The sequence below is a fragment of the Callospermophilus lateralis genome, chromosome 7 (genome assembly GCF_048772815.1).
Source record: "Callospermophilus lateralis isolate mCalLat2 chromosome 7, mCalLat2.hap1, whole genome shotgun sequence".
Taxonomy (NCBI): Eukaryota; Metazoa; Chordata; class Mammalia; order Rodentia; family Sciuridae; genus Callospermophilus; species Callospermophilus lateralis.
The window spans coordinates 41,612,752-41,756,930 of NC_135311.1; the positions used below are offsets into that span (position 1 = coordinate 41,612,752).

At 37.5% G+C, this 144,179-nt stretch overlaps 1 pseudogene; it reads right to left on the reverse strand.

Annotated features, from left to right (window-relative positions):
- Positions 1 to 13,590: 13,590 nt before the first annotated feature.
- LOC143404224 (mediator of RNA polymerase II transcription subunit 13-like pseudogene) lies at positions 13,591 to 106,497 on the reverse strand (annotated as a pseudogene).
- Between the last annotated feature and the right edge of the window lie 37,682 nt (positions 106,498 to 144,179).

Here is a 144,179-nt window from a genome sequence, read left to right on the forward strand (position 1 = left end):
ACAACAACAATAACAAAAACAAACCTTGTTTAATAAAAGAAGTAGCAATCCCAGAAGATGCATAGAAATGTGAAAGATGGAGCTAAAAAGATAGGCAGCATAGGTGGGAGCCTTGATTGCTAAAATTCCATATACAAAGTTTGATAGTTCAGACCCCATATGATCAAGCTTGTGAACAGCACATGATCAACATTCTGACTGGAAGTTTAGTGACAACTAATCACCAATTCTCTCACTTTTATTGGATGTAGAAATTACCCTCCCCCAAAATCATGAGCCAATAGTTTTAAGGGTATCTTCCAGAAATACCACATAAATCCCTATACAGCAACAATTCAGCTACAACCAGATTGGGACTCCTGCCCAGTGGAAGCTGAACCTTCTCTCTGTTTAAAGAAAGAAATAGGACTGGGGCTGTAGCTCAGTGGCAGAGTGGTTGGCAATCATGTGTGAGGCACTGGGTATGATCTTTATCATCACCTAAAACTAAATAAAATAAAGACATTCTGTCCATCTACAACTACAAAAAAAAAATTAATTAAAAAAGGAATTGTCACTTTACCCTTTGTTGTCCCTGGGCTTCATTCTTCAGATCTGTAAGATAAAAACATATTCACAACCTTTTAGATTTGGGGATTTGTCTGGGGTCCTTGGAGGACAGAGTAAAACAAATTTTTGTTTTTCTAGAGTCTTATACTACTTTTAAGGGTGAAATGCATCTCAATTCAAAAAATAAATACTGGGTACCTGTCAGCCACTTAAAAGCCATTAGTTTGGCTGCCAATCTAAAGACACTGATGATGGGCTTGCTGGAGAAGGCTTGATCAATCTTCTTCATCTCTGATGGTGCAATGTTGGTGAAATTGTGCTTCAGCTTTGCTTTGCAAAACTCAAACTAGGTTGACCTGGTAACTTCAAGTGTTTGCTTCTTTTACTTTCTGACTGACTTGGACCAACGGTAAAGGGTGTCCTCACCTTATGTGTCTTCTTGGATATGGAGATGATGTCTTGATCTGATCTGAGGTCCTTTGGGAAAGTGGTGACCCACTAGTTCCCAGAGTGTGAACCAAGCTTTTTGTGTCTCTTTCTCTACTTCTATGATGAAAATTCCTATCCCCGCCACTTCTCATGCAGCAGCAGACCCAGGTTCTTGAAATGCTCCTCGGAATCTAAATTTTTTTTTTAAAAGAAACCATAGATCAGACTATGAGGAATTCTTGAGTCCTTAAGCAACATTTGGAACCTAAATCCCAAACATTTCCCTAGTTACCACTTGTAGGACAGGGGCCAATTTGGCATGTTCTAGCCTCAATTCTCTAAGAGCCCACGGGATAGACTTTAGGACCCAAGGCATAACATAAACTAATATTCAATAAGATATTTCTGGACAAAGGGACATGGTTGCTTTATCTCCTTAAATTGGGACAATACCCAGAGCATTATCTGAAAAGCCTACCTCTCAGACTATAGAAGGGTCAGAGAGTATGGAGAGTTTAGGCTTCTTTTGTTTTGATGGAAGTGTTTTCTCTTGTGGCAAGAGTTGTGTTCATAAATTATGTTAGAATTGTTTCAGGATGTATATTTGGGAAAGGAAGTTAGCAACTAGGAAGAAAAATCTTTTGGTATGCTAAGAGAGAACAAAACTAAAGATTTAAAGATATATAAATATGTCTAAGAAACATACATATGTCTAAGAGACATTTATGTCTAAGAAAGTTGCAGATGGTTTATGCAAGGTAAATTTCAAACAGTTTTTGTAAGTTGTGTCTATTGCATTTTTGTTGTTGAGGAGAATGTATCCTAGAGGGCAGAGGGTCAAACCTGTTTTGGAGTCTTTTGTATGGTTGCTTCATGGCTGTTGCTGTTTTGGTTTGCTGGAGTATGATTTATGCCCCAGGTGTGCATGGTTATATATATATATATATATATATATATACACATCAAGAAGCTGAGTGTGCTTGTCTGGGACTTTATGTAAAGGGGTGTTGTATGAGTTTGGTATAGGTAGGAAGGTGGCCTCTGTCAAGTCAGCATGGGATTTAATTTGGCAAAATTTACATTGGCACTTGACTCAGCTCTTGAGCAGGCACATTTGGTTTTTAGGTATGTTCATGTTTCTGGACACATATGTTTGGAGTGTTTACTGTGTCGTGACAGCCTAAGCTGACAGTTATTTTGTCAGTTATACAGTGGTCATTTGGGGAACTTTAGAACAGATGTAGGCTCTGATATTTTGGGACATATTTTTCTGAGTGATGGAAGTCTGGTGGACATAGGAGGTTTCATTAATGAGAATATTTTGGTGATTTGGGAGGACCTTGTTGCTTTGATGCATGGCGAGTTGGCTTCTGGTTTGTATCAATGAACTAAGTTTTAACCTTAGAGAAGCTTTTAAATATCTTCACCATAGTAAGTGAGGCACAATTCTCCCTCAAAAAGTGTGTCAATATATTGGTAGTCTCCACACAGGTAGCTCAGAGTTTATGAAAACAGATAAAAAAAAAATCACAAGATGCATAACCAGGCTGGGGCTGTAGATAAGTGATAGAGCACTCCCCTAGCCTGCACAAGACACTGGGTCCAATCATCAACACCACATATAAATAAATAAATAAATAAATAAATAAATAAAATCTTATTTTTTAAAAAGTGCCTAATCCAATAGGCCACAACCTTTCCCCATGATTGCTCATGTAAAAGGAAAGAAACACCAGCTTACACCCTATCAGGAGACAAAGGAAATAACAGGGGATGCTTTTTTCTTTACTTTTTTGAAGATGGAAAATACTCTGTGTGCTGTATGTTAAACAGTTGAGATCAGGTTTAACCACAAGCTCTAAAAACAAAATGCCTGATATTTTTCTGCCCCTGAGTCTTTCAGAAATATAATCTAGAGGATGGGATAAAATGGGCTCAAAAGGAAGTAAAAGCTAGAATATCAACTTAATGCTATGTTTGTTTTATAAAAGGAAGGGGAATGGGAAGGAATCACTTCATGTAAGCTTAGTTCTTGCTCTTTAACTGCCTGTTAGATATCTATCTGCAATGTGGGCTACATGAGCAAGCCCCCAGACCAACTTAAGATCTGAGGAAAGTGTCGCTTTAAAATCCAAGCCACTGTTGTAAATAAGTGGCTGAGTTTTTATACACTAGGTTTGTTATCTTTTAGTAAATTTTCCTTGCATTCTAGAGAGAAAAGGTATCCACAAAGAAAAAGATGTCTGGAAAGGCTGATTACACTAGGCCTTAGATGTTTTGAAGATGATTAAAGGGCACAAATTCTGCTTTGGGCATATTTCAGTAGGTATTGCCCCAAATTGCATGGGATTCCAAAAGAACATTTGTTTTCACTCTTCAATTTATCCCTAACTTTAAGGTCTACTTCTGTTATGAAAGTAACACCTCCAGGCTTTCACCAGAATGGAGTTCAATATCTTTTTGGTTGAAGTAAGCCTGGGGATGGTATTTTTCTTAAAGCTTCTTTATGATTCTGTGAAACATGCTAGATGGTGAGCGGGGACAAATCTCCAAATGGCCAAGACCTTCCTGTGTAGGCAAATTGATGAAAGGACAAGGCTTGTCATTCAGGAAAAGAAAAATTATCTGACACCACAGTAAGATCCATTTTACTCATTCATGAAATACTGTGATTTCTGATGGTGACCACAGGAATTGGCTCCTTGTGCATGCCATTCAGTAGCTGGACCTTTATTGAAAATCAGAATTGCAATATCCTCTGGTCTGTGTGCACTGGGCAGGATTGCTCAGAGTTTCCTGTTTCCTGGTATCTTGGTCAGGCTGTGCCATGCTAGCCAAGCAGGTGAGGTGTGGCCTGCAAACATCTTAGTATTTTTGCTTCAGATCATTTCCAAAAAATTTACAAAAAAATTCACATTCACCCCTCAAATATAAGAATTTTAAAGTTTTTATTTACTTTGTAATCTATGCAGTAAATTCATGGACATTTTCTTCATCACAATAAAATTTAGAACCCTTCCATCAGATCAAAAAGCCATCATTTACCATTTAGGTATCAATTATATTCTCCCATCTGCAGTACTACCACATTTGAAATTCCTCATGTTCAAGATTTAAGGACACTAGTCATCCTTACTGCTTCATCTAGAACATTTATTAACTGAAACTGTCATTTTTAATTGGCTAGATGGTTATGACAAATATAATCTCTATTAGTGTGGTTTGGGCCCACTGCCTTGATTCATGTCAAGGGGGGCAATATTTCTGATACCATGGATTTTGTACCTCCAGCATATTTGCCAACAGGGTTGTTCCAGAAAAATTTGTGACATTCTGATAAGTCAACTAGTACTTGAATAAAGGGTAACAGATTTCTCCCAGGAGGAAGAAGGGGGCCATAGCTGATATTCTGATATTGCAAAAAATCAAGAAATTCTTACCTTTTTATGTGTCCTAAGCTTCCTTTGTTCCCCTGACCTCTTCCCCTTATCTTTTTCCTTCCTGCATAAGTGCCTAGGCTCAGGAATGCTCAGTGGGATGGCCCAAAGATGGGAAAAGGTGGGCAGAAGGGGTAAGGGCAGTATGGTGCAGCCTGGGACACATTAAAATATTATGCTGTAGGGAGCAGCAATTTCTGTAACAGGTTGCCTTAGCAACAGGTTGGAGCAGGGTCAGGTTCTTGCTAAGGATGGAGGAAGGGCTCTGAAGGAATTAATCTTTCAATCCCTCAGGGGACAGACTCCATTTTACTGTACTCAAATTTGGCCTCCTTGATATGACCTAACTTGGTTTACCAATGTATACTGACTGCCTATCTAATTCTGGATTCATTATTACTAGTTTACTTAGGAAAATATGTTTTACTTCCAGACAACTTTAAGTTCTGTAGGTATAGATTTTTAGGTTCCTGGAGTAGATATTCTTCCATTAGAAGACTCTCAAACCTCAATGTTTTGACTAAAATATAATTCCTGAGATCTTCATGCCAATAGAACAGCCAGCACAGAAAAGGGTTATATTGGCAGAACATTTTAAGGTGATACAGACACTGCTATATAATGGAGACAGAAATAAATCATTTGGCACTGAGGTAATAAGGCACATCCTGTTACAGACTTGGGTAAGTCTAGCAACCATAGCCTGATAAGGCACAGTTTCTAGAGTCTCATACCTTACAAAGATAGAAAAACCACATTTCCAAAACTGTCATGATTGACCATGATTGGAAAACAAAATCACGGTGCTTTCTGTCCATCATTCAGTTACAATCGTGGTATCCATATATTTTCTAATAGTTAAAATTCTTAGGTTTTTATAAGCAGTTTTATCCAACAGTGCTTCTAAAAAATGTCTTGAAAGAATTCCATAGCCGTACACACTCAAGGTCTCATGTAACCTACATGATAATGACAGGGGCAGTTTTAAACTATTAAAAGATGTTGCTGTATTTGCTATTTCGCAGTGCTGATTTACAACAAGAGGGTAAATGTTATTGATGTCAAATAAAATGTAAAACATAAAATATGATGTCAATTAATTAGAGTTTCCCATCTAAATGTTTGCCTACTAAATGACAGAAATCTGTCAAAAGTATAATCAGGGGAAAGGAAGTAAATGTTAATTGATCTCCAACCTAAGAAAGTAGTTTCCATTAGGCTGCATTGAAATATCATAAGTCCTCATTTACTTATATCAGTACCTGATTTTATATTAGCCAAAGAAGATGACAGGAAAAGGGGTTGTTATAATTTGGCTGCGAGGTCTCCCCCAAAAGCTCATGTGTGAGAGAATGCAAGGAGGTTCAGAGGAGAAATAATTGGGTTATAAGAGTCTTAACCAAATTAGTGAATTAATCCCCTTATAGGAATTAGCTGAGAGGTAACTGAAGTGGTAAGGTGTGGCTGGAGGTGGCTGAAATTGGGGGGTAATTTTAGGTAATATTTTTTTTTTATCTGGAAAGTAGAGACCTCTCTCTGTTTCCTGATTATGGGGGCTGCTTTCCTCTACCATACTTTTCTGCCATATTGTTCTGCCTGGAGGAGTAGAGCCAGGCTTCTATGGACTAAGACCTCTGAAACTGTGAGTCCTTAAAAAATTTCTTCCCCAGCTGTTCTGGATGAGTCTTTCAGTCAGCAGCAAAAAATCTGACTAAACAGGGGTAATACTTGTGCAATAAAAATGACCTTTCCTCATTTGAGGCAGTTTTATTCTTTTATTTTCAATTTGATTAAGTGCCCAAACTAAGGAATATGTTACAGGAATTAAAATGCATTTCCACAATCATTTGCAATTTTGTTTGGAGTGGTTATGAGTAAATTCAGCTACTCATTAATGAAATTATTTACTTACTCAATGTTAAACCACTTGTTGTATCACTAACAAGAGAAGATAAACATTTAATTTAAAACAGCATAAAAAAAAAAATACTTGGCAAGGGAAAATGCAAGGTTTAGGAAAAATAAGAAAATTTGGTACAAATGGCAAGGAGCAAAATACACTAATTGAAAACCAGGCAGCATTTTTTCCATTTTCTTACTTTTAGTGTGCTGATTTAAAAAACAATAGTTAATTAGCACCCATCAGCAGACCTATTCCTCATTGTGAGCTTACCCTTGTAATTTTTCTAAAAAGCATGGTATTTAATGAAACAGCATTGAATTATAATGTATAGTGATGTGTATTGTTGATAAATGAGAGACTGTTCAAAAGATTCTTGTGTCAATTTTGCATGTTTCTAGCACTTATTTACTACTTCCTGTTAATTAGTGTTTTATATTTCAAAAATGTAATTTTTCAAACTCATGTAGATAAATTTTTGTCTAAAAGCTGGTAGAATACAATACAAATTTTTCTAAACACTTTTTATCATTTCTATTATTTAACCACAATTATTCTCAACTATGTAGAAAAGGTACTCTTACTTATATAGAAAAGTGCCAGGAATATAGAACATCCATTACTATTCCCTGATTAAACAACTATTTATTTTGGGGGGCTTAGCTCAGTGGTAGAGCAGGACCTTAACATGCATGAGGACCTGGGTTCAATGCTCAGCACTGCAAAAACAAACAAAAAATCCAAAGTATGTATCATTTTACTATGTTAAACAAAATGTAGATAAGGTTCTTTTATATTCAAAGTGTTTTTAATATAATTCAGGAACAAAATTTCTAATTAATTGTGTCCACAAAAACAATGCAATGGAACTCAGGTGCAGATACCCATACTGTTATAGATTTTTTTTTTAATTAGATGTGACCTCTGGCATGCATACCACATTCAAAACGTCCTCATTTATTTATTACCCCAGGAAGGAATAATTGCATGTATATCAGTTAAAATAATAAAAGGCAGCATTAATTGAACTAAATGTATCTTCTGCACCAGCCATTAAGTGTGCTTATAAATGATTTATGCATATCCAATAATTATAATTACTCCCCATTTTAAGAGTGAAATACTGAGATTTATAGAGTCAAAATAGTTTGTTAAACATTATATGAGTAATTGGTTTGGAGGTAGGATTCATGTTCTCACAGATAGACTGTAGAATCTTCACTTTCACCCAGTAAAATGCACTTTCTGCTCATCATATAAGGAAATTGGGATGCCTTAGTCACTACTTGGACAAGCCATGTTTTACTTCAATTGCCTTCCTCCCATGATAATTTTAATAAAGTGGGCAAGTAGAGTCATCAGTTTTTCATTAGGTGGAAATAACAACTTCTCATAGATTCCTGTCCATATATAGAAATCCCTCCCACACCCTTTGGTTCATGAGGTACCTATGCTGAGAAAACAAATAAATAAATAAATAAAATAATCCAAGCTGAATCATTTAAGCTTTGTCCAGCTTCTCTATATAGTCAGGAGGGCAGCTGTTTCTGTAATGGAGTGCCTTGACTATCATCATCTATATTGTTACAATTGCATATTTCAGTTTGGCAGAGAGAAAACATGTTCTGGCCAGGGCAAGTGAAGAGAGAGTCATGCATTCAGATTATTGAATTATTATAATATTTCAGCATGAGAAGTGCCCTGAAAGTTCCCTATCCTCTATGCCACTACTGTCTGACCCAATGCAAGAAAATCACTAAGTGCACCATCTCACTCTCAATAAGGGGAAGAATTTGCTAAGTAAGTTGTTCAGAATATTCTATTAATTATCTTAACTGTAATGTCTTGTTGTCCTTTGTGCTCTAATTTTATATGTGTTGCAAAAGGTGAGAGTAAAGTTGCACTATATTGCAGAAAATGGTATAGATAGTCTGGTGTTAGCGCTGACACAGACATAAATTTCAATTTGTGTTGAGAGTGGCTTTGTTTTTCTTGAAATTTTGATACATTCTCCATTAAGAATGAGTTGAATCTAGGGCCCTTGCCAAACTTAAAAAAATATGCAAAATTATTTTGATATTTAAAGCAGTATGCAAAATTTTTTATTGCCCAATCATATTGTTGGTGTACACAGATTCCCACAAGTAAACAAAATTTAGGTTTTAACCTTGCGAAATTTCATTTTCTTCTCAGCCATTCATCCATAGAAGCTTCATTCAGTCTTTCACGTGGGGCTTCTGCCTGGGTTTACTTAGTCTTTATGAGTTTTTCTAGCTTAAATTTGAGCCTTCCTTCCTGGTATTTGATGATCACACAACAAGATGATTTCTCCTAAAAGTTGGATTTTACTCTTTTCATGCCCAATTAATTTTAATGGGAGAGATTTGGTTCAGATGGCTCATCAAAACACATCATAACTCTTACTCTTCATTGACCATAATCATTTTTTCAATCACATCATATTTGCCACATTTGAGCAGTTGCAGGATAAACCCAGACCAAATTGGTCAAGAGATCCCCTTCACATAAGTTTAATGGTCAACCATTTTTGAGGCCCTCTGTGATGGAAGCCAATTCCTGAAGATGCAACCCTATGCTTTTTCCCCGAGTCATCAATCAATTTGACTTCAGCTTGTTTTTTTAATTTCATTCTTCCAAATTGATAGGAGGCAGTTGCTTATTATGCTACTTTACTATGAAGAGCTTGATTTTTAAATATTCCTGGACATACAAGGATGACTTAACTTCAGGAAATATCCAATAAAACATGTCAAACAGGGGTGCAATCCCCATTGAAATTATGAGAAGAATAACTTATTTCCAAATATGTATCCAATATTTTGGAATAATCTTTTTGTCTAAAGGAAAACCCTTAATCTCATTAGCTTATACTTGGCAATAGATGGATTTTAAGCTTCTGATATTATACAGAACATACTCTATTTTGGAAAAAGAGTGTCACTAGGAAAGAAATTCAAGAGGCTTTGCTGGACTTTCAATAATGCATCCATCTCTGTACACTTAAAAGCAGGAATTATCCTTATGTAATGTAAAGGCTTTTAGAGGCACTCTGATAAAACTGGTCCTTTCAGTTATTTGTTATAATAAATGTATTTCTGCTCCAGTAGTTTCATTTTAAGTGTTACCTTTCTCCTAGAATGTTTTTATATTTGCATATATAACTTCATAGCTATGAACAGAGTGTATATAGTACAATTAATGAAAATTTATTTTAAATCTCATAAGTTCAAAACTAGTTACAAGTAAACTTTTAATGTTTTTGAATATGTTCTTCCTAATATAAGGATTCATTTTACATTAAATTACACTTATTTTATTATGGTCTACTTATACAGATTAGTAGCTCAGATATTTATTGATACAGTTGCCTTCTTTAATAGTTAATATTTAAGGATAAACCTTAGTCATGTGTGTCCCTGTGACAGATGAGAGGCCCACGAGCCAAGGAGTGCCCAGAGTCTCACTACACAGAATCAAACCCTGTGCCTTGGCCCTTCATGACCCCCTGTATTACTGGGCTGGACTGGCTTCTCATGATTCTAGCCTCTTGAACTCCAGATCCTCAGCTGTGAATCCTCACAGAACTGCATGAAGTTGTCATGCCAATAGTAAAGTAAAGACCTCCACCAAGAATAATCACAAGTCTGCACTCTTCTCAAAGACATAGATATACTGAAGATGGTGGTGCTTCCTCAGATATTTTCTGGGCACTCCTGCTATGGGCCTCAGTGACATAAGGTTAGAGGTACTAGCTCAACCCATGGGGTTACCTCATATAGGAGAGTGTCTTGCTCAGAAGAGATCTCCTCTGCAGGAGTTTCAAAGGCTCTTCAGCACCAAAGCAAACTAGATACCCACCACTCTCCTGCTCAGTACAAGCCTGAGACCCTCTCCACCCAACTCTAATGTCCTTTTTGGTCTTTGCCCATGCTGTTCCTTTGGCCTGAAACTTCCTTCTCTACCTTTGACTCTACCACCTTTTCTTTATTCTTCCAGGTATCACTTAGATCCTCCCCACTTGCTGTCTTATAATCATGATGATGTTGAACTTCCTTCTCACCTGGTTTATAAGTGGGTGGGGGCTCAGTGTGTCGTATGTGAGGTTTATGAGGCAGTAATGAGGGATCTGGTGTCCTATAAGGATTTCCTTGTATCAGGTAGGGGCTGAGATGGCAGATAAAATGGGAGCATGAAAAAGAAGAAGTTGGAGTCACAGGACCATGAATTATTCCATGACATTGCAAAAGGATAAAAATGACCCTGGAATAGTCCCCCAGTGCTGAGTGAATGGGATATCTTTCTCCAAGAAAACAGATGCAGCATCCTATGAATGCCACCAACTAAAACACTATCATATTTCTTATTTTGTGCCATTGAAAATCAAGACATTGTTAAGCCATTTGCTGTGGTGCCCAGAATCACATTGTTCTCATTTTTCATCTTTACTGTTGACTGATGTAGGCCCTAATCCTTTCTAAGGGGTGAAGTATGACTGCTCACATTACCAAGATCTCAAACTGAGGAGTGCTAAGCAATGAGTTGTAGACATTTCCACACAAAACTGATCATGTTCCTGTAGTCCTTTAAATAGGTACTATTAAAACCTTACTTGAACAATTAAAATAAAGAGAAATTAAATAACTAATGCATAGATATATCAATGAGAACACTCAGTCCCTGAGATCTTGCAGTTCAGAGATTCAGGTATCAAAGCCAACTCTCAAATCAGAGGTCATAGGGTTAGATTATTTTTTATCTTGTCTTAGTTGAAGTTCTATACTATAGTTTTTTTTTTAAGTGAACGTCACATATTTTTCTATTCTTTCAAATTGTTTGCTATATATGAAAGAAGCTCACTGCAAAATGCTGGAAGGAAAAAGAAAACAAAAGAAATTCTGAACTTCCCATAAATGTACACCATTTACACTTAAAAATTTTCTGAAATATACATATTAACATGCTTGACAATCCCACATTTCTCCCCTTCCCACTGCCACTTTTTAGTTCAAACCATGGTTAAGAGTTCTGATTTCTACAGAATTTCCAAAATTAAAACAATAAAATAAAATAACTTTTCACTCTAGAAAATCCAGGGCTTGTACATTTCATATTAATTCAGTAAAAAAAAAACCTCACAAATAAAGTAGTACATATTTAAGGGAAATATTATACACATTTTTTCACACAGAAGTGCATAATAAGATTTTTAAAACATCTATTGCCATTCATTTATTTTTACACAAAAATGTATAAATATGTCACCAGTTTTTTTTTTACTTAAAAAACTTACATAATTAAAAGACACCAGATAAAAAGTATTCTTTGCTGCCTTTTTAACATTTTTTTTTCTTTTTCTGCTTAGAATTGGGATTCTAAGAAAGAAAATCCCCTGTATTAAAAACAGCCCATTAATCAAAATTCAAAGTTCTGATTAATTCTGGGAAAATAGCAACCTCAGAGTGGTAAAATATTACAAATACATTCTTTAAATTGTGTCTTCTCACCAAGATAATTTTATAGAGATTTAAAATCTTCATCATCTTATGCTCTTCAAAAGGCCTTGAGAATTTTCCTTTCTGATTAAAAAAAATCACTGCGAAATTTTTACAGTCAATTTTACACTGTACACATTAGATACTAATGGTTTGTTATATCAGATTTTTTAACCTATACATTGGGAAAGTCAACTCCTTGCCCCTTCAATTGGTGGCACAGAGAACAAAGTTATCCATTTACAAATTATTTCTCTGCTTTCACATTACCATCACACAATTTTTTAATACAATGTTTTAAATGTTAAATTATTTCAAAAAAATACTTTTATAAAATCATATCAATTATTACATTTTTTTGGTTAATAACCAGGACATGAAAGTCTCCTGGAAAAACTTTTGAAATCTGCATGATTCTCTCCACAGATATAAAGAGCTCAAGCTCTTGTCAAAGTGGCTCTGGGAGATTGGTCCATGCTTGCTACCACCTTCTGACAGAAACGCACAGCAACACAAGGGATAGAAACTGGGTCTCAAATACAACCCTCTTGGTCTGGAAAGAGAAGTCATAAAATACTTTCATTAGCCATTAATGCTTTAGAAAGGTCTTTTTTTTAAAAAAATCCCACCATGAAGGCTCTTCAAGTACTAATTTAATGGTTAAGTTGTAATAGTTCTTTGAAATAATATTCCTATAGTCCAGAAAATATTCACCATATTTATTATTGATTTTATGGGCAAACACTTTCCACTGTGATATGTACATGAGTCCCTTTTGCTCTAAAGAGAGGAGAGAACTGGCTTTCATTAAGAATTTACTAGAAAATATAGTGACTATATAAAACTAGTTAAGATACTTGCCTCCACGGCTCTGGACAGAGCTCGACTGCCTTCGTATGAGAGTGTCATCCATCACACAATGCAATCTGCACTGAGCATGGCAGAACTCCTTAAACCCAGTGTGTTCTTAACAAGATCTACTGCTGGGTGGTCAGAATTTTTTTTTTTTTTTTTTTTTTACTCTTTTTCCGACATCTAGGACAGAGGTATGAATTCAAAGAATCCTATGGTGGATCTGAGTTGGGTTTCAGCTACTGTACCTGGTCCTCAACAATCAAAAAGTGAAAAGAAAGTTATAAAAACCTATGACAATACAACTTAAAGTAAATAAAATGAAGCAGTCTCCAGACCTTTTTAATCTACACACAGGAATGAAGTCAAGTAAAACATTCATGACAATCTGGATGGGAGTGTTTGGGAGACGGAGACCCCAGTATGAAATCATGTACTTGAGCTCATTATTTTTAAAAAGTCCCAGAGAATGGAGTTAAAATAAGCCACAGGCCATACACCAAAAACAAGAGGATTTCACCCAAAGGGCTCTGTGGACCTCATCTTTAAACAAAAGCTGAAAACACACACTCTTATGCGAAAGGACACTGTCTCTTCTGTTTCCCTCTTAAAAGCCACCAGCAACAACGACTTCTTGTGAACCAGTGGCTGCGAGGGGGTGCTGCACACACCAAACACTGGCTGAATATCACTGTTTATGTAAGTTCCCAGGTCCATGAGAGAAGTGTCAAGGAGTTGTTGTGGTCATGAGCACTGCAGAATAAACATGTGCCTGCTAAGGGCTTCACAGTGTGGGACTGTAAAGACTGGTATGAAGAAAAGGATGTGGGCTATTTGCAAAATATAGCAGGTTCTTTACACAGAGGCTGTGGGAGAAGGGAATGAGCAAGAGATAACAAGTGCTTTCCATTTAAAGTATATTTATGATGGCATTCTACAACTGAGTGAGCACCACAAGTGGATGGGAAGGCAGGAATCCTGGGTGGCTGGATTGCACGTGAGCCAGAAAAGTGCATTGTACTGCTCCAAAACAAACCTTAAAACATCAGATGGGTCTTGGAGTCCAGAGGGTGTGGAACCTGTTGAGAATTCTTGGAAGGGAGAAGTTCATCCGACTGTGCTACAGAGATGTGGTGATGAAGTGAAGCCTTTAGGAAGAGAGGGCACTGGTTCTGAGTCTGGGGACGTGATGATCTAAAACCACTGGGGGAGATTTTCAGCTTTGGCAGTTGACACAAAATACCTAAGGACCAAGACCTGCTGCTTGAGCTACTATTGTGCCTCTCTTGAGAGACGACGCTCACCCTGGCTCTGACTGTGCTGGAAGTGAAAGCCCACATCAATTCCAGAAGGAGAGCCTGGGGAGGGAACTGGGGAGAAGTTGGGAGAAGAATGGAGGTTCCCAGTCATTAATATGCCAATGTCACTTTCCATATCATCTTGAAATGGAAGGGTAACAAACATATCATCATTGTTAGGGCTGAACCCATTCTTGTTTGGATAGTTTACTGAGCCACCTGGATGGTTGATGATGTTGGGAACACTAGGATGTACAAGACGCGTCTTGAGGGGTGTACAGCTCATAAGATTACAGGTTCAGTGCAGTACTTTGGCCAAAAACAGAGCCCATTTTGACAGCATGTGTCATCACTACAAAGGACCCCAGGGCCTCCATGGGGGCTCCACATATCTGACACACATGCTTGATCTGTTTGCTGATTGTTTGTAGTGAACACTCTCCAAAGAGGATACTCCAATCTTTAAGCTACCCATGGCAAAGATGCCCAAGTGTTCCAATCACAACTCTCCAGGGCAGTGATATCATTTGCACAATGCCTGTGCACCATTCCCACAGTTTCTGCAGTCCAATCTTGCATGCAGATACTTTACTCTTCTGTGACCTGTTTGGTAAATCAATATTCACAATGTAAGTCTCTAATAACTCCCCATGGAGGTCGATGCAGGAAGCCCAGAGACAGTTCTGGTCATGGAATACACAATATCCCACAAAGAGCACATTGTCCTTCTGGTTGGCCTCACCAAAGTTCTGTCCAAGCTCTTTATGCTTTGATTTGTCTTTGATAGGGTGCAATATAAAAGGAGGGAAATAAAGCTGGATTGGGCTGGGCTGCTCAGGGTTCTTGAGAGTCATCTCAATGCTGGCTGCAGGTCCAAACCCTGTGACAGATTTAATGTGGATCCGTGTAGGCAGATGTCACTTGAACTGGCAGTACACTGAAAATGCCATCGACTTCAAGTATTGAATGTAGAAATCTTGTTTATTATTCATTGTCTGAAGCATGTACTGGCAATGCACAATCTGGAGATTGAGCGAATTTCTCATATGCTCAGATAAATTATCCAGAATTTCTGTGCAGCAGCACATAAAACTCAAGATCCAGAAGTTTCCAGAAGTGGAGTATTCCTCTGCAGTGTAGGTGAATGGTCCACCATGTAAATGACAACAGCAGGAGGATAGACTTGGCTGTCTGTATAGTCAGGATCTGTGGGAATTTCTATTCTCTCCCTTTGTGTAATACTTTCTTGTTCATCCTGCATGGGCTGAGAGGAATTCTGCCCAAGCTCAGTGACTCCAACACAGCCCATGTTCCCTTGGTTCCTGTCCATGTCACTCCCCCAACACTGGGGTTCTGCCCTCCAACACTACCGCTTAGTCCTACGAAAGAGGTAGTGCTCATCTGGTTAATACCCAGAGCAGATGCAGATGACGAGACTGGGAGCACAGAGGAATCAAATGTGGAACTACTTGTTGAGGGGTTTGTAGAACCACCATTAAAGGTGGAATTGAATGTACTGCTGGCTGAGGGAACTGCTGATTCTGAATTTGAATCTAAAGACCTAGCATTTCCAGGTGGAGCTCGTCCCTGAGTTGCTGCTGGTGGGGTCTGGTATTCAGGTGGTATCAACAGACTGCTGTCCATCTGCAGAGTGGCTAAATTAGGTCATAGGTGATGGCGGCAAACTCGCACATAAAGTCTGAGTCTTGAATGATTGTCATTGTCCTTACAATAGCTGGTTAAACCATTTGCTCATAAGCTCATCTGTCAGCTTCTGTGCCACAGTCTTCCCCCCACACATGATGCCATCATGTAGCACTTTGCAGATGAGCTTCTGCTGCCCAAGCCTACACATCTCATATACAGCACTCAAATCCTTGAAGAAAGTTTTGGCTCTTTTGAGCAAGGCCTCATTTTCTGGACACACCAAAATATAGGCAACATCACGGTGGTCCCCACATTTGTCCAACAACAGCCTTTCCCAAAAGGGGAAGGAGAATGGTGGGATGGTCAGGAGTTCCTTGTCATAGCCTACAAGCAGGGTAGGGATGGGTAACAGCTCAGGAGATTCTTCTGAAATGTAGATTCCATGTCCCATCATCTTATGGAACTGCTGCCAGGTGAGTGGTCCCTGCATGTGCTGGATGTTCTCCCAGGTCCTTCATGTGCACTTCTTTTGTATGACATCTTAGAGAAAGTGCTGCAGAGACAAGCCCATGTGAACCAAATCCTGAGAGGAAAGGATGCTGATGTCTAGCACATTGCTATGAGGCCAAGAGTGCACAGTAGCACTTCTCACCAGAGCTTAATCCACTTTCCAACCAGAGGGATTATCCACATACTGCCATCCCTGCTCCAGTGCATTAAAGCCCTCTGTCCATTAATCATTGTTGTCTGCCTGTACCCAGTCATAACTACAGCTTATACAGAAAAGAGTTTGGTGACTATTAGAGGAAATATTTTCCAGGAAACTCAGAGAAGCAAAAGGTTGTGTATATCTATTCTTAAGGAGGAGAAGAAGGTTTATGAGTGTCTCCTGGGATTTTCTGTCTCCCTCCATCTGAGGAAGAAACTTGAACTGACACATCATTAAGCACCTCTCTGCAGCCTGATGAATATCAGAATTCTTCCCCAAAATATCCAACTCATCTTCAAAGAAGAGACCTGAATTGTAGCCAATTTGTGGTTCATAATCACATTAAAACCACAGGTGCAGAAGTACTGGTCTTCCTTGGAAGAATCAGGGATGTAGAGGCCAACATCAGCCCCTTTGATGTTTATGTTGAGGCCACTGATGCAACAGCTGTCAAAGTTTCTGTCTTTAAAGATTTTAATCACAGTATCTGAGAGAATCAGGGTTACATAAAGACTGTGGGCCTCAGGAATTGTCTGCATGGTAGCAGGCTCCACAAAGTTAAGGCCTGTGTGGTAGAGGGGGTAGAGGCTGGTGACCCCTGATCAGTGCTGTGATAATTACAGACCCTTGGCCACTGGCAGTGCCCCCAACTCTGGGAGTTCTTGGGGTTCTGGGAGTTCATGGTGTGGGAACAGAAAAACAAGGGGTCACTGGAGATGAGAGGACTCATGCCCCACTCTTGCTGGCTAGGACAGTGTTGCTCAGTGTCTTTATCATGTTAATCTGTGGTGTTTTCAGATAATCTGAATCTTCTAGGCTCCCAACACTAGGAACCTTATTGTAGCCACCCCTAATGAATGTGACTGCAGGGGGTATGGCAATGGTTCAATTATAGGAAGAATTGCCCACGAAGGCCAAAACAGACAGGCAGCAGATATCTTCAGAGGTATCACACAATGGCATGGCAACATCTACATTGAAGCAAACATGGAAGATCCCACAAAAGGATGAAAGGGTGTAACTCTGTGCACATATGAAAAGTCCTTTATTTTCTGTGGTTTGGGACTTCCTAATCCATCTTCTACTTCCATTTTGAATTCTGTGAGGAATGTTGAAATCATTTTGACCATAGGACCATCCATCATGCCTAATGCTGACACTGTCTGTGAACTGATCCCATCTTTATAATTTATCACAAGAGAAAATGCAGTGTGGTGAGCCGTTTCTGCAGATTATGGTCGCCATTGCAAGATGGCGCTGGCTCCACTGTGGTCTGTAACAAACAACTCCTTGTTTGGGAGAGTTGGTGCATGGTTTCTCAGCACCCTGTGAGAAAGTTCCACGTGGCAGCTTCACATTGCGGCTTGGAATGCTTTATTAAGGCTGGGAGGGGCATCCGACGGGGAATTAGAAGAAATATCAAGGGCCTGAATAAACTGCTGAAAGAAGATTCCTGAGTTGTGTCTTCCTTGCGGGCAAGGGGTCGCGACAAGTGGTGCTGAAAACCCGGGAACCAGAACTTTCAGCAGTCAGGGGTGGTGCACCGGTTAGTCCTAGGTAAGTGGGACCCGCTATCAAAGCGGGGATCAGTCCCAGATAATTGGGACCCGCTATCAAAGTGGAGATTAGTCCCAGGTAATTGGGACCCGCTATCAAAGCGGAGATTAGTCCCAGGTAATTGGGACCCGCTATCAAAGCGGAGATTAGTCCTAGGTAATTGGGACCCGCTATCAAAGTGGCAGCTCCTCTGTAAAGCCAGAGAGAGCATTACATCTTATTGCAGCTGCACTGTGTACTTTCGCTCTTACTTTCACTTTTGTTTTTTGTGTGTCTTTTGTTGTGTCATGGGTGCCGTATCTTCAAGTCCACTTCTCCTGGCCCTAGATAACCTGTTACGTTCCAAGGGCCTAGAAGTGAAACATAGTACTTTACAGAGATTTTTACAGAAGACAGATATTACTGCACCGTTGTTTCCGTTCTCGGGCAGCTTTACTCTACCTAGCTGGGATAAGTTAGGCACAGATCTTGAGTTTGCTTCTGAGCAGGGCATATTAGAGGGTGGGGTTATACCCCTTTGGAAGATGATCCGTAGTTGCCTCGCAGATGGCAGATGTCAGGAAGCACTTACTAAAGGACAAGAAGTTTTAGAGCAATTACATGAAGAAAGATCAGAAATGGCAGGCAGTGAGGTATTTCAGGAGGGTGGGAGTGTGCGGAGCGAGAAACAGGGGAGGAGGCGATTATCTCCGGCAGGCAGTGACGTATTTCAGGAGGATGGCAGTGTGCGGAGCGAGAAACAGGGGAGGAGGCGATTGTCTCTGGCACGGAGTGAAATATTTCAGGAGGAAGGGAATGTGCAGAGCGAGAAACGGGGGAGGAAACGCTTGTATCCAGATCTCAGTACACTGCGCACACTCCCATGCAAAAGTGGGTCAGAAGAGGAGGACGATGAGGAGGAGGAGCTCGGGAGACTGTCTCGGCAGCTAGGGAGTCTAACTATGGGAGAAGGGAACAAAAATAAACAGGAGCTCAGAAGAAGAAGAAAAAAAAAAAAAAGAAAAAAAAAAAAGATCCTCCGGACCCGCCGCCGTACGGTGGGGGTGTTTCGAGGAGAGCTTTCCATGCCCAAACATAGAGGGGGCTGTTAACATTTTTACTGATGGTTCCAAGTCTGGAATGGGAGCTTATGTAATTAATGACTTTCCCCCTATCCAGCATCAATTTGCTCCTGGAAATCGACAATGGGTAGAACTACAAATTGTTATTGAAGTTTTTAAACAGTGTTCTTTTCCTTTTAATCTTATTTCGGACTCCAGCTATGTGGTACAAGCACTAAAAGTCCTGGAGGCCGTGGGAACTATTAGTGATGCCCACAATGTGTCTGTTTACTTTACTCAGCTTCAACAGCTTATCTCTAACCGCACTGCTTCTTTTTATCCAATGCACATCAGGGCTCACACCTCTCTTCCTGGTCCATTATCCCAGGGGAATGCCTGTGTGGACTTAGCCACTAGAGGTCAATTGATATGCTTGGCTTCCTCCTTAGAGGGGGCTAAGTTGTTTCACCAAAACTTCCATGTTAATGCATTAACGCTGCGCAGGCGTTTTTCCATTTCAAGAGCGGATGCTCGACAGATAGTATTACAATGTCCCCATTGTGTCACATTTCTTCATCCCCCTAACTATGGAGTAAACCCACGGGGATTAAAGCCATTGGTTGTTTGACAAATGGATGTGACACATATACCTGACTTTGGTAACCTTAAGTATGTGCATGTTTCCGTTGATACGTGCTCTGGAATTATCCATGCTTCTGCTTTATCGGGAAAAAAGGCACGTAATGTCATTACTCACTGTTTAGAGGCATGGGCAGCATGGGGTGCACCTGCATCCCTTAAGACTGATAATGGACCTGCTTATACTGGCAGACAATTTACAGCTTTTTGTTCTACTATGGGAGTGCAAATTACTCATGGTTTGCCTTATAATCCTCAAGGACAAGGCATTATTGAGCGTGCTCATCGCACCTTAAAGGAAACTTTACAAAAACAAAAAGGGGGAATAGGAGCTGAACACACTCCTAAAGAACGCCTGTCCTTAGCTCTCTTTACCATTAATTTTTTGAATGTGGATATTCATGGTCGCTCTGCGGCCAATAGACATGTGTCCCCTCAGCCCTCTGTGATTGGCTATGTTAAGTGGAAGGATGTTCTTACGGGTCAATGGAACGGCCCTGACCCCGTGCTGACATGGGCACGAGGATATGTATGTGTTTTTCCCCAGGATCGTACGGAACCATTGTGGGTCCCTGAACGCTTGACAAGAAGAGTCTCGACATCAACTGACGAGCAACAAGAGATACCACAACAATCCTGTGATGAGGATCTTCATTCTGCTAAGTGCTCTGGCTCTGGTGCTGGTGCCGATGGCACAGGCGACACCAATGCGGTGGTGGGCAGTGACACGGGCATGGCCAATGCCGATGCCGGTTCATGGTAATTCTAGTGTCCTCCCCACTCTTTTTTCTACCTCATGTGATATGTCTGCTCCCTGTGCCTCTCCTAGAGGGGACATGGAGAGAATTTTTAATCAATCTCAAGTTAATCTCACAGGAGTTTTTTGTTTCAGCCTTAGAAACGCTAATTGCATTAGCCTTAAGACCAAAAATTTGACTAACTGGGAGGAGCCATTGCGGTCCAATCAGGTCTCAAGAAGCATTATCAGTGCTGTATTGAGCAAGGTAGCTTCGGGGAAGCAATCAGGCTCAGAGACCCCTGCAAACAGCAGCTCTGCTCTTAACATAACTACCTTGGCTATTATCTCCGAGGCACTAATCCCAGTGCCTCCTTCTTCTAGTAGTATTTATAATGCCACTCATTTCAAGGCCTCTCCTTACTGTTCCCCTAATCTTGGTTTCCCCCCAACATTTACGCCTTGTCAGGATCATTCTTGGGAAAAACATCAAGTTGCTAAAGGTTTCTTCCTTTCCCCCTCTCTTAAGAGGTATGTTTATAACTTTAACAATAGTGCCAGCTCCTCTACAGGAGTAGGTTGGTCCTGGTTTCAATGGCTGATTTCTAATAAAAAGGGGGCTTCAGCCGATATTTCTGCACTGGCTCAGTTGGTAGGAGCCAAAAGTTGGCTGGCTAATATTTCTGGTACTGTTACGGAAAGTGAACAAGGTAATAGACTTACATCTGTTTCATTCAACTCTCTGTTGTATAATGCCACATTGCCTCCTGCAATGGTCTGTGTCCAATCCCCCTTCTTATTCCGTTTGGATAAGGCCACCTCATCGGGGATGCTGGATTGTTCTCATACTACCTGTCTCTTATCTGAGTGTTGGAATGGTTCCTGGACTGTAGCAGTGTTTATGAAAATTCCAACTTTTGTCCCAATCCCGGTCACTGCGGATTCTGATAAATTCCCTATTGTTGAGCTACTTAGAGTCCACAGAGATTTTGGAATCACAGCGGCTATAGTGACAGCCGTGGCGGTATCTGCTGCTGCAGCGGTTACGGCCGGAGTGGCTATGGCCAATCAAGTACAAACTGCTGCCACCATTAATCAAGTTGTCCAACAAACTTCCACCATACTTGAATCCCAAAATACAATTAATCAACATATTTTGTCAGGGATTTTAGCTGCCAACCAAAAAAATAGACTTACTCCAAGCTCAGGTAGAAGAATTGGCTGACTTAGTGCTTTTGGGTTGTGTTGACCAACGTGCACATTTATGCATAACCTCTGTCAGATTTAATGATTCCAGGAATGCTTCCCGCATCATTGGCGAATATTTGGCCGGAAATTGGTCCATGGAAGCGGAAGACATGATCCAGTCTCAACTAACCCAGATAGCTGTCTTGAATAGCACTCGTGTTGATCCCGTGACTTTGGGTCAATTCACCGATTGGATATCTTCTGCTTTTTTCTTTTTTAAAGAGTGGGTGGGGGTAGGCATTTTTGGTGCAATGTGTTGCTTCGATATGTTTCTCTGTTTGTGGTTTCTCTGTCGCCTCAAGGCCCGCAATGCTCACGATAAGGCTATGATCATCCAAGCTCTTGCAGCTTTAAAAAATGGCAATTCACCTCAAGTCTGGCTTGCACATCTTAAACAGTAAATCTTTGACATGGTCGTTGCACCCCAAGTTGTTATAACATTGCACTGGGATCGGCATGTCTTTCCTCGTTATTCTCTCAGTGTTGGAAAGCCCTTGCACTCTGCCGGTCTTGCTGCCATTGCACGCAGGTGGGTTTCCACACTAATGCTTCTCTATCACCTTAAAGTCCGTGCCTTTCTTTCAGGGTGCTGTCAACTCGTTTGTCGTTGTGTGCAGCCACAGTTCAGCCTCAGCTGTCCCCCTTCATCCACCTTCGTCACGATACAGGATGCGAGGCAAAGCACTGCACTTGAGTGATCCTTGAAGTGGACCTCAAGGAGAGCATGTCCTATTGCATGCGGGTTTGATGTCCACGCCCCGCCCCACGAAAAAAGGCGTCGGCTGATATGGCTTCAGATCTGGGGAAGGGCCCTCCTTAGGACTGAGCCATACTATGCAGCCACTTCTGCACAGTGGGATAGGACCTCTACTCTCGCCTGTATTGTTTTCAGAAAACAGAAGGGGGGAACTGTGGTGAGCTGTTTCTGCAGATTATGGTCGCCATTGCAAGATGGCGCTGGCTCCACTGTGGTCTGTAACAAACAACTCCCTGTTTGGGAGAGTTGGTGCATGGTTTCTCAGCACCCTGTGAGAAAGTTCCACGTGGCAGCTTCGCATTGGGGCTTGGAATGCTTTATTAAGGCTGGGAGGGGCATCCGACGGGGAATTAGAAGAAATATCAAGGGCCTGAATAAACTGCTGAAAGAAGATTCCTGAGTTGTGTCTTCCTTGCGGGCAAGGGGTCGCGACAATGCAGGATGGTGTTCCAGAGATGGAGGAATGGGGAACATCATTTTCAAGTCTTCAACTGTTTTTGGGTATGGAATAGCAGCTTTTCCATGCTTCTTAAGAGTTGGTCTTCTGTCCCAACCATAGGCATTTTTGATAAGTGCAGTGTAGATGATACAACCCCTAGTACATAATCATCAGAATTATCAAAGATGTTGTCTAAGTCATGCAGGGAAGGGGCCAAATCTGTCACCTGTGTAAGGCTACTGGAACCAGCTCTTTCAGCTGCCTTATCCTGCTGGACATCTGTTTTATTAGCAGAACTGAAAATAGACACCAATTTTTTTCCCATCAGGCACTGGCGTGGAATGATCTGGTGTAGTGATGTCCGTGGTAGCAAATCCATTCTCTGACTTATTCTTTTTCAGGGGATCCTTATTTGTCCCTTGATTGAATTTCTTATTTGCTGTGAAGTTGTATTTTATGTTGCCATCTTCAAATGTTTATGGGTCATTGACTTCTCCTAAACTGTCTTCAGGTTGCTGTGACAGAGGCAATGTTTCAAGGAAATGGAGTGACTGCATCTGGGGCTGCTTGTCTTGCCAGATTTTAAACTGTTAGGTTGTGCTAAGAGTATTTGCAGTGCAGTGCTCTCTGAGCTCACCTCCATTTTGGCAACACATCTCTCATTCTAAAGCTTTAGAGGCCAGAAATCAGCATCATCACTCACTAGGAGATGAAAACTATGCTACTATTTATCTGATGACTCTGGGTTTGAGGGCCTAACCCCACAAAATAAGGCTGTCTTGCTGACCTCTACCATCAGAGGCTGTTTTGGACTAAGAGGACATTTCTGTCATCTAAAGTAGATAACTGCTGAAGTTCTAGCCCAGTTCCATAGAGGGCTGAATTCACAGGGACAGAGGGTTGGTCCAAACTTTCTCTTTCCTGACCTTGTGGCTGGGGGCTGAGTGTTGGTGGAAGAAGGGAAACAGGGAAATGAGGTGAATCCATAGGATTCAGAATCATTTGCTTGCTTGTATTTCTGGAAGGCACAACCATTTACTTATCATACTTCAGACTGCTAGACACCTGTAAGGGGAAATCCATCCCTGCCAATCCTAGCTTCTGTCCTGGTGTATCCTGTTCCATGCATAAATTTTCAGCCACAGAGGGCCTATGATGAAATTGTATCAAAGATCTCTTTTGCAACTTGTGTCCAATTCTTGTTTTTCTGTTGTTTTGTGCTTAAAAAAAGCAGAAGGTGGTAAAGATAAAGATGATGATGGTCCTGCACTGAACCCTGGTTGAGACTTAATGGGAGGTTGGCTGGGTTCTATTGCATACTGTTTTAAATTTTTATGCCTGGAACAAGAACAGATAACTCTTTGGGTTGGATCCACAAAATCCCAGAAAGCAGAATTATTAGCAGACTCTTTTTAAAGAGTTGGAGAAGATATTTGTATTCCCTTAAACTGAGTTCTGTTGAGGATAAATTCTTGCAAGACTTGATGAATCATATGATTGTGGAGTTTTGGAGGAATCTTCCCGAATCTCCTTGGACTGTGCATAGTTACCATTCTCCTGTGTTGGGAACCCAGGTGACTGGTAGCATTCTGCATACCTCCACTCTCTCCTGTTATGGCCTGCTCTGGAGAGGTGGGAGGGGTTAGAGGCATCCCACATTTACTTGGGTCCTTCACACTGCCAAGCTCTGGCTGCCCAACTGTAATACTTGTGATTATATTTATGCCACTCTGATAATCAGCACATCTACCTAAAAATATAAAAATATGATGAAGAGCAAACTTATTTCTATTTCTAACAATATGCCTGATTGCCTTGTCACAGATTATTTACAGGTTTTTGTTGATTATATAAAAAATCTTTTGGGGTGTTTTTATTTTGCCAACGAATATAAATGAGAACCTATATTCATATAAACATATATACATTTACATGTACATACATACACAAATATATGGTAATAAATCTGCAATAAAAATTTCTAATGAATATGGATTGCCTGAGCAAGAAGTCACAAATTATTTTATCTTCATCAAATATTAATATATATGACAATATTATGGGTTTTACATTCTTTTACCCTCTGAACTTTACAATAATCTTTAGAGATGGCAGGTCAGATTTTACCTGCATAATTTGATGATTAATTATTGCATATAAATTACTAAAATTTCCAAAGTATTACTCTTTTCACAATGAGTACTCTCAAATTATGTTTCTCCAGTTTATAGCGAATGAAAATAAATCTCCATCTTAAGGAACACAACTGATTTTCAATAATGAATTACTTAAGTGTATTTGTCACTCTGTTCATTGCACATTAGTCTGACAGAGATCAGTTATTTTGGATTGACATTGAAAAAGTTACAGCATCCTTCACCAGTCTACAAATTTCTTATCTATAAAATCATCCATAGTGTTGTTTTTCTTTAATAGTATGTAGTTGTTACACATTTGAAAATATATTCTCAATTATCTCATTTAATCTACATATCAATTTAAGCAACATTCCGTATATTTTAACTTCTGTTTCAGTATTTGTTTCATACAAACTACTCCTGCACTTTTTCTTTCTTGGATTCCAAAACACATATGTGTGCCAATACTTTTTATGGCAAGGGCTGGTTTTAATTACAAGCGTCTTATCAATAAGGGATATAGTATATATGTATATGTATGTATAGTATATGCTATATCCCATATTTATGCTCATACATATTACTCATAACATAACTTGAAATACAGAGAATGCCACCTCTGTGGCCATCAGGCCTGATGTTAAAATGTCTAGTAAATGATATATTACCAGATGATACCAGATATGCACAGTTTTACAGAGAGTAACAAAAGACATCTACTTATGCTTCATATTTTTGTCTATGTAGTCTTGATATGAACTTATTTATAATAGAGAACCTGGTATCTTTCCAGACTTAAAACACAAAGAAATACACATTTGTAAAATTAAAAATGTAAGTGCTATGTTATATAGGAAGAGTGTTCTTAATGCAAAATCTAAAATCCAAAAGGAATTTATATCATTGTGGATTTCATATTTTTATATTAGGAATGTTCAACAAGTAAAGACTGAAAATATTCCAAATAGTGAAATACTTTGGTACCAGCATGCCCAATAAAGGATACTCTGTTTGTGCATCCTTCAAAAAACTGTTTATGCATCCTTAAATATCCATAGCAATCCAGTTTATGATGCCTTCTTGCAGTAGCTACCCAGAGGAGATAACAAGGTGGGCTAATTTATTTTGATATATTTTTCAAGTCAATACTAAATGCATTCAGAAAAAAAAAATAAAATAATTTATGAGTAAAATAGTTACTTAGCTGTATGAAAAAATGAGTTAAACACATTTTCCAACTTTTTTTATATTATAAGGTACAATGGGGGCTTATTTATTCAAAATATTCTGACAGTCATATAACTGAAGACGGTCTGACCCTAATGCAATGTAAAATAAGCCAAAGTAGCTGATACTTTCATTTTCATTCATAATTATAACATTCCCATGTAATCATTTATGTATATACATCGAAGCAAATATGTATACACAATTAGGTGTTTATATGTGTATTCAAGGCATGCATATACAAATACATATTTAAATATATTATATACATATACTTATATTATCCACATATTGTACACACACAAAACAATATGAATAACAAAGTCTTCAAATTTGTAATTGCTACATCCATTCACTGTAAGAGAAATAGCAAGTAGTCTCCCAGAAGCATAATACAGATGCTTAAAAGATGTAATTTCCTAATTAGTATGACATTCTTCCATGACTTTTTAAATCCTTTTATTTCTCATTTTTGTGATGCTATGTACCATTTCTATTAGAATGACACAATTATCTCCTCCAAGCAAATAATATGCTATCTAAAAACCAAAATGTAAATCCTTAAATTTGTAAAACACACTCAAGCAAACATATAGTTCTTCAAAATAGGGAAAATAATTGTTGGCCTCATGGAAAAAGATAAAACAAAGTAAATTATTCCATTGTGGTAGCATTGTACTTTATGCATGCTGTGTTTTCAATGACTGAAAAATTTCTTGGACTCCAATATACAAGCAAGTCTACCTGCACAATGGGCTTTTCCAATCGTATACCTGAGTGAAGTTCTTCAGTCTAACTCACAAAATTTATTTCCTTTCCACTGAACTGGTGGGGGGAGGGCAGCAATATTACTGACATTTTACTTTAGGACTTACCAAAATACAAAATTTCATTTCAGAATGATTTACTGTCTTAGCTAAGCTGAATCTATATTATTATTTAATGAGAGTTCACAGTATCATAAACCCATTAAGTCCATTTTCTCATTTCTTTCTGCCACCAAATTTGCCAAATCACTATAAATTCTAAAGATTTTTAGAAAAGGTCATTAAAATATTAGCTAACTACTTATGTTCTTTTTGTTGTTGTTGCTCATAAATACGAAATTTATGTTTAAAACCTAAATCAGTGTTTTCTGTTGTTTGTTTGTTTTTATCAAGCTAGAAATATGCACCATGGGGGCTTCTTTCTATTTTCAGCAAGTTTGAAGCAGTTTATTTAAAGGATTACTCTTTTTGGAACTTGAAACATATCACGAGCAGAAATATTATGTCTAGACACTGGTGCTATCTCTTTCCTTTAGGGTGATTTTGAATACCCTCCTACAACTCGCATCAACATGGGGTTGAGCAGATATCCAAAGAAACCCGAGTCCCAGACGAGTAGATTAAAATTTCTAGGTTATGTCCTGAAAAACAGATAGCTCCTATCATCTAGTATGATACATAATTCATGGGATGACTTGAAATTGGAACAGTGATAACACTGTTATATGGGGTTATATCAGTCATTTTAAACATTGGTCAGAAACATTCTCTAATTTAGAGTTCATAAATCAACTTGGATTAACAATTTCTACCTCTCGCACTTCTTTGTTCTTACATTCCAGTCTGCAGGAATTCTAACACACTGTATTATGACAATATAATTGTCATTGTGGGTCCCTACTAATGAAAGGCATGATAGACAATTTACCAGTTTTTGAGGTTCTCATTCATAAGTCGAGTAGTCCTTTCAAAAAGGTCATGTATATAACTTATCTTGGTTTATATGACCTTTGCTCCTCACTACCTACAGACGCTTATGATTAATGTTCTTTATTTTCTCCTAACAATGGGGAAGTATCATGCTCTCTAGGTTGGACTTTAGCATGGCAGATGAGGAAAAAGTATTTCCTGCAGAAATGGAAGTGGTTTATGTATGTCAAGAGTTGTGGTCAGTATTTAAACAGATCACATACTATAATGCAACATTCATTGCCTAAAGAATTGAAGAATGTGTTGTTCTATACTTTTAAAAACTCCAAATTGTTAATTTAGTATTGCATATCATAAACCACGGCTCACAGTTTTCTTCATATTGCAAGTAAGAGTTTCACTTGCACACTTTACCACTACAGCCAAGTGAGGACTTTTGTGAGAGTCATTGCAAGCCAGGAATATTGGTGATTTTATGCATTGTGATGCAACATGATATTAGTAATGACATATAACCACCAAAAAATGTGCTTACATAAGTATGAACATGTTTTTTGCTTTAATACAAACTAGTTTCAAAGAATTGTTTTGGTGATTAATAACAGTGCTACAATCATAACTCTATTAAGAGATGTGAAATTTGGCAGGAATTAAAAAAATGACACATGAGTTTGTGATTAACAATAGTGCTGACATTCTTTCATATACTGAGAGGTGTGGAATTAGATAGGAATTGTGAATGCAAATACAACCAAAAAAAGGAATGGGTTTCTGCATCTAATATCAGGATAAATTGGTGTTTTTGAATGTTAACTGATCAGATTAAAACAAACAACTCTTATTTATCTATTATTCTAAATTTTCATTAAAATTCTCATATTTTTTTGAAATTGCTTATATCAGCTGAAAAACCATGAAAAATTATTTGCCAAAGGTGATGCATGCCTTACTGGAAGCATTGTTTCAAGATATTTATTAGTTCTATAGATTCCTCTGTCTTCTGGCTCATATATTTGCTCCCCCATGAATACTACTTCTAACTTGTAGTTATTTACTCTTGTGTACAGAAATCAGTGTCACTAAAATTGAAAAATATTTGCATAGTTCAATTATGTTATACTTTGATCTATGGGATGAAAACCACTCAGACATCTTTTTATCACTAATATTTTGAGGACAATTTAATGTATAAGCTTCCATTTAAGAATCCTTCCTCCCCTCCCCAGGACTCTCTTTTACATCTGGTAACTTGGCCAGGAAAAAAACAAGCAGTACATATATTGCTTTGCAGTTGTCTGGGACATATTATAATATAAAAGTTTAAAGATATAAAGTCACACTTTTCTCCACCTGATTTCTGAATCAATAGAATGTCAAAATAAGACACATGAAAATAAACATTTCATAGGTATTACTGGTGATTCCTAGCTTAAAAGTTACTAAATTTTACCTCAGAAGTAGGAAAAAAAAATATTGATTCAGTTTCTGGTAAATGACTGTAGAAAATCCTCCAAAATGGCAGAATACATTGTACAACAGGACAAGGTGTGTCTATTTCCTGAAGGCAAGCTGTCTTTCAAGCATAAAAAGCATAAGTCTGAAGTGTACATACTTAGCACCATAACACACTTCATCCCTCAAAAACCTCATGCTTTCACTTGAGGAAGACCAGTGAATGTCAGCAGGGGTTGGCATTATTACTATGTAATATTATGTAATAGATTCCCTCAAAGGAATCTCATAATTTTCATTCAAAGAATATCAAAATATTTTGATAGAAGCACCAATAACTAAGGTAATATGTAATCAAAAGTGATAAAAGCATACACATCTTTCTTTATCCACAGAAACAGAATAAAATAATTAAATAATTATTTGAAGTTTTCCTTTAGGGCAACTTCTATCTGGTATAGCTCCATCATATACATAAGTGACATTGTAAAATGAGAGAATATATGTTGAAAAACTTTCTAAAACAAATGTACAAATAACTTTACTGTGAAAAAAGAAGGTCTCAATCAGAAAGTTTTGAGGAATAAGAAAATGAGAAAAATTACTTCAACTTTCACACTGAAAATAAAGATGTACTCATAGCTGCTTGAAACTTGACTCATGAAATTAGTTCTCAGTGTGCTCTCTATGCTTTGTTCCCTGTTTAAGTAGCCCTAAGCACAGGCAAAGAAAATACACTTTCATTTGAAAGTCATAGCAGAACTTGCATGGAACTCCATGTTTACTAGAATCTCTGAAAATATTTTTAGCAGACCTCATTGAAATTTTGCTGGAAAGATGAGTATACCAGTTGTACTTGGCTGCTCAAATTTTATTCTTCTAGGTTGAAGCATTGTTTCTGGAAAACTTAGAAATTTTAGGTTTCACTTTGTTTTCCTCTATGGGAATACGTGCATTTGAAACTCTAAATCAAACACAGTTTGTGCTGGTTGCTGGAAACTTGACTCACTCAATAAGTTCTCAATTTGCTCTCTGTGCTTTGTTTCCTGTTGAAATAACCCTAAGCAGAGGCAAGAAAAATACACTTTAATTTGAAAGCATTTGCAAAGCTTCCACAAAACTCAGGAATATCAGGAAATGATTTTTCACCCAATATTGTTGATACTTTGAGTGAATGATTGGTACTCCATTTGCACTTGGTCACCAAAATTTCGGCCTTGTAGGTTGAAGCGTTCATTTTCAGAAACACTTTGAAATTTTAGGTTTCACTTCATTTTCCCCTATAGGGATACATGCATTTGGAACTCTAAATCAGACAGAGTTTGTGCTAGCTGCTTGAAACTTGCTTCACTCAATGAGATCTCATGGCACTCCCTATGCTTTGTTCCCTGTTGAAGTAGCCCTAAGCAGAGGCAAGGAAAATACACTTTCATTTGAAAGCGTTTGCAAAGCTTCCTCGGAACTCTGAGTTTACTGGAATCTCAGTAAAGAGTTTTTCTCCCAACCTTGTTTATACATGGAGGAAATGATCAGTACTCCAAACAAACTTGGTCCCTCAAATTTTGTTCTTATAAGTTGAAGCTTTCGTTTGCAGGAACACTTTGAATTTTTAGGTTTCCCTTCATTTTCCGCAACAGACATACATGATTTTGGAACTCTAAATCAAACACGGTTTAGGCTAGCTGCTTGAAAGTTGACTCATTCAATTAGTTCTCAATGCGCTCTCTATGTTTTGTTCCCTGTTGAAGTAGCTCTAAGCAGAGTCAAGGAAAATACACTTTCATCTGAGAGCGTTTGCAAAGCTTCCACAGAAGTCTGAGTTTACTAGAATCTCAGCAACAATTTTTTCACCCAATCCTGTTAATACTTGGAGGGAAGATCGGTACTCCATTTGCACTTGGTAACCAATTTCTTTTTCTTCTATGTTGAAGCGTTCATTTGCAGGAAGACATTGAATTTTTTGGTTTCACTTTGTTTTCCCCAATAGAGATACAAGATTTAGAACTCTAAATCAAACACTGTTTGGGCTAGTTGCGTGAAACTTGACTCGCTCAATTAGTTCTCAGTGTGCTCTCTATGTATTTTTTTCACTGTTGAAATAGTCCTAAGCAGAGGTGTGGAAAATGCACTTTCATTTGAAAGTGTTTGCAAAGCTTTCAGAGAACCCAGAGTTTACTGGAATCTCAGCAAAAGTCTTTTCACCTGATCTTGTTGATATTTGCAGAGAATGATTGGTACTCCATTTCCACTTGTTCCCTCAGATTTCACTCTTGTAGGTTGAATCCTTAGGTTGCAGGAACATTTTGAATTTTTAGGTTTTCACTTGGTTTTCCCTGATAGAGATACATGATTTTGGAACTCTAAATCAAACACTGTTTGTGCTAGGTGCTTGAAATGTGACTCACTCAATTTGGACTCAGTGCACTCTCTATGTTTTGTTCACTGTTGAAATAGCCATAATCAGAGGTGTGGAAAACACAATTTTACTTGAAAGCATTTGGAAAGCTTCCAGAGAAGTTTACTATAATCTCAGCAAAGATTTTTTCACATGATCTTGTTGATACATGGAGAGAATGACTGGTAGTCCATTTTCAGTTTGCTTCTCAAATTTCCTTCTTCTAGGATGAAGCATTCCTTTGCAGAAACACTTTGAATTTTTAGGTTTCACTTCGTTTTCCCCTATTGGGATGCATGCATTTGGAATTATTAATGACACAGTTTGTGCTAGCTGCTTGGCACTTGATTAACTCAATTTGATCTCAGTAAGGTCTTTATGCTTTTATCCCTGTTGAAGTAGCCCTAAGCAGATGCAAGAAAAATACACTTCCATTTGAAAACATTTACAAAGCTTCCACAGAACTCCAAGTTTACTAAAATCTCAGCAAAGATTTTTTACCTGATCTTGTTGATACTTGGAATGAAGGATTGGTACTCCATTTATACTTGGTCCCTGAAATTTCGTTCTTCTAGGTTGAAGCGTTTCTTTGCAGGAACACTTTGAAATTTTAGGTTTCACTTTATTTTCCGCTATTGGGATACAAGCATTTAGAACACTAAATCAAACACAGTTTGTGCTAGCTGCTTGAAACTTGACTCACACAATTAGATCTCAGTGTCCTCTCTATGGTTTGTTCCCTGTTTAAGTAACCCTAAGAAGAGAAAAGGAAAATACACTTTACTTGGAAAGCATTTGCAAAGCTTCCACAGACCTCCTAGTTTACTGGAATCTTAGCAAAGATTTTTTTCACCTGATTTCAATGATACTTGGAGGGAATGATTGGTACTCCATTTGCACTTAGTCAACCAAATTTTATTATTCTATGTTGAAGCGTTTGTTTGGAGCAACACTTTGAACTTTTAGGTTTCACTTCCTATTCCCCTGTAGGGATACATGCATTTGGAACTTTAGATCAAACAAGGTTTGTGATTCCTGCTTAAAATGTGACTCACTCAAACAGATCTCACTGCACTCTCTATGCTTTGTACTCTGTTGAAGTGGCCCTAAGCAGAGGCAAGGAAAATACATTTTCATTTGAAAGCCTTTTTGAAGCTTCCTGCAAACTATGAGTTTACTGGAATCTCAGCAAGGATTTTTTCACCCCATCTTGTTGATACTTGGAGGACATTATTGGTACCCCTTTCTGACTTATCCCCCCCCCAATTTTTTTTCTGCTAGGTTGATTCTGCATTTGCAAGAAAACTTTGAAATTTAGGTTGCACTTCATATTCTCCTACAGAGATACATGATTTTGGAACTCTAAATCAAACATGGTTTGTGCTAGCTTCTTGAAACTTGACTCACTCAATTAGTTCTCAGTGTTCTCTCAATGTATTTTTCCCTATTGAAATAGACCTAAGTAGAGGCGAGGAAAACACATTTTTATTTTAAAGCGTTTGCAAAGCTTCCAGAGAATTCCAAGTTTACTGGAATCTTAGCAATGGTTTTTTCATCTGATCTTGTTGATACTTGGAGGGAATTATTAGTACTCCATTTGCACTTGGTCCTCCAAATTTCGTTCTTCTATGTTGAAGTGTTCGTTTGCAGAATGACTTTGAATTTCTAGGTTTTCCTTCATGTTCCCGTATAGGGATACATGCATTAGGAACCCTAAATAAAACACTGTTTGTGCTAGCTGCTTGAAACGTGACTCACTCAATTAGTTCTCTGTGCTCTCTGGATGTTTTGTTGTCTGTTGAAGAAGACATAAGCAGAGGCAAGGTAAATACACTTTAATTTGAAACGATTTGCAGAGCTTCAACAGAACTCTGAGTTTACTGAAATCTCAGCAAAGATTTTTTCACCCTATGTTATTGATACTTGGTGGGAATGATCGGAACTTGATTCCCATTTGGTCCACCAAATTTTGTACTTGTAGGTTGAAAACTTTATTTGAAGGAACATTTTGAAATTTTAGGTTTCATTTCTGGTTAACCTATAGGGATAAATGCATTTGGAACTCTAAATCAAACACGGTTTGTGCTAGCTGCTTGAAACCTGACTCACTCAATTAGTTCTCAGTGCACTCTCTATGTTTTGTTCCCTATTGAAGTAGCCCAAGCGGAGGCAAGGAAAATACATTTTTATTTAAGTACACAGTACTCCAAGTTTACTTGGAGCTCAGCAAAGATTTTTTCACTGAATCTTGTTGATCCTTTGAGGGAGTAATTGGTTCTCTATTTGCACTTGGTCCCCCAAATTTTGTTTCTACTATTTTGAAGTGAACACTTTTAATTTTTAGGTTTCATTTCATTATCCCCTACAATGATAAATGCATTTGGAACTCTAAATCAAACACAGTTTGTGCTAGCTGTTTGAAAGATTACTGAGTCAATTATTTATAAGTGCACTCACTATGCTTTCTTCCCTGTTGAAGTAGCCCTAAGCAGAGGCAATAAAATACACTTTAATTTGAAAGCATGTGTAAAGCTTCCATAGAGTTCCGAGTTTACTGGAATCTCAGCCAAGACTTTTTTCACACAATGTTGCTGATACTTAGAGGAAATAATCAGTACTCCATTCACACTTGGTCACTCAAATTTTGTTCTTCTATGTTGAAGCATTTGTTTGCAGGAAGACTTTGAATTTTTAGGTTTCCCTTTGTATTCCCCTACAGGGACAAATGCATTAAGAACTATAAATAAAACATGGTTTGTGCTAGCTGCATGAATCTTGACTCACTCAACTAGTTGTCAGTGCATTCTCTATACTTTGTTTTCTGTTGAAGTAGCCAAAAACAGAGACAAGGAAAATACACTTTAATTTGAATCCGTTTGAATTGCTTCTACAGACGTCTGATTTTACTGGAATCACAGCAAAGTGTTTTTCACCCAATCTTGTTGATATTTTGATGGAATGATTAGTACTCCATTTGCACTTGCTGCCTGAATTTCGTTCTTTTATGTTGAAGCATGAATTTTCCAGAAGACTTTGATTTTTAAGGATTCACTTAGTATTTCCCTATAGAGATACATGCATTTGAAACTTTAAATTAAACACGGTTTTTTGCTAGGTGTTGAAACTTGACTCACTCAATTAGTTTTCTGTGTGCTCTCTATGCTTTGTTGCCTGTTTAAATAGTCATAAGCAGAGGCAAGAAATATATACTTTCATTTGAAAACATTTGCAAATCTTGCACAGAACTCCAAATTTACTGGAATTTCAGCAAAGATTTTTTTACCTGATCATGTAGATACTTGAAGGGAATGATCTGTACTCCATCTGCACTTGATCCCCAAAATATCGTTCATCTAGGTTGAAACGTTCTTTTTCAGGAACACTTTGAAATTTTAGGTTTCACTTCATTTTCCCCTATAGGGATACATGTATTTGGAACTCTTAATAAAGCACAGTTTTTGCTAGCTCCCTAAAACTTGACTCACATAATTAGTTCTCAGTGCACTCTCTATGCTTTGTTCCCTTTTGAAGTAACTGTAAGCACAGGCACGGAAAATATGCTTTCATTTGAAAGCGTTTGTAAAGCTTCCACAGAACTCCAAGTTTACTGAAAACTCAGCAAAGATTTTTTCACCTGATCATGTTGATACTTAGAGAGAATGATCAGCATTGCATTTGCAATTGGTTCACCAAATTTTGTTTTTTTATGTGGAAGCGTTTGTTTGTAGGAATATTTTGAATTTTTAGGTTTCACTTCATTTTTCCCTGTAGTTATACATGCACTTGGAATGCTAAATCAAACACGGTTTGTGCAAGGTTCTTGAAACGTGACTCAGTGAATTCATTCTCAGTGTGCTCTTTATGCTTTGTTTTCTATTGAAGTAGCCTTAAGCAGAGGTGGGGAATATACACTTTTATTTGAATGTGTTCCAAAGCTTCTACAGAACTTCGAGTTTACTGGAAATTCAGCAAAGATTTTTTTACTGGGTCTTGTTGATTACTGGAGCGAATGATCCGTACTACATTCACACTTGGTCCACCAAATTTCGTTCTTCTAGATTGAAGCATTCATTTGAAGGAAAACTTTGAATTTTTAGGTTTCACTTCATTTTCCCCTTAGGGACACATGCATTTGAAACACAAAATCAAACAGGGTTTGTTCAAGATGCTTTAAACTTGACTCACTCAACTAGTTTTCTCTGCACTCTGAATGCTTTGTTGTCTGTTGAAGTATTCCTAAGCAGAGGCAAGTATTATATACTTTTATTTGAAAGCATTTGCAAATCTTCCGCAGAACTCCGAGTTTACTGGAATCTCAGCCAAAGATTTTTCACCCGAACTTGTTGATACTTGGAGGCAATGATCGGTACTCCATTTGCACTAGGTACCCCAAATTTCTTTCTTCTTGGTTGAAAAGTTCGATTGCAGAAACACTTTGAATTTTCAGATTTCACTTTCTTTTCCCTTATAGGGATACAGGCATTTGGAATTCTAAATCAAAAAATGGTTTGTGCTAGCTTCTTGAAACTTGACTCACTCATTAGTTCTCACTGCACTCTCTAAGTTTTTTTTTCCCCCTCTTTTGAAATAGCCCTAAGCAGAATTGTGGAAAATACACATTAATTTGAAAGCGTTTGCAAAGCTTCTACAGAACTCCGAGTTTATTGGAATCTCAGCAAAGATTTTTTCACCTGATCTTGTTAATAAATGGAGGGAATGATTCGTACTCCATTTGTTTTTGATCCCCATAATTTTGTTCTTCTAGGCTGAAGCGTTCGTTTGCACGAACACTTTGAATTTTTATGTTTCACTTTGTTTTCCCCTATAGGGATACATAAATTTAGAACTCTAAAACAAACACTGTTTGTGCTAGCTGCTTGAAACGTCACTCACTCAATTAGTTCTCAGTGCAGTCTCCATGCTTTGTTCCCTTTTGAAGTATACCTAAGAATAGGCAAGTAAAATAAACTTTCATTTGAAAGTGTTTGCAGCTTCCAGAGAAGTCTGAGTTTCCTGGAATTTCAGCAAGGAATTTTTCACTCGATCTTGTTGATACTTGGAGGGAATAATCTGTACTCCATTCGCAGTAGGTCACCCAAATTTTGTTCTTCTAGGTTTTTGCATTTATTTGCAGGAACACTTTGAATTTTTAGGTGTCACTTCGTTTTCCCCTACAGGGATATATGCATTTGGAACTCAAAATCAAATTCAGTTTGTGCTAGCTGCTTGAATCTTGACTGACTCAATTAGTTCTCAGTGCACTCTGTATGATTTTTTTTCCTTTTGTAGTAGCCCTAAGCAAAGGCAAGGAAAATACACTTTCATTTGAAAGCAAGTGTAAAACTTCCACAGAACTCTAAGTTTACTGGAATCTCAGCCAAGATTTTTTCACCCTACCTTGCTGATACTTAGAGGGAATGACCAATACACCATTCACACTTGGACAAATTTTGTTCTTCTATGTTGAAGCCTTTGTTTGCAGGAAGACTTTGAATTTTAGGTTTCCCTTCATATTCCCCTGTAGGGATACATGCATTAGGAACTCGAAATAAAAATGGTTTGTGCTACCTGCATGAAACTTAACTCACTCAACTAGTTCTCAGTGTGGTCTCTATAGTTTTTTGTCTGTTGAAGTAGCCCTAAACAGAGGCAAGGAAAATAAACTTTAATTTGAATGCCTTAGTGATGCTTCTATAGACCACTGATTATAATGGAATCTCAGCAAACTGTTTTTCACCTGATCTTGTGGATACTTTGATGGAATCATTGGCACTCCATTTACACTTTCTGCCTGAATTTCATTCTACTTGGTTAAAGCGTGCGTTTGCAGGAAGACTTTGATGTTTTTAGGATTCACTTCGTCTTCCCCTATAGAGATGCATGCATTTGGAACTCTAAAACAAACACAGTTTGTGATAGCTTCTTGAAACTTGACTCACTGAATTAGTTTTCTGTGCACTGTCGATGCTTTGTTGCCTGTTGAAGTAGCCATAAGCAGAGGCAAGGAATATACACTTTCATTTGAAAGTGTTTGCAAAGCTTGCACAGTACTCCAAGTTTACTTGAATTTCAGCAAAGATATTTTCACCTGAACTTTTTGATACTTGGAGTGAATGATCTGTACACCATCTGCACTTGGTCCACAAAATATCGTTCTTCTAGGTTGAAACGTTCTTTTTCTGGAACACTTTGAAATTTTAGGTTTCACTTCATTTTCCTCTATAGGGATACATGCATTTGGAGCTCTAAATAAAACACAGTTTTTGCTAGCTGCCTGCAACTTGACTCATATAATTAGTTCTCAGTGCACTCTCTATGCTTTATTCCATGTTGAAGTTACTGTAAGCATAGGCAAGAAAAATACACTTTCATTTGAAAACATTTGCCAAGCTTCCACAGAACTATGAGTTTACTGAGATCTCAGCAATGATTTTTTCACCTGATCTTGTTGATACTTGGAGGGAATGATCAGTACTGCATGTGCAATTGGTTCACAAAATTTTATTCTTTTATGTGGAAGTGTTCGTTTGTAGAAATATATTGAATTTTTAGGTGTAACTTCGTTTTCCCCTGTAGTTATACATGCATTTGGAAATCTAAATCAAACACGATTTGTGCTAGGTTCTTGAAACGTGACTCAGTCACCTAGTTCTCAGTGTGCTCTCTGTGCTTTGTTCCCTATTGAAGTAGCCCTAAGAAGAGATGAGGAAAATAACTTTTATTTGAATGCATTGCAAAGCTTCCAGAGAACTTTGAGTTAACTGGAAAGTCAGCAATGATTTTTTTTCACCAGATCTTGTTGATTCCTGGAGGGAATAATCAGTACTCCATTTACACTTTGTCCCCAAAATTTCGTTCTTCCAGGTTGAAACTCATTTTAAGGAAATCTTTGGATTTTTAGGTTTTATTTCATTTTCACCTTAGAGATACATGAATTTGGAACAAAAAATCAAACATGGTTTGTGCAAGCTACTTGAAACTTGACTCACTCAATTATTTCTCATTGCACTCTCTATGTTTGTTCCCTGTTGAAATATTTCTAAGAAGAGGCAATTAAAATACAATTTCATTTGAAAGCGTTTGCAAAGCATCCTCAGAACGGCAAGTTTACTTGAATCTCAGCAAAGAGTTTTTCAGTGGAGCTCGTTGATAATTGGAGGAAATGATTGGTACTCCATTCGCACTTGTTTCCCAAAATTTCATTCTTCTATGTTGAACCACTCGATTGCAGAAACACTTTGAATTTTTAGGTATCACTTCGTGTTCCCCTTTAGAGATACACTCATTTGGAACTCTTAATCACACATCCTTTGTGCTAAATGCTTGAAACTTGATTCACTAAATTAGATCTCAGTGCACTCTCTATGGTTTATTTCCTGTTGAAGTGGCCCTAAGCAGAGGCGAGGAAAATACACTTTCATTTGAAAGCATTCTCAAAGCTTTCTTAGAACTTCGAGTTTTCTGGAATCTCAGCAACAATTTTTTCACCTGAACTTTTTGATACTTGGAATAAATTATTGATACTCCATTCGCACATGGTCCCACAAATTTTATTCTTCCAGGTTGAAACGTTAATTTGCAGGAACACTTTGAATTTTTAGGTTTCACTTTGTGTTCTCCCATAGGGATATATGCATTTTGAACTCTAAATCAAACATGCATTGTGCTAGCTGCATGCAACTTGACTCACTTAAGAAGTTCCCAGTGTGCTCTTTTTGCTTTGTTCCCTGTTGAAATAGACCTAAGCAGAGGCAAGGAATATTCACTTTTATTTGAAAGCGTTTGCACAGCTGCCCCAGAACTCTGAGTTCACTGAAATCTCAGGAAAGATTGTTTACCCAATCTTGTTGATACTTGGAAGGAAGGAATGATCAGGACTCCATTAATACTTGGCCCACTGAAATTTGTTCTTCTAGGTTGAAGCATACGTTTGCAGGAACAGTTTGAATTTTTATGTTTTCCTCCTTTATCCTATATGGATAAATGCATTTAGAACTCTAAATCAAACATTGTTTGTGATAGCTGCTTGAATCTTGACTCATTCAATTTGTTCTCTCTGCACTCTCTATGCATTTTTCCCCCTGAAGTAGCCCTAAGTAGTGCCAAAGAAAATTCATTTTCATTTGAAAGCTTTTGGAAAGCTTCCACGGATCTTCGAGTTTACTGGAAAATTAGTAAAGTTTTTTCACTATATCTTGTTGATTATTGGAGGGTATGATTGGTACTCCATTCGCACTTGGTTCCCCATATTTCATTCTTCAATATTGAAGTGTTCTTTTGTAGGAAAAGTTTGAATTTTTACATTTCAATTTGTTTTCCCGTATAGGGATACATGTATTTGGAACTCAAACACGGTTTGTGCTAGGTGCTTGAAACTTGACTGATTCAATTAGGTCTCAGTGTACACTCTATGCTTTGTTCCCTTTTCAAGTAGCACTAAGCAGAGATAGTAAAATACACTTTCATTTGAAAGCTTATGAACAGCTTCCACAGAACTCCAGGTTTACTGGAATCTCATCAATGATTATTTTTTTTTTTTACTGGATCTTCTTGATACTTGGAGAGAATGATTTCTTCTCCATACACACTTGATCCCCCAGGTTTCATTATTATTTGTTGAAACATTTGTTTGCAGAAAGACTTTGAATTTTTAGGTTTCACTTTGTGTTCCCCTATACGGATATATGCATATGGTACACTAAATCACACACGGTTTGTGCTAGCTTCTTCAAACTTGACTCACTTAATTTGTTCTCAGTACACACTCTAAGTTTTGTTCCCTGTTGAAGTATCCCTAAGCAGAGGCAAGGAAAATAAACTTTCATTTGAAATTATTTTCAAAGCTTTCAGAGAACTTCAAGTTTACTGGAATATCACCAATGATTTTTTCCACGATCTTGTTGATACTTGGTGAGAATAATCCATACTAAGTTCACACTTGGTACCCCAAATTTCGTTCTTTGAGTTTAAAGCGTTCATTTGCAGGAACACTTTGAATTTTTAGGTTTAACTTTGTTTTCCCCTCTACGGGTACACGCATTTGGATCTCTACAGCAAACAAATTCTGTGCTAGCTGGTTGAAACTTGACTCACTCAATTAGATCTTAGTGTGCTCTCTATGAATTTTTCTCTGTTGAAGTAGCACTAATCAGAAGCAATGAAAATAAACATTATTTGTAAGCTTTTGCTAAGCTTCCACAGAACTTCAAGTTTACTGGAATCTCAGCAAAGATTTTTTTACCCGATCTTGTTGATACTTGGAGGGAATGATCAGGACTCCATTCGCACTTGATTCCCCAAAATTTTGTTTTTCTAGGTTAAAGTGTTAATTTTCAGAAACATTATAATTTTTTAGGTTTTACTTCGTGTTTGTTTATAGGGATACATGCATTGGGTATACTAAATCAAACATGACTTTTGCTAGCTGCTTGAAACTTGACTCAATTAATTAATTTTCAGTTTATTCTCTATGTTATTTGTTCCCTGTTGAATAAGCCCTAAGAAGAGGCGAGGAACATACACTTTCATTTGAAAGCAATTGCAATGCTTTCACAGAATTTTGAGTTTACAGGAATCTCAGCAAAGATTTTTTCACCCGATCATGTTGATACTTGAAGAGAATGATCGGTACTCCATTTTCACTTGGTCCCCCAAATTTTGTTTTTCTATGATGAAGCATTCATTTGCAGGAATTTATAGGTTTACTTCATTTTGCCCTATAGGGATGCATGCATTTGGAACTTTAAAACAAACACTGTTTTTGCTAGCTCCTTGAAACTAGACTCACTCAATTAGTTCTAGTATACTCTCTATTCTTTGTTTCCCGTTGAAGTAGCCCTAAGAAGATGCAAGGAAAATACACTTTAATTTGAATGCATTTGCAAAGCTTCCACAGACCTCTGAGTTTACTGGAATCTCAGCAACGATATTTTCACCTGATATTGTTGATACTTGAAGGGAAAAATTGGGACTCTATTTATTCTTGCTCCCCCAAAATTTATTCTTCTATATTGAAGCATTCGTTTGAAGAAACACTTTAAATTTTTAGGTTTCACTTCATGTTATTCAATAGGGATACATGCATTTGTAACTCTAAATTAAATATGGTTTGTGATAGTTTCTTGGGACTTGACACACTCAATTAGTTTTCAGTTAACTCTCTATTCTTTGTTCCCTCTTGAATTGGCCCTAAGCAGAGAAAAGGAAAATACACTTTCATTTGAAAGCTTTTGCAAAGCTTCCATATAACTCCGAGTTTAATAGAATCTCAGCAAGGATTTTTTCACCTGATCTTATTGATACTTGGAGGGAATGATTGGTACTCCATTTGCACTTGGTTCCTCAAATGTTGTTCTTTCATGTTGAAGCATTCCTTTGAATTTTTAGGATTCACTTCGTTTTCTCCTATACAGATACATGCATTTGAAACTCTAAATCAAACATGGTTTGTACTAGTAGAATGAAAGTTGATTAACTCAATGAGTTGTCAGTTTGCTCTCTATGTTTTGTTCCATCGATGTAGTCCTAAGCAGAGAAATTGAAAATATAATTTTATTTGAAAGCAATTGCAATGCTTCCACTGAACTCTGAGTTTTACTGGAATCTCAGCAAAGATTTTATAAGCCAATCATGTGGATACTTGAAGGGAATGATTGGGACTCTATTTGCATTTAGTCCCCCAAATTTTATTCTTCTAGGTTGAAGCATTCATTTGCAGGACAACTTTGAATTTATAGGTTTCCCTTCATTTAGCCCTATAGGGATACATGCATTTGGAACTCAGACCCTCTTTGTGCTAGCTGGTTGAAACTTGACTTACTCCATTAGTTCTCAGTGTGCTCTCTATGATTAATTCTCTATTGAAGTAGCCCTAAGCAGATGCAAAGAAAATACACTTTCATTTGAAAGCATTTGCAAACTTTCCACAGAAATCTGTGTTTATTGGAATCTCAGCAAAGATTTTTTCACCTGATATTGTTGATAAATGGAGCGAATAATTTGTGCTCCATTCGCACTTCCTCCACAAAATTTCCTTCCTCTATGCTGAATCCTTTGTTTAGGTTTTACTTCGCATTCCCCTATAGGGATATATGCATTTGAAACTCTAAATCAAACAGGGTTTATGCTAGCTACTTGAAACTTGACTTACTCAATTATTTCTAGTGTGCTCTCTATGCTTTGTTCCCTTTTGAAGTAGCCCTAAAAAGAGGCAAGGAAAATACACTTTAATTTGAATGCATTTGCAAAACTTCCACAAAACTCCGAATTTATTGGAATCTCAGAAAAACATTTTTTTCACCCATCTTGTTGATTCTTGGAATGATAATTGGTGCTTCATTCGCACTTGGTCCCTCAAAATTCCTTTTTCTATGCTGAAGCTTTTGTTTGCAGGAACTCTTTGATTTTTTAGGTTTTACTTTGTGTTATTGTATAGGGATACATGCATTTGGAACTCTAGATCAAACACAGTTTTTGCTAGGTGCTTGAAACCTGACTCACTCAATTAGTTCTCAGTGTGCTCTCTATACTTTTCCCCCTGTTTAAGTAGCTCTAAGCAAAGGCAAGGAAAATACACTCATTTGAAAGCTTTTTAAATTCTTCTACAGAACTTCGAGTTTACTCGAATCTCAGCATAGATTTTTTTCACCTAATCTTGTTGATACTTGGAGGTAATGATCAGTTGTCCATTCACACTTGATCCTTCAAATTTTATTCTTCCAGGTTGAAGCAATTGTTTGCAGGATCACTTTGAAATTTTAGGTTTCACTTTGATTTCCCCTGTAGATACACATGCATTTGGAACTCTAAATCAAACACTGTTTTTGGTAGCTGATTGAAGCTTGACTCACACAATAAGTTCTCAGTGTGCTCTGTATTCTTTGTTCCATGTTGAAGTAGTCCTAAGCAGATAAAAGGAAAATACACTTTCATTTGAAAGCATTTGAAAAGCTTCCCCAGTACTCCGAGTTGACTGGAATCTCAGCAAAGATTTTTTCACCTCATCTTGCTGATACTTGGCAGGAAAGATGAGAATACCAGTTGCAGTTGACTCCCCAAATTTTGTTCTTCTATGTTGAAGCATTCCATTGCAGGAACACTTTCAATTTTTAGGTTTCACTTTGTTTTTCCCTATAGTGATACATGCATTTGGAACTCTAAAAAAACACTCCTTGTGCTAGCTGCTTGAAACTTCAATCACTCAATGAGTTCTCAGTCCAGGCTCTATGCTTTGTTCCCTGTAAAAGTAACCCTAAGCAGAGGCAAGGAATATACACTTTTATTTGAAAGAGTTTGGAAAGCTTCCACAGAACTCAAAGTTTACTGGAATCTCAGCAAAGATTCCTTCATCAAATCTTGTGCAAACTTGGAGGAAAAGATCAGTTCTTTATTCAAACATGGTCCCCCAAATTTCGTCCTTTTAAGTTTAAGAGTTCCTTTGCAGAAACCCTTTCAATATTTTGGTTTCATTTTTTTTTTACTCAATAGGGATACTTGCATATGGAAATCTGAATCAAAAACGGTTTGTGTAAGCTGCTTGAAACTTCATCACTCAATTAGTTCTCAGTGCTCTCTCTATGATTTGTTCCCTCTTGAATTATCCCTAATCAAAGGCACAGAAAATACACTTTCATTTGAAAGTTTTAACAAAGCTTCCACATAACTCCAAGTTTACTAGAATCTCAGCAAAGATTTTTTCAATGGAACTTGTTGATGCTTGTCCCTTGGAGGGAATGATCAGTATTCCATTCACACTTGGTTTCCCAAATTTCTTTCTTCTAGGTTGAAGCATTCGTTTGAAGGAACACTTTAAGTTTTTAGGTTTTACTTCTTTTTCTCCTATAGAGGTATATTCATTTGGAACTCTAAATCAAACACGATTTATGCTAGCTGCTTGAAACCTGACTGACTTAATTAGTTCTCAGTGCACTCTCTATTCTTTGTTTTCAATTGAAGTAGCCCTAAGCAGAGGCAAGGAATATACACTTTCATTTGAAAGAGTTTGGAAATCTACCACAGAACTCCAAGTTTACTGGAATCTCAGCAGAAATTTCTTCACCCAATCTTGTTGAAACATGGAGGAAATGATCAGTTCTCCATTTGAACTTGGTCCCACAAATTTCATTCTCCTAGGTTTAAGAGTTCCTTTGCAGGAACTCTTTCAATTTTTTTGTTTCACTTCGTTTTACTCAATAGAGATACTTACATTTGGAAAACTGAATCAAAAACTGTTTGTGCAAGCTGCTTGAAACTTCATCACTCAATTAGTTCTAGTTGCTCTCTCTCAATGTTTTGTTCCCTCTTGAGTTATCCCTAAGCAGAGGCACGAAAAACACACTTTCATTTGAAAGCACTTGCAAAGCTTCCACATAACAATGAGTTTACTAGAATCACAGCAAAGATTTTTTTGACCCCATCTTGTTGATACTTGGAAAAAATAATGAGTGCTTCATTCCCACTTGGACCTCGAAATTTCTTTTTTTTAGATTTAAGCATTCATTTGGAAGAACACTTCGAATTTTTAGGTTTTACTCCTTTTCCCCTATAGGGACACATGCATTTGGAACACTATTTCAAACAGGGTTTGTACTATCTCCTTGAAATTTGGCTCAATCAATTAGTTCTCACTGTGCTCACTATAATCTATTCCCTGTTGACATAGCCCTAAGCAGAGGCAAGGAAAATACACTTTCATTTGAAAGCATTTGCAAAGATTCCACAGGAGTTTAGTGGAATATCAGCAAAAAATTTTTCACTGGATCTTGTTGATACTTGGGGGGAATGATCACTACTCGATTCACACTTGGTCACCCAAATTTTGTTCTTCTATGTTTAAGCGTTCGTTTGCAGGAACACTTTGGATTTTTAGGTTTTAATTCGTTTTCCTCTATAGGGATACATGCATTTGGAAAACAAAATCAAACATAGTTTGTGCTAGCTTCTTTAAACTTGACTCACTCAATTAATTCTCAGAGTGCTCTCTAGGTTTTTTCTCTTTTGAAGTATGCCTAAGCAGACGAAAGGAAAATACACTTTCATATGAAAGCATTTGAAAATCTATCACAGAACTCCGAGTTTCCTGAAATCTCAGCAAAGTTTTTTTTTCACCCAAACTTGTTGATAATTAAAGAAATCATCGGTTCTCCGTTTGCACTTGGTCACCCAAATTTCATTCTTTTAGGTTGAAGCGTTCATTTGCAGGAATACTTCAAATTTTAGGTTTCACTTCTTTTTCTCCAATAGGTATACATGCATTAGGAACTCTAAATCAAACATAGTTTTTGTTACCTGAATGAAACTTGACTCCCTCAATTAGTTCTCTGTGTGCTCTCTATGCTTTGTTCCCTGTGAAAGTAGACCTAAGCAGAGGCAGGGAAATTACACTTTCATTTGTAAGTATTTGAAAATCTTCCACAGAACTCTGAGTTTACTAGAATGCCAGCAAAGCTTTTTTTCACTAAATCTTGTTGACACTTGGAGAGAATTAGAACTACTCCATTCACACTTGGTCCCCAAATTTCTTTCTTCTAGGTTGAAGCATTCATTTTCAGAAATACTTTGAATTTTTAGGTTTCACTTCATTTTCACCTATGGGATACAAGCATTGGGAACTCTAAATCAATCATGGTTTGTGCTAGATGATTGAAACTTGACTCACTCAATTAGTTCTCAGTGCACTCTCTATGCTTTGTCACCAGTTTAGGTAGCCCAAGGCAAAGCAAGTGAAAGTGTTTTCAGAGCTCCCACAGAACTCCACGTTTACTGAAGTCTCAGCAAATATATTCTCAGCCGAACTCATTGATACACGGTGGGAGAGATGTGTATACCAGTTGCATTTGGCTCCCCTAATTTCATTCTTCTTGGTTGATACATTTATTTGAAGCAACAATTTCAAATATTATGTTCCACTTCAATTTCCTCTATAGGGATACATTCATTTGGAACTCTAAATCAAACACAGTTTGTGCTAGCTGCTTTAAACTTGGCTCACTAAAGTAGTTCTCAATGGATCTCTATGCTTTCTTCCATGGTGAAGTAGCTCTAAGCAGAGGCAAGGAAAATACCCTTTCATTTAAAAGCATTTACAGAGCTTCCACAGAACTACAAGTTTACTGGAATTTCAGCAAATATTTTTTACATGAACATGTTCATACTTGGAAGGAAAGATGAGTATACCAGTTGCACATGGCTGCCCAAATTTTGTTTTTCTATCTTGAAGCGTTTGATAACATTAAAATTTAATTTTTTTAGGTTTCACTTTGTTTTCCCCTACAGGGATAGATGCATTTGGAACTCTAAATAAAACGTGGTTTGTGCTAGCTGCTTGAAACTTGACTCACTCAAGTAGTTCTCAGAGCACTCTCTATGGTTTGTTCCCCATTGAAGTAGCCCTAAGCAGAGGAAAGGGAAATACAATGTCATTTGAAAGTGTTTGCAGACCTTCCACAGAACTCTGAGATTACTCGAATCTCAGCATATATATATATATATATATATATATATATATATATATATATATATATTTTTTTTTTACCTGATCTTGTTGATACATTGCAAGAAAGATGAGTATACCATTTGCACTTGGCTACCAAAATTCTGTTCTTCTATGTTGAATCATTCTTTAGCAAGAACATTGTGAATTTTTAGGTTTCACTTCATTTTCCCTATAGGGATACATGCATTTGGAACTCTAAACAAAACACAGTTTGTGCAAGCTGCTTGAAACTTCACTCACTCAATTATTTCTTAGTGCACTCTTTATGCTTTCTTCCTTGTTAAAGTAGCTCTAAGCAGAGGCAAGGAAAATTCACTTTCATTTGAAAATGTTTGCAGACCTTCCACAGAAATACGATTTTACCAGAATCTCAGCAAATATTTCTTCTCCCGATCTTGTTGATACTTGGCAGAAAAGATGAGTATCCTAGTTGCACATGGCTACGCAAATTTCTTTCATCTTGGTTGAAGCATTCGTTTGCAGAAAATATTTAAATTTTTAGGTTTAACTTTGATTTCCGTAAGGGATACATGCTTTTAGAACTCTAAATCAAAAATGGTGTGTGCTAAGTGCTTGAAACTTTACTCAGTCAATTAGTTCTCACTTTTCTCTCTATACTTTGCTACCTGTTGAACTAGTCCTAAGGAGAAGCAAGAAAAATACACTTTCATTGGAACGTGTTTGCAAAGCTTCGACAGAACTCCAAATTTACCGGAATGTCAGCAAATATTTGTTCACCCAGTCTTGTTGATACATGGCAGACTATATCTGTATACCATTAGCAAGTGGCTGCCCAAATTTTGTTCTTCTAGATTGAAGCGTTCCGTTGCAGGAACACTTTGAATTTTTAGGTTTCACTTAATTTTCCCTTATAGGGACACATGCATTTGGAACTTTAAATCAAAGCCGGTTTGTGCTAGCTGCTTGGAATTTGACTCACTCAATTAGTTCTCAGGGCAATCTCTATGCTTTCTGCCATGTTGAAGTAGCCCTAATAAGAGGCAAGGGAAATACACTTTCATTTGAAAATGTTTAAGGACCTTCCACAAAACACCGAGTATACCAGAACCTCAGCAATTATTTTTTAACCATATCTTCTTGATACTTGGCAGGAAAGATGAGTATACTAGTTTCACATGGCTGCACAAATTTCTTTCTTCCAAGTTGAAGCATTCGTTTGCAGGAGAACTTTAAATTTTTAGGTTTAACTTTGATTTCCACTATAGGGATACATGCTTTTGGAACTCAAAATCAAACATGGTTTGTGCTAGCTGCTTGAAACTTGACTCACTCAATTAGTTGTCAGTGTGCTCTCTATGCTTTGTTCCCTCTTGTAGTATCCCTAAGATGAGGCAAAGAAAATACTTTCATTTTTATGTGTTTGTAGATCTTCCACAGAACTCTATATTTAGTGTAATCTCTACAAATATTTTTTCACCCAAACTTGTTGATACTTGGCAGGAAAGATGAATATTCCAGTTGCACTTGGCTGCCCAAATTTTGTTCTTCTAGATTGAAGCATACATTTGCAGGAACAATTTTAATTTTTAGGTTTCACTTTTCCTAATATAGGGATACATGAATTTGTAACTCTAAATCAAACACAGTTTGCTCTAGCTGCGTGAAACTTGACTTACTCAATTAGTTCTCAGTGCACTCCCTATGCTTTGTTTCCTCTTGAAGTAGCCCTAGGCAGAAGCAAGGAGAAAACACTTTTATTTGAAGTGCTTGCAGAGATTCCACAAATCTCAGAGGTTACCAGAATCTCAGCAAATATTTGTTCACCAAATCTTGTTGATACTTGGAGGGCTAGATCCCCATACCTTTGGCACCTGGCTGCCCAAATTTCGTTCTTATAGGTTGAAGCATTCATTTCCAGGAAAACTTTGAATTTTAGGTTTCACTTCATTTTTCCCTATAGGGATACATGCATTTGGAACTCTAAATCAAACACGGTTTGTGCTAGTTGCTTGAAAATTGACTCAATCAATTAGTTCTCAGTGTTCTCTTTATGTTTTGTTTCCTGTTGAAGTAGCCCTAAGCAGAGGCAAGAAAAATACACTTTCATTTGAAAACATTTGCAGAGCTTCTACAGAACTGCAAGTTAACTGGAATCTCAGAAAATATTTTTTACCTGATCTTGTAATACTTGGCAGGAACAATGTGTATACCAGTTGCACTAGGCTGCTCTAATTTCCTTGTTCATGGTTGAAACATTCGTTTCCAGGAACACTTCGAATTTTCGGTTTCACTTCATTTTTCCCTATAGGGATACATGCATTAAGAACACTAACAAACACGGTTTGTGCTAGCTTCTTGAAACTTGAGTCACTCAATTAGTTCTCAGGGTGCTCTCTATGCTTCTTTCCGTGTTGAAGTAGCCCTATGTAGATGAAAAGAAAATACACTTCCATTTGAAATGGTTTGCAGAACTCTCACCGAACTTCGAGTTTATCAGAATCTAAGCAAATATTTTTTTCACCCGATCTTGTTGATCCTCTGCAGGAAAGATGAATATACTAGTTGCACATGGATGCCCAAATTTCTTTTTTCTAAGTTGAGGTGTTCTTTTGCAGGAAAACTTTAAATTCTTATGTTTAACTTTGATTTTCCCTATAGGGATACATGCATTTGGAACTCAAAATCAAACACAGATTGTTCAAGCTGCTTGAAAGTTGACTCACTCAATTAGTTGTCAGTGCACTCCCTATGCTTTATTTCCTGATCAAGTAGCCATAAGGAGAAGAAAGGAAAATTCACTTTCAATTGAAAGGGTTTGCAGGGCTTTCAGAGAAATCTGAGTTTACAGGAATATAAACAAATATTTTTTCAGCCTAACTTGTTGATACTTGGCAGGAAAGATGAATATACCAGTTGCACTTGGCTTCCCAAATTTTGTTCCTCTAGGTTGAAGCGTACATTTGAAGTAAAACTTTGAATTTTTAGGTTTCCCTTTGTTTTCAAATATAGGTATACATGCATTTGGAACTCGAAATCAAACACAGTTTGTGTTAGCTACTTGAAACTTGACACACTCAATTAGTTCTCAGTGTGCTTCCTATGCTTTATTCCCTGTTCAAGTAGCTCTAAGGAGAAGGAAGGAAAATACACTTTCAATTGAAAGTGTGTGCAGAGCTTCCACTGAACTCCGAGTTTACGGAAATCTAAAAAAATATTTGTTCACTCGAACCTGTTGATACTTGGGATAAAAGATTAGTATACTACTTGCAATTGTCTGCCCAAATTCTTTTCTTCTAGGTTGAAGCATTCGTTTGCAGGCAAACTTTGAATTTTAGGTTTCACTTCATTTTCCCCTATATGGATACGTGCATTTGGAACTCTAAATCAAACAAGGTTTGTGATAACTGATTGAAACTTGACTCACTCAATTAGTTCTCACTGTGCTCTCTATGCTGTTTACCCTGTTGGAGTAGCCCTAAGCAAAATTCAGGAAAATACACTTTAATTTGAAAGCATTTGCATGATTCCACAGAACTCGAAGTATAATGGAATCTCAGCAAATAATTTTTCACTCCATCTTGTTGATACTTCAAAGCAATGATCACTCCTTCATTTACACTTGTTCACACAAATTTTATTCTTCTAGGTTGAAGCATTTGTTTGCAGGAAAACTTTGAATTTTTAGGTTTAACTTTTTTTTCCCCATATAGGTATGCATACATTTGGATCTCTATATTAAACTCAGTTTGTGCTAGCTGCTTGAAACTTGACTCAATCAATTAGTTCTCAGTGTGCTCCCTATTCTTTGTTCCCTGTTGCAGTAGTGCTAAGCAGAAGTGAGGGAAATATTCTGTCATAAAAATCTTTTGCAAAACTTCTACAGAACTCCGAGTTTACTGGAATTTCAGCAGTTATTTTTTCACCCAATCTTTTTGATACTTGGAGGGAATGATTGTTACGCCATTCACACTTGTTATCCAAATTTCATATTTCTAGGTTGAAGTGCTCATTTTCAGGATTGTTTGAATTTTTAGTTTTCACTTTTTTTCTACTATAGGAATACATGCATTTGGAACTCTAGTTGAACACAGTTTGTGGCAGCTGCCTAAAACTTGACTCAATCAATTAGTGCTCAGTGCACTCTCTATGCTTTATCACCTCTTGATAAGCAAAGGCAAGAAAAATACTCTTTTATTTGTAAGCGTTTGCAATGTTTCCAGAGTACTCAGAATTTACTGGAATCTGAGCAAAGATTTATTTCACCTGATCTTTTGATACTTGGAAGGAATGATCATTTCTCCATTCTAACTTGGTACCCAAAATTTAGTTCTACTAGGTTGAAGCATTTGTTTTCAAAAAAAAAAAAAAAACTTTGAATTTTATGGTTTCACATCTTTTTCCCTATATGAATACATGTACTTGGAACTCTAAATGAAATATGGTTTTTGTTAGCTTCTTGAAACATGAATCACTCAATTAGTTCTCAGTGCACTTTCTATGCTTTGTCCCAGTGGAAGTAGTTCTAAGCAGAAAAAAGGAAAATACACTTTCATTTGAAAGCATTTTCAAATCTTCAACAAAACTTCCAGTTTACTCAAATTTTAGGAAAGATTCTTTCATCTGAACTTGTTGGTACTTGGAAGGAATGATCAGTTCTCCATTCTCACTTCATCCCTTAAATTTCTTTCTTCTAGGATGAAGCATTCGTTTGCAGGGACACTTTACGTTTTAAGGTTTCATTTCATTTTCTCCTTTAGGGATGCATGCATATAGAACGAAAAATCAAACACGGTTTGTGTTGACATCTTGAAACTTGACTCACTCAATTAGTTCTCAATGTGAACTGTATGCTTTGTTCCCTGTTGAAATAGCCATAAGCAGATTTGAGGAAAATACACATTCATTTGAAAACATTTTCAAAGCTTCCACAAAACTTTGAGTTTACTGAAATTTCAGGAAATATTTTTTCATCCAAACTTGTTGGTAGTTCAAGGGAATGATCTGAATTCCATTTAAACATGGTCCCCAAAATTTAGTTCATCCAGTTTGAAGTGTTCATTTACAGGAAAACTTTCAATTTTTAGGTTTCACTTTGTTTTCACCTATAGGGATATGTGCATTTGGAACTCTAAATCAAACACAGTTTGTGCTATCTGTTTGAAACTTGACTCACTCAATCAGTTCTCATTGCACTCTCTAAGGTTCTTTCCATGGGGAAGTAAAACTAAGCAGAGGCATGGAAAATACCATTTAATATGAAAGCATTTGCAAAGATTCAACAGAACTCTGAGTTTACTGGAATGTCAGCGATGTATTTTGTACCCAATTTTTTTTTTTGATACTTGGAGGAAATGATTGGTACTCTATTCACACTTGGTCCTCCAAATTTCGTTCTTCCATTTTGAATCATTCACTTTTAGGGACACTTTTAATTTTAAGTTTAACTTTGTTTTCCCCTATAGGGATTCAGGCATTGGAACTCCAAATTAAACAGGATTTTTTCTAGCTTCTTGAAACGTGACTCACTCAATTAGTTCTCAGTGCACTCTCTATGATCTGTTCCCTGTTGAAGTAGCCCTACACAAATGCGAGGAAAGTACACTTTCATTTGAAAGTGTTTTCAATGTTTTCTCCAAACTCTGAGTTAACTGGAATCTAAGCAAAAAATTTTTTATCCCATCTTGTTGATACATTAAGAGAATGATTGGTACTCCATTTACACTTGGTCCACCAAATTTCATACTTCTAATTTTAAGGGTTCAGTTGCAGGAACATTTTGAATATTTAGGTTTCACTTCATTTTCCAATATAGGGATATATGCTTTTGGAACTCTAAATCAAACATGGTTTGTGCTAGCTGTTTGAAACTGGACTCACTAAATTAGTTCTCAGTGCACTGTCTAGGTTTTGTTTAATGTTGAAGTAGCCCTAAGCAGATACGAGGAAAATACACTTTCATTGGAATCCATTTACAACATTTCCACAGAACTCTGAGTTTACTGGATTCTCTGGTAACCTTTTTTCCCCTTAACATGTTGATACTTGGAGGGAATGATAGCTTCTCCGTTCACACTTGGTCCGCAAATTTCCTTTTTCTAGGTTGCAGCATTCGTTTGCAGGAACACTTAAAATTTTTAAGTTTAACTTCATTTTCTCCTATACGGATACATGCATATGGAACGCTCAATCAAACATGGTTTGTGCTAGCTGCTTATAATTTGACTCACTCAATTAGTCACAGTGTGCTCTCTATGCTTTATTCCCTGATTAAGTATCCCCAAGCAGAAAGAATGAAAATACGCTTTCATTAGAAAGAGTTTGCAAAGCTTCCACAACCTTGGAGTTCACTGGAATCTCAACAAACATATTTTCATCTGTTCTTGTTGATACTTGGAGGGAATGATCAGTACTACATTTGCACTTCATCCCCCAAATTTTGTTCTTCTCGGTTGAAGTGTTCGTTTCCAGGAACACTTTGAATTTTTAGGTTTCACTGCATTTTCTCCTATAGGGATACATGCATTTGGAACTCTATATCAAAAATGGTTTGTGCTAGATGCTTGATATTTTACACACTAAATTAGTTCTCAGTGCAATCTCTATGCTTTGTTCCCTGTTGGAGTAGCACTAAACAGAGGCAAGGAAAAAAATACACTCTAGTTTGAAAGCCTTTGCAAAGCTTCCCAAGAAATCTGAGTTTACTGGAATATCAGCAATAATTCTTTCATATGAACTTGTTGATACTTGGAGGAAATTATCGGTACTTCATTTGCAGTTAGTCCCCCTAATTTTGTTCTTCTAGGTTGTAGCATTCATTTGCAGGAAGAATTTGAATTTTTAGGTTTCACTTCATTTTCCCATTTAGGTATACGTGCATCTGGAACTCTAAATCAAACATGGTTTATGCTAGCTTCTTGACACTTGACTTACTCAGTTAGTTCTCAGTGTGCTCTCTATGCTTTGTTCCCCATTGAAGTAGTCCTAAGAAGAGGCGAGGAAGATACACTTTAATTTGAAAGTGTTTGCAAAGCTTTCACATAACTAGGAGTTTACTGGAATCACAGCAAACATTTTTTCACCCGAACTTGTTGATACTTGGAGGGAATGATCAGTACTCCATTAGCACTTGGTCCCCCATATTTTGTTCCTTTAGGTTGAAGCAGTCATTTCCAGGAACACTTTGATTTTTTAGGGTTCAATTTATTTTCCCTCTAGGGTTATATGAATTAAGAACTCTAAATCATACACAGTTTGTGCTAGCTGCTTGAAACTTGACTCACTCAATTAGTTCTCTTTGCACTCTCTATGCTTTGTTCCCTGTTGAAGTACCCTAAAAAGAGGTGAGGAAAATACACTTTCTTTTGAAAATGTTTGAAAAGCTTACTGAGTTTACTGTAATCTCAGCAAATATTTTTTCAACTGATCTTGTTTTTAATTGGAGCAAATGATCAAACCTTCATTTGCACTTGTTCTCCAAATTTTTGTTCTTCTAGGGTGAAGTGTTTATTTGCAAGAACACTTTGACTGTTTAGGATTTTCTCTATAGGGACTCATGCATTTGGAACTGTAAATTAAAATACGGTTTGTGCTAGCTACAGGAAACTTGACTCACTCAATTATTTCTCAATCCACTCTCTATGCTTTGTTCCCTTTTGAAGGGTCCCTAAGCAGAGGTGAGGAAAATACACTTTCATTTGAAAGACTTTGCAAAGCTTACAAAGAAATCCGAGTTTACTGGAATCTCAGCAAAAAAATTCTTTTTCACCAGATCATTGTGATAATTGGAGGAAATTATCAGTTCACCATTCAGCCTCGATCCCCAAATTTGTTTTTTTTTTATGTGGAAGCATACCTTTACAGGAACCATTTGTAATTTTAGGTTTCACTTCACTTTCCACTATAGTGATACATGGATTTTGAACTCTAATTCAAACACAATTTGTGCTTGGTGTTACAAATTTGATTCACTCAATTAGTTTTCAGTGCACTCTCTATGCTTGGTTCCCTGTAGAAATAGCCCTAAGGACAGGCTAGAAAATACACTTTTATATGTAATCATTTGCAAAGCTTTCTCAGAATTCCAAGTTCAACTGAGTCTCAGCAAATATTTTTTCACCCGAACTTGTTGATACTTGGAGGGAATAATCAGGACTGCATTCTCACTTGGTGCCCCAAATTTCATTCTTCTAGGATGAAGCGTTCCTTTGAAGAAACACTTTGAACTTTTAGGTTTCAATTTGTTTTCCCCTATAGGGATACATTCATTTGGAACTCTAAATCACACATGGTGTTTATTGGAAACTCAGCAAATATTTTTCACCCAAAGTTTTTAATACTGAGAGAATGATCGGTACTTCATTGTCACTTGGTCCTCCAATGTTTGTTCTGCTAGGTTGAAGCATTCTTTTGCAGGAAATGTTTGAAAATTTAGGTTTCACTGTGTTTTCCCATAGAGGGATACCTGAATTTAGAACTCTAATTCAAAAACGGTTTGTGCTAGTTTCTTGAAACTTGACTCATTCACTTAGTTCTCAGTGTGCTCTCTATGCTTTTTCTCTGTTGAAGTAGACCTAAACAGAGGCAAGAAAAATACACTTTTATGGAAAGCATTTTCATATCTTCCACAGATCTCTGAATTTACTGGAATCTCAGAAAAGAGTTTTTCACCCGATCTTGTTGATACTTAGAGCAAATGAAAGGTTTTCCATTTGCATTTGGTACTCATATTTCATTCATCTAGGTTGAAGTGTTTATTTGCAGAAACACTTTGAAATTTTAGGTTTCCCATTGTATTTTCCTATAGGGATGCATGCATTTGGAACTCTAAATAAAACATAATTTGTGCTAGCTGCTTGAAACTTGACTCAGTCAATTAGTTCTCAATACTCCCTCTATACTTTCTTCTCTGTAGAAGTAGACATAAGCAGAGGTGAGGAAAATACATTTTCATTTGGAATCGTTCATAGCTAGAGGGAATGATGCGTACTTCATTTGAACTTGGTCTGCAAATTTTGTTCTTCTAGGTTGAAGCAGTTGTTTACAGGGACACTTTGAATTTTTAGGTTTCACTTCATTTTCCCCTATAAGGATACATGCATTTGAAACTCAAAATCTACATGTTTTGTGCTAGCTGCTTGGAACTATACTCATTCAATTAGTTCTCAATGTGTGCTCTGTGCTTTTTCCTGTTGAAGTAGACCTATGAAGAAGCAAGGAAAATACACTTTAATTTCAATGCGTTTGCAAAGCTTTTACAGAATTCCGTGTTTACTGGGATCACAGCAAAGATTTTTTAACCCGATCTTGTTGATACTTGGAAGGCATGATTGGTATTGCATTTTTGCTTGGTCCGCCAAATTTTATTTTTCAAGGATGAAATGTCCATTTTCAGGAAGAATTTGAAATTTTATGTTTTGCTTTGTTTTCCCATATAAGGAAACATGCATTTGAAACTGTAAATCAAACACGGTTTGTGCTAGCTTCTTGAAACTTGACTCATTCAATTAGCTCTCAGTGTGCTTTCTATGCTTTGTATCCTGTTGACATAGCCCTAAGCAGAGGCATGGAAAATAAACTTTCATTTGAAAAGGTTTGCTAAGCTTTAACAGAATTTCCAGTTTACTGGAATCTCTCAAAAATTTTTTACCCGATCTTGTTGATACTTGGAGATAATGATTGGTATTCTTTTCTAAGTTGGTCCCCAAAATTTCATTCTTCTTGGTTGAAGTGTTAGTTTTCAGTAACACATTGACTTTTTAGATTTCATTTCATTTTCATCTATAGAGATGCATGCATTTGGAACTCTTAATCAAACAAGATTTGTGCTAGCTGCTTGAAACTTGACTCACTCAATTAGTTCTCAGTGCACTCTGTATGCTTTGGTCCCTGTTGAAGTAGTCTTAAACAGAGGTGTGAAAAATTCACTTGCATTAAAAAGCATTTGCAAAGCTTTCAGAGCTTTCAGAGTTTTCTGGAATCCCAACAAAGCTTTTTATATTCAATCTTGTTGATACTTGAAGGGAGTGACTTGTAAGACATTCAAACATGGTTCCACAAATTTTATTCTTATAGGTTGAAACATTTTTTTTGCAGGATCACTTTGGAAATTTTTGGTTTCACTTCATTTTCCCTTTTAGGAATACATGCATGTCAAACTCTACATAAAACATGTTTGTTCTAACTGCTTGAAACTTGACTCATAAAATTAGTTTTCAGTGCACTCTATTTGCTGTGTTTCGTGTTGAAGTATCCCTAAGCATATGAGAGTAAAATACAGTTTTATTTGAAATCATTTGCACAGCTTCCACCAAACTCCAATTTTACAGGAATCTCAGCAAAGATTTTTTTCACCTGATCTTATTGATACTTGGAGGAATGATTGGTATTCAATTCACACGTGGTCCCACAAATTTCATTCTTCTAGGTTGAACCGTTCATTTGTGGGAAAACATTGAAATTTTAGGTTTCACTTCATTTTCCCCTAAATGTATACGTACATTTGGAATCCTAAATCAAACACGGTTTGTGCTTGCTGCTTGAAACTAGACTAACAAAATTAGTTTTATGTGTGCTCTCCATGCTTTGTTTCCTGTTGAAGTAGCACTAAGCAGAGGCAAGAATAATACATTTTCATTTCTAAATGTTTGCAAAGCATTCACAGAAGTCAGAGTTTACTGGAATCTCAGCAAAGATATTTTCAACTGATCTTTTTGATACTCTGAGGAAATGATTGGTACTCAATTATCACTTGGTCCATCAAATTTTGTTCTTCAAGGTTGAAGCATTCATTTGCAAGAACACTTTGAATTTATAGGTTTCACTTATTTTTTTCCTAGTGTGATACATGCATTTACAACTCTAAATCAAAATTGGTTCCGACTAGCTACTTGAAACTTGACTCACTCAATTAATTCTCAGTGCATTCTGTATGGTTTCTTCCCTGTTCAAGTATCCCTAAGCAGAGGTGAGAAAACACACTTTCATTTGAATATGTTTTCAAAGTTTCTATAGAATTCCGATTTTACTGGAATCTCAGCAAAATTGCTTTCACATGATATTGTTGATACATGTAAAAAATACTTGTACTCCCTTTGCATTTGGTCCCCAAAATTTCGTTCTTGTAGGTTGAAGCATTTGTTTACAGCACACTTTGAAATTTTATGTTTCACTTTGTTTTCCCCTATAAGGATACATGCATTTGGAACTCGAAATTAACACGGTTCATGCTAGCTGCTTGAAACTTGACTCACTCAATTAGTTCTCAGAGCGCTCTCTGTGTTTTATTCCCTGTTCAAGTAGCCCTAAGCAGAGGAAAGAAAAATTCACTTTTGTTTGAAAGTGTTTTTAAAGCTTCTAAAGAACTCCGAGATTACTGAAATCTCAGCAAAGATATTTTACACCATCTTACTGACACTTGGAAAAAATGATCGGCACTGAAATCACACTTGGTGCTCAAATTTCGTTCTTCTAGGTTGAAGCGTTCATTTGCAAGAACTGTTTCAATTTTTAGGCTTTCCTTCATATGATTACATGCATTTGAAATTCTAAATCAAACATGGGATTATGCTAGGTGCTTGAAAGTTGACTCAATCAATTAGGTCTCAGTGCGCTCTCTATGCTTTCTTTCTTGTAGAAGTAGCCCTAGCAGAAGTAAGGAAAATACACTTTCATGTAAAAACGTCTGCAAATCTTCCACAGAACTCTGAGTATACTGGAATCTCATCAAAGAGTTTTTCACCAGATCTTGTTGATACTTGGAGGAAATGAAAGGTACTCCATTTGCAGTTGCTCCCCCAAATTTTATTCTTCTAGGTTGAAGCGTTCGTTTGAAGGAACACTTTGAAATTTTATTTTCACTTCGTATTCTCCTATAATGATACATACATTTGAAACTCGAAATCTAAACGGTTTGGGCTAGATGCTTGAAACATGACTAACTCAATTAGTTCTCAGTGCGCTCTCTGTACTTTTTTCCCTTTTGAAGTAGCCCTAAGTAGAGATAAAAAAATACACTTTCATTTGAAATTGTTTGCAAACCTTCCACATAATTCCAAGTTTATTGGAATTTCAGCAAAGTTGGTTTGTTTTCACATGGCATTGTTGAAACTTGGAGAAAATGATTGGTACTCCCTTTTAACTTGGTCTTCCAAATTTCGTTATTCTAGGTTGAAGGGTTCCTTTGCAGGAACACTTTGAATTTTTAGGTTTCACTTTTGTTTCCTCTATAGGGATATATGCATTTGGATCTCTAAATAAAACACATTTTGTGCTTGCTGCTTGAAACTTTACTCCATCAATTAGTTCTCAGTGCTTTCTCCATGCTTTGTTCCCTGTAGAAGTGGCCCTAAGCAGAGGCGAGCAAAATACACTTTGATTTGAAAGCATTTGCAAAGCTACCAAAGTACTCCGAGTTTAGTAGAATCTCAGCAAAGATTTTTTCACCCAATCTTGTAGATACTTGGAAAGAATGATTGGTACTCCATTCACACATGGTGCACCAAATTTTATTCTTCTAGGTTGAAGAGTTTATTGCAGGAACACTTTGAACTTTTAGGTTTCACTTCATTTTCACTTATAGGGATACATGCATTTAGAACTCTAATTCAAACACCTTTTGTGCTATCTGCTTGAAACTTGCCTCAGTCAATTTGTTCTTAGTTGCTCTCTATTCATTGTTTTCTTCTTTTTAAGTAAACCTAAGTAGAGGAGAGGATAATACACACTAATTTGAAAGCGTTGGCAAAGTTCCACAAATCTCCGAGTTTACTGGAATCTAAGCAAAGATTTTTTTCACCCAATATTGTAGATAATTGGAGGGAATGATCAGTACTTTATTTGCACTTGGTCCCCAAAATTTCAGTCTTCTAGTTTGAAGCATTGGTTTGCAGGAACACTTTGAATTTTTAGGTTTACCCCTATAGGGATACATGCATTTGGAACTCAAAATCAAACATGTTTTGTGCTAGCTGCTTGAAACTTGACACACTTAATTAGTTCTCAGTGCACTCTCTATGATTTGTTCCCTGTTGAAGTAGGCCTAAGCAGAGGGAGAAAAATACACTTACGTTTGAACTCCTTTGCAAAGCTTCTATAGAACTCCGAGTTTACTGGTATCTCAGCAAAGTTATTTTCACATGAACTTGTTGATATCTGGAGTGAATGATCAGAAATCCGTATGTGCCGCAGTCTCTGGCTGGGCACAAATCACGAGTCTCCACACAGCTTGTAGATTCAAACAGCAATTCTTTATTCCCGAACTCACACCGGCCATCTACAAACACGTTCTGGGGGAATCCACGTTCTCTGCCCAAATCCACTCCTGCCCAAATCCACTCCGCATGGGCTTCTGTCTCCCAAAATATACTGTCTGACCCTAAGCACTCAAGAGGAACTCAGCAGCAGGATACGCCCTATTCTAAAGGGGGAACACCCTAATCTCCTATTATGCTAAACTGCCCTATTCTAAAGGGGGAACACCCTAAACACGGATCCTGCCCTGGTCCTTGAGCAAGGTCACCTTTCAGAAGTCCTTCCACTAGACAGCATGGGAGTAAGCTGGCAAGGAATTTGTCATACCTACTTGGCTGATGGCTCCCAGCACGTATGCACTTGGACCCAAAATTTTGTTTTTCTAGGTTGAAGTATTCGTTTTCAGGAACACTTTGAATTTTAAGGTATCACTTCATTTTCTCCTATAGGGATACATGCATTTATAACTCTAAATCAAACATGGTTTGTGCTTGCTACTTGAAACTTGATTCAGTCAATTAGTTCTCAGTGTACTCTCCATGCATTGTTTCCTCTTGAAGTAGACCTAAGCAGAGGCGAGGAAAATACACTTAAATTTGAAAGTGTTTTAAAGATTCCACAGAACTCTGAATTTTCTGGAATCTCAGCAAATGTTTTTCACCTGATCTTATTGATACATGGAGGGAATGATTGGTACTCTATTCACTCTTAGTCACCCAAATTTCATTCTTCTAGGTTGAAGAGTTCGTTTTCAAGAACATTTTGAATTTTTAGGTTTTTGCCAATAAGGATACCTACATTTGGACCTTGAAATCAAACACTGTTTCTGCTAGCTGCTTGAAACTAGACTCACTCAATTATTTCACAGTGTGCTCTCTATGCTTTCTTCCCTGTTGAAATAACCCTAAGAAGATGTGAGTAAAATACAATTTCATTTGAAAGCATTTGCAAAACTTCCATAGAAATATGAGTATACTTTAATCTCAGCAAATTTTTTTCTCACTTGATTTGTTGATACTTGAAGTGACTGATTGGTACTCCATTCACAATTGGTTCCCTAATTTTGTTCTTCTATTTCAAAGTGTTCGTTTGCAGGAACACTTTGAATTTTTAGGTTTCACTTTGTTTCCCCTATTTGGATACAAGCACTTGGAACTCAAAATCTACATGGTTAGTGCTAGGTGGTTCAAACTTGACTCACTCAATTAGTTCTCAGGGCACTCTCTATGCTTTGTTCCCTGTTGAAGTAGCCCTACGCAGAGGCAAGGAAAATACCCCTTCATTTGAAAGTGTTTGCAAAGCTACTGTAGAACTCAGAGTTTTCAGGAATTTCAGCAATGTTTTATACCTGATTTGTTCATACTTGGAAGGAATGATGGGTAATCCATTCACCCTTGGTACCACAAATTTTATTCTTCTAGGTTGAAGATTTCGTTTGCAGGAACACTTTAAATTTTTAGGTTTCACTTTGTTTTCCCCTATAGAAATAAACATATTTGGAACTCTAAATCAACCATGGTCTGTCCTAGCTGCATGAAACTTGACTTACTCAATTTATTCTCAGGGCACTCTCTATGCTTTGTTCCATGCTGAAGTAGCCCTAAGGAGATGTGAGGAAAATACATTTTCATTTGAAAGCGTTTGCACAGCTTCCACAGAACTCCAAGTTTACTAGATTCTCATAAATTTTTTTTTTACCCAAACTTCTGGAAACTAGGAAGCAATGATCAGTACTCCCTTTGCACTTGGTCCCCCAAAATTCATTCTTCTAGGTTAAAGCATTCATTTGCAGAGACACTTTGAATTTTTTGGTTTAAGTTTGTTTTCCCCTAAAAAGATACATGCTTTTGGAACTCAAAATCTATATGGTTTGTGCTAGCTGTTTGAAGCATGACTCACTCATGAGTTTTCAATGCACTCTCTATGCTTTGTTTCCTGTTGAAGTAGCCTTAAGCAGAGGTGAGGAAAATACACTTTTATTTAAAAGTGTTTGCAATGCTTCCACAGAACTCCAAATTTACTGAAATCTCAGCAAAGATGTTTTTCACACAACCTTGTTGATACTTGGAGGGAATGATTCGCACTCCATTCACACTTGGTTTCCCAAATTTCGTTCTTCTAGGTTGAATCATTCGTTTTCAAGGAAACTTTAAATTTTTTGGTTTTCCCTTATAAGAATACATGCATTTGGAATTCTAAATCAAAAGTAGTTTGTGATAGCAGCTGGAACTTGCCTCACTCAATTAGTTCTCAGTGCGCTCCCAATGCTTAATTCCCTGTTGAAGTAGCCCAACACAGAGGCAAGGAAAATACACTTTCATTTGAAAGCATTTGCAAAGTTTCCACAGAACTTTCAGTTTACTGGAGTCTCAGTAAAGATTTTTCACCCTATCTTGTGGATACTCAGAGAGAATGATTTGTATTCCATTCATACTTGGTCCCCCCAATTTTCTTCTTCTAGGATTAGCCATTCATTCACAGGAACACTTTGAATTTTTAGGTTTCACTTTATTTTCCCCATAGGGTTACACACATTTGTAACTCTAAATCAAATACAATTTGTGCTACCTCCTTGAAACTCAACTCACTCAATTACTTCTCAGGGCACTCTCTATGCTCTGTTTCCTGTTGAAGTAGACCTAAGAAGATGTGAGAAAAATACACTTTCATTTGAAAGCGTTTGGAAAGTTTCTAAAAAACTCCAAGATTACTGGAATCTCAGCAAAGATTTTTTCAACCGATCTTCTTGATACTGTGAGGCAATGATCAGAACTCTAATTGCACTTGCTCCCCCCAATTTCGTTTCTTTAGGTTACAACGTTCATTTGCAGGAACACTTTGAAATTTTGGGTTTCACTTCATTTTCCCCTATAGGGATACATGCATTTGGATATCTAAATTTAACATGGTTTGTGCTAGTTTCTTGAAACTTGAGTTACTCAATTATTTCTCTGGGTACTCTCAATGCTTTTTTTCCCTGTTCAAGTAGCCCTAAGCAGAGGTAAGAAAATTAGACTTTTGTTTGAAAGCATTTGCAATGCTACTATAGAAGTCAGAGTTTACTTGAATCTCATGAAAATATTTTTCACCTGATCTTGATGATACCTGGAGAAAATAATTGGTACTCCATTTGCACTTGAACCCCAAATTTTGTTCTTGAAGGTTTAAGCGTTCATTTGCAGGAACACTTTGAAATTTTAGGTTTCACTTTTGTTTCCCTATAGGGATACATGCATTAAATTTAGAATTCTAAATCAAACACGGTTTGTGCTAGCTGCCTGAAACTTGACTCACTCAATTATTTCTCAGTGCACTATCAATCTTTGTTTTCTCCTGAATTAGCTCTCAAAAGAGACAAGAAAAATACACTTTCTTTTAAAAGCATTTGCAATGCTACACTAGAACTCTGAATTTTCTAGAATCTCAGCAAATATTTCTTCACCCAATCTTGTTGAAACTTGGAGGCAATGATTGGTACTCCCTTTGCACTGGTTCCCCAAATTGCACTCTTCTAAGTTGAAGCGTTTGTTTTCAGGGATAAAACAAATTTTTAGGTTTCACATCATTTTCTGTTATAAGGATACATTCAGTTGGAACTTGAAATCTACCTGGTTTCTGCTAGCTGCTTGAAACTTGATTCACTCAATTCTTTCTCAGTGTGCTGTGTATGCTTTTTTCCCTGTGGAAGTAGCCCTAAGCTGAGGCAAGGAAAATATACTTAAATTTGAAAGTGTTTGAAAGATTCCTCAGAACTCTGAGTTTACTGGAATCTCAGCAAAGAATTTTTTCACCTGAACTTGTTTATACTTGGATGGAAGAATCTGCAATCCACTCCCACTTGGTCTCCCCAATTACATTCTTCGAGGTTGAAGCTTTCATTTGAAGGAATACTTTGAATTTTTAGGTTTTATTCATTTTTCTCTATAGGGATACATGCATTTGGAACTCCAAATCAAACACGGTTTCTGCTAGCTGCTTGAAACTTGACTCACTCAATTAGTGCTCAGTTCAGTACCTATGCTTTGTTCCCTGTTGAATTAGTCTTAAACAGAGGCAAGGAAAATAAAATTTCATTTGAAAGGTTTGTGCCATTGTTCCGCTGCAGCAAAATAACTGGGGGGGGGGGGGTGATGAACGACTTGTGTACATTGGTACAGCAGAAGTGTGAGCAATGTTAGAGTCTGTAAACAAGTCAGGATGGCGCCTGGCATTTTGCCAGAGGAAGTGGTTTGTGAAGAAACACCAGCAAGCCATTAAGTGTGGAGACTCCTTATTGGTTGACTGCTGTATCTATTTTATGTTAATTACATAAGCTGTGTGGACTATATATACCCCTCGGGTCCTACAACAAATGGCTCCCACTTCTGCTGTATCAATGTACACAAGTTGTTGGTCACCCCCCAGTTATTTTGCTGCAGTCGGACTGCAGCAGATGGTGGCCCATACAGGGAACCCTGGGACACTCGGGGGTAAGTGACAAAAAAAAAGCTGCCCATTCATAGATAGGACGGGAGCAAATCTGCTCATCCCTAGGCAGATAGGGAGAGAGGAAAAATGGCCATTTCGAGAAAATGGAGAAGATTCATTCAGTATGTTTGTGTCTTGTTTTGTCTTGAAATGTTTTATTGTTTTGTGACGAAAATATGGAAGGGGCATTAAGTAAATTACTATGGGAAGAAGGCACCCCAGTGGAACCAAGAGCAGTTAGGGCATGTGTTGATGGAAGCCCAGGAACCATAGTCAGAAAGAAGAAAGTTCAGAAGAAGAAAGATTATCAGGAAAAAAAGTTGCAGCAAAAGGCTACTACTAAATACTTTTCATTACCGGAGCGTGTGTGAAGCGGCGAGGCGGCTGCCGAGTGTGCGAGCTGGTCATGGGGCAGCAAGAATGTTCCAAGTGGCAGCAGCTGGGTCTTCCACTGCCGCGAGCCCAAATATAGACCTGTCCTGGAGACACAGTCTCACAGGCTCTTGCTCCCTGGGCCCTCTGGCAGTTTGTGTACGGGACACTCCTCGTCTGGGGCAGCCCAGGATGCTGCAGCTGGAGGACGCATATGGTGTCCCTGAAGTTTGATCATTTCCAAGGCCAGTAACTACAATGGTTCTCCCACACTTGGAGGCTAATGAGTAATGAGCACTATTAAGGCTTGTTTCAAATGTAAAAAAAAAAAAAACATTGAGACAATATACTAAATTGTTGGGAAGGTTGTTTTCTTAGTGAAATGCTACAGGATTTTCTTTAGCATCATTGCTAGAGTTCCTGCCTTCATCCCAGTACCGGTGAAAATGAGGGTGGATGAATTTCCAGTGTTGCTGAGAACTGGATGAGACTTTGAATCAAGCTAGCTACTTGAAGAACTTACCTGGACTGTAAACTTAAGCTAGCTGCCTACAGAATTTACCTGAACTGTGATTTAAGCTAGCTCCCTGCAGAACTTACCTGGACTGTGATTTACCAGGACTGTGAGTTAATCAATTGAGACAGTGCTTTACCTAGACTGAGACAACAAACTGTAATCTACAACAAATTGTAACTCAGTATCTTTGCTAACGGTGTCATTGCTGGTATAATTTTTCCAAGGGCTCCTTGCATGGAGCCATCAAGTGGCTTGGTATTGTGGCATTTTGTATCCTCCCCTTCTGCTTGTAGCAGATTATTTATGGTGTTTGTGTAAAAACCACTATGGTCCTCATTTAAATTAAACAGAAGAGAGAAATGTTAGAGTCTATAAACAAGTCTGGATGGCACCTGGCATTTTGCCAAAGGGAGTGGTTAATGTTAAGGTCTGTAAACAAGTCAGGATGGCGCCTGGCATTTTGTCAGAGGGAGTGGTTTGTGAAGTAAAGCCAGTAAGCCATTAAGTGTGGAGATTCCTTATTGGTTGACTGCTGTATCTATTTTATGTTAATTACATAAGCTGTGTGGAATATATATACCCCTTGGGTCCTACAATAAATGGCTCCCACTTCTGCTGTATCAATTAACAAGTTGTTGGTCACCCCCCAGTTATTTTGCTGTAGCCGCTCTGCAGCAGGCTTGCAAAGCTTCCAAAGAACCTCAAGTTTAATTTAATCACAACATTGATTTTTTTTACCCGGTATTTTGATACAGGGAGGGAATTCTCGGTACTCCATTTGCAGTTATTCCTCAAAATTTCATATTCTAGGTTGAAGCTTTCATTTGGAGAAACATCTTGAAATTTTAGGTGTCACTTTATTTTCCCTTATAGGGATACATGCATTGGTGCTAGCTGCTTGAAACTTGACTCACTGAATTACATCTCAGGGCACTCTCTATGCTTTTTTTCCTGTTGAAGTAGCCCTAAGCAGAGGTCAGGAAAATACACATTCATTTGAATGATTTGCAAAGCTTCCATAGAAATCCGAGTTTACTGGAATCTCAGCAAAGACTTTTTCACCTAAATTTTTGATAATAGGAGGCAATGATCGGTACTGCATTCACACTTGGATCCCAAAATTTTGTTCTTCTAGGTTGAAACATTCACTTGCAGGAACACATTGAATTTTTAGGTTTTATTTTTTTTCCTCTTATAGGGATACATGCTTTTGGAACTCTAAATGAAACATGGTTTATGCTAGTTTCTTGATACTTGACTCAATTATTTCTCAGGGCACTCTCTGGGTTTTTTCCTGTTGAAGTAGCCCTAAGCAGTGGGAAAGAAAATACACTGTCTCTTGAAAGCGTTTGCAAAGCTGCTATAGAACTCTGAGTTTTCTAGAATCTCAGGAAAGATTTTTTCACTCCATCTTGTTGATACTTGGAGGGAATGATCGGAAATTCCTTTACACTTGGTCCCCCAAATTGCATTGTTCTAGGTTGAAGCATTGATTTACAGGGACACGTTGAATATCTACATGGTTTGAGTGAGCTGCTTGAAACTTGACTCACTCAATTAGTTCTCAGTATGCTCTCTATGCTTTGTTCACTGTTTAAGTCATCCTAATCAGAGCCATGGAAAATACACTTTAATTTGAAAGCGTTTGCAAAGCTATTATAGATATCTGAGTTATTTTGAAACTCAGCAGAGATTTTTTCACCCAGTCTTGTTGATTCATATAGGGAATGATCAATACTCCATTCTCAATTGGCCACCAAATTTCCTTCTTCTACGTTGATGCGTTCATTTGCAGGAACACATTGAATTTTTAGGTTGTGTACTATAGGGATACATGCATTTGGAATACTAAATCAAACACTGTTTGTGTTAGTTGCTTGAAACTTGACTCAATCAATTAGTGCTCTGTACACTCACTATGATTTCTTCACTTTTGAAGTAGCCCAAAACACAATCGAGTTATAAACACTTTCATTTGAAAGCGTTTTTAATGCTTCCACAGATCTTCCAGTTTACTGGAATAACAACATTAATTTTTTCACCCGGGCTTGTCAATACTTGTAGGAAATGATCAGTACTTCATTTGCACTTGGTCCCCCATATTTCATTACTCTAGTTTGAAGGCTTCGTTGGCAGGAACACTTTGAAATTTTAGCTTTCACTTTGTTTTCCCCCATTTGGGATACATGCATTTGGAACTCAAAATCAAAAAATCTGCTAGCTTCTTGAAACTTGACTCACTCAATTAGTTCTCAGTGTGCTCTCTAGGTTTTTTTCTCTGTTGAAGTTGCCCTAAGCAGAGGCAAGGAAAATACACTTTCATTTGAACACATTTGCAATATTTCCACAAAACTTTGAGTTTACTGGAAACTCAGCAAAAATTTTTTTCACCCGATCTTATTGATACTTGGTGGAAAAGATTGGTAAACCATTTGCACTAGGTCCCCCAAATTTTATTCTTTTTGGGTGAAGCATTCGCATGCAGGAACACTTTGAATTTTTGGGTATCACTTCGTTTTCCCCTATAGAGTTACATGCATTTGGAACTCTAAGTGAAACATTGTTCGTGCTAGCTACTTGAAACTTGACTCATTCAATTAATTCTCAGGGCACTCTCTATGCTTTGTTCTCTGATGAAGTAGCCCTAGGCATATGTGAGGAAAATACTCTTTCATTTGAAAGCGTTTGCAAAGCTTTGAGAGATCTTTGAGTTTACTGGAATCTCAGCAAAGTTTTTCACCCAATCTTGTTGATAAGTGGAGGGTATGATTTGTACTCCATTCGCACTTGGTCCCCCAAATTTCTTTCTTCTAATTTGAAGCATTCTTTTGCAGAAACACTGAAACACTTTGAATTTTTAGGTATCACTTTGTTTTTCTGTATAGGGATACAAGCATCTGGAACTTTAAATTAAACACGGTTTTTTCAACCTGCTTGAAATTTGACTCATTCACTTAATTCTAAAGGAACTTTCTATGCTTTGTTCCCTGTTGAAGTAGGCCTTAGCAGATGTGAGGAAAATACACTTTCATTTGAAAGCATTTGCAAAGCTTCCTCAGAACTCCCAGTTTACTGAAATCACAGCAAAGATTTTTTCACCCAATTTAATTGATACTTGGAGGGAATGATAGGTACTCAATTCACACTTAGTACCCTAAATTTTGTGGGGTTTTTTTTGTTGTCGTTGTTTTTTGGTTTTTTTAGATTGAAGCATTAGGTTGCTGGAACACTTTGAAGTTTTAGGTTTCACTTTGTTTTCCCCTATAGGGATACAAGCATTTGAAACTCTAAATAAAACATGAGTTTTGCTAGCTACTTGAAACTTGACTCACTCAATTAGTTTCCAGTGTGCTCTCTATACATTTTTCCCTGATGAAATAGCCCTAAGCAGTGGAAAGGAAAATACACTTTTGTTTGAAACCTTTTGCAAAGTTACTAGAGAATTCCAAGTTTACTAAAATCTCAGCAAAGATTTTTTTCACCTGATCTTGTTGATCCTTGGCAGGTATGGTGAGTATACCAGTTGCAATTGGCTCACAAATTTTATTCTTCTAGATTGAAGCATTTGTTTGCAGGAACACTTTGAAGTTTTAGGTTTCCCTTTGTTTTTCCTTGTAGGTATACATGCATTTGGAACTAAAATCAAACACAGTTTGTGCTAGTTGCTTGAAACTTGACTCATTCAATTAATTTTCATTGCACTCTATTTGTATTGTTCTCCATTGAAGTAGCCCTAAGCAGAGTAATGGAAAATACACTTTCATTTTAAATTTGCAGAACTTCCACAGTTTTCTGACCTAATTGGAATCTCAGAAAACATTTTTTTCACCCGAACTTTTTGATATTTGGTAGGAAAGGAGAGTATACCACTTATACTTCGCTGAACAAATTTGGTTTTTCTTGGATGAAGCATTCGTTTTCAAGAACACTTTGAATTTTTAGGTTTTACTTTGTTTTCCTCTATTTGGATACATGTATTAAGAACCCTATATCAAATGCTGCTTTTGCTAGCTGCTTGAAAGTTGACTCACTCACGTATTTCTCACTGCACTCTCAATACTTTATTCTTTTTTTAAGTAGCTCAAACAGAAGCAAGGAAAATACACTTTAATTTGAAAGTGTTTGCAGAGCTTCCACAGAACTCTCATTTTACCAGAACCTCAGAAAATATTTTAGGTTTCCCCTATAGGGATACATGCATTTGGAACTCTAAATCAAACTAGGTTTGTGCTACCTGCTTGAAAAGTGACTCACTCAACTATTTCTCAGTGAGCTCTCTATGCTGTGTTCCCTGTTGAAGTAGCCGTAAGCAGATGCAAGGAACATAGACTTTCTTATGAAAGTGTTTGAAGAGCTTGAACAGAGCTCTGAGATTACTGAAATTACAGCAAATATTTTTTAACCTGATCTTGTTGATACATGGCAGAAAAGTTGAGTATACAAGTTTCAGTTGGCTTCCCAAATTTTGTTCTTCTAGGTTGAAGCATTACTCAGCCAGAAATCTTTGAATTTTCAGGTTTCACTTCATTTTCCCCTATAAGGATACATGTATTTGGAACTCTAAATCAAATACAGTTTTTGATAGCTGCTTGAAACTTGACTCACTCAGTTAGTTCTCAGTGCACTGTCTCAGCTTTGTTCCCTGTTGATGTATCCCTATGAAGCGTCAAGAAAAATAGATTTTTATTTGGGTGCATCTGTAGAACTTCGACAGAACTCTGAGTTTACTGGATTATCAGCAAATATATTTTCTCCAGATCTTGCAGATACTACTCACAAAAGAAGAGTATACCAGTTTTACCTGACTGCCCAAATTTAGTTCTTCTAGGTTGAAGCATTCGTTTGCAAAAAAAAACTATGAAATTTTATGTATCACTTTGTTTTCTTCTATAGGAATACATGCAATTGAAACTCTCATTTAAAAACGGTTTGTGCTAGCTGCTTGAAACTTAACTCACTCAATTATTATTCAGGTTTGTATCTATGCTTTTTTCCCTGTTAAAGTAGACTTAAGCAGAGGCAAGAAAAATAGCCTTTCATTTGAAAGCTATTGCAGAGCTTCCACAAAACTCCGAGATTATTGGAATCTCAGCAAATATTTTTTCACCCAATCTTGTTGATAATTGGCAGAAAAGAAGAGTATACCAGTTGCACTTAGCTGCCCAAATTTAGTTCTTTTAGGTTGAAGTGTTCGTTTGTAAGAACACTTTTTAATTTTTAGGTTTCACTTCCTTTTTCCCTATAGAGATACATGTTTTCAACCCTTAATCAAACACGGTTTGTGCTAGCTGCTTGAAACTTGACTCACTCAATTATTTCTTAGTGCACTCTCTAGGCTTTGTTCCCTGTTGTAGTAGCCCTAAGCAGAATCATGGAAAATACACTTTCATTTGAAAGCATTTGCCGAGCTTCCACAGAACTCTGAGATTTTTCTGGAATCTCAGCAAATATTTTTTCACCCGAACATTTTGATCTTTGGGAGGAAAGATGAGTATACCACTTTCATTTGACCACCCAAATTTCATTCTTCTATGTTGAAGCATTTGTTTGCAGGAACACTTTGAATTTTTAGGTTTCACATCGTTTTTCTCTATAGGGATACATGCTTTTGGAACTCTAAATCAAACATGGTTTGTGATTCCTGCTTGAACTTGACTCACTTATTTACTTTTTATTTTACACATTGGGCTTTGTTCCCTATTGAATTAGCCCTAAGCAGAGGCCAGGAAACTACATTTTCATTTGAAAGCTTTTGCATAGATTCCACAGAACTTCGAGTTTACCAGAATCTCAGTAAATAATTTTTCAAATGATGTTGTTGATACTTGGAGGGAAAGATGAGTACACCAGTTGCACATGGCTGGCCAAATTTTGTTCCTCTAGGGTGAAGTGTGCATTTCGATTTTATTTTAAATTTTTCTTTATTTTCCCATATAGGGATACATGCATTTGGAACTCTAAATCAAACACGGATTGTGCTAGCATCTTGATTGTTGATAAACTCAATTATTTCTCTGTGTGGTCTCTCTGCTTTGTTCCCTGTTAAACTATCCCTAAGAAGAGGCAAGGAAGATACAGTTTCATTAGAAAGCTTTTGTAGAGCTTTCACGAAACTTCAAGTTTACCAGAATATCAGCAAATATTTTTTACCGGATCTTTCTTCATACCTGGTATTAAAGATGTGTATACCAGTTGCACTTGGCTGCCCAAATTTTGTTCTTCTATGTTGAAGTGTTTGCTTGCAGGAAGAATTTAAATTTTTAGGTTTCACTTCATTTTCTTCTATAGAGATACATGCTTTTGGAACTCTAAATCAAACAACAGTTGTGCTAGTTGCTTGAAACTTGACTCACTCATTTAGTTTTCAGTGCACCCACTATAATTTCTTTTCTGTTGAACTATCCTAAGCAGAGGCAAGGAAAATACAGTTTCATTTGAAAGTGTTTGTAGAACTTCCACAGAACTCCGAGTTTAACAGAACCTCAGCAAATATTTTTTTTTCACGATATTCTGTTGATACATGGCAGAAAAGATGAACATACCAGTTGCACTTCGCTTCCCAAATAACATTCTTCTAGGTAGAAGCTTTCATTTACAGCAACACTTTGAATTTTTAGGTTTCACTTCATGATCTCCTATAGGAATACATGAATTTGGAACTCAAAATAAAACATGATTTGTGCTAGCTGCTTGAAACTTGACTCACTCAAATTAGTTCTCAGTGCATTCTCTCTTCTTTGTTCCCTGTTGAACTAGCCCTATGCAGAGGCAAGGAAAATACACCTTTATTTGAAAGTGTTTGCAGAACTTTCACAGAACTCTGAGTTTAGTGGAGTCTCAGCAAATATTTTTCCATCAATCTTGTTGATACCTGACAGAAAAGATGAGTATACAAGTTGCACTTGAATGCCCAAATTTCATACTTCTATGTTGAAGCATTTCTTTTCAAGAACACTTTGAAATTTTACACTTCACTTTCTTTTCTTCAATAGGAATACATGCATTTGTAACACTAAATCAAACATTTGGGCTAGCTGCTTGAAACTTGACTCACTCCATTAGTTCTCAGTGCACTCTCAATGTTTGTAGCCTGTTGAAGTATCCAGCAGAGGCAAGGAAAATACACTTTCATTTGAAAGCTTTTGCACAGCTTCCACAGAACTCAGAGATTACTGGATTCTCAGCAAATATTTCTTCACCCAATCTTGTTGATACTTGGCAGGAAAGAATAGTATACGAGTTGCACTTGTATGCCCAAATTTTGTTCTTCAAGGTTGAAGCTTCATTTGAAGGTACAATTTGAAGTTTTAGGTTTTATTTCATTTTCCCCTATAGGGACACATGCATTTGGAACTAAATTCAAAAACGGTTTGTGCTTCCTGCTTGAAACTTGACTCACTAAATTTGTTCTCAGTGCACTCTCTACACTTGAAATAGCCCTAAGAAGAGGCAAGGAAAATACACTTTCACTTGAAAGTGATTGCAGAGCTTCCACAGAACTCCGAGTTCACAGGAATCTCAGGAAATATTTTTTCAGTCAATCTTGTTGATACTTGGTAGGAATAATTAGTATACCCATTGAATTTTGCTGCCCAACTTTCGTTGTTCTTGAGAGAGAAATGTTCTTTTGCAAAAACACTTTGAATTTTTAGGTTTCATTTTGTTTTTCCCTATAGGGATACATGCATTTGGAACTCTACATCAAACAGGGATTGTGCTAGCTGCTTGAAACTTGACTCACTCAATTAATTCTCAGTGCATTCTCCCTGCTTTGTTCCCTGGTGTCCTATCCCTAAGTAGAGGCAAGGAAAATACAGTTTCTTTTGAACTTGTTTGCAGATCTTCCACAGAACTCTGAGGTTACTTGAATTTCAACAAATGTTTTTTCAAATGATAATTTTGATACTTGGCAGAATATATGAGTATACCAGTTGCACTTGCCTGCCCAAATATTGTTCTTATAGGTTGAAACACTCGTTTTCAAAGACACTTTGAATTTTTAGGTTTTACTTCATTTTACACTATAGGGATACAGGATTTGGGAATACTAAATCAAACACGGTTTTTGCTAGCTGTTAGAAACTTGACTCACTCAAATACTTGTCAGTGCACTCTTTAGGCTTTGTTTCCTCTTGGAGTAGCACTAAGCTGTGGCAAGGAAAATACATTTTCATTTGAAAGTGTTTGCATTGCTATCACAGAACACTGTGTTTACTGGAATCTCAGCAAATATTTTTTTCAAACTATCTTCTTGATACTTGGCAGGAAACATGAGTATTCCAGTTGCATTTGGCTTCCCAAATTTCGGTCTTTTAGGTTGAAGCGTTCCTTTGCAGGATTATTTTGAATTTTAAGGTTTCATTTCATTTTCCCTTAAATGGATAAATGCATTCAGATCTCTAAATTAAACAATGTTTTTGCTAGCTTCTTGAAACCTGCTTCACTCAATTAGTTTTCAGTGTGCTCTCTATGCTTTGTACCCTGTTGAGGTAACACAAAGTAGAGACAAGGAAACTAAGATTTTATTTGAAAGTATTTACAGAGTTCCACAGACCTCTGAGTTTACTGAATCTCAGAAAATATTTTTTCACCCTATCTTGTTGATATTTGGCAGGAAAGATGAGTGTACAAGTTGCAGTTTGCTGCCCAAATTTTGTTCTTCAAGGTTGAAGAATTTGTTTGCAGAGCACTTTGAATTTTTAGATTTCACTTCCCCTTATAGGGATACATGAATTTGGAATTCTACATCATACACAGTTTGTACTAGCTGCTCGAAAAGTGATACACTCAATTAGTTCTCAATGTGCTTTTATGCTTTGTTCCCTGTTGAAGCAGCCCTAAGCAGAGGCAAGAAAAACACGCTTTCATTTTAAAGTGTTTGCAAACCTTCCAAAGGAATTGAGTTTACCGAAATCTCAGCTATTATTTTTTCAACTCATCTTGTTGATACATGGCAGGAAAGATACCAGTTGCACTTGGCTGCCCAAATTTTGTTTTCTATGTGGAAGCAATCCTTTGCTTGATAACTTTGAATTTTCAGGTTTCCCTTCATTTTTCCCTCTAGGGATACATATAATTAGAACTCTAAATCAAAGATATTTTGTACTAGCTGCTTGAAACGTGGGCTCACTCAATTATTCCTCAGTGTGATCTCTTTGCTTTGGGCCTGTTGAACTAGACTTAAGCAGAGGCAAGAAAAATACACTTTCATTTAAAAGCCTTTGCACAACTCCCACTCAACTCTGAGTTTAATGGAGTCTCAGCAAATATTTTTTTCACCCAAAATTGTTGATACATGGCAGAAAACATGAGTATACCAATTGCACTTGGCTTCCCAAATTATGTTCTTCTAAGTTGAAGCATCCGTTTGCAAGAACACTTTGAATTTGTAGGTTTAACTTCTTTTCCCTCTACAGGGATACATGCATTTTGAACTCTAAATAAAACATGGTTTGTGCTAAATGATTGAAATTTGACTCACTCAATTATATCTCAGTGGGATCCCTATACTTTGTTCCATGTTAAAGGAAAACCTAAGCAGACTTAAAGAAAAAACACTTTTATTAAAGGGTTTGTACATCTTCCACAGAACTCCAAGTTTACCAGAATCTCAGAAAATATTTTTTCATCCGAGCTTGTTGATACTTAACAGGAAAGATGAGTATACCAATTTAACATGGCTGCACAAATTTTGTTCTTTTAGTTGAAGCGTTCATTTGCAAAATTACTTCGAGTTTTTAGGTTTCACTGTATTTTCCTCTATACAGTACAGCATTTGTAATTCTAAATAAAACATGGTTTGTGAGAGCTGCTTGAAACGTTACTCACTCAATTATTTCTCAGTGCACTCTCGAGTATTTGTTCCCTGTTGAGGTAGCCCAATGCAGAGGCAAGAAAAAGACACTTTCATTTGAAAGCATTTGCAGAGCGTCCACAGAACTCGAGTTTACTGAAATCTCAGCCAATATTTTTTCACCCGATCATGTTGATACTTGGAAGAAAAGGTGAGTATATCAGTGGCAATTGGCTGCCTAAATTTCTTTCTTCTACATTGATGCCTCCATTTGCAAGAACACTTTGAATTATCATTTTTCACTTCGTTTTGCCCTATAAAGACAAATGAGTTTGGAACTCTACCTGAAACATGGTTTTTGATATCTGCTTGAAACTTGACTCACTCAAATAGTTCTCAGTGTTCTCTCAATGTTTTTTCAATGTTGAAATAGCCCTAAAAAGAGGCAAGGGAAATAAACTTTTATTTGAAAGCATTTGCACAGCTTCCACACAACTGCGAGTTTACTGGAATCTCACCAATATATTTTTTTTTTACCTGATCTTGTTGTTACTTGGCAGGAAAGATGAGTATACCAGTTGCACTTGGTTGCTCAAATTCCGTGTTTCAACTTTGAAGCATTCATTTGAAGGAACAATTTGAACTTTTAGGTTTCACTTTATTATTTCTATATGGATAAATGCTTTTGGAACTCAAATCAAACATGGTTTGTTCTAGTTGCTTTAAACTTGACTTACTCAATTAGTTTTCAATGCACTCACTATTCTTTGTTTCCAGAAAAAGTAGCCCAAAGCATTGGCAAGGAAAATACACTTTCATTTACACAAGATTTCAGAGCTTCCACACAACTCTGATTTTACCAGAATCTCAGCAAATATTTTTTCAACAAATTCTGTTGATACTTGGAAGGAAAGATTAGAATACCAGTTGCCTTTGGCTACCCAAATTTCGTTGTTCTGGGTTGAAGCGTTCATTTGCAGAAATACTTTAAATATTTAGGTTTCATTTCACTTTACCCTATAGGGATACATGCATTTGGAACTCTAATAAATCACGGTTTGTGCTACCTGCTTGAAACTTGACTCACTGAATTAGTTCTCAGTGCACTCTCTGTGATTTGTTCCCTGTTGAAATAGCCCTAAGCAGAGTCAAGGAAAATACAGTTTCATTTGAAAGTGTTTACAGAGCATTCACAGAACTCCAAGTTTACTGGAATCTTAGCAAATATTTTTTTTCAACTGAACTTTTTGATACTGGGCAGGAAAGATGAGTATACCAGTTGCATTTACCTACACAAATTTTGTTCTTATAGATTGAAACAATCATTTGCAAAAACACTTTGAATTTTTAGGTTTCACTTCATTTACACCTCTAGGGATACAGGCTTTTGGAAAACTAAATCAAACACACTTTGTGCTATCTCTTTGAAACTGACTCACTCAATTAGTTGTCAGTGCACTTTCTAGGCTTTGCTCCCTGTTAAAGTAGCAGTAAGCAGTAGCAAGAAAAATACACTTTCATTTAAAAGTATTTGCATAGCTTCCTCAGAACACCATGTTTACCGGAATCTCAGCAAATATTTTTTAAACTGATCTTCTTGATACTTGGCAGGAAAGATGAGTACACCAGTTTCACTTGGCTGCCCAAATTTTGTTCTTCTAGGTTGAAGATTTTGTTTGCAGGAACATTTTGAATTTCATGGTTTTACTTCATTTTCCCAAATAGGCCTATATGCATTTGGATCTCTAATTCAGATACTGTGTGTGCTAGCTTCTTGAAACGTGCCTCACTCAATTAGTTTTCAGTCTGCTCTCTATGCTTTGTACCCTGTGTAGGTAGCCCTAAGCAGGAGGCAAAAAAAATGCACTTTAATTTGAAAGCACTTAAAGAGTTCCACAGAACTCTGAGTTTACCTAATCTCACAGAATATTTTTTCACCTGATCTTGTTGATACTTGGCAGGAAAGATGAGTGTACTGGTTGCCATTACCTGCCCAATTGTCATTCTCCAAAGTTGAAGCGTTCATTACAGGAACACTTTGAATTTCTACATTTCAGTTTATTTAGAACCCAAATCAAAAACGGTTTGTGCTACTTGCATGAAACTTGACTCACTAAATGAGTACTCAGTGTGCTCTCTATGCTTTGTTGCCTGTTGAAGTTGACCTAAGCAGAGCCAAGGAAAATACAGATTCTTTTGAAAGTATTTGCACCATTTCCACAGAACTTCGAGTTTACTGGAATGTCAGCAAATAATTTTTCACCTTATCTTGTTGATCAGAGCAGGAACAATGTGTATACCAGGTGCACTTGGCTGCCAAAATTTCCTTCTTTTATGTTGAAGCATTTGTTTTAAGTAACACTTTTAATTTTTAGGTTTCATTTCATTTTTCCTTATAGGGATCCATGCATTTCAAACTCTAAATCAAACACAAATTTTGCTAGCTGCTTGAAACTTGACTCACTCAATTTGTTTTAAGTTCTCTCTCTCTCTGATTTGTTCCTGGTTGATCTAGCCAAAAGTAGAAGCACAGAAAATGCAGTTTCATTAGAAAGCATTTTCAGAGCTTCCACAGACCTCCTAGTTTACCGGAATTTCAACACATAATTTTTGACCATATCTTGTTGATTCCTCTAAGGAAAGATGAGTATACCAGTTGCTCTTCATTGCTCAAATTTTGTTCTTTTGGGTTGACGGATTCATTTGTAGCAACACTTTGAATTTTGATGTTTCATTTCTTTTTCCCCTACAGGGAAATATGCATTTGGAAGTCTAAATGAAACATGGTTTTTGCTAGCTGCTTGAAATTGACTCATTCAATTAGTTTTCAGGGTGCTCTTTATGTTTTGTTTCCTAATGACATAGCTCTAAGAAGAGGAAAGAAAAATACACTTTCCTTTGAAAGCATTTGCAGAGCTTCTACAGATCTCTGAGTTTACTGGAGTCTCAGCAAATATATTTTCACTGGATCTTGTTGATACTTACAGGAAAGAAGAGTACACCAGTTTCACTTCGCTGTCCAATTTCTTTCTTCAAGTTTGAAGCGTTCATTTGTAGGAACACTTTAAATGTTTAGATTTCACTTCGTTTTCTCCTATAGGGATACATGCATTTGAAATCTAAATCAAACACTTTTTGTGTTATGTGCTTGAAAATTGACTCAATTAGTTCTCAGTGCACTATTTGTACTTTGTTCTTTGTTGAAGTAGTACTAAGCAGAAACAAAGAAAAAACACTTTAATTTGAAAGTGTTTGCAGAGATTCCACAGAATTTCGAGTTTTCCAGAGCCTCAGCAAATATTTTTCACCTGGTCTTGTTGATACTTGGCAGGAACGATGAGTATACATGCTACACTTGGCTGCACAAAGTTTGTTCTTCTAGGTTGAATTATTAGTTTGCACCAACACTTTGAATTTTTAGTTTTCACTTCATTTGCCTCATAATGGATACATGCATCAGGAACTCGAAATCAAACACCGTTTGTGCTAGCTGCTTGAAACTTGACTCACTCAATAAGTTCTCTGTGTCCTCTCTATGCTTTTTTTGCTGTTAAACTAACCATAAGCAGAGGCAAGGAAAATATACACTTAGTGGAAAGCGTTTGCAGAGCTTCCAAGGAAATCTGAATTTACTGGAGTCTCAGCAAATATTTTTTAACCCAAACTTGTTGATACTTTGCAAGAGCATACCAGTTCCAATTTGCTGTTCAAATTTCGTTCTTCTAGGTTTAAGCATTCGTTTTCAGGAACACTTTGATTTTTTATGTTTCACTTTGTTTTCACTGTCAAGAATATATGCATTTGGAAGTCTAAATCAAACACGTTTTTTGTCGGTGCTTGAAACTTGATTCACTCAATTAGTTCTCAGTGTGCTCCCTGTGCTTTGTTCCTTTTTGAAGTAGCCCTAAGCAGAAGCAAGAAAAATACACTTGCATTTGAAAGCCTTTGCAGAGATTCAAAAGAACTCCGAGTTTACTCCAGTCCCAGATATATTTTTCAACCGATCTTGGTGATACTTGGGTGGAAATATGAGTATTCCAGTTTCTGTGGCTGCAGAAAGTTCGTTTTTCTCGGTTGAATCATGATTTTGCACCAACACTTTGAATATTTAGGTTTCACTTCATTTTTTCCATTATGGATACATGCATTTGGAACTCTAAATCAAACACAGTTTGTGCTAACTGCTTGAACCTCGACTCACTCAATTAGTGCTCTTTGCACTATCTATGCTTTGTTCCCTGTTGAACTAGGCCCAAGCAGAGGCAAGAAAAATACACGCTCATTTGAAAGCATTTGAAGTGCATTCAAGGAACTCTGAGTTACTGGAATCACAGTAAATATTTTTTCCCAGAACTTGTTGATACTTCGCAGCAAAGATGAGTATACCTGTTGCACTTGGCTGCCCAAGTTTTTCTTCTGTGTTGAAGCATTCATTTTCAAGGACACTTTGAATGTTTAGATTTCACTTCATTTTCCCTTATAGGGATACAAGCATGAAGAACCCTAAATAAAACACAGTTTGTGCTAGCTGCTGAAACTTGACTCAATTAGTTCTCAGCGTGCTCTCTATGCATTGTTCCCTGTTGAAGTAGCCATAAAGAGAGACAAGGAAAATACACTTTTATTAGAAAATGCTTGCAAATCGTCCACAGTACTCTGAATTTATGGAAGTCTCAGTAAATATTTTTTGATGTGATCTTGTTGATCCTTGTCAGGAAAGATGAGTATCCCAGTTTCACTTGGTAGCCCAAATTTTATTCTTCAATGATGAAGCGTTCGTTTGAAGGAAAACTTTGAATTTTTAGGTTTCGCTTTCTTTTCCCTATAGGGATACATGCATTTGTAACTAAATCAAACACGGTTTGTGTCAGCTGCGTGAAACTTAACTCTCAATTAATTCACAGTGTGCTCTCTATGCTTTGTTCCCTGTTGAAGTCGCCCTAAGAAGAGTCACGGAAAATATTCTTTCATTTTAAAGCGTTTGCAGACCTTCGACACAACTCAAATTTACTGGCATCTCAGCAAATATTTTTTCACTCGATGTTTTTGATACTTGACAAGAAAGATGAGTATAGAAGTTGCACTTCGCTGCTCAAGTTTCGTTCTTCCTGGTTGAATTGTTTGTTTGCAGGAACACATTAAATTTTTAAATTTCAGTCCATTTTCCCTTATAGGGATACAAGCATTTTGAACTCAAATCTAACTCAGTTTGTGCTACTTGCTTGAAACTTGACTCACTCAATTAGTTCTCAGTGCTATCTCTATTCTTTGTTTTCTCTTGAAGTAGGCCAAAGAAGAGGCAAGGGAAATTCACTTTCATTTGAAAGCATTTGCAGAACTTCCACAGATCACCGAGTTTACTGGTATCTCAGCAAATTTTTTTCACTCGATCTTCTTGATAGTTGGCAATAACAATGAGTATACCAGTTGCACTTGGCTGCCCAAATTTTGTTTTTCTATATTGATGCATTAGTTTGCATGAACACTTTGAATTTTTTATGTTTCACTTTATTTTCCCCTATAGGGAAACATGCATTTGGAACTCTAAATCAAACACAGTTTGTGCTAGCTGCTTGAAACTTGACTTTCTCAATTAGTTCTCACTGTGCTCTCTGTACTTTGTTCCCTGTTGAAGTATCCCTAAGCAGAGGCAACAAAAATACAGTTTCATTTGAAAGGGGTTGCAGAGCTTCCACAGAACTCCAAGTTTACTGGAATCTCAGCACATATTTTTTTCACCAGATCTTGTTGATACTTGGCAGGAAAGATGAGTATGCCAGTTGCACTTGGCTACCCAAATTTTGTTCTTCTGTGTTGAAACATTTATTTGAAGCAACTTTGAATTTTTAGGTTTCACTTCATTTTCCCCTACAGGGGTACATGCATTTTGAATACTAAATGAAACACCGTTTGTGCCAGCTGTAGAAACTAGACTCATTCAGTTAGTTCTCAGTGAACTCTCTATGATTTCTTCCCTGATGAACTAAACCTAAGCAGAGGCAAGAAAAATATACTTACATTTGAATGTGTTTGAAGAGCTTCCATAGATATCCAAGTCTCAGGAAATATTTTTTCACCCAAACTTGTTGATACTTGGAAAGAGAAATGAGTATACCAGTTACATTTGGCTGCCAAAATTTTGTTCTTCTAGGTGGAAAGTTTCATTTGCAAGAACACTTTGAATTTTTTGTTTCACTCATTTTCCCCAATAGGGATACATGCTTTTGGAAATCTCAGTCTAACATGGTTTGTGATAGCTTCTTCAAGTGTGACTCACTCAATTATTTTATTTTGTGCTCTCTATGATTTCTTCCCTGTTGAAGTAGCCCTAAGCAGATGCAAGGAAAATACACTTTCATTTGAAAGCTTTAACAGTGCTTCCACAGAACTCCTAGTTCACTGCAATCTCATCAAATATTTTTTCATTCGATCTGGTTGATACTTGGCAGGAAAGATAAGCATACCAGTTACACTTGGCTCTCCATTTTTGTTCTTCTAGGTTGAAATGATCCTTTGCAGGAACATGTTGAATTTTTAGGTTCACTTCATTTTTCCCTTTAGGGATACATGCATTTGAAACTCTAAATCACACATGGTTTGTGCTAGCTGCTGGAAACTTGACTCACTCAATTATTTCTCAGTGCACTCTCTATGCTTTGTTCCCTATTTAAGTAGCCCTAAGCTGAGTCAAGGAAAATACAGTTTCATTTTCAATCTTTTACAGGGCTTCCACAAAACTCAAAAGTTAATGAAATCTCGGCAAATATTTTTTCACCCAATCTTGATGATATTGGGAGGAAACCAGAATATACCATTTGCACTTGGATGTCCAGATTTGTTTCTCCTAGGTTTAAGTCTTCCTGTGCATAAGCCCTTTGAAATTTTAGGTTTCGCTTAGTTTTTCCCTATAGGGATACATGCATTTGGAACTATAAATCAAACACGGTTTGTGCTAGCTGCTTGAAACTTGACTCAGTCGAGTAGTTCTCAGTGCACTCTCTATCCTTTATTTCCTCTTGAAACTGCAATAAGCAGACACAAGGAAAATACACTTTAATTTGAAAGCATTTGCAGAGCTTCTACTGAAGTTCGATTTTACCAGAATTTCAGTAAATATTTTTTCACCAGATCTTGTGATACTTGGCAGAAAAGAAGAGTATCCCAGTTGCATTAGCTGCCCAAATTTCGTTTTTATAAATTGAATCATTCATTTGCAGAAAAAAATTGAATTTTTCGGTTTCACTTAGTTCTGCCATATAGGAATACATGCATTTGTAACTCTAATCAATCACAGTTTGTGCCAGGTGCTTGAAACTTGACTCACTCAAGTAGTTTTCAGTGCATTCTCTATGATTTTTTCCTGTTGAAGTAGACCTAAGCACAGGCAAGGAAAATACACTTGCATTTGAAATCAATTGCAGAGTTTCCACAGAACTCCGACTTTACTGGAAACTCAGCAATATTTTTTCACTCGATCATGTTGATACTTGGCAGGAAAGATGAGTATCCCAGTTTCACTTGGCTGCCACATTTTGTCTTCTAGGTTCAAGCGTTCATTTGCAGAAACACATTGAATTTTAGGAGTTTCACTTCATTTTTCTTATAGGTATATATGCATTTAGAACACTAAATCAAAAACAGTTTGTGCTAGCTTCTTGAAACTTAACTTACTCATTAGTTCTCAGTGTGCTCTCTATGGTTTGTTCCGTTTTGAAGTAGAACTAAGCAGACATAATCAATATACACTTTAATATGAAAGTTTTTACAGAACTTTCACAGAACACTGAGTTTACTAGAATCTCAGGAAATATTCTTTAACACTTCTTGTTGATACTTGGCAGGAAAAATAAGTATACCAGTTGCACTTGGATGCTCAAATTTTGTTTTCCCATGCCTTTTCAGGAACACTTAGAATTTTTAGGTTTTACATCATTTTCCCATATATGGATACATGCATTTGGAACTCTAAATCAAACACTGTTTATGCTACCAGATTGAAACTTGACTCACTCAATTAGTTCTCAGTTTGCCCTTTATACTGTGTTCCCTATTGAAGTAGCCCTAAGCAGAGGCAAGGAATAAACACTTTCATTTGAAAGTTTTACAGAGATCCCAAAGAACTCTTAGTTTACTAAAATCTCAGCAAATATTTTTTCAAAAGATTTTGTTTATACCTGTCAGGAAAAATTAGTGTACCAGTTGCACTTGGCTGCCCAAATTCTGTTCTTCTAGGTTGAAATGTTTGTTTGCAGGAACATGTTGAATTTTTAGGTTTCACACCTTTTTCCCCCTATTTGGATAAATGCATTTGGAACTCTAATGAAACACGGCTTGTGCTAGCTGCTTGAAACTTGAATCATTCAATTAGTTCCCAGTTCACTCTCTATACTTTGTTTCTTGTTGAAATAGCCCTAAGGAGAGGCAAGGAAAATACACTTTAATTTTAAAGCGTTTGCTGAGCTTCCACAAAACTCCTTGTTTACTGGAATCTCATCAAATATTTTTTCATCCCATCTTGTAGATACTTGGCTGAAAATATGAATATACCAGTTGCACTTGGCTGCCCAAATTTCATTCTTCTAAGTTGAATTGTTTATTTTCAGGGACACTTTAAATTTTTAGGTTTCACTTCATTTTCCCCTATAAGGATACATGTATTTGGAACTCTAAATCAAACACAGTTTGTGCCAGCTGCTTGAAAGTATGCTGATGCAATTAGTTCTCCATTTACTCTCTATGCTTTGTTCTCCGTTGAAGTAGACCTAAGCAAAGGCAAGGAAAATATACTTTCATTTGAAGGCGTTTGAAGATCTTCCACTTTACTCTGAGTATACCAGAATCTCAGCAAATATTTTTTTTTTGCCTGATCTTTTTGACACTTGGCAGGAGATGAGTATAGCAGTTTCACTTGGCTGCCAACATTTTGTTCTTCTAGTTTGAAACGTTTGTTTGCAGCAACACTTTGTATTTCTAGGTTTCACTTCGTTTTCTCCTATAGGGATACATGATTTTGGAACTCCATATCTAATATGGTTTGTGCTAGCTGCTTCAAATGTGACTCACTCAATTAGTTTTCACTGTGTTCTCAATGCTTTGGTCCTGTTGAAGTAGTTCTAAGCAGAGATAAGAAAAATACACTTTCATATGAAGGCATTTGCAGGGCTTCCTCAGAACTTCAGGTTTACTGGATTCTCAGAAAATATTTTTTCACCCAATTTTGTTGATACGTGTCAAGAAAGATGAGTATACCAGTTGCACATGGCTGCCCAAATTTCGTTCTTCTAGGTTGACGCGTTCGTTTGCAGGAACATTTGAATTTTAGGTTTCACAATTTTCCCATATATGAATACATGAATTAGCAACTCTAAATCAAAAATGGTTTGTGCTAGCTCCTTCAAACTTTACTCACTCAATTAGTTTTCAGTGTGCTATTTATTTCTTGTTCACTGTTGAAGTAGCCTTAAGCAGAAGCAAGAAAAATACACTATCATTTGATAACATTTGCAGAGCTTCCACAGAACTCCGAGTTTTGTGGAATCTCAGCAAATACTTTTTTGCCCAAACATTTTGTTACATTGCAGTAAAGATGAGTATAGGAGTTGAACCTGGCTGCCAAAATTTTGTTCTTCTTGGTTGAAGTGTTCATTTTCAGAAACACTTTTTATTTTTAGGGTTCACTTCATTTTCCCCTAAGGATACGTACATGTGGAACTCTAAATAAAACTTTGTTTGGACTAGCTGCTTGAAACTTGACTCACTCAATTAGTTCTCTGTTTGCTCTCAATGATTTGTTCCCTGTTGAAGTGGATCTAAGCAGAGGCAAGGAAAATAAACTTTTATTTGAAATCATTTGTAGAGCTTCCCCAGAACGACGAGTTTACTGGAAACTCAGCAAACATTATTTCACTCAACCTTGTTCATACTTGGCAGGAAAGATGATTATTCCAGTAGCACATGTCTTCCCAAATTTCATTTTCTAGGTTGAAGCGTTCAATTTCAGAAAAACTTTGAATATTTAGGTTTTGTTTCATATTCCCATACAGGGATAGATGTATTTTGACCTCTAAACAAAATTGGTTTGTGCAAGCTGGTTGAAACTAGACTCAGTAAATTAGTTCTCAGTGCACTCTCTATGCTTTGTACTCTTTTGAAGTAGCCCTCAGCAGAGGCACAGAAAATACATTTTCATTTGAAAGTGTTTGCAGAGCTTCCACAGTACTCTGAGTTTACTTGAATCTCAGCAAATATTTTTTTTCACCCCATCTTGTTGATACTTGGCAGGGTACGTGACCATACCAGTTGCATTTGGCTGCCCAAATTACGTTCTTCTAGATTGAAGTATTCCTTACCAGGAACACTGTGAATTTTGAGGTTTCACTTTGTTTCTCCCATCAGGGATACATGCATATGGAAGTCTAAATCAAACACATTTTGTGCTAGCTGCTTGAACCTTGACTCAGTCATTTAGTTTTCAGTGCACTCTCTATGCTTTTTTCCCTGTTGAACTAGCTCTAAGCAGACTCAATGAAAATACACTTTAAATAGAAATTATTTGCAGAGATTCCACAGAACACTGATTTTACCAGAATCTCATCAAATATTTTTTCACCAGATCTTGTGATACTTGGAAGCAAAGAAGAGTATAACTTTTTGCACTTAGCTGCCCAAATTTTGTTTCTCTAGGTTGAAGTGTTAATTTCCAGGAACACTTTGAATTTATAGGTTTCACTTTGTTTTTCCATATAGGGATACATGCATTTGGAAGTCTAAATTAAACACGGTTTGTGCTACCTGCTTGAACCATTACTCACTCAAATACTTTTCTATGAGCTCCCTATGCTTTGTTTGGTCTTGAGGTAGCCCTAGGGAGAGGCAAGGTAAATAAACTTTCATTTGAAAGCACTTGCAGAGTTTCTAAAGAAAACAAAGTTTTCTGGAATCTAAGAAAATATTTTTTTCAACTGAAGTTTTTGATACTTGTCAGGAAAGATGAGTATACCAGTTTCACTTTATTGCCCAAATTTTGTTCTTCTAGGTGAAATGTTTGTTTGCAGGAACACATTGATTTTTAGGTTTCACTTCCTTTTCTCTTATAGTGATGCATGCATTTGGAAGTCTAAATAAAACATTGTTTGTGGTAGCTGCTTAAAACTTGACTCACTAAATTGGTTCTCAGTGCACTCTCTATGCTTTGTTCTTTGTTGAAGTAGCCCTGAGCAGAGGCAAAGAAAATACACTTGCATTTGAGAAAGGTTACAGAGCTTCCACGCAACAGCGAAATTACTGTAAACTCAGGAATGATTTTTTCACCTGAACTTGTTGATACTTTTCAAGAAAGATGATTATCACAGTTTCACTTTGCTTCCCAATTTTTATTCTTCTAGGTGGAAGCGTTCATTTGCAGGAAGACTTTAAATGTTTAGGTTTCACTTTGTTTTCCCTTATAGGGATACATGAATTTGCAACTCTGAATCAAACAAGGCTTGTGCTAGATGCTTGCAACTTTACTCACTCAATTAGTTCTCAAAGTGCTCTCTATGTTTTTGTTCCCTCTTGAAGTAGCCCTAATTAGAGGCAACTAGTATACATTTTCATTTGAAAGAATTGGCAGAGCTTCTACAGAACTCCGAGTTTACTCGAACCTCAGCAAATATTTTTTCATGCAATCTTGTTGATATTTGGCAGAAGAGATGGGTATGCCAGTTTCACTTGGGTGCCCAAATTTTGTTCTTCTAGGTTGAAACCTTTGTTTGCATCAACACTTAAATTTTTAGGTTTCACTTCGATTTCCCAATATGCATACATGCATTTGGAGCTAATTAAAATGCTGTTTGTGTTAGCTACTTAAAACTTGACTCACTCAATTAATTTTCAGTGCACTGTCTTCGCATTATTCTCTTTTGAAGTGACCCAAAGTAGAGACAAGGAAAATACGCTTTTATTTCAAAGCGTTGGCAGATACTCCACAGGCATCTGAGTTTACTTGAATCTCAGAAAATATTTTTATGCGCGAACATGTTGATATTTGGTAGGAAAGATGGGTATACCACTTGCACTTGGCTGCCCAAATTTTGTTCTTCTAGGTTGAAGTGTTCATTTCAAGGAACATTATGAGTTTTTTAGGTTTCATTTTTTTTCCTCTATAGGGATACATGCATTAAGAAATCTAAATCAAACAAGGTTTGTGCTAGCTGCTTGAAACTTGACACACTTAAGTAGATCTTAGTGCACTCTCTACATTTATTTTCTGTTGAAGTAGCCCTAAGCAGATGCCAAGAAAATTCACTTTAATTTGAAACTATTTGCAGAGCTTCCACAGAACTCCGATTTTACCAGAATCACAGCAAATATTTTTTCACCAGATCTTGTGATACCTGGCAGAAAAAAAGGTATACCAGTTGCACTTAGCTACCCAAATTTAGTTATTTTATCTTGAAGTGTTCGTTTCCAGGAACACTTTGAATTTTTAGGTTTCACTTCATTTTCCCATATAGGGATACATGCATTTGGAACTCTAAATCCAACACTGTTTGTGCTACTTGCTTGTAACTTAACTTACTCCAGTACTTCTCTGTGTGCTCCCTATGCTTTGTTCCCTGTTGAGGTAGCCCTAGCAGAGGAATGGTAAGTACAATTTCATTTGAAAGCATTTGCAGAGCTTCAACAGAATACCGAGTTTACTGTAATCTCAGAAAATATTTTTTTTCACGCAATCTTGTTGATCCTTGTTAAAAATGAGTATACCAGTTACACTTGGCAGCCCAAATTTTATTCTTCCAGTTTGAATGCTTCATTTGAAGAACTCTTAGAATTTTTAGGTTTCCCTTCCTTTTTTACCTGTAGGAATACATGCATTTGGAAGTAAAATCAAACATGGTTTGTGCTAGATGCTTGAAACTTGAGTCACTCAATTAATTTTCAGTGTACTTTCTTCACATTTTTCTCTGTTGAAGTAGCCTTAAGCAGAGGCAAAAAAAATACACTTTCATTTCAAGTAATTTGCAGATTTCCACAGAATTCTGAATTTACCAGAATCTCAAAAAAATATTTGTACACACGGACTTGTTGATATTTGGTAGGGAAGTTGAGTATACCAGTTGCAGTTAGCTGCCCAAATTTCGTTCTTCTAGGATGAATAATTTGTTTCCAGGAGCATGTTGAATTTTTAGGTCACTTTGTTTTCTTCTATAGGGATACATGCATTAAGAACTCTCAATCAAACACGGTTTCTGCTAGCTGCTTGAAACTTGACTCACTGAAGTAATTCTCAGTGCACTCTCTATGTTTATTCCCTGTTGACGTAGCCAGAAATAGAGGCAAGAAAAAATACACTTTAATTTGAAAGCATTTGTAGAGCTTACACAGAACTCTGATTTTACCTGAATCTCAGCGAATATTTTTTCATCAGATCTTGTGTTACTTGGCACATAAGAAGAGTACACCAGTTGCATTTAACTGCCCAAATTTCATTCTTCCCGGTTGAAGTGTTCATTTGCAGGAACACCTTGAATTTTTAGGTTTCACTTAGTTTTCCCATATACGGATACATGAATTTGGAACTCTAAATGAAACAGGGTTTGTATAAGCTGCTTGAACGTTGACTTACTCAATTAGGCCTCAGTTTTCTCTCTTCTTTTTTCCCTTGTTGAATAGACCTAAGAAGAGGCAAAAATTATACTTTCATTTGAAAGCGTTTTCAGAGGTTCCACAGAACTCCAAGTTTACTGGAATCTCAGAAAATATTTTATCACGGAAACTTCTTGATACTTGGCATTAAATATGAGTATACCAGTTGCACTTGGCTGACCAAATTTGGTCCTTCTAGGTTCAAATGTTCATTTACAGGAACACTTTGAATTTTTCCATATCACTTCTTTTTCCCCTGTATGAATACATGCATTTGAAACTCTAAATCAAACACGGTTTGTGCTACCTGCTTGAAACTTGTCTCACTCAATTAGTTCTCAGAGTGCTCTCCATGATTTGTTCCCTGTTGAAGTAGCCCTAAGCATAGTGAAGGAAAATACACTTTCATTTGAACACGTTTACAGATTGTCCAATGAAGGCCGAGTTTACCGGAAATTCTACAAACATTTTTCACCCCAAGTTGTTGATCCTTTGTAGGAAAAATGATTACACCAGTTGCATTTGGCTGCCCAATTGTCATTCTTCTTGGTGGAAGAATTTCTTTGCTGGAAAACTTTGATTTTTTAGGTTTCACTTTGTTTTCCCCTAAAGGGCTATATTAATTTTGAACTCTAAATCAAACACGGTTTGTGCTAGCTGCTTGAAACTTAACTCACTCAATTATTTCTCAGTGCACTTTGTATTTTTTTGCCCTGTTGAACTAGCCCAAAGCAGAGGCAAAGAAAACACACTTTCTTTTGAAAGCATTTGCAGAGGTTTCATAGAACTCCACGTTTACTGAAATCTCAGAAAAGATTTTTTCACGCAATCTTCTTGATACTTGGCATGAAAGATGAGTATATCAGTTGCACTTGGCTGACCAAATTTGTTCTTCTAAGTTCAAATGTTCATTTACAGGAGCACTTTGAATTTTTAGGTATCACATCATTTTCCCCTGTAGGGATAAATGCATTTGGAAGTCTAAATCAAACACGGTTTGTGCTACCTGCTTGAAACTTGACTCACTTAATTAGTTCTCAGGGTGCTCTTCATGCTTTGTTCCCTGTTGAAGTAGCTGTAAGCAGAGTGAAGTGAAATACACTTTTATTCGAAAGTGTTTGCAGTGTATACAAAGAAGGCCGAGTTTACCGGAAATTCTGCAAATATTTTTTCACCCAAAGTTGTTGATCCTTTGCAGGAAAAATGATTACACCAGTTGCATTTGGCTACGCAATTTTTATTCTTTATGTGGCCGCATTCCTTGCAGGCAAACTTTGAATTTTTAGGTATCACTTTGTTTTCCCCTAAAGGGATACATAAGTTTTGAACTCTAAATCAAACACAGTTTATGCTACCTGCTGGAAACTTGACTCACTCAATTAATTCTCAATGCGCCTTCTATGGTATGTTCCCTGTTGAAGTAGCCCTAAACAGAGGCAAGGAAAATACACTTTCATGTGAAACTGTTTGCAGAGCTTCCACAGAACTCAGAGTTTATTGGAATCTCAGCAAATAATTTTTCACCCGAACTTGTTAATGCTTGGCAGGAAAGATGCATATACCAGTTGCCCTTGGCTGTTCAAATTTTGTTCTTCTAGGTTGAAGCATTTGTTTGCAGGAACACTTTGAATTTTTATGTTTCATTTCGTTTTCCCCTATAGGAATACATGCAGTTGGAACTCTAAATCAACCACGGTTTCTTCGAGGTGCTTGTAACTTGACTAATTCAATGAGTTCTCAGTGTGCCCTCTTTGTGTTGTTCCCTGTTGAAGTAGCTCTAAGCAGAGTCAAGAAAAAAGACACTTGCATTTGAAAGTGTTCACAGAGCTCCAAAAAACTCTGAGTTTTCTGGAATCTCAGAAAATATTTATTCACCCGATCTTGTTGATGCTTGGCAAGAAAGATGAGTATACCAGTTTCATGTGGTTGCCCAAATTTCAGTATTTTAGGATGAAGCGTTCATTTGCATGTTCACTCTAAATTTTTAGGTTTCACATCATTTTCCCCTATAGGAATACATGCATTTGAAACTCTAAATCAAACAAGGTTTCTTGTAGCTGCTTGAAACCTGATGAACTGATTTAACTTTTGATAAGCTCTCTATGCTTTGTTCTCTATTGAAGTAGCCATAAGAAAAATTAATAAAAATACACTCACATATGAAAGCATTTGCAGAGCTTCCACAGAATTCTGAGTTTACTGGAATCTCAGCAAATATTTTTTCACCCGACTGTGTTTATACTTGGCAGGAAAGATGAATATACCAGTTGCACTTGGTGCCCAAATTCAGTTCTTCTAGGTTGAAACATTTGTTTGCATGAACACTTTAAATTTTTACTTTTCATTTTGTTTTCCCCAACGGGAAGATATATATCTTTATATGTATATACACACACACACACACATACATATTTATATTTGGAACTCTAATAAATCAAACATTGTTTGTGATAGAGGCTTGAAACTTAACTCACTGAATTAGTTCTCAGTGCGCTCTCTATACTTTGTTCCCGGTTGAAGTAGCCCTAAGCAGAGGCAAAGAAAATACACTTTCATTTGAAAGCGTTTGCAGAGCTTCCACAGAACTCTGAGTTTACTGAAATCTCAGCAAATATTTATTAACCCGATCTTGTAGATTCTTGGCAAGAAAGATGAGTATAGCAGTTGCATGTGGCTGCCCAAATTTCAATCATCTAGGGTGAAGATTTCTTCTGCAAGAACACTTTGTATTTTTAGGTTTCACGTCGTATTCCACCTATTAAGATACATGCATTTCGAACTCTAAATAAAACAAGGTTTGTGCTAGTTGCTTGTAACTTGACTAACTGAGTTAAGTTTCTGTTCGATCTCTGTGCTTTTTTCCCTGTTGAAGGAGGTCTAAGCAGAGGCAAGGAAAATACAGTTTCATTTGAAAGCGTTTGCAGAGCATCCACAGAACTCTGAGATTTTTTCACCCGACCATGTTGATACTTGGCAGGAAAAATGAGTATACCAGTTGCACCTGGATGTCCAGATTTTTTTCTTCTAAGTTGAAGCATTCATTTGCAGGAACACTTTGAATTTTTTATGTTTCATTTTGTTACCCCTATAGGGATACATGCATTTTGAACTCTAAATCAAACACGGTTCCTTCGAGCTGCTTGAAACTTGACTTAGTCAATTAGTCCTCTATGTTTTGTTCCCCGTTAAAGTAGCCCTAAGCAGAGGCAAGGAAAATACACTATCATTTGAAAGTGATTGCAGAGCCTCCACAAAACACCAAGTTTACTGGAATCTCAGCAAATATTTTTTTTCACCCCATCTTGTTGAAACTTGGCAAGATACATGACCATACCAGTTATATTTGGTGGCCCAAATTACTTTCTTCTATATTGAAACATTCCATAGCAGGAACACTGTGAATTTTATGGTTTCACTTCATTTCTCCCAATAGGGATACATGCATATGGAACTCTAAATCAAACACAATTTGTGCTAGCTGATTGAATCTTGACTCACTCATTTAGTTCTCAGTGCACTCTCTATGCTTTTTTCCCTGTTGAACTAACCCTTAGCAGAGGTAATAAAAATATACTTTAATTTGAATGTGTTTGCAGAGCATCCAAAAAACTTCGAGTTTACTGAAATCTCAGCAAATATTTTTCACAGGATCTTGTTGATACTTGGCATGAAAGATGCGTATACCAGTTTCCCTTGGTTTCCCAAATTTTGTTCTTCTAGGATGAAGCGTTTGTTTGCAGGAACACTTTGAATTTTCAGGTTTCACTTCGTTTTCCTTTATAAGGACGCAAACATTTGGAGCTCTAAATCAAACACGGTTTGTTCTAGCTGCTTGATACCTGACTAACTGAATTAATTTTTGGTTCACTCTCTATGCTTTGTTCTCTGTTGAAGTAGCCCTAAGCAAAAGAAATAAAAATACACTTTCATTAGAAAGCATTTGAAGAGCTTCCACAGAACTCTGAGTTTACCAAAATCTCAGCAAATATTTTTTTCACCAGACCTTGTTGATACTTGGCAGGAAAGATAAATATATCAGTTGCACTTGGCTGCCCAAATTTAGTTCTTCTAGATTGAAGCATTCATATGCAGGAACACTTTGAATTTTTAGGTTTCACTCTTTTTTCCCCTACAGGGATATATGTATGTGTTTGGAACTATAAATCAAACAAGGTTTGTGATAGATGCTTAAAACTTAACTCACTGAATTAGTTTTCAGTGCACTCTCTATACTTTTTTCACTGTTGAAGTAGCCCTAAGCAGAGGAATGGAAAATACACTTTCATTTAAAAGCATTTGCAGAGCTTCCACAGAACTCCGAGTTTATCAGAATCTCAGCAAATCATATGTCACCCGAACTTGTTGATGCTAGGCAGGAAAGATGAGTATACCAGTTACACTTGGCTTCTCAAATTTCATTCGTCTAGATTGAAGATTTCTTTTGCAAGAACACTTTGAATTTTTAGGTTTCACTTTGTTTTGCACTGTAGAGATACATGCATTTGGAACTCTAAATCAAACACGGTTTGTGGTAGATCCTTGAAACTTGACAAACTGAGTTAATTTTCAGGTGGATCTCTTTCCTTTTTCCCTGTTGAAGTATCCCTAGGCAGAGTAAAAGAAAACACACTTTCATTTGAAAGCGTTTGCAGAGTTTCTACAGAACTCTGAGTTTTCTGGAATCTCAGCAAATATTTATTCACCTGATATTGTTGATGCTTGGCAAGAAAGATGAGTATTCCAGTTGCACGTGGCTGCCAAAATTTCAGCCTTTTAGGATGAAGCATACGTTTGCAGAATCACTTTGAATTTTTAGGTTTCACGTCATTTTTCCCTGTAGGGATACATGTATTTGAAACTCTAAATAAAACCTGGTTTGTGCTACTCGCTTGAAACTTGACTCACTCCAGTAGTTCTACGTGTGCTCCCTATGCTTATTTCCCTGTTGAGGTAGCCCTAGGCAGAAGCAAAAATAATACATTTTTAATTGAAAGCATTTGCAGAGCTTCCAAAGAAACTGAGTTTACTGGAATCTCAGAAAATATTTTTTCAACCGATCTTTTTGATTCTTGGCAGGAAATATGAGTATACCCGTTGCACTTTGTTGCCCAAATTTCATTTTTCTAGGTTGAAATGTTTGTTTGCAGAAACACGTTGATTTTTACATTCCAATTCATTTTCTCGTATACGGATACATGCATTTGGAACTCTAAATAAAACAGTGTTTGTGCTAGCTGCTTGAAACTTGTCTCACTCAGTTAGTCCTCATTGTGCTCTCTATGCTTTGTCCCCTATTGAAGTAGCCCTAAGCAGAGGCAAGGAAAATACACTTGCATTTGAAAGCGTTTGCAGAGCTTCTACACAACACTGAGTTTACTGGACACTCAGGAATGATTTTTTCACCTGAACTTGTTGTTACTTGGCAGGAAAGATAATTGTAACAGTTTCATTTGGCTTCCCAATGTTTGTTCTTCTAGGTGGAAGCATTCATTTGCAGGAACATTTTAAATTTTTAGGTTTCAGTTTGTTTTCCCTTATAGGGATACATGAATTTGCAACTCTGAATCAAATAAGGCTTTTGCTAGATGCTTGCAACTTGACTTACTCTATTAGTTCTCAATGTGCTCTTTATGTTTTGTTCCCAGTTGAAGTAGCCCTAATTACAGGCAAGGAGAATCCATTTTCATTTGAAAGCATTTGCACAGCTTCCACAGAACTCCGAGTTTACTGGTAGCTCAGCAAATATTTTTTCACGTGATCTTGTTGATACTTGGCTGGAGAGATGGTTATACCAGTTTCACATGGGTGCCCAAATTTTGTTCTTCTAGGTTGAAACCTTCATTTGCATCAACACTTGAATTTTTAAGTTTCACTTCGTTTTTCCCTATATAAATACATGCATTTGGAGCTAATTCAAACACGGTTTGTGCTAGCTGCTTGAAACTTAACTCACTCAATTAATTTTCAGTGCACATTCTCCGTATAATTCTTTGTTGAAGTAGCCCTAAGTACAGGCAAGGAAAATACACTTTATTTCAAAGCGTTGACAGATACTCCACAGACATCTGAGTTTACTGGAATCTCAGAAAATATTCTTACCTCTGAACATGTTGATATTTAGTAGGAAGGATGTGTGTACCACTTGCACTTGACTGCCCAAATTTCGTTCTTCTAGATTGTTGTGTTTATTTCAAGGAACATTATGAATTTTTAGGTTTCACTTTTTTTCTCTATAGGGATACATGCATTAAGAACTCCAAATCAAACAAGGTTTGTGCTAGTTGCTTGAAACTTGACACACTCAAGTAGATCTTAGTGCACTCTCTACATTTATTTTCTGTTGAAGTAGCTCTAAGCAGATGCCAGGAAAATGCACTTTAATTTGAAAACATTTGGAGAGCTTCCACAGAACTCCGATTTTACCAGAATCACAGCAAATATTTTTTCACCAGATCTTGTAATACCATGCAGAGAAGAAGAGTATACCAGTTGCACTTAGCTACCCAAATTTAGTTATTTTATCTTGAAGTGTTCGTTTCCAGGAACACTTTGAACTTTTAGGTTTCCCTTCATTTTCCCATATAGGGATACATGCATTTGGAACTCTAAATCCAACACTGTTTGTGCTACTTGCTTGTAACTTAACTTACTCCAGTACTTCTCTGTGTGCTCCCTATGCTTTGTTCCCTGTTGAGGTAGCCCTAGCAGAGGCATGGTAAGTACAATTTCATTTGAAAGCATTTGCAGAGCTTCAACAGAACACTGAGTTTACTGGAATCTCAGAAAATATTTTTTTCACGCAATCTTGTTGATCCTTGTTAAAAATGAGTATACCAGTTACTCTTGGCAGCCCAAATTTTATTCTTCCAGTTTGAATGCTTCATTTGAAGAACTCTTAGAATTTTTAGGTTTCCCTTCCTTTTTTTACCTGTAGGAATACATGCATTTGCAAGTAAAATCAAACACGGTTTGTGCTAGATGCTTGAAACTTGAGTCACTCAATTTTCAATGTGCTCTTTCCACATTTTTCTCTGTTGAAGTAGCCTTAAGCAGAGGCAAGGAAAATACACTTTCATTTCAAATCATTTGCAGAGTTACACAGAATTCTGTGTTTACCGGAATCTCAGAAAATATTTCTACACATGAACTTGTTGGTATTTGGTAGGAAATTTGAGTATACCAGTTGCAGTTAGCTGCCCAAATTTTGTTCTTCTAGGATGTAGCGTTTGTTTCCAGGAACTCTTTGAATTTTTAGGTCACTTTGTTTTCTTCTATAGGGATACATGCATTAAGCACCCCCCCATAGGAGGCAACAAGATACAGACAGGAAACAGTTAACCTGAAAGTGTGGTGCTTTGTCTTCTCTTGACTTGTCAAATATTTGCTACATGGCCACATTTTGCTTGCTTTTGGAAACTCAGATATTTAGCAAGAAGTGTTTAGAGATGGAGCATTCCAAATTCTACACCAAGATGGATGGATGGATGGATGGATGAATGGATGTGAAAGTGGATGAGAGGTTGAGGAGATGGATGGATGAGCTGGTAGAAGGATGGATATATAGGTGGATAAGTGGGTGGTTGTATAGACAGATGGGCAGATGAGTGGATACAGAGATGGATTAATTGACATGTAATAAAGAGATATGACAAAATGTTAGTTGCAGAATCTTGGTGGTAAGAATATTGGTGGTGCTTATACAGGTTTCAACATATTTGCATATTTGAAATTTTCATAAGATTTCAGGGAGAACACCTGTGACTGAATGTCCCTCATGGCATGGCTCTGGAGAGACCCAGGGGACTCATTAAAATGAAAGTCTTCTATTATTCACCCCAGGCCAACTTGAGAGTTTCCAGAGATAGACCTGGAAAAACAGCAGTTATAAAGCTCTCCCTAGGTTTTTTTGAGAAACCTAGAGTTTTGAAGTCACAATAAAGATGTCACCCTGGAGAAGGTCATCATGACTTTACCAGGTATGGCTCTGCCTCTGACCACATAATCCTACACTAACTGCATCAAGAGTGGGTCCAGGCCTGACACTCTGACCACAGGCTCAAATCCAGACCATCTGCCTCCAGATGAGCAGAAACAATTTTGGTATGTGTCTGGTAATGAGTTGGTGAAAACGGACCCCAAGAACTCAGCAGTCACGGGTGGGAGTTAGTGCTGTGAGTTGGCCTTGATGTGAAGCTCCCTAGAAAACTCAAGACCACTTCAAAGGAGCATGTGGCTGAGCCTACAGAAAAGATGCATACAGAAATTAAATGCTAGGTTTGGGTCCCTACACTGGAACATTACTCTGTGTCACCTGCAAGATCAGTTATCTATTTTTTTCCAGGTGCAAAGTGAAAATATGGGACTTCTTTTTTAAAATTATTTTGTAGTTGTATATGGACACAATACTTTTATTTTTATTTATTTATTTTTTTTGTGGTACTGAGGATCGAATCCCATGCCTTACACATGCTAGGAAAGTGCACTACCACTGAACCACACCCTAGCCCCAATATGGGACCTCTTGTTCAAAGTTATTACAAAAAAATTAAAATGTTGTCAGCAAATCATGAAAGCACAAGATCTTCCTGAGCATAAACACTGAGCTGCTTTCTGACTCTATTGTATTCCCTGGACTGACTCTGGTTACCTGTGTTACAGAAATTGGCATTTCCCAACCCAGTTAGTGGTAGCCTAAGTCACACAATGCATATTTTTTTTACATCAAAATGCTATGTAAAGCTGTGCACAGTGGCACACGCCTGTACTCTCAGTGTTTCTGGAGGCTGAGGCAGAAGGATCGCAAGTCCAAATCCAGCCTCAGCAACAGTGAGGCACTAAGAAACTCAGTGAGATCCTGACTCTAAATAAAATATAAAATAGGGCTGGGGATGTGGCTCAGTGGTTGAGTGCTCCTGAATTCAATTCCCCATAGAGCCCCCAAAAGTATAATATGTAAAAGTATATATAATCAAATATTCTGTCTAAAATATCTAAAATAAAACTATTTTTCTTAAGTCTCTGGGTTTGTGGACAACTTGCCTTTTAAGCTAAGCATGATAGATGTTGACATTTTAGTATCTATTCAATACAACTTTATGGAACACCAAGGATATTTCTAGACTTCGTAGATATGGTGAAAAAGTAAGCAGACATTGTCTAGGAGAGTCAACAAAGTAAAACATATATACACACACACACACACACACACACACATTTCTATTTATCATACAACTCTCTGGGGGCAGTTGAGGGTCAAAAGAAATCCAGAGTGGACGACAAAATTTGGTCACAAGGGGTTGGCATCAGGACTGTCCAGGCATAAAAATGGATCATTGTCTCTGTTGCTGTTGCCATTGTTATTGTTTTGGATTTTATGTATTTACTTCAAGCCAGGGTCTTACTATATTGGTCAGACTGGCCTCAAACTCCTGGGTTCAAAAAAACTTCCTACCTCAGCCTGTTGAGTAGCTGGGATTTGGGATGTTTGGTCTCATCTCTGCCTTTGGATTTTATTTTGCAGTGATAATATCATAGGCAGTAGCCCCAGAGGTGTGCAAAATTGAATCATCCCTGTCTCCCTGCCCTTGTCATTTTAGCTAGATTGACATCCACCTGCATTTCTGCCTAAAAATGTGATCTGGCCCCAGAGACTGGCAGGAATTGGCAGATAAATACCCTCAGCTCACTCCTCCCTCAGAAATAATCACCCTGAGTTCTCAATTCTTAAGACTTATGAAAGGATATGTTTCCAGATTCCCATGGTCTAACCTGGGTCTCCTCTCTTCACCTCTCACCCATTTCACTTCCCACACTCACTCTCCACATTGTTGATTTTTAAATATACATGGAGATGTAATATTTATACATGTTTATGAGCTACAGTTTAATAATTCAATACATGGAATCAGTGTGTAATTATTAAATCAGAATAATTAGCACTTCTATCTCATTGAATGTTGATCATTTCTGTGTTGGGAACTTTTATACTCTTCTATTAATTTGAAATGTATCAAGTATTGCTGTATCCGAAACTTTCAAAAAACCATAACTGGCTTCCTGATTTTTGCCCTTCATATAACTATTTTCCATTACTTTCCTGAGGGATGTAACTGGAGATCCTCATTTTAAGTGTAATAATCCAGACACAGGAAGACAAATACAACACCTAAACCTTCATTTGTAAAAACTAAAAAGCCCTCATGGTCTTTCCTCCTCCTTGCCTGCAAGGAATCTCTGGGATTGCCTCTCAAATAAACAACTTACTTTTAATTCCTATCACAGAGTTGACTTCTGGGGAATATAAATTTAGATGTGGTGACTAAAGCACTATGTGACAAGAACAGGAGAAAGAGGCTGAGGAGAAGAAGACATTGGGGGGAAAGACCAGAAAATGGCACTCTGGAAGCCAAAAAGGAAGGAATTTCCAGCCCTGTGGAGTCCTTCATCAAGGCCAGCCAGACAGGAGGCTGATGGGCCCAGTAGTCCGATTGGAAAAGTTTACATCAAGACCATGGGTCAACAGGAAATGTAGAAGGCAAGTCAGGTATAGATGACTTTTGGAAGAATTTGTATTGATCATGGAGGACAGAGATAGGCAGTGGCTTTGAGGGAACATAGGGTAAAGACAGGGATTGATAGGGAGGGAGAGATCTGAGCACATTTAAGTGTGTATTGCCAAGCTAAGACTGAACAGGAGAGGCTGGGTCCACAAAAGAGAAAGTCATCAGTTGTGTGAGGCTTGGAGAAGAGGAGCAATGCTGGGGTCCAGAAATCAGGAGTAATGGTGAGGATGACAGTACAGAGGTAGATAGATTGTAAAATTAGTTATGAGGTTATGTAAACATGGCCTTCACGTTATGCAGAAGAGAGCAAATTATGTTTAATACTCAGAATACATGAGCCATCAGACTTTGGGCCTTGTAATTCTATAAGCATTTTAAGAAAGATTATTTTATGTTCAATGTTTAAAAACCTAGCACTCAGAAGGGTTCTGGGACTTAGGAAAAAGTATACAGCACAGATCTGGGTCCTGCCTTTTAGCTTCAAAGGCCAGCATTCTAGGCTTAGAGGTGACAAGCTGGACCTTGGGCACAATTTTGTTATTTCCAGCTACATGATATTGAGTCAGTCAACTCTCCCACTCAGGGCTCAGTTTTCTCACTTGCACGCTTACCCTATCGAGTTATCAGGAAGAACCAATTACAGAATCCAAACTAGTGTTCCCACACAGTAACCAACATTGATTCAACTATTCACACAACCAATAAATTCTGAGAGCCTTGAGGGCCATAACACATGTCTGTCATGGAGCCACCCACCCCAGAAACCCATAAAGTCCGGCCTCTTAACTCAGCAGGGGGACGGATACACGGCAGTAATACTGATGTGGAGGCAGTGACTAAGGTCTTCCCAGGGAGTCTGCAGACCAGAGTGGTTACTTGAATATGCAAGAGACAGAATACACAGGATGGGCACATAAACACTTCTATATATATATATATATATATATATATATATATATATATATATATATATATATATATATAAAAGCACCTTAATACTTGGTGGTTTAAAGTACTATGTTTTATTATTTTATGACAATGATCATTTTATTATTCTTTCAAATGATCCTAGAGTGGACTGCATTCAGTGAGGCAGTATTTCCCCTTCATAAAGTTGCAGGCTGAGTCTAGACTCATGCAGAAATCCCCCTTGCTCCTCTGTCCATAGATGGTTAATGCCATAGGTTGTCTGGGACCTTCATCGGGGCTTTTGCCTATAGCATCCACACATGGCCCTCCAACATTGCCTGGGATACTCATGACATGTTGGCTTCATTTTAAGAGTAAGCTTCCCAGGTACAAGAGGTTGAATATTTATTCCCTCCAAAATTCATGTTGAAATTACCAATTTAACAGTATTAACAGGCGGGATATTTGAAAGTGTGTAATCTATGAGGACACCACTCTCCTGGTTGGTATTGGTGCCATTATAAAAGGGCAAGATTTTCTAGAAAAACTAGGGATAACAAGAACATACCTCAATATTGTAAAAGAAATGTATGCTAACCCTCAGGCTAGCATCATTCTGAATGGAGAAAAACTGAAGGCATTCCCTCTAAAACCTGGAACAAGACAGGTATGCCCTCTCTCACCACTTCTGTTAAACATAGTTCTCGAATCACTGGCCAGAGCAATAAGACATACGAAAGAAATTAAAGGAATAAAAATAGGAAAAGAAAAACTCAAATTATCACTATTTCCAGATGACATGATTCTATACCTAGCAGAACCAAAAGGGTCTACAAAGAAACTATTAGAGCTAATCAATAAATTCAGTAAAGTGGCAGGACATAAAATCAACACGCATAAATCAAAGGCATTCCTGTATATCAGCGACAAATCCTCTGAAATGGAAATGAGGACAACCACTCCATTCACAATATCCTCAAAAAAAATAAAATACTTGGGAATAAACCTCACAAAAGAGGTGAAAGACTTATACACTGAAAACTACAGAACCCTAAAGAGAGAAATAGAAGAAGATCTTAGAAGATGGAAAAATATACCCTGTTCATGGATAGGCAGAACTCACATCATCAAAATGGCGACATTACCAAAAGTTCTTTATAGGTTTAATGCAATGCCAATTAAAATCACAATGGCATTTCTTGTAGAAACAGAGAAAGCAATCATGAAATTCATATGGAAAAATAAAAGACACAGAATAGCAAAAACAATGCTAAGCAGGAAGTGTGAATCAGGCGGTATAGCGATACCTGACTTCAAAATATACTACAGAGCAATAGTAACAAAACTATCATGGTACTGGTACCAAAACAGGAGGGTGGACCAATGGGACAGAATAGAGGACACCAAACTACAACTATCTTATATTTGATAAAGTGGCTAAAAGCATGCAATGGAGGAAGGATAGCATCTTCAACAAATGGTGCTGGGAAAACTGGAAATTCATATGCATCAAAATGAAACTGAATCCATTTCTCTCGCCATGCACAAAAGTTAACTCAAAGTGTATCAAGGAACTTGATATCAAATCAGAGACATGGCGTCTGATAGAAGAAAAATTAGACTACAATCTACATTCTCTGGGGTCGTGCTCCAAATTCCTCAATAGGACACCCTTAGCACAAGAGTTAATAACTAGAATCAACAAATGGGACTTACTCAAACTAAAAAGTTTTTTCTCAGCAAAAGAAAGAATAAGAGAGGTAAATAGGGAGCCTACATCCTGGGAACAAATCTTTACTCCTCACACTTCAGACAGAGACCTAATATCTAGAGTATACAAGGAACTCAAAAAATTAGACAATAAGATAACAAATAACTCAATCAACAAATGGGTCAAGGACCTGAACAGACATTTCTCAGAGGAAGACACACAATCAATCAACAAGTACAGGAAAAAATGCTCACCATCTCTAACAGTCAGAGAAATGAAAATCAAAACCACTCTAAGATACCATCTCACTCCAGTAAGATTGGCTGCCATTAGGAAGTCAAACAACAACAAGAGCTGGCGAGGATGTGGGGGAAAGGGTTCACTTGTACATTGCTGGTGGGACTGCAAATTGGTGTGGCCAATTTGGAAAGCAGTATCTACATTTCTTGGAAAGCTGGGAATGGAACCACCATTTGACCCAGCTATTCTCCTTCTCGATCTATTCCCTAAAGACCTAAAAAGAGCATACTACAGGGACACTGCTACATCCCTGTTCATAGCAGCACAATTCACAATAGCAAGACTGTGGAACCAACCTAGATGCCCTTCAATAGACGAATGGATTAAAAAAAAAAATGTGGCATTTATACACAATGGAGTATTACTCTGCATTAAAAAATGACAAAATCATAGAATTTGCAGGGAAATGGATGGCATTAGAGCAGATTATGCTAAGTGAAGCTAGCCAATCACTTAGAAACAAATGCCAAATGTCTTCTTTGATATAAGGAGAGTAACTAAGAACAGAGTAGGGACGAAGAGCATAAGAAGAAGATTAACATTAAACAGGGATGAGAGGTGGGAGGGAAAGGGAGAGAGAAGGGAAATTGCATGAAAATGGAAGGAGACCCTCAGGGGTATACAAAATAACATACAAGAGGAAGTGAGGGGAAAGGGAAAAAATACAAGGGGGAAAAATGAATTACAGTAGAGGGGGTAGAGAGAGAAGAGGGGAGGAAGGGGGAGGGGGGATAGTAGAGGATAGGAAAGGGAGCACAATACAACAGACACTAGTATGGCAATATGTAAATCAATGGATGTGTAATCAATGTGATTCTGCAATCTGTATACGGGGTAAAAATGGGAGTTCATATCCCACTTGAATCAAAGTGTGAAATATGATATATCAAGAACTATGTAATGTTTTGAACAACCAACAATAAAAATTTTAAAAAATAAATAAAAAAAAAAATAAAAGGGCAAGTTTAACCCTCCCTTGGTGTATGTTGCCTGTCAGCCTTCTGCCATGGGGCACCAGAGCAAGGAAGCCCTCAACAGATGTGAGCACCTTAATCTTGTAATTGCCAGCCTCCAGAACTGTGAGCAAAAAAAAATTCTTCATTATAAATTATCAGGTCTTGATAAGACAGGAGGCAAAAGCTAGGAACTATATCAGCATCCTGGGAGAAACAGCATCACTGCCAATGTCTCTGTTTGGTGATCATTCACCAAGGCCAGGTCAAATTCAAGAGAACACACACAGCCTCTGTCACATTAAGGGAGGAAAGTCAACCTGATTATATCAGCAGACTGGAAATCCTAGCTACAGAATTCCACTGTATTGCAATTGTTAAATCCACTTTGTAGAACTGGCTGCACTAAATGTGACTCTTCTGCTCCCAAAATGCACTCACTATGGACCTTCCCCAAAGCTAAAAAATCAATGTATTATAAGTAGCCTTTGCTAGACACCATCTTGGCTTAGGGACTGTTAGCTAAACGGTGACCCTGTCAGAATCCTTGGGCCAGTGCAGGCTTAGGTAATGTGATACTTTCAAAAGAGAACAGTAATTCTCAAAAGTAGATCATAATTAGAAAGAAATTTATGAATTACCTGGAAAAGAATTTAAAATTACCCTAAGGAAATTCAGTGATATGCAGAATACAAATTAATGATTCAAAAAAGTCAGAAAACCAATTCAGGCAATGAAAAATAAATTTATCAAACAGATATAAATGATTAACTAGAGCCAATCAGAAGTCCCAGAACTAAAAAGTTAAGTACAAAAAATAAAAAATATAATGCAGAGCTTCACAACAGACTAGAATAAGTAAAAGAAATAATTTCTAAATTCTTACAAAAAACAATAAGTGTTGGTGGGGATGTGGGGGAAAAGGCACACTCATACTTTGCTGGTGGGACTACAAATTAGTGCAACCAATCTGGAAAGCACTATGGAGATTCCTCAGAAAACTTGGAATGGAACCACCATTTGACCCAACTATCCCACTCATTGTCCTATACCCAAAGGACTTATAAACAGCATACTATAGTGACATAGCCACATCAATATTTACAGCTATATAATTCACAATAGCTAAACTGTGGAACTAAAATAGATGCACTTCAATAGATGAATGGATAAAGAAATTGTGGAATATATACACAATGGAATATTACTCAGCATTAAAAGAGAATAAAGTTATGGCATTTGCAGGTAAATGTGTGGAGTTGAAGAATATAATGCTAAATGAAGTAAGCCAATCCCCCCAACCAAAGGCCAAGTGTTCTCTCGGAGAAGTGGATGCTGATCCATAATTGCGGTAGAGGGGGTGGAGGGAGGATCTTTGATTGGGCCAAGGAAGAGGGAGGCGATGGGGGGTGACATGAGGGTAGGAAAGATGGTGTAATGAGATCAACATCATTACCCTAGGTACATATATGACTGCACATGTGGTGCAACTCTACATGTTGTACAACCAGAGAAATGAAAATGTGCAATCCATTTTTGTACAATGAATAGAAAAGCTTGCTGTTTTCATGTATAACTGATTGGAACCAACAATAAATAAAATTGAAAAAAAAATCTGAATTCTAGACAGATTTGTTGAATTAACATAATCAGGTGAAATGGAGGAAAATATTGGAAAAACCCTTGAAAAACCCAGTTTCTGCAGATGGCCCTCTAGTCCTGTGTCTGAGCTGTGATCAGCCTCAGGGAGGCCCAAGGATGGGCTCTACTTGCCGTGGGTGCACCTGGCCTGTCAGCATTTTAGGACCAGCTGCACAACTTCTCCAAAATCTTGACCATTCACCTGCAGTTTATGCAGAGCCTCACTGAAGCTTTACAGAAGTATGATATGGCTGGCAGTGAGATAGTACAGCCCTTCGGGAGGCCCAGACCCTAGTCTGCCCCCAGAAAAGAGACCCTTCAGGGTGATTGGAGTCAGAAGAGCCCAGAGGTATTGGCAAAAGCTGGCTAGTGCTTCCTATATCCCAAGACACAAAGGAGCAGGTTACAAGCCTGGAATACAAGGACACAATGCCTCTGCCAGGACCTCTGGCCTAAAGGAGCCATAGCCAATGAAGAGGGTGGGTGGAAGGGCAGAGAACCAATGGGGTTCACTCTCCCCTTCGCAGATACTAGATGTGTTGACTGAAATGGCCTGTGCTGAGACAGGCCTGTGCCTGTCTCTTGTCAGAAGAGACAACCTGAAGCCAAGTCCCCAGGCCTGGCTGCAGCTGGTTAAGAAGCTGTCTTTACCGCTGGAGCTTGTATGCTCAGATGTGTACTTAGAAGATAGCAGGAGCACAGTCAGAGCTGTCACTGCAGAGGTCAGGTGACACCCAGAGCCTGGATGTCCCTGGCATGCTTGGATTGTGTTCATCAGTGGACTATGGATCATGGCACACCTGGCAGCAGGACAAGCAGGTGCTCCTGCCATGGAAGGGGCTCTTTATGCACTCACTCTGCACTTAATGAACCATGTAAAGTGCCAGGCATCTCAGTAGATGCAGGAGAAAGAGGAAAACCACATGCAGGGAGGCCATGGTTTCCCAGGTCCACAGAAAGGCTGGCAGCACCATGAAAATCACTGTGGTGGCAGAGAGCCACTAGAAAGGATGGGGTGGTCAGAGCAAGCAGATCTTCAGGATTGGGGAGGGTCCAAACCTATGCTGGGCTATGAGAGTCAAGAGGGTCTCGCTGTGTGCAGGATTATGAGAGTGGGCACAGTGGCAGAGTGGGCACAGTGGCAGAGTGGGCACAGCGGCAGTGCATGCTGAGGTAGCAAAGTGAGACCCTGAGTCCTACCTGCATGGAGAACTGGGAGAGTGCTGATGGCAGAGCTGGTGGATAACTCTTCTATCACCTCACGTTCCCGTGCTGCCTTGCACATGCCTTCTCATCCCCTCCTCTTGTCTCAGACTTCTCTGTCAAAGTTAAGTTCCTGACAACCTTTATTGACAGAATTCCATTCAATTGGGTTTTCTCCATTGTATTCTTTGTGGAGCAAGTGTTCCTGGAGACCAAGAGCCAGATTCTTGAGCTGTGCCAGCTGGTGACCAAGTACGTCTTATGACTAGACAAGGTAAGCACTGGGACACCAAGTCCAGGAGCTCACTCCGCCCTCACCTGGGCTTTCACAGAGTCACACAAGGGGATGTGGCTCATTAGCCAGCCATAGCGTGGATTAGCTCAGTTGTTTAACAGTTGGCCTTCCCTGATTGTTAAGTTAGGGCATGTCACATAGGAATAGTAATGACTGTACACAACAGGACTTCTGCAGGGAACTTGCTTATGGATGCTTTTCAAGGGCTGGAGGTGTGGGCTCCACCCACATCCAGGATGACCTAGAACAGGCCAACAGCCTAGCCCTCAGAGGTAAAGTCACCTCCACCCTAGGCAGGATGGCAGTGATGTAGGAGAGTGCCATTGAAGATGGGGACTTCAAAGTACATGCTGTAGTGGGACCAAAGGAACAGAAAACTACTGAGTCTCTGCCCTCAACACCAGATAAAGCTGATGGCATTGCTACTAGTCCCCTCAGAGAAAGCCACTATCTTTTTGGCCAGGCTTTCCAGCAAAAATAGGGACTCAGCCAACACCATTCCCACGTGTTTTACCATGTGATCTTGGGCTAGGGTGACTATCACATAAGCATGTCCCATGGGTAGAAGTTCCCACTTTCAGGATATATGAGAAAGGCCACTGTAGACAGGTGTGCAGCCTTTGAAATGCAGGCAGGCACACCAGATGGAGATTAGCATAGATACCAGATGTCAGTGTATCCAGACTTGACTTGAATATCAGAGGCCTTGTGCAGGATGGTCAATAAAGGCCAGGGCTTGCTCACAGCTCCCAGGTGCCTGGTACCATACTGCTTCTCACTTGACCTTCTGTCCTCTTCAACAACCACTTTCCAGCTACTTGTCTTCAAAGTCTCTCCCTGCTGTCACAGCCTAGGGAGCAAAAGAAGGGGGTGGCAATGCCAGGGATGGACCCCAGGACCACATGCATGCTAGGCTTGCACTCTGCCATTGAGCTTCACATCAACCCCTACACACAATACCTTTAAGAACACATCCCAGGCTGGTGGCACATACCTGTAATCCCAGTAGCTTAAGAGGAGAACTTCAGCTACCAAGGAGTAAGAATGAAAACTACCTAACTCAGTGAGTAAAGCTGTAGCTTGGAGAAGACTTCCTGGTAACAGGAAATAAAGGCAATGAAAGAAATAGAACGTCAAGTCATTGCCCTCAATTCCTTTCCATCCTTACACTTACAAGATTTTTCCACTTGTTTAAGGAGACAGTCATGGGATCTTTCAGCTGTTTTTAAATGTTAAGGCAGTTCCAACTTAAAAACAAATTTTCACTGATAATCACTGTGAGCAAAAAATAAGTTCAAAAGGCCCAGCCAAACTTACCCAAGTTTTGGTATGCCCAGGAGCACCAATGTGCAAATGGAAAGTATCTCCGATATGTCAGAAGCAACAGGTGTGGCTGCTATGTCAAAGTGCCTACAGAGTGCTTGATGGGAGAGAAGCCCTGAGGCCTGGAACTAAGTATCAGTGGTTCAAGCAGCAATTGGCACTCACATTGTATTCTACAATGTTCTGACCCCTTCAAGTTCACTAAGCATATGCTCAACTATTCAGAATCCCAGGTCCAGTTGGATAAACATGCATGAGTGCTTTTTGTATGAGAAAATGTTAGCAAAATTTAGACCTTCCCTGTGGGGACATTGATCCTGTTTCTTTCTCACCTGGTGGAGCACTTCAGATAACCACCTGTGTCCCCTGCACATGCAGCATCCCCCACTGCTCTTGGGGCTGCTTCTGCTTGGGGGCTCCACGGTCTGCCCTTGCTGCCTTTCCTTTCACATGGACCCACCAAGGTCCTTCCTTTCCAATTGATTTCCAAGTTATTCCTTACCAATCACTACCTGTTCCCCAAGGAAACAATGGAACATCAGCCCAGAGGACAGATACTTCCTCAGATCCCTAACTCTAACACAAACAGGCTTACACACCACAGCCCAGATAGACCTAAAGATAGATAGGACTTGGCTCTCCTGTTTGCCTGCTCAGTAACATTGGAAAGACAATTGATCCTTTTTAGTCTCCATTTTCTCACATGCTCAATGCCTCCCAGTTATGTGGTGAGAAATTACAGTAGGTAAAATCAACACAGGGCCTGGCATGGGGTAGGTGCTCAAGAAATGGGACACACCCTTTCCCCAAGCTGAGAACTTACCCTGCTTTCAAGGGACTGTTATATGTTGGTGCTATATGAAGTCTTTCCCAAACTCGACACTAATTAGTCCAATCTAAAGCAGTGTTCTGTTTCGTTCTCTTGAAATCTATATTCAAACTACATGACTATTAAACATACCTTTCTGATTTCTCAGAATATAAGTAAAATTGCTATGGGTTAAACTGTTAAACTTCACCCTCACTGGCTGCCTTTCAGTGACTCAAATACATTCACCTCTTTCCTATCTCAGGATCTTTGCACTTGCTGTTCCCTCTGCTTGAAATGCTCTCAAATCCACCCTGTAGGTCATCTCTAAATATAACCTCCATGAGAGGCCCCTCCCAACCATCAAATCAAAGCCAGCTTCCAGAGGTATTACTTTAACCCAGCACTAGTTGCAGCTGCACTATTCATTCACCCATCTCTCCGCCCCAGGTGAAGCAGAGCGAGGAAGCTGCAACCCCAGAACCTAGCAGGTGCAGAGAGCACCGAGTAATGTCCATTACTTTGAGGAGCACTGGCTAAGAGGCAACACTGACTGATCTTGATGTCCAAGACTTCTGCTCCACACACGTTTTCCCTCGCTGGCTGAGGCCCTGCAGCCTGCAAGACTCTGTGCTGGGAAAGGAGAATCTGCAGTGCCTTGCTGAAAGGCTTAGGAGCGTGACCCAAGCAGAATTAGGTGGAGGCCTAGGGGGTAGGGTCAGGGATACCACCCCTTTCAAGCCTGGCAGTGGTCCTGCCCGGCCAGCAGCAGGGGGACCACGCAGCAGGAGGCTGGGTTCTGGGGCCCTGCTAGTGCATGGTTGGAGGTGGAGTCCTTGCAGGGTCTGGACGGGGCTGATGCCTCTGTTCTCTCAGGGAGCAAGCGAGGCTGAAGGACCTCCTGGTGGACAGTGACACTGTGGTGTTGCAGCAGAATCCCACCTTCTCACATCTGCATAGGGTCGGGACCCTTGAGGTGTCTTTCGTGAGAGGGGACAGTATCAGCACCTTTGCTTCCTTGATGGCTACAAGACAGCGAGTAACCCGGAGCAAATTTGTAGAATTTTCTTTTTTTTTCCCTTTTTCCTTCTTTGTGGTGCTCAGGTTGAACCCAGGACCTGGCAGAGTGCCAGGCAAGTACTCTAATACTAAACCACACGCCCAGCCCGCCTATCCAAGAATTTCATTAACAGGTGAAAAGTGTTGAAGGGGGAAGAAATAAAAATATAAAGACTAAGGAATTCTGTGACTGCTAAGAGCCAAGTCTGATGTTTACCTACAAGTCTGGTTGTCAGCTTCAGGTGCTCACTTCAGTGATGGGCAGCACACACCCAGAGCTGCCCAAGCTGGAACTCTCTTGTCACTTCCTGGGTTCTCCCTTTCTCCTCATATCCTGTCTGATGTCAGCTCCATATTTTAAGCTTCTTAATTCTTGCTGGAATCTGCCCTCTTGTTTGCCTCTCTTCAGCCCCTTTCCTGTTTGTGTGGCAATCTCTGCTTTTGTAGGTTACTAAGTTGAATGGGCTCTCCACCCTAAGTCTTTCTTTTTGGTGCCCAAGGCTAGGAGAGTGATTGCTTTAAAAAAAAAATGAGGCCATGTCACCATAAGTCCTCTTAACAGGACTTCAGTGTCCTTTTTGTTCCCTAAAGGCAATTCAAGTTCACACTTATTGACAGTAGCTTGAAGACCCTTTGTGATCTGTTCTCTGCTTATGACCCTATAGGCTGGACTCCCACCACTACCATCCTTCCCACACCCTACTCCCCACAACCACAGCCCACTCAGGTCAGTTTTGACTCCCTCACATACCATGCTGTGCCTGGCCAGCTCCAACTTTTCTCTTAGGATGCAGTTTAGACTTGCTTTTGTTAGTAATCCCTCTCACCCCACAAGCCCAAGAGTGGCCCCCTGCACCCTTGTCTTAGTCCATTTGGGCTGCTATATCAAAATGCCTCAAAGAGGATGCCTTATTATATATTAAATGCTCTCAGTTCTGGAGACTGGAAGTCCAAGGGTCATACTACACATATATTCTCTAGAACCCTCTAACTCCACCCCCATTTTTTTATTGAATCCTCTGGATCTCTTGTTGATTGCTCATAAATCACAATTTCTACTTATCTTTTGAGACTGGATTAGCAACTAAACACACCTAAGAGAACTGACTCTTCTATGTTAGTCTAGGGGGTTAGCCTGGCCATTTTATCAGTAACATGGTAAGGAACTTACCTGCAAACAACCCAAAGTGGGGAGGATCTACTCTAATGGTAGACAAGTGAAACTAATTCTTAGTGAACCCAAGCAGGCTGGACTGCTGAAGCCTAGAGATGACTTTCCACAGGGACACAAGGCACACCCTGTGTCCCCACAGGGTCATGGTGCCTGTTAATTAGAATATCTCCACACAAGCTCCAAACACCAATGAGCAAGAAAGGAAAGCCTCCTTCTCATTTCCAATACCCATGACATAAGTGGAGTCTATTACAGATGTCATTGTGCCCCCTGGTGGGGAATGAAACAGATCAGGCTCCAAAGTAGCTCAGGCCAGGAAGACTAATGAAAAGAGAGCTAAAAGTCTACAAAACCCTAAAGAGAGAGATAGAAGAAGATCTTAGAAGATTGAAAAATGTACCCTGTTCATGGATAGGAAGAACTAACATCATCAAAATGGTAATATTATCCAAAGTTCTCTACAGGTTTAATGCAATGCAAATCAAAATCACAATGGCATTTCTTGTAGAAATAGATAAAGCAATCATGAAATTCATATGGAAAAACAAAAGACCCAGAATAGCAAAAGCAATTCTAAGCAGGAAGTGTGAATCTGGAGGTATAGCGACACCAGATTCCAAACTGTACTACAGAGCAATAGTAACAAAAACAGCATGGTACTGGTACCAAAACAGGCAGGTGGACCAATGGTACAGAATAGAGGACACAGAGACCAATCCACAAAATTACAACTTTCTTATATTTGATAAAGGGGCTAAAAGCATGCAATGGAGGAAGGATAGCATCTTCAACAAATGGTGCTGGGAAAACTGGAAATCCTTATGCAACAAAATGAAGCTGAACCCCTTTCTCTCACCATGCACAAAATTTAACTCAAAATGCATCAAAGAGCTTGATATCAAATCAGAGACTCTGCACCTGATAGAAGAAAAAGTTGGCTCCGGTCTACATATTGTGGGGTCAGGCTCCAAATTTCTTAATAGGACGCCCATAGCCCAAGAGTTAATAACAAGAATAAACAAATGGGACTTACTTAAACTAAAATGTTTTTTTCTCAGCAAGAGACCCTCTGGTTCTGCCTGGGAGAGGGAACGCCCCCTACAACCCACTACCACCCATAGCCAGAAAAGAAGAGGATTTTCTAAAAAGCTGGACCCCTGAGGCAGTTTCTCTTTGTGCTGCCCCATGAACATTCCATTCTGAGGAATGAGGGTCAGCTTAGCTATCTGTGATTCTCTGTGGCTTTGTAGGTCCTGTTTATGGATAAAAATGGGATATTCCACATCTGAGGTAATCTTGCTCCTAAAAGAGAAAGTCAGAGTAGGCATTTAGAAAAACCAGAAGAGGGCATGTCTGACCCTACTGCAAGAGCATCTGCTTACAGCTGGGCTTTGATGGCTCCTTTCTGAACTTGTTTTCACAATTGGCAGTGAGACCACAGGAGAGATCTCCCACCCAGAGAAGAGCAACCGCTCCCCTTCACGCCATCTTCACTACCTTCCTTCCTCTTTCCCACAGCATATACACTGGCCCATCTCCAGGACCATGATCCAGTGCCAACCAGGCCACTGTGAAATGTCACAGGGCCTGATCTAAGAGATCTCCAACCTTACCATTCTATCTGAGCTGGACAGTCTCTCCTCTGTCCATAATCAGACAGGAATGCCATTTCCTTCAGATGCAGGGACCTTGGCCCAGGAGAGTACTGATGTTGATGGTCACCCTGGCCACTGCCTTTCAAACCCATGGACCCAAAGTCAAAGGGTAAATTTATGCTGACCTGGATGCTAGGCAGGCTGCTCCTGGGCATGGGCACCCAGGCCATTGGAACATATGCAGAGGCCCGAGGGCAGCAGCAAAGTGGAGGGAAAGAAGGAAGTTGCCAGAAAATTAAAGGAAAAAGAGGGTGAACTGCTGTGACCATGCTAATTAGGCTACTGGGCCTGCCTCAACCTCACCCATGAAGTCAGGGCAGAGAGGGTCTTGGAATCTTTGCCCTGAGTGCTCTTCTGGTCTGCAGATGGTGAGATTATGTTCATCCCTCATCCTGTGCCCACCTCCTGGCTGCATAGCTTAATGCTACCACCCCACTGCCCCAGTTCACCCACCTCTGTCCACTGTCAAGCTTTGGGGTAGCCCACTACATTATCATCCTCACAAAGCTGCCGTGCACTGGAGTGGCCAAAAAACTCTTGCAGGTAGATGGGCTTGAGAACAGCACCCTGCACAAGGAGAAAACAGGGAGGCCTGGACTGCCTGGGCTCTGCCAGTAGGTGACTGGAATGGTCCTGGGGATAAGAAGGATGGGTCAGCTACCTCCTTGAAACCTCTGTATCCCTGGATCCTGGCCTGGAGTAAAGTAGACCTGGTATTCTCTGGGTGCCTCCCTCCATTTGGCCCTGGGTGGTGCATCTCAGCCTGTGGCTTGCAACCCCTTTGGCCACTGGACTCCTCCCCATGATGTGATTGCCTCTTCCATCTCTACCTCTGTGCTGCTGCCACACTGGCATAGGTTTCTGTAGGTTATTTCTTCAGTCACCCCATTCCATCCTAGGTGCCTGGGCTCTGGACAGCTGTTCCTGCCTGTGAATGCATCCACAGCTTTTCTCACCCCTGCACCTCTCTCCTGTGGCCCTGCAGCCTGCACTGGGGAGGTGACATTAACACTTAGGCTCTTTTTTTGAACAGCACATTCTGAGAGTAAAGACCCCATTTGTCCTCTCATCCAGCTCAGGCACCTATGTGAAGCACTCACTTCATTAACATCAGTAGAGGACGTGAGGGTCTATGCTGGCCAATATGACCCACATTATGCCCATCCTCTCCCCTCCAGAGGAAAGTGTGGAGGTAACCCACACATGTCCAAATTCCCAGTAGGGAGGAAGCAGAAAGAAGCTAGTAGCTGAGTCCTGTTCACAGCCTTCTGCCAGGGTGGCACTGTGTGCCCTGGCCACTCCTTTACTTACCAGTGCTGTGGTCCCAGTGAGCTTCTGCCCATCCCAAAGACCTCTTGTAAGGTCAGATGGGGTCCTTGGGCCCACTCATGGCTGTTTGAGCAGATGGCTTTGCTTGGGTAGAGTATCATTCAGGATAGGTCCCTTCCCTTTACTGACTTTTTTACTGGGTTTTAAAGAGGAAGAGGCTTGACTCAGCCCTTCACCAAGAAAAAAAAAAGATGAGTTTGCAAGTTTTCTTTCCAATTTCCAGATTCAGCTCCTGCAGGCTAAGGGAGATTTATGCTCTGACAGGAGGTTCTGGAACAGTCCTGGGAATGATGACTGGCTGGGGCCTTCACCCTACTCTGACAGGTCAGAGGCAGTGCATACACATGCACACATGCTCCTCAGACCCTCTGATGCCAGCACTCACCCACACTGCCTGAGAACAGGCACCAGGAAGGAGCCTAAGGTCTGGGAGTCCAATAACTCCCTGCTACCACCAAGGACCTCATCAGAGCCTCTAGTCCCTGCAGCTGGCTGAGACCTAGAATAATTTGACTTGATTTGGCTATAGGTCTGTTATAGGATTAATTAAGGTAAAAAGGTCCTTATTTTGATTGACTATAATCCATTCTGACTGGTGATCTTTGCAAAGAAAAATGTAGTCAGGGTAAGGGGTGGAATGTCAAAAAAGACTGATATGCCTAGTAGTGTTAGTCTTCAAGAAAAAAGGAAAGAAAAAGACCTTGGATTAAAAATAAATAAAGGCATGACCACTAGACCAGCATCACTGAAGACACTGATAATGGTTTTGATCCAGAATGTCTTTTAAAAAGTGCATACTCTGAAGGCTTGATCTCCAATATAGTTGTATTTAGAGGTGACACTGTTAGAAAATAATTGAATTAAGAGGACTTTGACTTCATAAGTGGATTCATCCATTGATGACTTCATAATATGAATGAATTACTGGGAGGTGGTAGAAACCGTAACAAGTGTGATCTAGTTGAAGGGAGTGGGTCTTTGGTGGGCCCTTGGAGATTATATCTGGTCACCAGCCTGTTACTGTCATTCTCTGCTTCCTGGCTGCCAGGAGATAAGCAGATTTTCTCTGCCAAACACCTCTGCCATGATGTTTTGCCTCTACCTTAGGCACAAAGGAATGGAGCTGGCCAACCACAGAATAATACCTCTGTAACCAAGAAACAAAATAAGAGATTTTCTCATATATTTTGTCAAAGTAATGAAAAACAAAGATAATACAAAAGGGAAAAATATACCCAGAAAAGGAAGATAAAATCATTAGTAAATGTAAAAAATTAAATCCCACAAGAGGAGTTAATTTAAGAGGAGTTGACATGCAAATGATAAAGAGTAAAGTATCATACATTATCAATGTAACAGTCAATCAAACTTCTAAGAGGAAAAAACAAAAAAATATTCAAAACCACCAGAAGAAAAAAGAACAAAATGACAGAAAAAAGTATATACTTTTTCATAATCATCCTGAATGTAAATGTTTTTAATTTTCCATATAAAAGATACAGTTTGGCTGAAATTATTAAAAAAATAAAACCTAACAATATTCTGTCTATAAGAAACGTACTTCATGTACAAAGATATATACAAATCAAGAGTGAAAGAATGGAAAATGATGTTCCAAACAAAGGGAATCCAGAAGCAAAAAAGGGAGTGGTACATTTCTAATTGACAAAACAGACTTTAAAAAAATTAGAAGAGAAAAAATATCACTATGTATTGATCAAGAGAACAATTCATCCCAAAGACATAATTATTATAAATACATAAGCAATGTCTTGGAGCAACCAATTTTTAAAAACAACATGATTAGAGAGAAATAGAAACATAGGCCACAATAAATACATCATCATTTTTTTAAAAAAATCAGCAAATAAACATCAGATTTACAGTGTACTATAGATTGAATGGATTTAACAAATATCTACAAAATATTCCATGCAACAATAACAAAATATACATTATTTTCTTCAGCATACACACAAAAAATGTTTTCCAAAATATGTCACTTATTAGTCCATGGATCAAGTCGTACCAAATTTTTTTAAATAATTTTTTTTTTGTATTTTATCTGTTCACAAGGAATAAAAAAATAAAAAAAAACTAGAAATAACTGCAGAAATTACATAGACACATGGAGATTGAGCAATGCACTACTAAATGAAGAGTAGGTAATAGAAGAAATCAGAAGGGAAATTTTAAAAACCCATATGTCAAATGATATGGAACCCCAACTACCAGAACAGGAAAAATAGTTCTAACAGGCATGTTTAAAGGAATGAATGCCTATATAAAAATTTAAAATTAAAAAAAAAATAATAATGTCATGATTAATCATAATATTACATAACATTACAAAAACAAGAACAAACCAAATCAAAAATCTATGAAAGGAAAGAATCATTAAAGACCAGAAAAAAAATAAAGAATTGGATATAAAAGAATAATAGAAAGCATCAATGAAACATTTTTCTGAAATGATAATATTGACAAACTCTTACCTAAACTGACAAAAAGAAAGATGGCCAAAATAAACAAAATGTGAACCCCCCCAAAATGAATCTTAACAATAGGCACAGTGAAATTCAAAGGATCAGTGTAAAAGTTTTTTTTTTTTTTTTGGGGGGGGGGGTGCAATGAGACTATGCCTAATAAATTAGAAATCCAGAAGAAATGGAAAAATTCTGGATACATGTGACTTGCCAAAATGGAACCAAGAGGATATAAAATACCCAAATAAATTAATGATAGGGATTCAGTTTGAAGCAGTAATAAAATGTTTTGTTTAAAAGAAGAAAAAAAATAAAAGAATAATTGTAGAACCAGATGGAATAATTGCCAAATTTTACCAAATTTTTAAAGGACTAACAACAATGCTACACAAACTAATTCATAAAACAGGGAAAGAAAGCTTTCAAACTCATTCTATGAAACCAGTTTTACCTTGCTAACAAAATCTTTAAATGACACAACAGAATAAGAGAGCTACAGACCAATATCTCTGATAAATATAAATATAAAAATATTTGATAAAGTACTTTTAGATTTAATTTTTATAACATATTAAAAAGATAGTATGCCTTGACCAAGTTTGTTTTATTCCAATGATGCAGAATGGTTCAACATTTATTGATTACAAATCAATAAATGTAATACAGCACTATGTAAAATCAAGGATAAAAAAAAATCACATGATTATCTCAATTGATGCAAAAAATCCTCTGATAAAATTCAGCATCTCTTTATGATGAAAATCCTAAATAAATTACAAATACTGGGATCATGTCTCAATTCAGTAAAGGTTGTATATTATGCTAAACTGAGAAAAACCTAAAGCTCTTCCTATAAGATCAGGAATAAGAGAAAGTAGCAAATCAAATTAGCCCTGTTTGTTGATGAAATGATTGAATATCTAGAAATATGGGGAAAAAACCATCAAAAGTAAAACTGATAAATTCAATGAAGTAGGATTCAATATTAACATACATTTAGAAATCATTTGCTTTTTATGTTCCAATAATGAATTATCTGAGAAAGAAATCAGGACAACAATCTTATTCAAAAACATTAAATAGGAGGAAAAAAGTGAAGAGGAAGAGGAGAAGGAGAAAGAAATGAAGAAGCAGTAGAAATACTGAAGAATAAATCTAAGAATGTGAAAAGTTTCTAAAATGCAAATTACAAAATATTGAAGAAAGAGTTTGAAGAATACACTAGAAGTTAAAAACATCTATTATGTTCATGAATCGGGGAAATCAGTACTGTTAAAATGGCCATACTATGCAAAGCAATCTACAATTCACTGCAACCCCCTACAAAATACCAATGACATTCTTCATAGAACTAGAAACAAAAAATCTACAATTCATATGTAAGCAATGAAGACCAAGAATAGCTATAGCAATTTTGAACAAAAAGAGCAATATTAGGTGCACCACAACACCTATATTCAAATTATACCTGAGAGCTATACTAAGAATAATAGTATAGTATTGGCATAAAAAAAGAGGCAGGTAGAGTAAAGGAATAGGACAGAGAACTCAGAAATAAATACACATTGCAACTGATTATCAACAAAGATGCCAAAACATTCGAGAAAGAACAAATGGTGCTGGGAAACTTGCTATTCACATGTAGAACATTGAAACTAGATCTCCCTCTCTCACCCTGTACAAAAATCAACTCAGGATTAACGACCTTAATGTAAGATGAGTCCTTCAAAACTACTAGAAAGAACATGGAGGAAACACTTCAAGATCATGGCAAAAGCAAAGATTTCCAAGTTATGACTTTAACAGCACAAGAAATCAGAATAAGAATGAAGAAACAGGATTGCACAGCTAAGACTACAATCAGCACAATGAAAGACAACAAAGAGAACTGGAGGCAATATTTGCTCGCTATTAATCTGACAGAGGATTAATATAGGAAAAACTTATCAAAAGGCAAGTAATATAATAAAAATGGACAAGTGACTGAATAGACAATTCTCAAAAGAAGAAATGCAAATTGCCAATAACTATACATGAAAAAGGTAAATGTCTTTAGCCATTACAGAAATGCAAATCAAACCTACCAAACCAGTTGGGTAAGATGGTTATTCCAGTTGGAACAGTTATTATTTTAAAAAAAAGTAACAAAGAAAGACATTGAAGAACACACTAGAAGGTAAGGATGTGGAGTAAATGGAACCATGTTGGTAAGAATGTAAATTCGTACAAGTTATATAGAAAACACTATGCATGTTCTTTATAAAATTAAAATAGAACTATCATATGAACCATAAAAAGCCCTGCTGGGTATTTATTCAAAGGAAATGAAATCATCAAATTAAAGACGGAATCTGAATGATCATGTTTACAGTTACACTATACATAATAGGTAAGACATAGACTCAGTCAAGGTGCCTGTTAATGATACACGAATAAAGCAAATACAGTATATATACATGACAGAGTATCATTCAGCCAAAGAAAAATTGAATCCTATAATTTGTAGGAAAACATATAGAAGTTGATATTGTTAAATGAAATGATTCAGATACAGCAAGGCAAATATTGCCTGTTTTCTCTCATATGTGGAAATTAAACAACAAAAAAGATATCTAGAAAGAAGGATCATTTGGGACCAAGAATCAGGTATCAGGGAGAGGAGAGAATGAGCAAGGGTAGAAAGAAGATCAATCCATGATAAGTAATTTATGGAAATGACACAATGAAACATTAATTTATACAGCTAGTATGTGATAATAACAAATATATTAACATATGTACATATGAAAAGAGGAGATTATGACAAAGATGCCCAATAGGGAAGACCAGGTGACGACATAGGGAGAAGATGGCATACACAATTCCATAAGAGAATTCTGAGACAAAAACATCCTAACAACATCTAGATCTCAGCCTTACAACCTCCAGAACTTTGAGTCAATAATTTCTATTGTTCAACAACTCTGTCATGGCACATTGTTATGGCAGCCCAAGCTATTACCTACCTCTTTCTATAGAAAAGAAGAGAAGGTGGATTCTGCCTTCTCCCATGGCAACCCTTGGCCCTATGTCCCTGTAATACGGGGACCTTACATGAGTCCATAACAATCCAATAGCACCTGACATCATTCTCATTATTTTAATGTTTTGATGGCATAAAAGTTCTAACAATTTGAAAATGTAATGACAGAATGGGTATAGATGTGCCAGTTCCAGATGAAGAAAATGAAGATGGAATGGAAAATGTAAGGTATGTCAAAATGTAATAGTCAAGATAATGAATGTACAATTTTCCAAAATCCAAATTAATGCAAAAACTATATGATGAACCCCAAAATGTCAAAAACTTACATCAGAACTGGCTGCACTGGATGATATTCAAAACCTTAAAAACATCCAGGCATGGTGGCTCATGCCTGTAACACCAGCCACTCAGGAGGGTGAGGAAGAAGGATCCTGAGTTCAAAGTCAGACTCAGCAAATGCAAAGTGTTAAGAAAGTAAGCGAAGACTTATATCTAAATAAACAAAATATAGGGCTGGGGCTGGGGCTGGGGCTCAGGGGTTAAGTAGCCCTGTGTTCAATTCCTGGTACCCCCCCCCAAAAAAAAACTTAACCACAAAAATAGCACAGACTGCATCAAATAAGAATGGACTCCCTGTCTATAGGACTGGAGTTGACTCAGAGGGCTTCAGCTGCCAAGAGAACAGGAAGGTGTATATATTGTCAAAGAAAAGGTAGAGACAGGCTTGCAGCAGGGGGCCATTCAGGACTCTTCACCAACCAGTATCAAAGTATTTCAATACTGTAATAATCCATTATAACCACACTTGTGTAAGCCATGGAATGCCAGCCTATTAGTACAGGTGGAATCAGAAACTTCGTTGCCCTTTGAAGCAAGTGACTTTTATGTATGAATAAATGTCTAGACCCAGTATTAATAAGGCATCTTTGAAGCTAAGTGCATATAATATATGCCTTACATTCTTATAGTGGGGCTTAGTATTTAACCTTCAAGGGTGATCAATAAATGCTGATGCTCTAACTGAACTATTGAAAATATTTTTATGTCCATGTAATTTGAACAATCTAAGAAAATGCAGAATGACCCATGAAGAACAATGTTCTGAAGGGAAATAGTTTTTCATGGGCCATTTTCATAACTGGCTCATGAATGGCAAGTGCTTTCTCAGAAACTGTTGTCCTGACGAGGTTCATATGAAAAGAAAGAAGTCTGTATTCAAATTTTAAGTCAGAATCCCTTTGCCTTGGGAAGGGATGTCACACACAGAGAGGTTGATGAAGGGTTTTGGGGGAAGGGACATCTCACATAGGTGTGGATACAAGTGAGGAGTACATTTATGGACCAGCAACACCTGGAAGGAGGCTGCACATCCAAGTGTAAGTGACAGAGAGAGACATGCTCCTGGACCCTAGCCTGAAGCTGTCATGGAAGAACTGCTACCAATTCAGTCATGCGCTCAGAACTCAGGTTCTGCCAGGGCTGTCTCCAAAGAAGACCACAGAGGTCAGGGAATGAGCACCCTGGCCTCTTTTTCCTCCAGTCCTCCTCTCCCAAGATGTGTCTCCCATTGGGTTAAGGTGAATGATTGCCAGATATCTAGGGAGCCAGGTAGATGCAAGGTGGCATGAACACAGGATGCTGCTGTGGGGTGACATTCAGAAAAGAGACAAATAGTGCAAAGTTGTGAATGTCATATGTATATAACTGCATTGGTGGTCTGACAACTTTCAAATGCTTCGCATTTAACCAACATCAAAACAGGAGGTGTTAATAAAGAAGGCACTAATCTGTGCGAACCAAACTCTAGCAGACAATACTTTCCACTCCAGGTGAGTAGAGAAGCTAAGTGCCATTTAAACCAGCTTGGAACCTATGTCACTCCAGCTAGCAGTCTCTTGAGCAACACAAGAGTAAGGGTTAAATCGCCCCCAACCCTTGCTCTCTCTAAGGGGTACAGAGCTCAAGACAAAAATGGAAAGAAGCACAGTGTGGCATAAGTAGTAGATATCAGTCCTGATCCACAGTTTTAGCCATGTCAATAGAAACAATTCTTTCAGTTTTAATTAATATTTATTTTTGTTATTGTTGTATATGTTGATTGATTCATACTATGCATATGTTAAGATATTTTTGCCTTTCTTCCTATTTTTTCTTTTTATTGTCCTTTAGCTATTTTGTTTTGTTTTCTGAAGGTTACCGTGTTTTTCAGGTTTTTTTTGTTTTATTTTTTTGTTGTTATTGTTGTTGTTTTGGTTAATTTTATTAGCTTCTCCCTCTAATAATTAAATTCTCTTGTTCTCTACCAATCTGTCAGTGTATTATTTTTTAATTTTAGAACTATTGTTTCCCCCCACTACCACCACCACCACCACTCCATTATGGTTTTTACTTTATACTTCTCTTCTTCTTTATCTTTTTCACCTTTGGAAAATTATAACCTTTCTTTTGCTTTCCTTTCCTATTTTCTTCCTTCTTAATAAAATATATTTTGCCATATTTTAAAACTTTTATATAATGTAATTTTTCCCACCATTCATGTTTTGCAGTTATTAGTACCATGGGTGTTGTAGCTGACATTAGGGTTTACTTCAATGTTAAATCTAATTCACTGTTGTTTATTATTGCTGTTTTAATTTATGGCACCATCACTTCTCATTTTGTGATTATTAGTATTGTAGATGTCAAAATTGACACCTGGTATTTATTTGAATGTTACAAATTGTTCACTCTTATTTATTGTTGCTGTTGTTTATTTCCCCTTTTCTGTAGTTGTGGTTTTTGAATGCAAACCTTCAAATTGTTGGAGCATATTCTCTGCTGCTGAGTTACCCCCAATCCAGCTAGGATGTTGTACACCTTTTTCCACACATAACTTAACTTTGATCAAACTTCGTCAATACTTTAACACAAAGAATGAGGCAGGGACCTCAACCTGACTACCAACTTTTCAAATACATATTTCTTATTTTTATGGAATAACTGAAACTGGCTTACAAATATTAACATGTATGGACACTATATATAACACCTATTATTTCCCTGTAACATTCGATAACTTAAAATTTAAAAGCAGTCAATTAGACATTTTATTCACTTATTCATTTTTTTCTCTTTTTCTTTTTTTTTTTGGACTAGGGATTTAATCTAGGTGTACTTAACAGTGAGCCACATCTCCAACCCTCTTTATATTTTAATTTGAGACATGGCAATGTCAAGTTGCTGAGGCCAGCTGTAAATTCATAATCCTCCTGCCTTACTCTGGAGCCACTGGTGTTATAGGCATTCATTTTATTCGTAACACCTGTCTTTTAACACAGAGGATGTGCCAATATATGAATGATGGGATCACAAACAACTGGGCACTCACCACCTCTGCATCTACCAATTCCACATCCTCAGCAATTCACTCAATGTTGAATTCTTCCTTCCTGGCCTTATTCAAATAGTTTAATAATCATAAAACTACAGTAAAATAATTGATATAATTGATCCAGTTCAATACAACTGATGGGTAAAGAATTTGTTGCTGCAGGATTACTAGAGAATGACAGGAACCCTGAATGTCAAAGGAGAAGGTAGAAAAGAAGGGGCAGAAGAGATGAAAAAGATGATCAAACTCGCTAAAGGAATGATGGACAGTCTTGAAAGGGTGGGTCTGCAAAGACCAGCAACACAGAGAATGTGAATTTAAAGTTGTCAGACAATGCATTAATTCTATTGAAGTGGATGACAAATGAAATAGAGAACATTTAAGAATGAAATACAAGGCTGGAGACAAGTCTGCAGGAAGTGCTGAAATTAGACAGATAGAGCACAAGAGAGGCTGCCAGAGAAAAATTAGACAGCACTGCAACCCTCACGACCTCATCCTTGGTTTTGAAATGGTAGGAGGACCTTCGAGGTAGGAGAAGCACATGCCAAGCAAGGAGACACTGAAAATATACAATGTTAAAACGAATTATGAATAGCATTGCTAGTGTAGTTTAAAGAAATAAAACTGAAAAGGGGGCTGGGGATGTGGCTCAAGTGGTAGTGCACTCGCTTGGCTTGGCATGCATGCAGCCCGGGTTCGATCCTCAGCACCACATACAAACAAATATGTTGTGTCCCCCGAAAACTAAAAATAAATAAATAGATATTAAAATTCTCTCTCTCTCTCTCTCTCTCTCTCTCTCTCTCTCTCTCTCTCTCTCTCTCTCAAAAATACTGAAAAGTGAATCTGCATCTGCGAGTCTTCATCTGCCAAAAAAGTAGTTTGGATGTCATTTGCAGTACAAAAAGCAGTGGAAATACAAATAGAGAAGAAAATAACTATCACTTTTTGTTATAAACCATATTGTATTAAATTACTGTCAAAATTAAAATGCAAAATTCTGTGTTTGAATCATTATTTTTACTACTAATAAACGCAAGACAAGGCAGAACCACTACTATTAAAGGATGTACTGTGACTGTTTTACAAATAGTGCTGATTATTATACCCGCATTTTTTCATAGTAGGAGCTTCTTGTGGCCAACAGCTCCTGCATTCTGAACTTAAGAGTGCACAGAGATATCATGAGAGCTGCAGCCCTTCCAGGGATAAGGCTCACAACTTAGTCTTTCAGGAACCAATGTTTAACCCAAGGAGCCTGAATAATATGTCCTTTTGAGGATCATTAAGCTAATGGAAAGTTCCCATCAAAGACCATGTTCTACTTTAAAACTAGTAAACCTGAATTCATTTCCAAACTAATGGGAGAAGGAAAAGGCTATTTTCATGGGAGCAAGAGAAACTCTAAATATCAGGCATCTCAGATATTTCAGCAAGAAACACCTTGGTAAGTCCAAAAGACACAAGGAAGGAAAGAAGGAAATAATGATGGCAAGAAGGAAAAGATCTTGATAGTAACATCTGTTAAATGCTTCCCGATAATATGGAAAGCAGTGGCAGGGTTATAAAACCAAATAAAAACAGGGATATGTATGAGAGGTCACCAGGAAGAGGAAATGCAGCCAAGCTAACACAGGCATTCACCCTGAAATGGAGCACTTTGGGTAAGCCTCTTGTTTTGAAATTACTAATTGTGTGTGAGGTTCCCAAAAAGGGAACAACCCACTGTGTCCTACAATGCCATACCCTCTATTCTCACACTGAGGATCTTCTCGATTACTGCTCTCATGCTTTGTGTTGCCATGAGCACTGGCAATAGTTTGCATCTGGAATGTTGTCCCAAGGCCTATATTTTAAGAGGTTTTGTCCTCAGATGGCACTGTTAGAAAGTCATAAAACCTTTGAGAGATACAGTTTAGTTAGAAGAAGTTGGCTTGAAGAAGGTATTGAAACATCAGGACTGTCCTTTCTCTCTTTGCTTCCAAGCCACCATGAGGTAAATAGCCTTGTGCCACCACACACTCCTTGCAATTATGCAGTGTGCTGCCACAGTCCCAAAGCAATAGGGTCATGTGACTATGGAGTGAAACCTCTGAACCTGTGAGTCAAAATAAGCTCTTCTTCTTTTTAGGTTGATTATTCCATATCTTTTGTCACAGTAATGAAAAGTTGACTAATATTCTCCCTAGCTCTTCTCTCACTATCCATGTCCTTTGCTTGTTTTGTAAAATTTTATAACTTCTCATAAAACTTTGATAAAGCAAACAAAGAATTTTAAAATCATCCCTCACACCCTATAGCAGACACAGTTTCCTAAAGCCGTCAGTGTCCAACAAATTTTTTATATGATAAATGAGGGAATAAAGAAATGACAACATGAATAGGATAGTAGTAATGAGAATCAAATTTTGGAGGAAATGCAGATCTTTTCTTAAACACTAGATCAATATGTAATCTCTTAGGCATAGGGTTTAGAAGGATGACCTGATGAATAGCAAACCAATGGACTAGTCCCCAGTTTTCTAGAAAAGTATTTTGTTAATATTTTTTTCCTTTTGTGTTAACTTAAGAAACACCAAAATTGCAACTACATGATTGACTTGCACATTTATTTTACTGAATGGTGTTAATCTGGTCTTTATGCTCACCTTGACTGCAAATTTCACTACTATTATCATCAGATGAGAAAAGAGGGAAAATAAAATATGCAAATGACATTTCCAAGTTAAGAGTAAATTATTAAATTGCAGGGCATTTTACAAAAGAACGTTACATAGGGAAGCAGAGAAAAGTGGAGAACCAAGTTCTCCTAGGCAATGGGGAAAACAGGGCACCTGCACCCAGCAGTCACAGTGGGCCCCACACTAAAAGCCATGTCAGCATCAGAAACAGCACCATCAATCCCCAGTATATTACTGTTGTTGACTTGAACATCATTAGATGTTATTTATTTATTTATTTGTTTGTTTATTTATTTATTTATTTGTGTGTGTGTGTGTGTGTGTGTGTGTGTGTGTGTGTGTGTGTGTTTAGGTGTAGATTAACACAACAAAATGCCTTTATTTTTATGTGTGCTGAGGATCGAACCTGGGTCAGGCCTACACTAGGTGAGCGCTCTACTGCTGAGTCACAATCCTAGCCCCACATCATTAGTTTTTTAACTGCTGACTCTGAAGCAGTTAGTTGACTAACCTCTGAAAATCTAAAGGTAAATAAAGCTCAATTCAAGAATTCCTTTGAATTCAACTGTATCACAAAGTACATTTTGGAAGCTTTCTGTTAAAAAAAAAAAAAAAAAAAAAACTACTCCAACAGAAATGTAGGGGATAAAAAGATGCATCCACTTTCAGTGTGGCTTTTACAATATGTCACTCTGAGGTTGAGGCAGGGAGAAAGACACTTACTGTATGCACATCCATATGCTTTAATCCACATTCCAATTCTGCCTTTGGGGTTCCAAGCGAAAGGCATGAAATGCAGGAATCTGGCATCGAAGGGAGGGCAACAAGCTGTCTGAGTTTGTATTCCTGAAAAACCCTGGGAAATATTTGTAAAATGTTTTTTTCCTCATCAATGAGAAATGCCTTGTTCACCTTGTTAATATGTAAAAGGTGCTAGTGTTTAAGCAGATGTGACCCCCTCTCCCTACTCCTTGAGTTAGTAACCATGGTCCAAGATCCCTTGTTTCCAAGATGGTTTAAACTTCATCAGCACCATTAAACCAGCATACACATGCTACTCTTAATGGCTTGTTTGTAGAAAGTAGTTCTAGTCCTTTTCACTAATCTTCAAGCATAGCAACAGAAACACAGAAACCAACATTTCCTGGCCCTGGAATAATAAAATCCCAGAGCCAACTTGGATATGGAAACAGGGTACTAAATGCCTCTGGGATTGGCCTGTTCTTATCTTCTGTATTGTTTAAAGAACTGCTTCTTTAGAATATTGCTGAAATAAAGCATTTCTAAAATGCAATTTTAAATTGGAGTTTTTTACTACTTAGTTTTACCTCTTGCTAGAAATAGCAAATCAAGAAAGAAGACTGATTTTCCTTACTCAGCAGAAAATGAATAGCTCAGGTTTCTCAGTACTGCTTGCTCCCCAATCAGGAGTAACACATTTTATAAGACATTTGGAAATCTAATATCTGCTTGCAAAGAGGTTGTAAATAGAGAAAAGCCAGAAAAAATATTTTCAGTGGCATCAAGACCATATTTTAAAATAATGTATGCATATTGAAAAAAAAATGCTAGAAACATTGCAAATAAAAGTGCTTGTAGCTTAATATATGGCCATAAATCTATTTTCTTAAAAATGAATTAGGTCCCCATCTTTGACAATTATGCAAAAGAATAAAATATGTAGTATTTAGCATTATAAAATACAATGCCTTAAATAAGTGTTTTATAGTATGTCGATTTTATGGGTAACTTGATGGAACTAAACAAAGTATTTAACTATAGGTCCATACAGTTTTGAGGACATTTTAAAAATTCAGATAATAGCATTTTCCCATTAGCTTCCTATATATATTAAATATAGTTAACATATAAAATAGAGTATTTGGCCAGAATTTAGGAAATTGTGAAACTTTCTCATTCACTGTAAATAATGTAATTTTGCATTTAGTTCAGCGTTAAAATGCTCCAAAACGTAGGTAATTTATTTCACTTATCATCTGGTTGTATCTGGAGTAGATTTGGAGAGTTCCTTTGATCAGTAAGGCCCTTCTCAGAGCCCTAATTCATTATACTCATATCCTCAGAACCTCACAAAGCACAATGTGCTGTTGGTGCCATGCAAGACATGAACTCATCACCATCAATTATGTTTGCCTTATTTCCCAGGAGATTTAAAATCCATTTATGACTAGTTTGATTCTGGCAAGTGAGAGGCACTCAATGGCACTGCTGCAAGACAGATGTTCCTTGTCCTACAATGGGGATATTCCCCCAATGAATCCACTGTACACTGAAAAAATGATGACTCTAAAAAAATTTAATAAACTTCATGCACCAAACACAGTGTATCAATTCAAGACACTGAAGATGTAGTATCTATTGGTTCCCCATGAGATGCATGAATGACTGAGCTGGGCTCACTTCCATTGCCCAGCATTCTTTTGCCTAAGCTTTTAGAACAATTTTTGTTTTGATGAACAGCTGCTTTGTTTCTGGGAACATGAAGTTTTTGATATTTGCTACACCTAGGATCCTGCATGGCTGGCCCCTTCATAAAGCCATGGTCTCCCAGGCTTCAGATAATGTCCTGATTGTCAAAATTTTGTGTTTGTCCACACAAGTCACTGCTGGAGGATCTGAGCATGTCCCACTGCAGCTCCACAGGGGGAGAAATCTGGGTAGCTACCATCTAGTTTCCTCCCTATCTTGCCCTTGATCAGGTTGTGTGTCCTACAGCTATAAAACTAATGTGCTAAATTCTGTGAGTTTCCTTGTGAATCACTGAACCCAGAGGTGGTCTTGGAAACTTCTGACACAAGACGTATTAAGTGCAAATTTCAGAGGCAGTCTCAGAATTGAGAAAGCCTAGTACATCCTCTACCTCAGTGAGAACCACACACAGCTAGCTCTGTATCACCAGCCTTCCTTTCCCCTTACACAGATGAGCCTTTCTTTCCTTTTTCCCCCATTATAGTATTCTTTATTATAAACCAACAAATGACAATATAAGTATGCATGTGAAGGATAATCAAAGCCAAGTTTATTATTATTAAAAGCATTGCTTCACTCAAATAGAGATAGTTTCTTTTCTTGTTGGTGTGTATTACATGCATTTGAACTTATCTTTAATGTGCCAATTTGAAATGCAGGTTATATTTTAATTATTTATTTATTGAATATACATACAAAATATTTCAGACACAAAGTTAGGAGCTTAATGTCTGTCAAGTAATATTTAAAAGATGTTTTTGTTACTGTTATTGTTTGCTGTTATGCGAATATCTATATCTACAAGAGAAAATCAAAAGGGATCCTAAATGCTAGGAGTTGGCCAGCTTTTCCTGGTTTATGCTGAGTTAAAAAAAATAACATATAAATTATACGTATTAAAAAGTGACAGCTTTTGGTTCCAAAGCACTGGAAGTTATTAACATATTATCTAGCTAAAACAAACATTTTACATCTCATTTTTTTAACAGACGAAAAAAAGGACTAGGTTTCTCATAAGCAGGCCTAGATGTTACTGTTCTCTATCTCATGATCCTTGTCTATTGCAACCTGAAACATGATTGCGGTGATTATGTATTAAAATGACTCCCCTGTCCTCAGAGGATTCTTTCATTTTCACACGTTGAATAACAATCATAGGGAAGAGGAAGGTTCTTGAAATGCTTGTACTTCCAGATAACTAGGGCATTTCTATGTCTTTCTCAACCTGTTTCTCATTTGGCTACTTAACTGCTTCTCAGAATGACCTATTGTGCTTACTATAAAGTATGCAAATAAATGAATGCATTGATGTTTTTACTAACTGTAAGATTTTGGTAGACAAGTGTAGGCAATGTATGGTAGGATTAATTCTCACATTTATCTTATACTGTGCTTTTAAGGGCAAGATACTGACAATCACCAAGTTTGTTAGAATTTATTAAAAAAATGTCATTTAAGGGTGATAGTCCAACCTCTGCATTCAAAATATATGTTCATTGAAAAACATTTAGCCAAACATTAAAAAATATATCAAGATGAAATTACTGTTTTTTAATTTTGTACCTAAAGCTAATCTTATAGTTTTAGTTATAAAACATTTTTTTCCTTAGAATTTTAAATTTGAGTTGTCACCTGGTTGACTACAGGCTTAAACTGATAAACAAATGATTACAAAAGAAGAGTCTGGATGTCCTTAAGACAAATACACCAGGCACAGGAGACAAATAAGAATTATTTCACTCATAGGTGAAATTTTAAAAAGATGATCTCTTAAAAACTGAGAGGAGAATAATGGTTACCTGAGCCAGAGAGAGTAGGGATGATTGTGAGAAAGGTTGTTCAATAGATACAAAGTCAAATTTAGTTAAATTTAGATGGAAAAAAAATAAGCTCTGGTGTTCTATTGAAGGATACAGTGACTATGGTGAAAAATAATGTAGATTTCAAGATAGGTAAAAGAGGGGATTTTGAATGGTTTACAACAGACATGATAAATGTTGGAAATGATGAATATGTAAATTACCTTTGTTTAATTAATTTATTTATTTATCTATCTATCTATTTACTTATTTATTGGTACAGGAAATTTAAACCAGGGGCACTTAACCAATTAGCCATATCCCCAGCACTTTTAATTAATTAATTAATTAATTAATTAATTTTACTTTGAGACAGGATTACAAAAGAAGACACTGGATGTCACTAAGTCTTGCTAAGTTGCTAAGGGCCTCACTATGTTTCTGAGGCTGGCTTTGAATTTTCTGTCCTTCTGCCTCAGCCTCCCAAGCCACTGGGATTGAAGGTGTGTGCCACCAAAGCCAGCAATTTCCTTGTTTTCATCTCTACAGTGTATATGTGTGAAAAATCACACTCTATCTCACAAGTATGTACAATTATCACATCAATAAAAGTGAAATAAAATTTATTTCAAAAAAGTCATTATGTCACTTCAAGAAAGAGAAAGAAAGGAAGAAAGAAGAAAAAGAGGGAAGAAGACAGGGAGGAAAGAAGAAAGAAAAAAAGAAGGAAGATTATACAGATTAACAAAATCCGATTTATAATTCCTAAGCAACTCACAATATATGATTTGTAGTGCATAGGAAAATGGTCACTCTGTCTCCAAATGTCCCTTCCCATGATCCCTATAGAGTCTGTGGGGCTATCATTATGTTAAAATCTTGATTTGCCTGAGTCTAAAAAGCTTTTGCATCTTAAGAAGTCTTTAGCTGAAATGGGTGGGGCATCTGACAGGTTACGGTATCACATCCATGTGCCCTTCCAAAGGTATTTACATAGTGACCAGCCTGTACAGGTGCTGACTGGGCTGCAGAGCCAGGGCAAGCATACCAGGTGGGGCTGCTTGCCTAGAGGAGCTTATGTTCCAGCATTCTTTACTCCTACCTGAGACCAATTGATTTGATGCATCAGAAAAAAGCACTTATCTCTGAGGAAATGAGATGACAAAGGGCTTTCTATGACCCCTGTCCTATTTTGCCTCAGGCTGGTTCTGGACAGAATTTAAACCACGCAGAAAGGCTGTGTTGGGGTAAGTTCTTCTACACTAAGTATTTTTAAGATTGCGTTATGGTCTTACCATTTTTCACTTTTATTGTACAACTGTGTCATCTGGGTACATTTCAGAGAGAAAATTCTTAAGTGAGAATTCAGCTAAATCCATGAAAATGTACAGCAGTGTGATCAAGTGGTTATTTTAACAATTTATAATTATAGCTTCTAACATAAATGCTGCTTCACACTGCACATGTCAGGCTTGTTAGAAATCAGATAAATTCCTGAATGTGACCATCCTTCATTGTATTGTTGAAAGAATAAAGAAACAAATCTTAGACTGGGAAAATATATTTACAAAACAAATATCTTATTTAAACCTGCATCCAAAATATAAAAGTAACTCCAAAAATACAATAATAATAATAAAAAAAACCTCAATCAGTAAATGGACTTTTAAAAATCTGAAAACCTATTTTACCAAAGGAAATCTACACATGAAACAAAATTTTATGGAAAACTACATAATACCATGTGTCATTAGGGATTTTCAACATGATACCAAAATGCCACAATTAAAATGGCTATTTTTTTAAAAAGACAATATCAAATATACATGAGAATATGAAGTAAAAGGAACTTTCATGTGTGTTTGCTCAAATTGAAAAAATGGTACATTCATTTTGGAAGATCAGTCTGAAGTTTCTTGAAAAGACAAACCTATTTTATACTTTACAATCCAGGAATTTTATGCCTAAGTATTTCTCTTAATGAGTCAAAAATTTATGTTCACACACAAGCCAGGAATATTTGTTCATAATCACACTAAATGGAAAGCAGCCTAGATGTCTTTGTCCTGGTTAATAGAAGAACACAAAGTAATTCATCCATACAACAGAAAATTATTCAGCAATAAAAATTAATGAGGTATCAGTCCATAAAAAGACATGAAGGGATCATAAGTGTATACTGGTAAATGAAAGATGGTAGTCTGAAAACCCTATATACTTGAAAGTTTCAACTATATGACATTTTGAAAAAGATAAATCTGTACAGACAGTTAGAAAAATCAATGGTTACCAGGAAGTTAGAAGAAGAGAAAGGAAAGATGAATAGGTGAAGCACTGGGGCTTTTAGGGTGGTGAATCCATTCTACTGAAAACTGTAATGGTAGATATATATCATTATGCCATTTTCAAAACCCACAAAACCGTGTAACTAAGAGTGAAACAATATAAGTATTGGAGTACAGCAAATAATGTAGTGCCAATTTGGAGTCATTAATTGCAGCAAATGTACCAAACTAATGCAACAGTCTTGTATGTATAAAAGAAATTAAAATTATGGGAAAGTATGTGAGATAGAAGGGTCGGTATGGTGTGGATACATGTCACTGCATGTATTATCTGCCCAATTAGTTGTATTGATAAGATGTTCACCTTAACACAGCAGAAAATAAAAACAAACATGAAATGAATGAAGTTGGAGAAAAAAGAAATATCAGCATAGAAATAAATTAAATAAAACACTTCTAAAACTGGTAATCTATAAAAACAAAAGCTGGCCCTAAAAGAAACAAAATAACCTTGATAAATCTCTAGAAGAATGACAAGGAAATTTAAGAATAGACATAAGTTACTAATAATGTGAATGAGAGACATTATGTCACTAAATATTCTATGGGTATTAAAAGAAAAGTCAACAGGTCCTGGTGGCACATTCTTGTGATCCCAGTGGCTCAGGAAACTGAGTAAGGGGAACCACAAGTTCGAGGCCAGCCTCAAAACTTAATAAGCTCCTAAGCAACTTGAGATTCTGTTTCAAAGTAAAAAATGATTTTGGATGCACAAATTCTATGCAAAACTTGACAAAGAAAATTCAACAACATGAAATACAAAAGTTTTACATACTGATGCATTGTTGAATTAACATTCCAAAATTGATCAATGTAATTTCCCATATTAATTACCTAAAATTACACATATATGTAATGTGCATATACATATACAAATGTATTCATAAAACCACCTCAATAAATGTAGAAAAGTATTTTCCCATAACCCAATATCAACTTCTGTGTAAAAGTTTTGGCAAAGTAGGAACAGAAAAAAAGTTCCTCAGTATGAGAAAGGGAATCTATTAAAAACTTACCAGAAACATAATACTCAGTGACAATAGACTGAATACTTAACCACATCCTCAGGAACAAAAGGCAATATGTACATACCATTTCTTTCTGTTTGCTATTAAAGGTTCGGTGGTTGTACTCAGTGAAGGGAGCAAAAAATATTAAAAAGCATATTAATAAAAAAGAAAAAATAAAATTAATTTTATTTTCAGTAAACATGATCACTTATATTAAAAATCATACTGAATCTTTTTAAAACTTCAAAAACATACACATAAAAATCAATTGTATATATGGTAGACATGAATGTTCATGAATAGAAATTTTAAAAGGATGTCATTCTGTTGTGGGCCAATCAATCAGAAAACACTCTCAGTCCGAATTTTGTCCAAACTGGAGAGTCTATTTAGCCAGCTGGCAACTGCTCCCTGCAGGACCCAAACTGTTTCTTCCAGGAACAGTGCCTGGTCTGAGTTCTATGGGGTATATTAGGGGAAAAAAAAATCACATCTTCTAAAATGTACGTGCAAGCAAGCAAGGAGGACACAGAAGCTAAAGTTAGCAATCAACCAGCCAATGCATATAACCACATTATTATTCTGAACACATTTAGTACAAAAACAACTTGTACAAAAAGTAAGTTATATAACTCGGGTTACGTCTAGGTCACTATGGTGGAACTTCAAAATGGAGTCACTCAGGCTAGGTTTTTGTTATTGTTGTTTTTTGTTGTTGTTGTTGTTTGTTTGTTTGTTTTAGTTGTCAGTAGACTTTATTTATATGTGGTCCTGAGAACTAAATCCAGTGCTTCACACATGCTAGGTAAGCACTCCACCATAGAACTGTTACCACTGTTAATCACTTGAATGGCAAAGAATTATACCATTCAGCCCTGCCAGGTGGTCCCTGAGTCCAATACCATCTACTTATTTGTTTTCTAATGATTAACTATTCTTTTCTAGTTTTTAAGCATCAAGGGGTCCTCATACGTCTTATTCAAACTCAGTTACTTAAATCTCTATAATGTACCCATTTATTATTAACATTTACTATCAAACCTACATTGACATCATATTTTCCTGTCCAGAACAAAAAGAGGCAAGGTGGGAGTTTTCTCTGGTCCAGGACTACCAAAATCTACCTTCAATCATGTAGGCTGGCCCATAGGGCCCCATGACTACTGGCATAGGCCTATATTTTTTATTATTCTTTTCTTTATGACCTACTTTAGCAGGAAGGGCCTTTGGACTTTCAGGACTAGTTACTTGAGGCTTATTTGGATTAACTTTGACAAGTTTTTTATGAACTTCTTAACTATTTTTTCCCTTAGGAATTTTTGCTGTAATGCTTAACTGTTTATGAGAATCAGTTGAATTACTGCAGTTGTTACAAGCTGACCTATTTTCCAGGATTGTTATGTTTTCCTGGAGAGTAATGTCAATTCCCCTAGACTAAATAGTCATATGAGAAGTGAGTAATATTCCAACTACAATAAGCCAAACAAAAACCATTCAATTCCCAGAAACATGATGCACCCCCCAGAGTTTGGTCACCTTGTGCCATCCACAGGAAGATCTTGCCATTCCCTGAGTCAGGAGAGGGGCACAGCACTTCAGTACATGAGTAGTGAGAGATTTTGATGAAATTCCTATTTTTTTCTCTGTCCAGCTTTCTAGAAACACCTGCATTTTTCTTTGGGGAATAGAAGCATGTAAGATAAAGACACATTTCCCTTTGTCTATCTTCCTGTAGAGATTTCTGATAGCCAATATGTCCCCATGGGGAAAGTAAGGAGTAAATAAACTCTCCCTCAGTTTCATTTTGTGATTTAATAAAAGGTACTAGTTCCCAAGGAAGTTTAACCAACTTCTTTCATGATTTCAAAAAAAAAATAAGAAAAAGAAAAGAAAACAGTACAGATATCAATAAACAGGGAATGAATTAAGAAACTGAGATATCCACACAATGAAACAGATATTTACACAATGAAATACTCATTGATGAAAAAAATAAACTATTGATTCATGCAATGTAGATGAATCTTAGAATCTTAAAACAATTTAATTATGTAAAAAAAAATCCACACACTGAATGTGATCTATTTCACACATTCTGAACATAGAGACACTATAGTGATGTGGAGCAGAGCAGTGATTATCAAGACTTGGGGACTGGTAATGGTGTGGAAACAAAAGCAAAGCCCAGTGGAAGTTGATAGCAATGCAACCATTATGTACCACAACTTGGTAGTAGATTCCTTCTTCTGTGTCTTGTTAAAATCCATAACTGTGCAACATACTAGTGCATGGCTGATCTATGTTAACTCTAAAATGACCTATATTAATTCTAAATAAAGATTAATGGGATACAATGATAACAAAAAAAGGCATATAAACAATAACAAATGAACCTAATTCTATCACTGATAAACCACATAACCACAAAGACAGGTGAGGAAGAAAAAAATCAACCTAAGTAACTTAAAAAAAAAAAAAAAAACTTGCACCAGATATTATAAAACCTAAGACAAAAGAAAATGAGAAAAAAAATTGATATTTGCATGACTTGTTCTTTCAGCAAATCCAGTTTCCAGCCAATTGTGCCTGCTGAGGGCTTCCTTTCATCCCCAGGCTCCCTGAGAGTCCTGGCTGGGTTCTCCATGGGATCACTGCCAGAATACCCCACTTGCCCTCACCTGCTTCCATGGGCTTGTAAAAACCTGACCCAGGAAAGGTCACTCTTTCCCTGGAGGAATTAGCTAATGCAGCTGCCTCATGGATCAGAGTGTTTCTTCGCTGGGCAGTTCCAGTTGAGTCTTTCAAGGAGAGAATCCTTTTGTATTTTAAGTTGTTTCTAAGGAAAAAATGCTGAATAAACTGTGATTGGTGATAAACTTTATCACCACTCAGCACATGTGACCAGGGACATTATTGAGCCAGAATAATTGAAATTCAAGTGGTGTTGGGATTATGTGGAGAGAATAAAAATGCAAGCAAATGACTGTTGATTGCACCGTGTTGAGTCACAACCCACCTTGCTTTCACACAACTCATTCTGTTTGCTTTGGTGAAACAACAATTGGCTCATTAGCACCCCACTGCAACCTAAACTTGTCCTAACCAGGGAATTGCTAGGGCTTCTTAGAGATTGAACTTCCACCTGCTCTGGTTTCAAATAATTAAAACAAACATGGTTTTCTTTTTCTGTTAGCTGGAGATTTCTAGATAGCATGCTATTGGTATTATTTGTCCCCATCTGTTATTTATGCTTTTTACTTTCAACTAAACTGTAGTTTAATAATCAAAAGCTATGATACACAAAGCAGATTAATTCTATTTGGTCCCAAATTATGTTTATTCGTACTGTAATAGAAACAGTTGGAGTTATGAGTATCCTATTTTTCCTCTCACCATCCTAATTTCTCCCATATGGATGAGCTGATTTCTAATTATCTAGTTACAATAGAGAATGTCTCTTGTCTTACAAAGTCACATGCAAATGGCTAGTAATAATTTTCTTCAACAAGATAGAAACAATCTGTGGTCATTAAGGTTTAATGAATGACTGGTTAATTCTTTGTATGAGTGAATGGATGAATTAATAATGGAGGAATTATTTGTCTCTAAAGTGACCTCTGACATATCAAAGTTGTTTTAAATCTTGTACTTCAGAGTGTGTATTTCTTGCAGTCAATTCTTCATTTAATCTGTGTAGGTGATTATAACTTTTTTTATTAGTTGTTCAAAACATTACAAAGTTCTTGACATATAATATTTCATACATTGGATTCAAGTGAATTATGAGCTCCCATTTATACCCTATATACATATTGCAGATTCACATGGGTTACACATCCACTTTTTTACCTACTGCCATACTAGTGTATGTTGTATTCTGCTGCCTTTGGTGATTATAACTTGTTAAATAAATATAAAATTTTCTTTTTAAACGATGCAGCAATTTTTATTGCAAAATAATATTACAAACATAACAAAAAATAAGTTAGAATGTTATTATCACATTATAGAATTCCTCCTGCAGGCTAGGAAAAGTAATCCTCTTTTTCCCCTGTTTTTCTTCATGTCATGAGGAATCTGTAAACAATTTATTCATAAACAGAAAAATATTTTGCTGGAAAATTGTGAGGTGTACAATGTCACAGAGATTTTTGAATTTATATTTCTGTGTCCAGGATTGAAATTAAAGTAGATGGAAACTACCTGTTTTAAAGATAGAGGCCACTTTGAGCAAAATGAAAGAATGTTTTTTTCTTTTTTGTTTTGAAAAACTAATAGTTACAGATTACGGGAGAAATACGAATCTCTGCATTTTGTGACCAGAAGACAAGTTCAGTGTTAGAAATTAAACCTGAAGCCTTGCCAAACAATCTGAGAAGACCCTTCTGCCCTTATGCATATCCCAGCACAGCCTCGCGGGAACCCTTCCAGAAACAAGAAAATGTTTTCCAAGTCAATGAAGACAGATTTACAGATAGGTAATTATTGTAGTTAGGTAAATCAGGTCTAATGTCCAGTAAGATAAATTAGATGCAGTCCATTATTAAAAATGGAATACAGGAAACCAGAGCAGCACTTCGGAAATTGAAATGTTAATGTCGCCAAGGCCCAGAGCCCATCCTAAGGAAATGTTAATGAAGTAGCTCCCAGCAAACAGAGAGGTGCTAATCAAAGCTGCCCCAGAACCTTCCTGCCCAGCTTAGACCTCTAGTGCACAAATCTCCCACTTTTGGGGACTTCCCACCTTCATTCTATCACTGAGAGATAATGAGATACAAAGGACAGGAGTGTGGGAAAGCTGAAAAAAGACCTTAGCTATACAAAAGGGAAGACCTCCCCCTTCCACGGATTCCACCATTTTTTCTTTGTTTCTTCTTCTTCTTTTTTTTTCTTTTTTAAAATTTATTTCTTACATACATTACAATACTGGAGTGCATTACATTCATAATTATCCATTCACAGCACAATTTTTTGTAACTGTATATAAAGTATTTTCACACCAAATTATGCCATTCTACATGAGCTCTCTTATTTTTATTTATTTATTTATTTTGCATACAATTCTTTATTTCAACTTTTGAGTTCCCTTCTTCCTCCAGGAGAATTCTTTTCTTCTTTAATAAAGCTTCTACTCTCCACTCTAAACTTGCCTCAGAGTACTTCTCTGGTGTTATACTTCAGCATTTGGGAAAGCAAGAACTTGTCACCAGTAAACAGTGGTAACATTAACACCACAAACAATGTAGTTTTAAAGTTGTTAGAAAGCTACAGAAACCATAAAGACCAGGAGAACTACAATTTTCAACTATTATGATCCTTCCAAGGCAAGCTGGAAGCAATTGATCTTCCCCAGAGTTTTTGCCAGTTCTGAGCACTGGCTGAGGAGCAGATCATGGCTCAGCCAAGGATCACTGGTAGAAAAGAGAAAATGAAAAAGACTTTCAACATAGTACTAGAGTCATAGCTGATGGTGACACTGCTGATCATCAGTAAGTCCTACTTCCTCACAAGTTGAAGTTTGAACATTAGAGAAGCTTGCCGAGAAAAGCCTATAAAGAAGGGTTTATTTAAAAAGGGTCAATGCCACAGTCTGGCTGGTCACAAATCACGAGCCACTAAATCAGGAACAAACTTTATTTCTGAACTCCACCAGCACACTCCCCACACTCTCCCAGGAAAAAATGCCAAATGCCATGCCACATGGCTCCTCGCAGGACACACTCTCCAACAGGAATTCCCTCCTCCAGAATTCCCTCCTACCGCACTTTCCCAACCAATGGGAACTCTCCAGGAGTCCCTCAACAGCTCCAAAGTAGCAGGCCGAGGTGGACAGCAGGGGTCTAATCTCCAATTGAATGCCCATCTTAACATTATTATTATCCCCAAAAATGCCATGAGTCATTCCTACTTGGCTATGGCTCTCAGCATCTCCCGCCTTCTGTTTAATTAAACAACAAGCAATGTGGCTTAGGGACAATGCCTTTTAGGTTGTTCAATAAAATATTTGGTTCTTTCCCATCATCGGATGAGGTGACTTCTAGGCATCAGCCTCCTGTCTTAGGTTGGTACAACTGCATTTGGATCATACCTATCACTGACTACCGGTCCACAATACAGCTATACTTGTGGATAGGCCTATGCACCAGTGGGGGGGGTGAGGTTCTTTGCCTCACCTCTGTTGGCCCCCAAATTTTAGACCATCACTAGCAGAAGGGAGGAGAATACAGAAATGCCATGAAAATAAGCCAATTGACGGCTCCTGTGAAAAATTATACCACCGGTGACACCATCAGCAAAGATACTCCAGCATTACCACAATTCGCAGTACCAACAGATAGTTCACAATGTATACAAGTGATACATAGTCCAGGCAAGTTCTGCATGCAGAGGAATCTATCAATATGTCCATTTCCTCCCACGGTAAATCTACTCCTTGATTGAGCATTACTTGTTGAGTTGTTATTCATAGATGCATCTGTTTATACAGTTTACTGTGATAGCTATCTAAGAAGCTGTAGTTTGGCTTTATCTTTGTCTTCACTGGCACTGGGATGAAGATAGGAATTCTGGCAATGATGGCTAAAATATATATATATATATATATATATATATATATATATATATATATATATATATGTAACATTCCAACAGGTACTAAGAAAACAATTTTCTGAACAACTTACATTATCCTGAATAGAATTCTTAAATATAATGAAAAGGAAAGGTGAAAGTGAACAAACAGATCTGTTAACCTCCTTATTTGTACACATATTAAAACAATCTTCAACAGCTGTTTACCCAATTTCAATTAAACCATTAAAATCACGTGAATAAAAGAAAATTCAGATCCATTTTTTCATGAGCACTCCTCATATATGATATATGGACATATGCACATACAGACATGCAAAACAAAACAAAATGTGCACACAAACATACAACACATAAGACAATAGTAAAGGTCTTGTAGCTTTACACAGGTGAAATCTCCATTGCAATGTTTAACAACTCCTTATCAAAAAATAAAACTGATGAGAAAAACATTAACCTAGGTCTGTATGAGCTCAAAAAATAAAATAGAATTTTATGATCTGGAAAAATCCAATAATAAAATAGATATTGAAAAAAGCATCCTGGATAATCACTGTTGCAGATCTAAGAATCGCAAAGCTGGAGCTCCAGATATCAGCTGTTATGGATTTGAGTCAAATCATCTTCTTTTTGGTCTGTAGAAATCGCTTAGGTTAGTCTCTCTGGAATCCAAATTGGCTGCTGTTTTCCCTGTGTAAACACACAAACAGAACCCCGAATCCAGACAATCACTGGTTCAGGACCTTTCCATTGTCCTGTTAGAATATCCTTCCAAAGTACCTTAGGCTTATATACATTTTTTGGATACATATGCCTTTCTGCAGCACTAAGCCCTGATGAATCCAAATTTTAAAATTTCAGAGTAAAGAGGGTTATTTTAAGTTTATTTTGGGGGATATATACCCCTTTCCAATTCCTTTTTTTTGTTTGTTTTAATAAGTACATTTTAATAGTATGATGAGCTCTTTCAACTATGCCTTGTCCCAGAGGATTGTATGGAATTCCTGTTATGTGAGTAATGCCAAATGATGAGCAAAATTGTTAAAAAGAGGTAGAGGTATAGCCAGGACCATTATCTGTTTTTAGCTGTTCTGGAACGACCAAAGTGGCCAAATTTTGTAAGCAATGAGCTATAATATTTTTATTTTTTTTCTCTGGCATGAAGGGAGCTCATCAAAAATCTGGAAGAAGTATCAACTGTAACAGGCAAATATTTTAATTTTCCAAATTCTGGCAAGTATGTGACATCCATCTGGCAAATATGGTTAGTTATCAATCCTCTAGGATTTACTCCAAGATTAACTTGTGGTAAAAAGGTCACACAATTTTAACATTGTTTTATTATACGTCTGGCTTGTGCCTTTGTTATTTTAAAGTGCTCTTGTAAAGTATTAGCATTGACATGGAACCTTTATGAAAATTTGTAGCTTCTTCTAGTTTAGAGAAAATATGTATGTCATGTGTAGTTTATCTGCTAAATCATTGCCCAAACTAAGGGCTCTAGGCAATCCTGTATGTGCCCTGATATGTCCTATAAGGAATGGATCTTTCTGTCCAGATTAGGCATTGTATACTGGAAAACAAAGAGAAAACCATAGAGGAAGGGGAATTCCTACCAGCATCTGCAAGGGATACTATAGCATTAACTATATACTGACAATCAGAAAATAAATTAAATACAAAATTTTTAAACATCACAAAAACTTGTTATACTGCATTAAGCTCTACCTTTTGAGCTGATTGTTTGGGTACTAAAATTGTAAAAGTTTGATGAGGGGTAACTACTGCTGCTGTATCATTATTTGACCCATCAGTGAATATATTTGGAGCATTCATGAAAGATGTTTTTCTTGTCATTTTTGGAAAAACTACAGGATGCAAAGATCAAGAAGACAATAAAAGATTAGATGGTAAGTTATTATCAAATGAAACATTAGATTTGCACATGATTATTGCCCAAGTATTTAACTCATTAGCTAACTCATCAATTTGATCCATAGTATATGGAGTAATAATTTTATTGGGGGAAATTCCAAACATTCCCTTTGCTGCTTTTATTCCTTTGAGTGTTAATTGTCCTACAGCTTCAGTATACATAGTAAGAATAGTGTTAGGAAAGTAAGAAAAATGTATCCACAATAATGGACCTTCTAGCCAAAATACTTCTGTAGGAATATTTTTTGTTGGTAGTAAAATAAATAATAAAGGCAAACATATCAATTCTATCCAAATGTATATTTTCCATATATGTTTCAATAAATTTAAATTCCTTTCTTGCTTCAGGCATTAACATGCGGGGTGAATTTGGATCTGATGGACCTTTTAGCATATCAAATATAGGTCCCAACTCTCCTTTTGGTATGCCTAGATAAGGCCTTATCCAATTTATGTCTTCCAATAACTTTTGAAACTCGTTATGTGATTTCAGTTGATTTACTCGTATTTGAATTTTTGGTGGACAGACCATGGTTGAGGATAATAGAACTCCTAAATAATTAATTGAAAAATTTAATTGTACTTTATCTATTGCAATCTCTAGATAATAATTTTTTAAAATATTTGTAAGTGTGGCATAACATTCTATCAATGTGTTTATATCTTTATGTGCTTTTGATACGTCATGCATATAGTGAGATATTTGTAGTTCAGGATGTTGATTTCTAAGTGGCTGGATTGCTTTGCTAACATAAATTTGAAACATAGTTGGGCTGTTAGCCATCCATTGAGGCAGTACTTTCCATTCATATCTGATCAGGACCTTCATGATTCAGTGCAGGGATAGTAAATGCAAAATGTGGACTATCCTCAGGATAAATTGGAATTGAAAAAAAAAATCTTTAATATCTATAGCTAAACATACCAGGATTTTGGCAAAGCAGACAATTGAGGAATCACTGATTGAGCAGGTCCCATAATAGCCATCTCATTATTAATGGCTCTTAAATCTTCAATAAATGCCATATACAAGATTTCTTTTTGATGACAAAAATGGGAGTATTATTGGGAGATATGGAAGGTTGTATATGTCCCTCTGCTAATTGTTGTTTTACCAGGTCATGGGATACTTGTATCTTTTTTTTTTTTAGTCAGGGACCACTGAGGAAACCATACTGGTCTTTCTGATTTCCAAGTAATTTTGATTGTCTCAGTGACCCATTCTGAAAACCCAATCCATGTATATTTATTCCTTGATCTATTTTAATTGGTGCTGCTATACCTTGTTCTTGTTCTCCTAGTCTTCATTCTTTCCTAAAACCATGTCTAGCCCTAGTAGTGGGCACACTAGAATTGATATTACTTGTTTATGTCAAACCTAATTGATTAGGACATCTCGTCCCCATTAATTTATAGGAAGATGATCCAATACATATGGCTGTATAGTTCCTTCACATCCTTCAGGATCCTTCCAATCTAATACCATTGCACTTCTATGGGGATTCGTCGCCATTCCTAGTCCTCAAAGCATTTGAGTGGCTTGTTGTAATGGCCATTGTTTTGGCCATTCTTGACGAGATATGATGCTAAGGTCAGCACCTGTGTCCAGTAGCCCATTAAATTCATGTCCTTGAATATTTAGTTTTAGCATTGGGCGAGAATCTAAATTTAAAGACAGCATAGCCCAATCTGTACCTGTGGAGCCTAATCCCCTGGAACATCTTTCTATAGTACGACTGGAAATTTTATCATGCAGACTGGGTATTATTAATAACTGTGCTATTCTATCTCCTGGTGAAATTACTGATATACCTCTTTGAGAACTAACTATAATTTTTATTTCACCTTCATAATTGAGATCAATTACCCCAGGGCTTATCATAAGTCCTTTTAGTGTAGAAGAATTGCGTCCCAATAATAAGCCTACTGTTCCTTGGGGAAGAGGTCCTTTTACTCCTGTGGGAATGATTTGAACTCCCATCTCTGAAGTTAGTACTTCTCTGGTGGAGGCACAGATTTTCAACCCTGAGCTCCCTCTGGTTTGTCTGATGAGGGATTTAATGGATAATGTGTCCTGGGCATTACCCTGATGGTGTTGCTGGGTTCCTCCATTGCCCTGTATATTTGTGGTTGTGGGCCCCAAGGCATTGGGCCCCCCAGTCCATTTTTTGGCAATGGAGCCTGATTCCTTTCTCCATGATATCGTGGGTCAACACCTGGTCCTTGGCCATTTTTTGATAATAGATTACCCTTTTTGGTGGTTTGAGAACAGCATTCATTAGCCCAATATCTCCCTCTGTGCAATCGTTGGCAAATACCAATTATTCTATTCCTTTGATAGCTAGTTTTGTTAAACCCTTTTCCTATGGGGCAATTCCTTTTAAAA